The sequence below is a fragment of the Acomys minous genome, assembly GCF_964271855.1.
Source record: "Acomys minous genome assembly, chromosome: 10".
Lineage (NCBI taxonomy): Eukaryota > Metazoa > Chordata > Mammalia > Rodentia > Muridae > Acomys > Acomys minous.
The window spans coordinates 42,497,445-42,641,623 of NC_140491.1; the positions used below are offsets into that span (position 1 = coordinate 42,497,445).

The 144,179-nt window shown below is 44.6% G+C and overlaps 1 protein-coding gene across 10 annotated transcripts; it reads right to left on the reverse strand.

Annotated features, from left to right (window-relative positions):
* Positions 1-5,563: 5,563 nt before the first annotated feature.
* IKZF1 (IKAROS family zinc finger 1) lies at positions 5,564-95,118 on the reverse strand. Of its 10 annotated transcripts, none has more exons than XM_084798325.1 (9): positions 94,925-95,116; positions 79,562-79,615; positions 71,301-71,420; positions 34,752-34,811; positions 27,153-27,413; positions 22,042-22,209; positions 17,691-17,816; positions 14,404-14,538; positions 5,564-7,599 (listed from the first exon to the last, which is right to left on the reverse strand). In XM_084798325.1, exons 1-9 carry the CDS (start codon positions 94,980-94,982, stop codon positions 6,896-6,898), a joined length of 1,686 nt encoding a protein of 561 aa, XP_084654451.1. In that variant the 5' UTR covers positions 94,983-95,116; the 3' UTR covers positions 5,564-6,895. The 10 variants fall into 10 exon arrangements, with proteins under 10 accessions (XP_084654451.1, XP_084654457.1, XP_084654455.1 ...); XM_084798331.1 differs by having other exon boundaries at positions 94,948-95,112; XM_084798329.1 differs by lacking the exon at positions 94,925-95,116 and adding an exon at positions 94,378-94,453.
* Between the last annotated feature and the right edge of the window lie 49,061 nt (positions 95,119-144,179).

Here is a 144,179-nt window from a genome sequence, read left to right on the forward strand (position 1 = left end):
TCTTTTCATTTCCTTTGCCTTCTCTTGGTGATCCTCTCCCTTCTCCCAGAGCTGTTTTCTACCCTACAGGAACAGCCCCAGTTCTGCTCACAGCTTCCATTACAGTCTTGGGTGGACAATGCGGCTCAGGTAGGGTTTAGAGATGTTCCACAGTTGTCATAGTAAACAAGACCTGGCTTCCTACTTCTAGATCTGCCCATGTTCTTTCTTCCTCTTGGCTCTGTGCGTCAGGGTCCTGGCCCTGTGCCACAGGCCTTGTTGCTTGAGGCAAGTCTTGGGGGTAGTGACTCTCAGTGAGGGCAAGACTGAGAAATGGATGTGACATGGAACCTATGGTGAATATGTGAGGACCAGGCTGAGGGCTGCTTTGAAGGTAGGATTCTAGGTACAGGTATTTTTCTCCCTCTCTGAAAGGGACATTGTGGCTCAAGAGCATCAGATCTTACCCATTCTAGAATATTCCAGAATAGAGCAGGAACCAGGTAGAGAAAGGGCCTGCAGCCATACCTGCTTCTGCCCAGCATCATTTTTCCGTGATACTTGAGCTCCCAGCTGAGCCCTGGTGTGCTGTCTGTCATGTGGCCAATGGGGAATGGCCCTGAACTTCCCAGGGCAGTTGTGAAGACTGGGGACTTATCAGTGTGGCTAGGTAACAAAGGAGGAGAGGCTCGCTGCCGCCCCACTATAGCTATCTGGTCTTTGAGATGGGTATACAGATGGGCTTCTGGCTTGTCTGGTTATTATAGAGATGAAATAAAATAAGAGGGAGAGGATCATATTTGAATGACCCAGCCCAGTTCTCACATTTTTTTTTTTTTTTGTCAAGTGTTAATGACTTTAGCTTCTCAACCCTGCAGCCTTCAGTGATGAGGAAAGGGACTTTGGAAAGGTTAGGCCACATGTCCACTGTCACACACTTTTGGCCTGCAGTGCAGACATTTGACACAGACTTGGTGGTCTCCAGAATCCAGTTCTTAAGGAACATGCCCAGAAGGACGCCTTCTAAGGCAAAGGTTCCCCGCCCCCACCCCATGTTCCCAGCCGAGGAAACTGTACTCTGCTCTGATACTTCAGTGGAACCACCGATGAGCTGTGGGTAGGGACAGTAATTTGGTCAGGTGCCCGTTTTCACAGATGACTTTTGAAACCCCATAATGGTTGAACTGCAGCAATGGGAGGGACTCAGGGGGCAGGAGGCCCACAAGATTGTTTTAGATGGAGTCACTAGGGAAACCCAGGATGGCTGGCATGTGGCCTTCTGTCTATATAATTTACACAAACAAGGCAAAATGGCAAAGTTCTCCACTAGGGGAACTGCTGAGGTAGAGAGAGAGCTAGGTTATGTGAGTCTTTGATCTTGGCTGCTCTTGCCGCGAGGTCACACTCGGAAGCCTGGCTTTTGCGAGCAGCAAAATGAACATCTCGTCGTCTTATCCGATTCTTTTGTCTGTATCTAAGCTGTTTCAGATCCACGTGGGAAGATATTGTTCCTCTATCCAGAAAACTGGATCTAGGCTCAGGAGAACCAAGGCTGTAACTGGCCCTCAGTGAACTAGTTACCTGTTTAGCAGGGAGGAAGGCTGGCCCTTACATGTCATGGCTGGGGATGTGGTGTTGTCCCATGAATACAACCCACTCAATAATATTCAGTCAGTGACCTCTAGAAGCTGCAGCTGAGCGATAGGGGTGAGGTAGGGTGGCATCTGAGGTGCTTCTGAGACACTAGTTCTGGGACACAGTCTGGATACCCAGCAGGGCTATGCTTAATGAATTGGGAGCTGGGCCTGTTGTGTGCTAATCCCAGAGTGGGTTTGCTTCAGGATGGAGGTTAATAGTGGAAGAGAGAAGCTCAAGGGTACCAGGTTGCCTGAGGCAGCGGTGCTCCAGTGGTGATGGGAACTGCTTTTGGTTTTTTTTTGAGAGGCAGTAAGTGTGTTGGGTGGAGGGGAGTGGCCTGGGAAAAGACAGAAGAGCCAGCTGCTTCAAGGCAGAGCAACATTTGACCCCTTCTCTGCTTGGGGGCTATGCCAGTTGGTTGCTGCTTTGGGCTCTGGTGCAGAGAAAGAGCCAGAAGTTTCCAGAATGATGGAGGAACATGGAGTTCCCACTTTGGTCGCCTGAGAACTTCCTCTGAGTCTTTCACTAATTGCTCAGTTCTCTCTTTTGCTCCTAGCTCTGTGTCTTAGTTGAAGCCATGACAAAAGTCAACTTTCAGAAACAGCTGAAGGTTGTTTCTTTCTTTTTATGAAATAGGATGTCAGATACCCAAAGCTGCCCCGTGGAGTCAAAGGACACCTCCAACTCCTGACTCTACCCCAGAATACTGGGTTTTCACGCGTGCACCACTGCCTCCAGTTTATGGGGACCGAACCCCAGGGCTTTGTGCATGTGCGGTGCACCAAGTGCTCGGCCAGTTGAGTCATATCCCAGCGCCCAAAGTTTTGTTTCTTGCGCTCTGAGTGGGTTCCAAGAAGGCAAGGGGGTTTCATCAGGGAGGCACCAAACTTCCACATCGTTTTATGCTGATAGAAAATGTGGCTGAGAAACACTGGAAATGGGGTCAGGGACCTAGGGCCTCTTATATCTCTCAATGCTGATTCCAGGTTCTTATTGAAAACATGGCCCGGTGTTTACATCTGCATACTCCTTAGAAGTCAAGCCTGTAGCCGTTTTTTTTTTTTTTTTTTCTGGCAATCTCTCTGAAGTGGATAAAATGAATGAGAAAGCCTTGCTCGGTGGTGTCAGAGAGTCATGCTGAGAAGAATTCTTGTGCTTATTTAAAATGGAGGGGAGGGGAGTAGGGGGGAAGAGGGAGGAAGGGAGGAATGGGAGGATACATGGGATGGGCTAACAACTGAGATGTAATATGAATAAATTAATTACAAAAAATAAAATGGAAAGGAGTGAAAGGCAGGACACAGTTCTCTTCTGCCACCACGGCACCATTATTATGCTGGGCTCCAGAAGGGCTTACTAGTGACTTCCTAGCTGGCCTGCTGAGGTAAATGGCTGTGTATACACTCACCCTTCTTACGTCACCTGTCGGTCTGAGAGACTACCACAGACTCTTTTATGCTTGTGTGGAGGTCACTGGATGGGGCAGACAAGGTATTTGTAGGATTTATTTGTTCTATCACCACAGAAGAAACACAAATGTGTAGAAAAAGATACTCTATGCTTCCATTGGAAAGCACTTGTCCACAGCTGAACAGAGATCATTTAGCATCACAATAGAGCCTGGGCTGCAGCGAGATGGCTGCATCTTCTCACTTACAGTCCTCTGCCTGTACCTGCCAGCAAGGAGGCGAAGATCCGAAGCTGTAGTGATGCACGGGAGATTTAACCTCAACAATCACCACACACAACATTATAAAAAAGTGTATTAGAAAGGACTGGAAACAATATTGCATATGAATATCTGGTCACACTTATTCACAGTGAGTGCCGTAGCACCAAATGCACGTGTGCTTCTTGGCTTTTGATGCTCGTACATCTCAAGTTCTAATTGTGGCTCACTTTAAAGTAAAACAAAACAAAACAATAAAACAAACAAACAAAAGAACCCATCATAGAACATGGATGTTAAGTGTGGGAGACCTGGGTTTTAGAGTTTATCCATTCTTTTTTTTTTTTTTTTTTTTTTTTTTGGTTTTTCGAGACAGGGTTTCTCTGTGTAGCCTTGGCCATCCTGGACTCACTTTGTAGACCAGGCTGGCCTCGAACTCACAGTGATCCGCCTGCCTCTGCCTCCCGAGTGCTGGGATTAAAGGCGTGCGCCACCACGCCCGGCTTGAGTTTATCCATTCTTACTGCTGGAACTGAGAAAGAGAGAAATAAGATGATACGTCATAATATGTCTACATAAATTCAGTTCATCTCAAGTTTGCTTTGGCAAGATGATGTTACAAGAGTCACAGTTCAGTCAAAGCCAAACAAAAGAAGAAAAGAGTACAAATATAAGCATAAAACAAACCCCCATCTTTATAACAAGCACCTCTGCTTCTCATCGGAGACTCTAGCAGTTTATTATGTGGTTGTTTCTAAATTAGAAACAGAACCTGCTAGCATCCGAAGCAACTGGTGCTGGGACATGCTCTTGGTGACAATGCAATGATAACATAGTGATGTTCCTGACTCTCACCAGGACACACACACACACACACACACACACACACACACACACACACAGAGGTGCAAATCACAGAAGAGACCTGGGAGAGGAAGCTGGGGTGACGAGGAGAAGGAACAAGAAATGGTGATTGCTAGCTGTCGCCAGCAGGTCATCCTGCTCTTAGGAACCTCCTTGCCTCTGATAGCTACTTAAAACACAACAGGAGGGTGTGGAATCTTGGCACATGTCATCACACAGTACTCAAGACACTCGTCACACAACAGAACAAACCACAGAACAAAAAGTGAGGTCATGCAAAACCCTACTTTACCAGCTAAAGAAAAACATCACAACTTTTGATACAGAATATAGCCACCTTCAAACATAATTTAATTACTTGTGGACACAATATGAAACCTTATCTTAAATACAATAGTTTCAAAAAATGCTGTTACAATATAAAACCACAACAAAAGGTGTGCAAATAGACATTTATGTTGGCTAAAAAAAAAAAAAAAAAAAAAAAGGCAGTGAGAGGAAGGGGCAAAGCATTCTAAAAAACAGCTCCTGAAGCCACTATTTACAATTCTGCATTAACCTCTGAATGCCAGTGGCAGGGGTGGGGGTGGGGTTGGAGCCCTCTCCCTTGGACCAGCTTGACTTTGTGGCTCTCATGGATAAGGACAGTGAGAAAAAGCTGCCAGCAAACTGTAGGTTTGGAAGGTTGTCACCTGGAGTCTATGAACTTGAGTAAGGCCAGTCTTTTCTGCAACTGCATATTGAACAAAAGCTGTTCGCTGCTCTAGTTCCACATATTCCCCCTTTACTCGGTGTAAATGGCTATTGTTGTAATTTTATTTTCACTTTCAAATGCCGCATTGTTCTGGAAGCAAAGACGTTCACTCTTAAAAGTGATGCCTTTGCGAACTCTGTCCCTGCAACTGAACTCAGGAGCATCTGAAAAAGTTTTATCTGCCAATGGTCGTCTATAGAATTCACCAACTTTCCAAAGGCATAAATACAGCTCGAGGCAACTGACTGGGAAAGGCTTCTTCAGGTGGTTCTTATTTTTGGAAACCTTCCCACACTTTCCACTGGTTTAGAATTTAGGTCAGTGGTTTACCGCCATGGAACACCTGGGAAACTGTTTTGGATACCAGCTTGGATGCTGCTGGCACCCACTGGGCAGTGACCACGGATAGTGCTAAGTAATCCACAATGCACAGACCGATCCCCACAAATGATCAAGCCCCATTCGTGAAAAGGGCTGAGACTAAGAGCCTCTGCTTTAGCTCAAGAGCTGCTATGGACAGTCTTCCCCATCCCCCCAAGTTTGGAGTCACCCCAGAAAGTTTCTGTGAAGTCAGTGTTGTAAACATTTACAATTTTATATATATATATATATATATATATATATATATATATATATATATATATATATATATATATATAGTTTTGCTGAGGTGGTGGAGGGTAACGACCCTAATACTGACTGTTAAGAGAGGTCCTTCTTGCTGAGACTCTCCAACTAACAGACTTGGCCTCAATGCGGCAGCCCTGTCATGGTCTGGCTGTACCAGATCTCACCTCTACCACCACCACCTGCCTCTTTCCTGTGATACCTGGTGAGCATTCCTCTCTGGGAACCTGCACTAGTCACTGTGCCCCAAACATTACTATATTTTCTAATACTTGATAAAGGATGCGTGGTCCCATGTCCTGCTTATGTGAAAACACATGCTAGTTGGGTGTTTATGTTGGAGATCCTCAGAATATTTAAACATTTCGTTTAAAAAAAAAACAAAAACAAAAAAACAAACAGGGATATTCTGTGTTTTAGCCACGGAGATGCTGCCATCGTATATTTCCTCCATCTAAATGTGGCCATTCCAAACAATGGTCTTATAGGTTTCAAACAAAAATAACATACAGTGCGAGTAGGGAAAGACATTGATCAGACTAAGATAGCCAGCTTCACAACTGTAATAGGGACAGGGATTCGACTGAAGTGAAGTGAAGGGTTGGGCTCCAGGGGACCACGGTTTCCCCATCCCAGGTGCTATTGGCCCAGGGAAGAATACGAACCCAGACAAGTGAGACTTGGGCTTGGGAGAATGCTTTGGCTTCTGAGGACTTTTACAGTATGAGAAGTTTAAAGTAAGGTTTCAATTTCAGGATTGGGTTCTAAGATGCAGCGATGAGCTCGGAGACCATTAACGGCACAGGAGTAACAAGAGAAAAATGCTCGCAGGAGCACTGAGCTCATCCTACTGGGCAACAAGCCTCAGGAGGTTGGGTGTGACCAGGCAAATGAGGACTCTGCAGGGCTTTCCAATCCCTTTCCTTCTTGCCCAGAGGAGCACTGTGCACAACTTGTCCAGACACCATGTTCCCATGCAGTATATAACTTAATAACAGCTTTGTGCTTATGGCATGACCCACTTGCTCCTTCTTGGAAAATTGTTTTATTCAACTCTCTGAAAACTCAGGCTGTGAATTTTGTTTTGTTTTTGGGTGGGGGATGGGGAGTGTCAGGGAAATCTCAGCTAGCAGTCAACAAAACCGTCTAGAAGGATGGATGTTCTGAATGTTCCCGATACAATGCAATCCTGTCTCTAACAATCAAAACTTGGTCTTCTAAGACAAATCAAATCTCAAACAACCAACTTAAAAGAACAGATGCCGCCTGCAAATCCACAACAACATTGTCCGCCATGGGTCGAGCTGCCGGGAGGAGGGAGGCATAGGCAGCTGTCTTTGTGCTTCTGTGGGAACTGGCTGGGTTTAGCTCAGGTGGTAGCGATGCTCCCCCCGCGTGATATGGGACGAGAACTCGTACCTGTCCTGGCTGTGATAACCACACATGTTACACTCAAAGGGATCCCGGAAGCCATGGCAGCCCATGTGGATGGTATACATGACGTGATCCAGGAAGAGCACACGGCAGTGTTCACACTTGTACACCTTCAGCTGCTCGCCACTCGTGCTGACCACACGGAAGGCATCCTGCGAGTTCTCTGAGGCAGCCCTCAGCACCTCGTAGGCGCGCTGCTCCTCCTTGAGGGCCAGCCCGTTGCGCGCATGCGGGGTGATGTGGTTGGTCAGGTAGATGAGGCCACTGCGCTGCTCCTCAGCGTTGCTCTCCGTATCCGTGGAGTCTTGGCAGCTGTTGCTCGGAGAGGCCTCCCGCTCCGATGACACAGACTTGGCTTTGGACAGCAGCAGCAAGTTCTCCACAGCGCTGTCCTGTGCTGAGTGGTTGGACCGTGGGGGGCCGTCTGAGGGGGGCTTGTGCAGCTGGTACATGGAGCTGATGACAGGCACCACCTCGGAGCTGCCAGGGGGTGTCTGCACCAGCGGGCGCAGGGATTCAGCCCCTAGGTAGTTGATGGCATTGTTGATGGCCTGGTCCATCACGTGGGATGTCATCATTTCGTCCTTCTCATAGTTGGCACTGTCATAGGGCATGTCTGACAGGCACTTGTCTCCTGTGGGAAGTAGGTGATCATGAGTGAAATCTAGGGGGTTGGAAGGTGTCACAGCAGACAGGACACATTTCTCTAGGCACAAAAGGAAAGAAGGGAACATCCTGCCCACTCTGAGAATGTACCCAGTGGCTCTCCCTGACAATAGGAAGATGAGATGAGCCTAGATTTGGCTTCGGGCAATTAGTTTTGGCGTAAATGTTTTAATAATGAAATGGAATGAATTTCCTTAAAGATGTATCTTCTAAATACACTGGTGTTGAGTCTAATATGAAATCATGACTCAGATAGCAAATTGATTCATTAAAGCAATGGTTTATATTCCTATGGGCAGGGACAGCCACTGTGTACCTTCTCAGTGATGGTAAACGCGAATACACGAGGCAGCCCACGGAATCAGATGCACTGTTGACACCACCTCCCACTCCGCCTTTTTCCTCTCCTCAATACATGTGGCTCAACAGTGGGACTAAAAGGAAAGCCAGTGAGAGGGGGAGATACACACTAAACAGTGATGGCGGACTTCATCCACATCTGCACAATCCCATGAGCCCAGGAAGGCTTGCCACCAGGGTGTCACATAGGCTTCTCAACTCTCGAGAGCCAGCTGAGTGCACGGGTTTTTGTACCCGACTTCTGGGGACACAAACAGTGAAGGTCCTGAGAGGGGAGAGGGCCTGGAGCTAAGGTTTGGCGGGGGGGTGGGGGAGTGGGGGGGTGGTGGAAGGGGGGCGGCAGCGATCTTGGGGCACAGGTGATGTCCAAGTGGCAGCTGGGTCATATTCTGGAACCTTAGACTAAATTGACTTTGCTCAAAGAAAAAGGGAAACTGCGAAGGGTCTGAAGCCACAGTGAGACAGCAGACTGAAGAGGCACAAAGGTGACGAGCCGCTCACAGGTTGTACCCGAAGGCAGCTGGTGAAGGTGGTGGCAGAAGATGACCCCAGTGCCTTCAATGCGGACATTGAGGTCATCACCTCCCCTCAGCTCTTTTATGTACAGTAGGAAAAACTATTCCCCAGTTCATAAGTCTGCCCACAGTCCTTGAAGAAGCGTCGGTGGCCACTGACAGTACTCCTGCACTGTCTTCCCCATGATTGGTGGCCACTGACAGTAGTCCTGCACTGTCTTCCCCATGATGCAGTGTCTTTCTTTGCCCTGTGTTTCTTTGTCTTACTGGGTTGTACCACATGACTACTTGATTTCCTTTGCTTTTCTCATCTACTCCTGTCAGAACCAACATAAACTCTGATCATGACACGGGATGATCCTCTGACTAGAAAAAGAAAACTTATTCCTGTCCTGTTACGTCCTCTTAGAAACAGGACGGAACAAAGTCACTGTGTAGGTGGATGGTAGAAACAAGGAAGGGATTTCTCTCTCCATTCAAGGGGGAAAGCAATTACATAGCACTCCTCAAACCAAATTAAAAAAAAATCTAGGTGCTATCCTAGCTTGTTACATGGACCGAAGGAACTCATTCTTTCTTTACTTGTATCTCATTTGCCACCAAACCCTAGCAACGGAGGAGGGTGGTACCCAGTTCTGTTAGCTGTACAAGTGTGTGGTGTCTCGCCAAAGGTGGTACTTTCCTGTTTCTCCCCAGAGTCGTGGTTCTGTGGTTTTCTAAGCAACCATTGAAGCCTGCTGTTTCAAGAACTTAGTTTCAACAAACAAGTGGGCGTTGCAAAGAAAGCAACATACATTCTAGATAAGCATAGTGTGACAAATCTACGAATAGAATTTCTCTACCCATATGTGAAAAATTAAAAGCTACCATCTATCTATCTATCTATCTATCTATCTATCTATCTATCTATCTATCATCTATCTACCATCTATGTATGTGTTTGTATGCATGAACATATGTATGTACCATCCATCCATCTATCATGTTGTATGCATGTATGTATATATGTGTGTGTATGCATGCATATATGTACATATCACCCATCTATCTATCTATCTATCTATCTATCATGTATATATGTATGTATGTATGTATATATATGTGTATGCATGCATATATGTATGTATCATCTATCTATCTATCTATCTATCTATCTATCTATCTATCTATCTATTTCCAATTTACATTTCTCTGCTTATGACCAAGGGAAGGAACAGAAAATTCTTCCATAAGACTCAAGACAGAGCTTTGGGTAATGTCACTTCCAGAAACAGGTGGGGTCAATAACATTCTCAGCATCCCTCTCAAACTCTCACACTGACAGAGAAACAGGCTGAATAGGCTGGATTTCTGCCACACCCCCCCTGCCTCCCCCCTCCCCCCCCCTTTTCTGATCACAGAACTGGAAGTGTCACTTGCAGGAAGCACATGACATGGGAGACCTTAGCATGTGGGCTGGCTCCCTTGCACAGAAGCAAAGGCCTTGGTGAGTTGCACTGCAGGGGAAGGGAAGCCCTAAGATGTCCCCTGTGAGGCAGGAGGCACTGTCTGCTGGCTTAGGGCTTTAACCAAATCTGAAAAATGTGAGCAAGCTCTAAGGGGAACATTTGAAACAAAAGCTGCACTTTGCCTCACCTGAACTCCCCCAACACCATCCTTGGCATTCTTTCAGGATTTAAAACAGCCATAGTTCTCATAGGAAAAGTCTCAGATACAGTGGGAAGAACACTGAAATGTCAATCAAGCCACATCAGACCAAGTAGAATGAGCAGGATAAAAAGAAATGCCATGGTTACAGGGAAAATATTTTTTGGCAAGAAGGGAAGTAAGTAAGTCCATCCTAGGGGAAAAAGAAACTTAATTCCAGGAAGTGGGGAAATACAGCATAATTACTTCAAGACTTGAGTAAAAAAATTTCTTTTTTAAGTTTTAGCTATTTTAATTTTTGGAATATGCAAGCAGCCAAAATTTGAAAATATTCAAAGACAATACTAAAAAAAGGAAAAACAAAAACAAAACCCCAAAGCAACAGAATAGAGGAAGAGTTCAAATCTCAGGAAACAAAATGAAATTAAATCCAATACACATTTGATACATGAATTAGAAACAGCAAACACTAGAATTAAAATTGCCAGGAACTTACAAATCAAGGAAAACAAACAAACAAACAAAAAAAACCCAAAAATAATACCGAATAAACTGAAAAAGACAAGGAAATAAAAATAGCAAAATGCTAACAGACATGGGAGACAACTTATTCACAGAAATTGGAAAGCAAGCAAGCCCTCTTGAATAGCCATCACAGTAGGCAGAACAAAGGGTATGTACGAAGAAGAACATTTCCAAAAGACAAGGAAGAAAAAGGAAGGAAGCTCCCAGTTTCATCCAGACTGTCAAACACCAAAGGTGCTTCTTACTGAGGGCGTTTGACTTCTGGGTTCAAGGAAAGAACACTGTGCATTTACGGAGAAAAGTAAAATCATTGAAGAGAAGAAAATCAGGCGGGACGTAGCACCCGGCATCATCCAACAGGCAGTGCTACCAGGCAACAGGGAAGATCTGCCAATACCAGAGAAGGAAGAGTGGCCCCAAAGCACACCCTCCTGAGGATGGATGCTCCTCAGGAACAAAGGTGACAGGTAAACATCCTCAAACGCAAAGCAATGGTGGAGATGAAAGGTCCACAGAAGGGTGCTTGAATGTAAAGTCTACTCAATAAAGGGGTTAATCAAAATAAACACAGATGGCACTAAGAGGTCTGGGTCTGATTCTCTGTGTTAAAATATATAGTGGTGAGTATCTAAATTGTGTAAGAATACCGATTACTGAATAGAACATGCATGCTCTTAGTAGAATATAATGTAAAATGTATACTGTAAAAATAAAAGCAATGAAAATGACCCGTAACTTTTTTTGTTTTACAATAAATATTTTTTTTTCCTGAGAGTAACTGTTTTTAAAAAGTAGAATCCCCTCTGGGAGTGAATATTTACTGAGGAACAGATCAGTCACCTCTTAAAGTCTAAGATCTGTTTACTATGCGACGGTCACCGTGAACATATTTCATAGTAATACATGGGAAGGAGGGAAGCATAGCAAACCAGTACATCCACCCCAAGGAAAAGCAGTTGGAATCTTTCTGAAGCGGCATCTTCAGGAACCTAGAAGGCATTTGCTTCATATCTGTACATTGTGCCCCACCTATTATTAATCATATCCACTGAAATATATATATGGCAGGGAAATATTTACATTGATGTTCTTCTAATTTAATACTGGTAATTTCTGGATGTTGGATTTGGTTATCTGAAAGACAATAAATATTTCTATTAAAATTCTTTCTGCATGTGTGCCTGCACACCAGAAGAGGGCACCAGATCTCATTATAGATGGTTATGAACCACCGTGTAGTTTCTGGGAATTGAACTCAGGACCTTTGGAAGAACAGCCAGAACTCTTAACCTTCTGAGCCATCTCTCCCGCCCCGCTATCAAAATTTTTATTAGCTGTTTATCGTCTTAGTTAAACAATAATACATTATCCGAAATGTGAAGAGGAGCCTTTGAGATCTACCCTTTCTCATTTTAGAGAGAAACTGTGACACAGTAGCAAGGGTGGACAGGAATGTCATCACACAGCAGTGAGAGGAAGGCAAACATGAGAGCAAGAGGAGGCACCGGTTAGGACATGAACTGCCAGTCACCTCTGGGGGAACACCAACACAGCACAGCTGCTGGGAGCCCTTCTTTGCGCACAGGACTTCTGCTATCCTGGTCCTTCTGTTCCCACAATGCCACTTCCTCCTGTGTTAACCTCTCCCCCACAGACTGCTCTCTGGTCTTAGTTTTGCTTCACTAGTTTTGTTGCTCCCTCTCACACAAGAGCGTGTGACTCAAGACAGTGCCCGCCTTACCCAGGATAGCCACGGTAAAACGTCAGATGCCCTATATGACTTGAAGTCTCCCAAAGCTCAAGGACACAGCAGAGGGCCGTTTCTAAACTTCAGGTCCCTGGTCGAAAAGAGGAAGTCACACCCTGCCTCCTGAGGTCATCAGCTCTTCACAACCCGTGAACGCACTTGCTGCTTCATCCCTGACAATCTCCCCGGTGGTCGCCCATCAGACCTTCTCCACAATTCCTGTTCTCTGCCCGCTCCTCAGGGCTTAGCTGGCAGCCCTGCACCCGAGGCTGTCTAAAACCTCAGCCGTCCCAACAGCTGACACCTCGCCCAAATCCCCTCCTCCTCTGCTCAGGAAATGGCAGTCTTCAGTCTTTCGGTTTAAAGGGTCACATGCGCACAGACAAGTCTATGAACAGTATTTCCAATAAGTGGCTTCTGTTTTGTTTTCTAACAGCCTTCCTTCCCTTCCTTCCTTCCAACCCCGAGCCCATGAGAAACTTCTATTAAATCAATAGATAATATTAGAGTCTTATTTGTATTTGTAAGAGGAAGGATGTTGCCCGAAAACCTGACCTTTGTCTTTCTGCCTTGATGTAGGTGCCCTGGTATGAAGGTATGTGTATGTCACCATTTTTCAATTCAGTGTTCTCTCTAGCTTAACTTCCACGGGCTGTCCTTACCAGGGCAGTATTCTTGAAAATAATTACATCCTTGAACTGTTTATTTTTCCAGACTTTTCTTCATCTTCTCTGCAAATGGCACACTAGTCAAGGAAACCCACAATTCCTTTCACCAACTCTACCCTGCCCTCCATTCCTTGTTCATCAGAGCATTCTCCTTTTGATCACTACGGATGCTCCTGCCATCTTCTGTCTCTACGTTCTAAGCTGCTGCTCCCGCTGAGAATACACTCCTGATTTTTCTGTGATTCTGAATGAGACTGCATTGGTCAGGTTGGCACTCAAGGGCCATTAATGTTATAATCTGAGCCACCTGGGACAACTTCACTCACTACTTTCCAGTGGGTACTTGGGCCACATACCTGTCCCTCCATCATGCCCTACTGTTCTGTTCCACACCCCACCACCAGCATAGTCATTTCTCCTTATCTGCCTAGACTCCGTGACTCCTTCAACGTCTGTGTGGAATGGCACTGAAGTCCTGCCCCTTTTAAAAGTCCATCTCGGGTTCACGAACACTTTACTCTTTCTTTCCTGGACACATGATTTCCTTTGACAATGATAGTTGCTGACCATCATACTGAAGACTTCTATAAATTTTCACATCTTTGGGGGCATTTTATGATCCCAATTGCCCCATGAGACACATAAAGAATGGAACCCAGGCTTGGGAAGGTCGAGTTATCTCCTCAAGGTCATAGAGTTGATGAGCATCTCTGTTCTGAACTCAGGCCTGTCTCTGAGGCTAGAGATTTCCATTTAGGCTTCTGCCTCAACTTCCTTCTTGTCTCTCCAGCATCTGCCCTAGTTGGCTGGCATGAGGCACTTGTCTATCACCTGCAGTAGGCAACAGTGGCCCAAGGAGCAAGGATGTTAGTCCTTGTAGTGTCAAGGATGGGAAAGAAATCAATGGTCACAATAGCAATTCTAGCTGTGTCACTTTTCAGCGGATCTTCCGAGGGGCAGGGATCTGCTCTTTCCTTCTAGCCCTCACTATCTTTTGAGGGGAGTGTTAGACGGTGTGAATTAACTGGAGCTCAGAGAGGACTGATCTAATTGTTGTCAGAGTGGCCACATGAAACATCATACCAGGGGCTCCAGATGCTACCTAATTCCTGGAGAAAAGTTTTATCAGTTTGAAGAAAATTATTAGAAAAAAAATTCTATAATATTTTTAAAAAATATTAAGCTTACCCCCTTTTTTTAAAAAAAAGTGAGATTTTTTTTTCTTTTCCTCTACCTTCCAATATTCTCATTTGAGTCTAGAATACCCACGTAGTTGTATGTTAAAAGGGCAGCAAACATTTAACTCTTACCTAGAAATTTCTGAGGCATAGAGCTCTTACGTTTGGCGACGTTGCTTGCCAGTCTGTCCAGAACAAGGGACCTCTCTGCTCCTATCTTGCACAGGTCTTCTGCCATCTCACTGTGGTTAGTTTCTTCCTTAATGACTAAAGTCAAAGATAGTTAGAGAGGCTGGTTTAGAAATGCTTGCACTTCAAGATACCGCTGTGCCCGGTGTTAACCTCACATCCGTAAAGTGCCAACACGAGCCTATTTCTCATCCTCCAGCCCCCCCCCTGGCACAGCCAGCTGTAGCAATGCCAATGACTAGCCACCTGCTAACACTCCATCCGCCGCCTGTTCAACACACATTATCTCTAAGACCAAAAGAACAAGCTGCTTTGTTCTCCACCCGAGGCTGGACCACCGTGGATTAACTGTGCTTCTTTGGAGGATCTTTTTCTCAAGATTATCTTAACCAAGTCTAACAACAACCATGGGAACCAAATATCATTAAGTCCAGAAAGAAACAAAGGGTCTGAGGTCACAACTATGTAGGGAACAGTCCCTGACCGCACAACAAATGCCTAATCACCACACAGCAGTTGCACAGGGCAGGAAGCCTAGCAGTCATTAAAGGAAATGCAGAAATACAGGCTAGCCCAACCCATCTCCCTTCCTCTAACTCTCCCTATGCATAGGTGAAGATATGCTTGTCTCCTGCATTGTCTCATCTGTTTGCATAGCAGGGATTTCTGAAATATGTAATTCCTTTATTTCCCAGGAAATCAAAAGGTAAAGTGATCAGCTTCCACTTTTTTTTTTGTGAGCCTAACCTTTAACAGTTGAGCCATCTCTACAGCCCAATTTCCACTTAAAAAAAAATTTACTTATTTATTTTACATGAGTACCCTATCTGCAAGTAACACCTACATGCCAGAAGAGGGCATCAGATCACATTATAGACGGTTGTGAACCACCATGTGGTTGCAGAGAGTTGAACTCAGGACCTCTGGAAAAGCAGACAGTGAGGGCTTTTAACCTCTGAGCCATCTCTCCAGGCCCCAGCTTCCACTTTTTAATCTGCTCTTCCAATACCGTTTCTGCCTTGTGTGTTTTCCTTCTCAGACAGGTCATGTTGGTTAACCACGGGCTTATCTGGTTCTATGCTGGCTCATCTCCACATTCTTCAGAGTTCCTTGAGCCATGGCTACATCATGTAACTCTAGCCTTGCCAATATTTTCATTTATTCTTTTCTGATAGATTTTTATAGTAAACAGTTATCAGAACCTTAACGAGACGCACAAGCAATTTTGTGTTAAAACCATGCCTAGGCTTGGGTGGGTATTCATGGATGGACCAGCCTTCTCTCCCTCTGTCATCTACATTTCTCTTTCTCAGCATCATCTGGTAGCTTTCTGCCCCTTATTCTGTGCCCTGCATGCCAACAGGATCCTTATGCATTTTATATCTTTACTTTAAAGCCTGCAATATCTAGTCAACTACTACTGCTGGCATATGCCTGTAACAGTGAATTATGAGTGTGTCTCGTTAAACAGCTCAACATTCAGCCCACACTCTGATTAGTAGGAGGAAATACAGAAAGTCGTAAAATCTAATTCTAGAAGTCATTCGTACATGTGATCTCTCAGGCTAATGTGCTCATTTACATGTCTTTTCTTCTCTGTGAACCAGGCTCAGTCACTAGCCCAGGTGCCCCAGCTCTCAGGTGAAATCATACCACACCCCCGGGCCCAGCCTCTGTCTTTTGTGCACGCGAGGCTCAGGACAAAGTTATTTATCCTGTGACGATATCGGCAAAGTGTAACAAGAGACCTCAACCTTTTTACTAAAGAAAATTACGTTCAGGAAAACAAATGTTTTCTTACATCTCTTGCGCTAGGCAGTTTTTACCCAATGGACCCAACATAAATGGGTCTGGGGGATAACGTGGCGATCCAAGGGACATGGCGGGTCTGGGGGGGGAAGTTGGGGGAGGATGAACAAGAATGTATGTGTTTTATAGGCAGCACATACACTAAGGTTCACTTCTGGAGTCTGTCAATGCCAAGTTCCTTAACCCAGAATTCACTGTGTGTTTACAAGGTAGGTGGCTGGAGGGATGAAAGAAACATGGCCTTGCCAGTACAGTTGGCATCTGCAGTGTCCCCCTCAGGCCCACATGTTGGAGGCCTCTGCTCTTGGGTGATCCAAATAAAAGGTGCTGGAAACTTTGAGGGGGTGGAGTCAAGGGGGGTTGGTCCTTAACTCACTGGGGATGTGCTCTCCAAGAGGAACATGGGTCCCTGGCCTTTTCTTTCTTTCTTCCTGGCTTGTAAGGATATTCCCCCAACAAGGGATTTCAGTGTACTCACGCTCCCAACGTGACGTGCCCAAAGCAATATAGCCAACCAACCATGGGCTGAAATCTCCAAAGTTCCAGTAAGAACTGCCTCTAACCGGTTGTCTAAGACACCCATTACAATGATGGAAACTTGACTGCCAGGGGTCTATGATCATCTTGTGTATCTTAATGTGGCATGTGGCAGAGATAGGAAGAACCTGGTGTAACTAAACGCCGGTGCCTGGCTCCTTGGCCACGCCGGGGTCAGGCTTGCTGCTTCTTGCAAGAGTAATTTCTCACTTCTTGAGAAAGAACCAGAGCATGAAGTGTTCTGAGTCACCTGACCGCCAGCCAGGACAAATTAGGAATTTAGGGCGAAACCGATTCTCACTACGAGGTAGTTTTCAGAGAGTACCTCTAGCACCCTTCCCACAGCCTCAGCACCGATGGCTGCCAGGCCTGCTAACAAGTCCTGCCCTCATTCCCCCAGATACGGATATTCAAAGCTTAGTTGAAACCGAGGCTTAGTCCCAGCCCAACAGCTCTTTGAAGACCTTCATAAGTAATTAGTTAAAAAATAAAATAAAATAAAAGACTCGCATCTCATTTGGACTTTTAAACACAAAGAAGCAATCACTACACTACTCTAGCTTGGCTTGTTTGTCTGTTTCCTTGTACTGGGGATCAAACCCACTCTTGCGTACCACGCAGGCTCTTTATCACTTAGCTACTTCCACTTGGTTTAAAAAAAATCACCCCAACCTCCACCCCAACAACAAAAATACCCCACAACATAGACTCTTAAAAGGGTCACCACTGTTAAGAGAGGTCTTAAGACAGGCTGTGTCCGGTCAGGGAAGGACTTGGAAAGCCGAGGACACTGGACAGAAGTTCCTCCTGGACAGAGCCCCGTCCTGACCCAGGTGCCGGGAGGCGGGGAGGGGCCCAGCTCGGCAGGGAGCCTCAGCGCTTACCTGGGTACATGGTGCTCGGAAGACCCATGCTTTCCAAGTAGTTGTGGCATCGCTCTTTATGTTCCTCTAAAGAGCTTCGCTGTTTATAGCTTCGGCCACAGTATCCACATTTGTGAGGCTTACCAACTGTAGAAAACACAAATTGAGTTTAAGACTATAGTTAAACAGCGGCCTTCGGCCTTCTGGGTAATGGGGATGCATGCAATGAGTTTATAACAAAAAAAAAAAAAAAAAAAAAAAAAAAAAAAAAGAAGACAAAAAAGCACTCTCTTTCTCTTGAGAGCTGTGACTATTATGGACTTAGACAAAATTAATGAATTTTTACAAATGTTAATGCTCAGGTGACTTACTGACTGTACCAAGAATTCATGACTCTTGCTTCGTCACACTATCAAACTGCTTTCTAAATCACTCAAGTGTGTCTTTTAATGGGAAAAAGTAAACCACTGCAGTGCTCCAGTGTGGACAGAAACAGGAGGAGACCACGAAGTCACCGTCCGGGTGGGCCTCCCACCAGGCTGGCCCCTCATTGGGATGATAGCCAATAATAAGGTAAAAATTCGGGAGGTCAAATGAGGTCACTTTAGGAAACCATGGCAGGAAAAGGTTTTAATGAAATGAATATCTCCAAATTGTATCTTTTTGTATAATACAAATGTATCTTACATCTGTAGTACGTACCTTCTTGCTTAAAAGTGTACAATATGAAAATACAAAATGAAAAGTGATGTGGATAAGCCAAACCGCATTGTCATAGGCATAGAGAATATACAGTGCATTTTGCATAGGAAGGGCATGTGGAAAGCCTTGGTTCCATCCCCAAAGAACACTAGGACGATGGACCTTCCAGATCAGCTCTGTCCATCATAGGTCACTACGATGCTCCAAGTGCTCTCTGCATGTCTGTTCAGTGTGGCATTCACTGTTGTTCAACAGGGCAGCGCCCGGCCACATGGGACCATTGGACATTCCAAGTTTGGCCAGTGCTACAGAGGACTTACCTGTTAATCTTGTTCAGTTCTAATTTAGTAACACTTAAGTGCCACCACATGTGGCTTCTAAGTGGGGGCAATGTAGTTATATATGGGCACTATATATGAATAGCATTTTAAGAGAAAACTAGCAAAGGGCCCCACGTGATGCCTGTTTTTTTTAAAAAGACTTTAGCAAAGACCATTTGAAAAGAAAATATTCTCCAGTTACTTCGTGAGGAATGTAGATTTTCAGAACTTCAACACCAACATTGTATTTCTCACGCGTTTGGATTTATTTCTAAGTATGGCATAAAGCCATCCACACAGCAGTGCTTGACAACTGGTTTAATCTGATGTTACTTAAGTATCTTTTCTAAGTGATCAGAGGCTATGAAGTTGTCATGGAAACCAGAGCTTCACCTATAGAATTCAAAATAGATTTTTATTCAACTTAATGGTACAGGTATGGGTGTTTTGCCTGCATGTATGTCTGCGGACCTCTTGCTTGCCTGCTGCCTGCCTGCAAAGGCTGTAAGTGGGAGCTGGACCCCCTGGAACTGGAGTTACAGATGATTGTGAATTGCCATGTGGGTTTTGGGAACCAAATGTGGGTCCTCTGGAAGAGCAGCCAGTGCTCTTAACTGTTGAGACGTCTCTCCAGTCTTTAAAGAACTTTTGTCTAGAGACAGTGATGCACCCCAAGCACTAGGAACCAATGATGTAGTGTATAGAATGAATGTTGTGTAAAGCTGCATATTTATATTCTATTGTCATAGAAAGTAATACAAGACAAAGACCTATTCCTTGTCCTTTCCTGAAACACTTACAACTTCGATGGTTTAATGAATCAAAGTTGTCTCCCTGTATAAATGATATGGTGCCTGATTTTCCTCAATATATGATTTATTTAATACTGGAACACAAGAACTAAACCGTCTCTAACAAAGTTTGAAGTTCTCAAAGGAGGGCCAATCCCGGAGTCTAGGACCTCAGACCACTGCCAGATGCTAGGGAACGCTATAAGGTTGGTTCTAGCTTTTAATGGAATGTGGGCATGGCCATTCACCCAGGAGGAAAATGTGATGCCTACGCTGGAGTTTGCAGACAAAGGCTGAAGTCTTACCATTCTACTAAAATCACTTTTAAGAAGCAAACAAGTGTTTCTCTCCCCCCCCCCACCCAGAGCTCTATTTTCAGACAATAGAGTCATCAACACCCCAGGTCTATGATGGATGTCTACCAGCTTTTTGGTGACTCTGTAACAGAAATAAACTGTCAGGAGTCCACCATCTGTTTTATGTAACTACTCAAGTCCTTAGCCCCACTGAGAGAAGGATCCCACCAGGCTTTGGATGCAGTGAGCAAGCATGTAGGCAAAACACAAAACCCTGCACCAATTTCACAAGATGCTATTTTGCCATCTGCAGTTTAAGGATGGATATTCAGGAAAGGTTTGTATTGTAAACCAGTAATTAAAAGGTGATAATGATGTGGCTGGTATCAGCCTAAGGGCGGATCTTTGAATATTATTCCACTGGCTTGGGAAGCTGTGCGCGATGCAGTGTGAGCACACAGTGCCTGTCAAATGTGTTTCTGTGACTTTCCATAGGTGATGAAGGTGGGGCTGCTTTCTCCCACATCACCTGCTAGCATGGGGTGGGCTACCCAAGAATGTGTGCCACTCTCTTCCCGGCACCACCTTCACTTTGTGGAACATGCGTGATCATCACTTACACATATAGACAGTGTCACCTCCATCTCAGGAAGCCTTCAGTTCTTCTCATTCCTTGCAGGAAACCCCTCCCAGGTCTGAGCTAGTGTTCCACCTAGGACAAGGAGGGGCTTGTCCTCTGTCACACTCTGACTCACATGCTGCCTGAGAAAGCGGCTCTTCAATGGAGGGCAGCACCGTTGTCGGCAGGGCCAAGAGACTTGCCCAAATCACAACTTTCTGCGATAAGCTTTTGGGAGTCTCCTGCATGTTCACTGTCAGCCAGCCTTGATAGTAGACTACAGAAGAGAAGGACTCATAACTGAGTCCTTCTCTTCTCTACAGATGCTCATGTGCAGGCGACCACTAACCAGATAAACCGGCTCTAGACAACACCTGTTAAAATGTGCACTGTAGTAATGTCCCGCTTTCCTCTGTTTATAGTTCCCCTAACGCAAACTCGGTTTGGGCTGATGTTGTCTAGCCCTCCTGCTGTAGGAATCGCTCCTGATCTTCTGATCAGGAAAGGCTGTCTTCTCTTTCTGTTCCTATGGGACCCTCAGCACTCTACCATGACACACACACACACACACACACACACACACACACACACACACACACACACACACACACACTGCTGTTGAGGGGCTTAGGACATGTGGTGCAGACTGATAACTTGCACCATGAGATGCATCTGTCCTGTTTGGGAAGGGGTTAGCAGAGGGAAGGAGATGGGATGAAGGCCTCCCCTCCTGCCACTGAGCAATGACAAAGTGATGGCTGGGTACCCGAGGCCAGGGATAAGGCCCATCTACCGAGTGCTTCTAAAGCCATTGTAGCACATGACACCATGCAACAGGAAGTAACCCGTATACATTACACCATGTTGACTATATCGCAAGCAAACATTAACACATGGTCGCTGGACAAAATCCTTTTCTCTCAGACCTGAAGGCTTGCAGGGCTACTGGATAAGAAGCCACTCAGGAGGCAGAAGACGCGATCCAGTTAAAGACGAGCCTGGGTGACAGGTTGAGAACATTTTGACAACTGTCTGGCATCTACGTAGATTGTGCTCTGAGACTCTAGAATATCTCAGACATCTTTCCAGGGACATTTTTACTGTCTGCAGTTTGTTGACAGCTCCAGACCGGCCAGTCCTATCAAAACGTCTGCTGGTTTCTGGCCTGGGAGTTACTGTCTGGGTGGAGTGGTGTGCCCTGGGATGGCAGGGTTATATGCTGATCAACCTGCCTGTGTCCTCTCTGAAAGGAAAATTATGTCTATTACTGCTATTCACTATACTCTACACAAGCCAGTGATACGTGTGGCATATCAGTGGATGTAAAGAGACGTGTTTGGGAAGTTAAGGGTATAAGCAGTGCACTTCAGAGAAAACCCCACTTACCTGACATGGGGGTGGGGGTGGGGAGAGCTCTTCTAAAACACATCAAGGAGGTGGGGTTTCCTTATGTGTGTACCCCTCACCCATTTCCCTTGGGTCAATAGGGAAAAATTGGTCACCAGATAGGAAGCCAACACCCCCAGAGAGCTGTGGACTGGGCCGTTTGGAAGGGCAGTGGCTGCAAATATGGAACACACGATCTGGGGCCCCATATCTGAGATAGCCAGGGCCTGGCATCCCTGCCATGCCCAGGGGACCTACCAGAGTGTGTTCTCAGGTGGCCGGTAAGGGCGTCCCTCCGGCGGCAGGCATAGTTGCAGAGATGGCACTTGAAGGGCTTCTCGCCCGAGTGCAGCTTGATGTGACGCAGCAGGTTGCCTTTCTGGGTAAAGGAGGCCCCGCACTGGTTGCACTGGAAAGGCCGTTCACCTGGGCAAGAACGGAAGAGGGTAGCCTGGTGAGAACTGTGCGGGAGCTGCTCGGGAGGACGGCCGCAAGAAAGTTGTTTCCCATGGGCTTGGTGATTTCCACCGGCTGCAGGTTTGATAGAACACGAGGCTTTCAGACTAAACCTGCCAGCTGCTTAACGCTTCACTGGCTGGGTCAATTTGATCTGAAAATCTAATTTTTTCCCCCTAAATCAGAATGGCACATCACAATGCAAATTCAAACTCATTTAAATAAAGTGACTGCAACATTTTGTGATGAAGAGTCACTCTTCCTGATCAGCAGTTTTGGAATAAACCAATATCCAATTTTGCGTGTTGTGGCATTTGGTGGGGTTTTTAATGTGGCTTTTTTCAAAGGGTCTTTAAAATATGCCACTGAAGCAGCAAAATAAAAAGGAAACTCATTAAAAATGCATTTCAGGATCACAAGTTCATTTCAGCGTTACATTCTTATATTTAAATGAAAGGCACTTCATTATAACAGTTATAATAACTTCTTTTCATTTACATTTTCCCTGTATTTTCCCTTTCAATTTCTTCTCCATTACCTGTCTGTCCCTAAGCAGGCAAATCAGGAGAGAGACAGACAGAGAAAGTGTGAGGGTGAGAGGGAGAGATTGGAGAAAGATTGAATAAAATGAGAAGTTAAGAGACAGGGCATCCGCGGTCTGCCCTCTGGAGGGAATCCCCAGGCCCCTGCACTTGGCAGCACGGTGAGTCCCCTTGAGACTTCCTGCCCTTTCCTTGCTTCACAACTTAGAAATCCTTCAGATTCAGTTTTATGTCCGCAGTGGATAAGGTGTATTCTAGGTAGACTTTGCTGTCACTGAAGCAGTTTCCAAGGAGGCTGCTCAGTTTGTGCCTGGGCTAGCCCAGGGCCCCTGCAATGTGTGGCCACGAGCTGCTGCTTACACCCTGGGTCTGGAGAAGGTGCAGGAGGTGCTTGTGAATAAGGAGTGGGTGGCTGTCCTGCTGGGTAGACACAGGGGTCAGACTAACTCAGCCTTTAACTTTCAGGATGATGTGCTCGTCATGTTCCTTCGTCTTAAAGCTGCTTTTGAAGAACAAACATGCTTCATTTAAAAGACCATTATGTATGAAAATAATGTCCTGAGATACATATCTCTTAAGAATAATCAATGTGTTAAAAATCACACAATTAACGTTTTCCCACCTGGGTAATGGTGGAGGAGAAGAGGCTGTTAACACAGTTTCAGAAGAAGAGCTCAGGAAGTGTTGCTAAAACCCATGCCAGGTTAAACTTTAATGTCTATACTGGCACTTGAGTTTCCTGATTATCTCTAAGTCTTTTTCAGTGGGCAGTGCAAATGCAAAAGTTAAAACTAATTATAAGGATATTTAACGAACTGTAGGGCAGTCAGAGGGGTCTTGATACTAAGCAGTAGACATTCAGTATTTCCCAAAATTCCTGTCTGGATCAGACCCAGCAGAACATAAGGACACTGTTTAAAGTCAAGGAGGATGGAGAGTAGTAACCAAAGTAGCTCACTATCACCGAGTCTGTGAGTCCCAAGTGCACACTCAGCTGATGTTGTTTACCAAGTGTTCAGCTCCAATTGGATAAATGGAGAAAAACCAAGTGGCCGCTGTCTGAAGGAAGACCCAGCTGGGGGTCTGGACCATGCCTAACACTGTAGCTTTTATTCAGAAAGGAGTGGGCCCTCAGGCTATGTGGGGAAGCCCATGCAACAGAAACGTTCAGGAGACCCTCCTGGTGATCCAAGTGGGCAAAGCCAGGCACCTACTAGCTGGAAGACCCCTTTCTGAGCTGGGGAGGTGCTCACGTGCTGCGTTCCCTGGTCTGGTTTGGTGGTAGGGAAAACACAAGGCAGAGCTGCTGTTCTGGCCATTGGGCAGAGAGGATTGATGCTTAAAAGCACATTGCCCTTCTCCAGGAAGGGAAGGTGGGCATTCTTTGGGGACTGAGACTGGCCTTCTCATTTGAGTCAATGCACCTTCCTGGGGGCTGGTTCCCTGGTGTCTTAATCCCTGCCATAAAACAAGATAAGGCAGGCTTCCTTCAGTCTACTGATTTTCAATTGCTTGTATGGGCATGAATGTAGAGACCAAGATGGGGAGTCGTGAGGACCATGTTTCCAAAATGCACCGCATAGTGTTCCACCCAATGGAGGTGGTACACATAAGGGGGTGTGTCCAAAGAGCTGGCTCTTAAGATACAGACCACATCCCTCCCTATTGCCAGTGGCAATGACCTGCTTCCTGAAGGGACAACAGCTTGATATTGTAGCTAAGTTCAAGTTTCTCTAAGCTTGTATCTACTTACATTGAGGAATTAGATACTGCAAAAATCTCAATTTAATTTCTATCCCAGGCACCCCACATTTTTCATGAAGAGGTACTCTGTTACAATGTTTGAGACCCTTTCCTTGGGTAATAATCTCTCTCTCTTTAAGCTGGTAGAACCTCTAAGGGCCTGCCTGAAGAAAAGAGATTTTTTTTTAAAAAAGTATGGCATACAAGAGTAGATGTGTCGCTATAATGCCCGTGGGGACCACAGTGAGGCAGCCTTTTTGTTCTCATCAGGCCACTTCCTGGTCTTTACTATTCAGAATAATAACGTCCTAGGTGGGGCCCGCTTCACTTCCTGAGCTTTCCTACCACCACCCCAGGGTGAGTCTCATACTCACCCTAAGATCCTGGTGGGGATATTGAGGTTGTGACACTTGAACAAACATGAAACCAACTGAGCACTCAAGAGGAAGTGACACACTGGTGGCCACCGACCATTTAGAAAATGGTAGCAGTGGAACTTAACCCCTGAGAGGAGCAGAAACTGGGGCTGTGCCCCTGAGATGTCTGTTTACTAGGGAAAGGGCTGGGAAGCCATGAGCCTGGTTGACTGGGTCATGGGCAGTGGGGGTACAGAGAGGCTCTGGTGCATGTCCCGCGTTTGCCCACTGGGGCATGACATCCTGCATAAGCTCCTGAGAGGATGCTCCTCAACAGCACGTTGCCACCGGCTTTTCATGGTCCAGGTTCTAGGCCCGGTCAGTGTTCTTGAGGACTTCTTAGGAAAGCCTGCTCTCCCGACTGTCCCAGGGTCTGAATTAGAACCTGTGTTTTCTCAAGATTCCAAGTGATTCACAGCTCCCTTCACTCATGGGGAAGTATTCTAACTACTTGCTGTAAATGTAAGAATGCAGAGACCAAACCCAATACATTCCACCCAGACCTGGAAAATAGAACCTGCCTGTCACGTCTAGTCATTCAAACCTAGTTGGCTAAAGGCGTTTTTTATTTCTACCCGGGGGCGTCTACATTTGGTCTTCTTAGGGCTGCTGTGCCGGGTCTATTTGCATGGGCAATTTGAGGACTAAAAGGTCCCTTCAGAAAAGCCAAATTTACCTAATTTTAAAGCTAAACTTTGGCTGAAGATGAACATCTATTAAAAATTCATCTTGTATACAATTTCCAAATATATTACACATGGATATATAATTTTGGAAACTGTTTCTGTTCACATATAAAATCACAGCCTTGGAAATACCTACGTTCCTTGGTGACATTATTTCTGCATCATGCATGTTCTGGCTCCTGATTCCTTTTGGATAACACACACTTGTTGGGTTCCATGTAAGAAAACAGACAAGGCTGTCATTTTCAAGCCTTATGGAGTGTCCTATGAAACCTGCTATCACTCGCTTTTGTTTGTTTTTCTTCCTTCCCCTGCAGTAGCAGGTGTCGGCATTCTCATGCCCCAAAGAAGCCCGTGTATAGGTAGAATGGCTCAGAGTGTCTAAGTTTAAATGTAAGCCTTCTGTGGCTATGAGAGTTGGTGAGCCCATCAGGTTATACCTACCCTTCAAGAAACTTCCATGGAAGGAAGAGTAATGTATCTCTTTAGTTTTAAGGAAACCCATGCCATGCAAACAAGTGCATCAAACACCATTAATGTTTTCTAGGAACTCTTTAGTACCCTAAGTGACGGTGGAGTGACAGTTATGCTGAAGAGGTAGTTGACTGTGCATAAACATGATTGTTTATGGGAGAGAGGTGGGACAAAGGCAGCATAGCCAACTGAAGGTGGGTGGGCTTGACACATTGCCACTAGCAGAGGTAGGCATGGCTCTTGAACCCTGGCTACTCCACATATATCCACTTTGGAACAGGCTATTGCATTTTCTCATTTTCCCAAAGCCTTCTGCAAACTTCCCACTGCAACAGATGCTTGCCAGAAGGTTCCTTACTGCTCTGGGACAAAAACTTATGGCAACATGGCCAGCTGACCCAGAATTCATATCTCATGCTGACCTACACCCTTCCTGAAAACAAACAAACAAACAAACAAACAAACCAACAAACCCCAATGTTTTGCTGCCACCCACTAACACCTCTGAACAGAGAACACCAAGTATCAACAAGATTAAAACAAGTATTTCATTTCTAGTTTCCCAGTGGGCAATTTGTGAGGTCAGTCTTGGTGGATCTCTAGCTCTCGGTCTTGTCTTGTGATGGGTGGATGCTTTGTACACAAGAGTCAACACCGTGGCTGAGACTTTTTAAAAAAAAAAGTGAGTATTATATCAGGATCTCAGAAGATGGCACACATATGCTGTTAACCTTTTCTTTTGTTTATAGGGTTGATGGGTAACATGCTGAGAAAACCTTTCAAATACTGGCCCAGTATAAGAAAGTTGTGCCTTAGTACAAGTTGTAAGCCAATTATGCACGACCGCTGTCCTGCTGGTCAAGTGGAAACATGCTTCCAGACCACATTCCCTTATCCACCCTCCTCTTGCACCTTGAACTTAGGGATGTGCATGTGCTAGGCAGGTGCTGTGCTACTCAGCTGAATCCCCAGCCCCTGACAGTACATTTTGCTCCTTCAGCACCCACAGGACCTCCTGAGACACTAAAGGAAAAAACTGCGCCAGGCCTTACCAGTATGACTTCTCTTGTGGACCATGAGCACATTGGGCCCGATGCAAATGATCCCACAGATATCACACTTTAGTTTTCCGTTAGGAAGTCGAATGCCTCCAACTCCTGACAAAGCCGAGCTGCCTTGGTCCCTGTGGGAGCCATTCATTTTCTCTCCTGAGGCATCAAGCATTCGTAAATCCTCTGCACATTCTTCCCCATTCATTTCACAGGCACGCCCATTCTCTTCATCACTCTGAGCCTCTACTTTAACATTACTGGCTGAAAGAGACAACACAGGAGGCCGTTCAGTGTCACTGCAAAAAAACGAGTCACGAGAAAGCAACACAGCAGCAGCAACAAGGCATCAAATAGACAATCTGAGCTTCTGAGCAGTTCTGAGCCTGAACTTCAGGGTGGGCAGCCTGAACTGTGCGTGCACTAGGCCTTCAGAGAGCATGGATGGTACCCTATGGGATGCACCGAGGGTGCAGGGACAGAGGCAGGTCTGGAGAGGGAGCATCTGGTAAAGCAGGAAGGGGCTATTTATAGAAATTATATATCGATGTATATCTATCTATCTATCTATCTATCTATCTATCTATCTATCTATCTATCTATCTATCTATCAGTAGGGGCTTGTAGGACATCAGGGGTGTGGTGGGGGACCTGAGACTGAATCCTCTGTGCTCACAATGTGAGCATCCAGCAGTAGGTAATGACTGGACATCTGGTCAACCTCTTCCTTAGGACTAGTGAGCATCAGCACAACCCATAAGAGGTGATTTTCAGGCCCCTAAAAGCCCTCTGATGTATAACACAATGAATTTGGGACAGATATTTGCTGTTTGGAGCCCTAATCCCAACTCCTTTCTCCAAGTTCCATTTTCTTTGCACTTGGCTTCCTTTTTATCTTATAGTGGCATGCTTCAACCTGTGCCCTGGTTAGCTGGAACAGTTAATGAATATAACAGGTTAAGAGTTTTTCAGACAGAAAGATTAAAAACTGCTGTTGACCCTGCAATCCTGCATTAATCATGTAGTTTCATTATTCACTTATTTTTAAAAAGAAAATATAACACATTGCATATACATTCTCCAGAAACACTAATGGTACACTGATGAATCCCACATGCAATTGCCAGTAAAACTGTGGTTATACCAGAAATAGTGTGTGTCTGAAGTGTGTACTCCTGGGTTCCCCAGCCCTGCTGGTTCCCAGATTCTGGGGGTGAATTCAGATATGTGTTTCAATGGACTCTTGGGGGTGGGGATCCAAGGTCCCTTTACAGTTTAAGTGGCCAACCTGGTTCATAGCTTGCTAGACGATCTTCCTCACCACATTCCTCTCGACTGGAACATTTGAGCTCCAGACACCAAGAGGAAAATGGTTGGCCTGGAGGCGTGGCTCTTTTATTTAAAGGCGCAGATATCTTGGGCAGGTCACTGAACTTCTCTGTGCCTCCATTCCTCATCGATAAATGCAGGAACTGTGGTAGCCTCAGGCAGCTGAGAGAACTGAGGCAAACGGCAGATCACTGGAACTGGAACCAGGGTGCAGCAAATGACTTCCTGCCCCCATTGCAGCTGTTCCACAGCATAAGGCTCTGCCTGATACCAACAGCATTTGTGGCACTTACCTTATACCAGGCCTCTGGTAATTTAATGGCACTTGCCATTCAACCTCACAAGAACTCAAAAAGGGCATACCACTGGCACCCAATATTTTATAGTGGTAGAGGGGCAGCTCAGTCAAAGAACTTGCTATGGTCACACAGCTAGCAAATGGCAGATGTGGGAGGCAACCACAGCACAGCAGTCCCCAGTGTCCACTTACTGCTACCATTATCCCCTTAGCTCTTTGAAGAAAGGACTTGCTGACAAATAATGGGATGAGATGGACAGACTGGAACATGGGCTCTGAGGTCCTGGCAGTGAGAATGTACGGTGAGGCCGAACTCAGCACATGCACAGGACAACACTGAGGAATTCTGCAACGGGGAATTCTCAACATGCTTTCCCCTGAAGATTCTGATTTGAGACTTTGCATAACAGCAGTCCTTTTAACTTCCCTCAGAGGCCAGACTCTATGTGTCAGGTGAGGAGGGGTCTGCTGTTTATACAACGGTGCTCGATGACCCTGGGCTCTTGGGTATCAGAATTCCTAGTTGTCATTGGTGGTAGACTCGAACTCACCGGTGTCTGTACACACTTTGCTATGACTTGGATATACATTTCCCAAAGGCTCATTCATGAAAGGCTTGAGAACCTGTTCTGAGGAGGGACCTAGTGGGGGGTCCTTAGATGGCTGGTGGTGTCCCCTTAGAATGGGGAGGGAGCTCCATTCTCCCAGTTGTTTCCTGCTTCCCAACTCTTGACATGCTCCCCATCATCAGCATTGGCTGCTCTCACCAACGGCTTCCCTGCTCTTTGCCTGGAACCTCTAGAGCCAGAACTAAATACACATTTCTCTATAAACTCCTTGCCTTGGATATTTCACTTAGCAATGCAAAGCTGACTACAGTGTGTTCTGTAGGAAGAGGAAGACAGGCTGGGCTAGGACAAGGGCTCTGACTAGCCACAAAATGCCTCATCTTAGTTGTGATGGAGCCTTTACCAGATGCAAACACCACACTCGACTTCTCATCCTCCACAATTACAAGGTAAATGGACCTGTATCTATATGTTACCTAGTCTCTAGGATTTTTGTTATAGCGACAGACCATAGACTACATCAAACCTGCTCTCTTGGAAGCATGCTAAAGCTACAAAAAATCTCAACCTCTCGTTATTTTCAATTACATATTTTTTTCTATGTTAGACTAGGTAGCCAAAGAGTCCATGGAGAAAATCATGGCTGGTGTGGCAAGTTCTTCTGCCATGGACAGCTAAGATACAGAACTGCAGCAAAGTGAATAAATCAGAAGCACACACAGCTAGGCAAAAGCCACATTGCAGGAGAACACCTGTTGGGATACTCCCCCTAGCATAGTCGTGACTCTACTAGATTCCACTAAGGTACAGGAAGCTAGTCAAAGGGAAGTAACTCTGCTTTCCTCAGGACACTGCATACAGGGTACAGATGCCAATCGTAAGCATTTTTTTTTCCTGTATGAATGAAAACAGCATAGTTCCTGTACAATCCTTTGGGGGAATTCTGTGGCACATGTCACTGATGCCTATGTGGGTGCTTCCCAGAGAAGGCCAAGACAGCGGGTACAGGGGCAGTGACCTTCTGGCTTCTCATACCAGGAACAGTTCTACTCTAGCAGGCTGCTGGCAAAATGAGGGAGAGTCAGGCTGGAGAGTTTAATCTCCAGCAACCACATGGTGGCTCATAACTATCTATAATGAGATCTGGTGCCCTCTTAAGGTGTGCAGGCGTACATGCAGGCAGAGCACTGTATACAAAATAAATAAATTAGAAAAAAAAATGAGAGAAAGTCAGAGAGGAAGCAGGTGAAAAAAAAAACATGTGATGGATGCCACTGGCTTCCTCAAAGCCACTCAGTGTCCACCATTAATCATTGTGACTACAGAAACCGAAGGCTGGGTTTTGACATTTCTACCCTACAGGGTGGTGCTGCAGCCAGCTGTGACCAAACCAAAAGAGAAAGGTGACTCAGAGGGATGCATGCAGTTTGTTCAAAAGTTGTCCTGGGATCAGTGTGGGTACCAGATACAATTTAGGGAAGAAATAGATGGATGGCTGCTAAGGACATATAGCAAGAATTTCAACCTTACTTGATCTGACTTATACTGGAGTGGTAATGTTTTGAATTATATATATTATATATTATATATAAGTGTGTGTGTGTGTGTGTGTGTGTGTGTGTGTGTGTGTGTGTATGACAGAGAGAGAGAGAGAGAGAGAGAGAGAGAGAGAGAGAGAGAGAGAGAGAGAGAGAGAGAGATCCATTGAATGGTATAGGAAGGGTGAGCAGCATCACCCTTAACCTTCAGTTAAAAGACTGAAGGTTTGTATATCTGGGAAAGAAGACACAGTGTGTGCATGGCCAAGGCCCATAAGTGGTAGAAGCAAGGCAGGGGCTCACAGCAGGCCCTACATACATTCATGGCAACTGCTGAGTGCTGGGAGCTGGCTGGTGTGATGTGGACATTCCCCACCATGTTTTGAGTTGGAAGGTCTGCGATTTCTAAGAGAGAGTGAGTGGCCAGAGAGAAGAGGAGTTGGTGAGAGGCAAGTTCCGCTGTCAGCATGAGGAATTTCAGAGTCCTGCAGTGTGGGGGTTTTTGACTCAAAGATGGGGAAGGCCCTGATATCTCTGGGGGATAAATGCAAAGTGAGTGCTTGTTAAGCAGAAGAAATCTGACAGATTTCTGTTTGGCCGAAGATGCTGTCCATGGAAACGAGGGACTCTGTCCACAGCTATTTTGCAGTGGTATTCCTTGAGAGAAATGCTATGGTCACTCTGAATGAAGGGAATCGACTTACAAATACTTTGTAAACTCTGTCCCTACCGCACTACTTATGACAAGGAACTTGATGAAGTGCTACACTGAGCTGATTAAATATAGAACGTGAGTGGAGCCTTGTGAGTGTTTTCTCCGGAAGGCTCTAGGCTCAGCCTGCCCGGTGCTCAGCCAGCAGCCAACAGATAATGGATTAGGCCCCATTTGAGTGTTTACTAATGTGGCGTATATTAACATGGATGTTTTCAAGCCCCCAGTAAAAGCCACCTTGCTTCTCTGTTGCTACTTAAAAGGGGGGAAAAAAGAAAAACTTCATTATTTTAGAGGTACACCACGGGTGTAGCAACTCTGTTGTCTCAAGAGAATGTCCCCCCGGGGTGTGGCGAGGCCTCTAGCATCTAGAAAAAGGTTAAAATACAAGAACTTGGAGAAGCCAAGGAACTTAGGCCAGCAGGAGGCCAGAGGCCTCACTGCCAAGTGTGCTGTTCCCTTGTGAATAATTGAACATTCTTAACGCTGAGGTGTTAATGCACATGGGCAGGCTCTTGCTGACAGATGCCACGTTGACTCCATTGTCACTCCCTTTTCAGAATGCAGCTTCCTATTTACCGGAAAAGTTTGATTTTCGGAACTTAGAATGTGATTTTTTTTTCTATTGGAAAAAAATTCTGAAGTTGTCCTTTCAGCATGGGTTTAGACTACTAGGTAAATGAAGTGTTCACCATCTTACATTGAAAATAGGAGCTGTGAATGTAAAGACGCATCTTTACAATAACTGTAACTAGTGAGAAATGGAATAAAAATATGTAAGGTGTATTTTTATTTGGGGTAATTAAGTGAAGATTTGAGACACATGTATATGTGCAGACTGGTGTTTTTGTTTCCTCTGAAGATTTATGAAGCCAGTTATGGTGGTACATACCTGTAATACTAGCACTTTGGAGGCAAAGGCAAGGGGTTAGGAGTTCCGGGTCATCCTCCACTAACTACATAGGAGGCTTTAGGTTAGCCTGAGCTACATGACACTTTGCCTCAAAAAACCAAACCAAACCAAAATAAACCAAACAAACAAACAAAAAACAAATTGAAAGCACTAGTTAGAAAATTTCTGTGGCTTAATGTCATTTAAAAATAGTTTAAAAAATAGAGTTCCTATCTAATTAAATATATTTTTAGAAGTAATCTTATTTGATGCTTTATGATTTTAAATACAATGACTTCAGAGATGATATACCAGAAAAGTGTACAATTATGAAAAAAATCAGTTACAGGCATATTTTAATTTTGCTCAGGTTTCTAGGGAATCAAAGTGGAATAAAGATGGTGGAGGAGGCAAAAAGTTCAGCTTCAAGAAGGGTCATGGACCCTTCTTGGGTCCTAGGAACATGTGGGTCAATTCTCCAGCATGACCACAAGGTGGCGATATTGGCCCAGAACAGTTTGGTTGTTGTTGGGTGGAGTTTTGAGGATCAACCAACCATTTGTTCCAAAAAGCTATTTACAGCTTAGGGATGCTAAGGGGAAGAGGGAAATAAAAAGAGATAGCACTACTACTATGAACTCATTTTATAAGTATATGGACATGAAATACATGAAAACATCGATCATGTCTCAGAAAACCTCCCATCATCCTGAAAACTCCACCCATCTGCTTGGACATTAGGCTATGCTTCGCCCATTACTCAGGCTTAACCAAAACATGTCTTAGACTGTGTTGCTTTACTGTTATATGCATCTGGCTTATCAAAACATTCCAAAGCATGTGATTGGTCATCTCACAATTAACATGACTTCCTGCCCTGACACATTCACATCTACTCACACATAAAAACATTAATGAGTGCATCACATGCCTACATTGAAGAAATAAATGCCCAGTTCTTATCTTCAAGTTAAATGGGAGGAATATAGTTGAACTGAAGGAATATTAATAAGAGAAACATTTTAATAAACTTCTTACATTCTGGAAAGAGAAGTCAACCTAGTCTTTGACCAGGGCACTCTTAGATGGATGGGTCCTGCTGCGCCCTGAACTTCCCACATAGTATCTGAAAGCAGGACATCAGAAACCTCCCCTCATTGCTGCTGACACCTCAAGATAGTAGAGTTAAATAGTACAATGCCAACAGGCTGGTCTTAGGGTGTGACTCAGTGGTAGAGCAGTGGTAGAACTATGCACACACACAAAAATCCTTCCTCAAAGTGATATCAACATGGCCTGTTTTCTAGTGCCGCATCATAATATTAAAATTTATATTGATATAAGGTCTGGAGACTGAAAATCTAAGGGGTTTAACAATTTATAACACTTTCATATTAATTTCACTTGCATAAAAAAAGACCTTCTCTATTCGTAAAAATACTCCTATGGTTGCCAAAATATAGTTGTCACTTTCAATTTTCAACACATTTAAAACATTACATTAGCATCTAGTTTTTGGCATGAGAGCTAAGAGGAGAGCAGGCTAGCCTGCATGCATGCTAACAGGGTGTGTGTTCATGTGGAGACACCCGTGAGATTTTTCTTCTCTGCTCTGAGGCTAGCACTTCAGAGCAGGGGAAAGAGGATGCGCTTTCTTCCCCCTGCCACACAAAATTGCACAAGTTATCTGAGAAGATGTTGGTTTGCTTGATACTGACAGGAAGCATGGACAGCAAAGTTGTTGATCGCAGCTTTAATCCCGATCCTGCCGAGCTGCCTCCAGGCCCTGCGAGCAGCCTCTAGGCGACAGCTTACTGTGGCTACGTTAGCTCTTTCTTCACTGTTGCTTCACTTTTATGCTCTCTACACTTCTCACTATCAAAATCTTACTGGTGAGCTGGGTGTGGGTGTGCTTGGTTCCAGGGAGGCGGAAACAGGAAGATCATTGCAAATCTAAGGTTGAGCCTGGGCATCACAGAGCAGTCTAGGCCAGCCAGGGCTAACAGGGAGACCCTGCCTCACAAACAAAACCCAAGTCAATCAAGCAATCCCCTCACCCTTTACCTTTGTACTTTATTATATCAATCATGTGCCTGATGATAGGTGTTTAATAACAGAATGGCAAACATTTAGTTCATCTCATGTTTCTCAAGTATAAAGGAAGGTGTTGATGAGAGAACATGCAAGTTGTGGTGTTCCTGTGATGGAACCGACCATGAAATGAACACATGCTACTATTTTCTAGAAGCAAGGCATATACTTACGAGAGAAAGATTTGGGAATTATTGCATGAAAATCCCTAAAGCCATCAGCCCCATATGCAACTGCAATAAAGAAGGCAAAAAGAAAGCCAGGTTGTAATAATCATCACAGACATAGTAAGAGTTTAGAAGACAGTGCTGCTTTTAAAAGGCATATTATTAACATAAAACCACCACCAGCTGCTAATTTGTTATTGTTGGTCTTCATACAGGCATCAGAAAAGCCACTGCTCAGAACAGGACTTCTGAACCCAAGCGTTTCAACTCTGTGCTTCATCATGTTGAACCACTGTGAGCAAGCTCCAATGGGCTCAACAGCTTTAGAAGTATACCTCAAGAGACTCTAGAACCAGGAGGAACCTCTCAGTGGTGCTGCTCCACAATCTCAGCCACATCACATCATCTTATGGGCGAGCACACATCTCTGCAAGAGCAGTGTGGCTCCTCACAGGTAGATGATTATACCTCAAATGCTCTTCTTTTTTTTTTTTTTTTTGGTCTTAGAAAGTATCCAAAGGAAATTAAGTTTCCAATCAAGATGTTGGTTGGGGAAAACTTGCTCCAAAAGAAATGCTGCAGGCATTCCCTTAGCAGCTGCCTTCAGAAATGGCACCAAGTCTTCATGCTTGGACTCTATTTTGCAGGCAGTTCCTGGTGAGTTCCTGTTTATAAGACTTGGTATATATTGTGTATATGTGTGTACTGATATATTCATATATATATATATATATCAGGTGTGCACACACATGGTTTCTTTCCAAGAGTGGTAGTGAGAATTTTGTAGCTGGCTAAATTAAACTTGTGGGACCAACTACCAACTTAGCAGGAAAAAGCTGAAGAACTTCAGGAAACAGATATAGTTATCAAACTTTGCTTAAATCATTGTTTCTCATATTTGCTTGGCCACAGACCCCTTTCCCTTTTCCCCATGAAAAACTTTATATATTTGTGGATAGTGCATATGCAGTTGTGTTTACACTTGTGTGGACATGGCTGTGGAGACATCAATGCCTGAAGTTTCCTTAATTGATCCCTACATAGTAATAATAATAAATGAATAATAATAAAAATTAGGGGGGCTGGAGAGATAGCTTAGTGGTTAAGAGCACTGCTTGCTTTTCCAAAGGACCTGGGTTCAATTCCCAGCACCCACATGGCGGCTCACTCTCATACTAAGGCACGTTCAAATTAAACAAAATATTAAAAAAATTAGGGATAGGGCTTTTCACTGAATTTGTAGCTTTCCAATTCAACTGCACTGGCTATTTGGAAAGCTCAGAGGTCCATCTGCCTCTCCACCTGGCTCTGTAGGGGTTTCAGGTGTTCGTTACCATGTTTGGATTTTACATGGGTGCTAGAGACCCAGATTCGGCCTCTCATGCTTTCACAGCAAGCACTTTCCACCTCCTCTCAGTCCTCTTCACAAAAAACAATAAAATCCTGGGATATGTAGAAGCACAGTAAAGGAAATGTCATTGGAAGATGCTTTTCATCTATTTGTTTTGCTTTCTGGTCTAAATCTTATGATTAAAGTCAACATCATGCATCCCATCACCGCCATTGTAACTTGGTTTGTTGGGCCGGCAAGATGGCTCCAGGGGGAAAGGCGCTTGCTGCCAAGCCTGGGGACCTGAGTTCGGCAGCTGAGACGCAAGTTCAACACCCTGCAGGTTGTCCTCCGTTCTGCAGACAGTGGTATTCCACCACCCAAAATAATTAAAATAATCCGAAGTGTTCATAAGTCAATGTGTCTAGATAGGGATATAGACAGCCAATGGCAGAACGCGGCTTGTCACCCTTACTGAACCCAGAACCTTCCATGTAAACTTTCCAATTAGGTTACTTCTGTATCACAGGGACCTTAGAAGTCGGGAGAAAATGCAAATGTATTTTACAGGTTAAGAGTTCACATTGCTCATAGGTTATCAAGTCTCTTCTTGGTAGCCTGCTATCCTTCCTCAGAGTGCCACCAGGTCTCCCCATCCAGGGGATATGGTCAAATATGAGGCACCAGAGTTTGTGTGAAAGTCAGACCCCACTCTCCACTCAACTGTGGAGAATGTCCTGTCCATTGGCTAGATCTGGGTAGGGGTTTGAAGTTTACTGCCTGTATTGTCCTTGGCACATACAGGGGGAGGAAGTCGCCCTCAGTCACAGCCGTAGGGGAGGGGAGTAAGGGGAAAATGGGAAGGAGGGAGGAAAGGGAGGATACAAGGGATGGGATAACCATTGAGATATAATGTGAATAAATTAACTTAAAAAAGAGTTCACATTGCAGTGGGTAAGGTGGTGCATACCTGTAATCCCAGCATGGAGGCAAAAGCAGACAGGTAATCTCTGTGAGTTCGAGGCCAGCCTGGTTTACTAAGTGAGTCCAGGATAGCCAAGGCTGCACAGAGAAATCCTTTCTCAAAAAGCCAAAAACAAACAAACAACACCCCAAAACCAACCAACCAAAACAACAACAACAACAAAAGAGTTCACATTGCCTTTTTAAGACAGGCATACGGTAGGTGGAACAATATGAAGGTTTTGGGTAGGCGACATGTTGAGATGGTGGTGGTGCTGAAGATAATGCTGATATGTCAGGTTGGGAAGTCACCATCCTAACATATCCCTCTGACCACATGGCTACCGTTTAGTCACATACCGTATGTATGCTTGTGGGCAACACAGCAGTTGGGGGGGGCACCTACTGGTAACCAGTGGGGTGAAGGTGAAAGAATGAGATAGCGTCTAGTCTACATTACCATTAGAAAATGTAGATTTATACAGTGTTCCCCAATCCCAGTGTCGGCCACTTTTCACTGTGCACATTACTGTTTAATGTAAAGACCATGATGGTGTGTTACTTGCCGTGAAATGTCAAACCCGTTTTGAAAGAGTCTGCTAATTTTCATCCTTAACAAAAAAAATCTATGAAAAGCTTAGAAACACAATAGCTCTAGTTACTACTAAGTTCTATTTGGCATAGCAAAGTTGAATTGATACAGATGCGCTTGTTTATACAACAGCCTGCATTCAGAAAACACAGTCTGTGGTGTGCTAAGTGGGTAGAAAATAAGGCAAACAGCAAACTCCTGATTTGTGCTGAAATCCAGTCCTCTTATAGCAGCAGCACAGTGGGTCTTTATAAACATTGGGCGCATACAAGCCACTTTCCACAGACAGTCTCTCAGCCTCACTGTGGGCCTCTGAGGTAGACACCATTGCTGTTTTGGCAGTATAGGATCTTGGCTCAAAGGAAGTTCTACAACTTGCGTTTAGTATGGTGTTTAGCATGTAGATATGAAAATCTGAGGTCATGGCTACTTATCTGGCACTCATCCTAAAGACATATTTTTTTTTTTGCAAGCAACCTTCTTTGGGTGCTTGTAAGGCACTGAGAAATGTCTAAATTGTTGTTGTAGCTCCACACACATTCACACACAAGTGTGCACACGCATGCATATGTATATATGTATATATATACATACTTGCCTGTACATAGTGAATTAACAACATAGTTTCCCAAATGACAAACACATGGCCAACCAATAACGTGCAGGTTGTTGCAAATACTGTTGCACTGGCAGTGCCTGCTGTGTGGTCCTCACAGCCAAGCCTGGCATTCCTCATGCGCACACAGAGGAAGTAAGTTCAGGGGTCACTGGGAGTGCCTTGCCCTATCGGAGGTGGCCGGTCACAATGCCATCTGACAACACTCCCAGGCTGCTCCCAGCAGCTATGAGTCAGGACACAGTTACTGGCTGCTTGCTCTTTTGTGGCGATCTGCAGGCACAGGCTCTGCCCTATGACCCCTGTAAAGTCTATATTCTGTCCTATCAGGAACAGCTCATCCCACTCAGGGAGCTACCCGATTTACTTTTGGTTTTGTCTTCACTTCTCAGCCAGTCTTACCCCTAGTTTTAAGCCACTGCTTTCATGAAATATAACAGATAACAAAAGAATTTTCTTGAGTCAGGATCACACTGTGAAGTCCCAGCTATCTTGGAGCTAGCTATGTAGACTGGGCAGGGCTTGAACACACAGAGATCCATCTGCCTCTGCCTTTTGCAGAGTGTTGGGATTAGTGGTGTCTGCCATCACTCTTGGTTGCATTGAAACATTTTTTTTACAAGTCTTTTAAGAATCACAAAATACATCTTTATCAAGTTTCTCTGCTAGGGATTTCTGATCCCCAAATTCTTGTGGCCACCACTGTACAATACACTGTAATTCCCTCGGGTTCTGAACCCTGTTTGAACTGTCCAATCTGTGTACATTATGGACAACAGGCTGACATTACAGAAACCACACTCTTTGGTCTGCATTAGCTGTGCAGCTCGTGAGTGGCTCCTGATGCTGCACCCAAGGAGAGGCTGAAAACGATTTGAGATTTTTCAGAATGAGAGGGAGGACCTCTGCTCCACTTCCAAGTCTAGGGAGGACGATGACCATCGTCTGCAGAAGGCAAATGGCTCAGATTTGTATTTATGAGAATTTAAGAAATACACTGTAGCTTGACTTTATAGCCTAGTCTTTAACTCATGTTAGCTCCTCCATCCCAGAGAAGTCATCCACCTATTACTAACTTGTCTACACTTTACCTTGGCATTACTCACTGATCCAAAGAAGGGATATCCTATAGATGTGGTTAAAACAGCAAGAGTGATAGGGCTGGGGCTGTGAAGAGCAGGCAGGGAAGAGGGCTAGGTCCCCACAGACACTGTTGGTATCCTCTATAGGAATGTAGGGTAAAGCCAGATGCAGGTCCTCTTTGAGAATTTGAGAACTTTGTGGACAAGATACATTTGTTCTTAAGCCTCCCTTTTGGCTGGGTGGCTCGGGGTTTTCTCACGGGAAGATGACACTAGCTAGCTGAGACCACTGTCTGGAGATGTTGTGGTTCCAGCCTTGCAACAAAGATAGCCAAGATACAAAGAAGCCCCGTGTCCCGCCTGCCGACATAAAGTGGAGGAGTGCTGGTGTGTGGTCTTACGCCTACACGAGTGAGCTCTGCCACACTGGCCCAGATGCAGGGTCAGCACAGCTGTGAGGCTGTCACAGCTCTTCCCACCAGTAACCAGATCCTCCTGTCCAGGCTTCGAGGGTCCCTCCCGTGCAGGTTAGCATGCTCCTAACAGCGCTAGGCACGCAAGTGTGGAGAGAGCAGGCAGCAAAACTAGGCCAGGGCCCAGGCAACAGAATGCACCTGGGCTTCATCTGGCTTGCCCCAGATAGCTGTCCCTCTCCAAACTCCCCCTCTCCCCGAGCCTAACTTCCTTCCTACATCTGCACGTGTGTCAGTGAACAAGGTTCTAGCTAATTAATCCACCTGCCACCAGCAAAGTCCAATGATTACCTCAGTTTCTCTGAGGAGCCTCATTTCCCAGCCATATCACACCCCAGCGCATCTGTGAAGCTTCTACCACCCCACGTCCTGCTCTCCCCGCCACTGCCCGGTCAAGGCTGTGGTCTGTGCCCCCTCCAGCCTGTGCTTCCTGCTCGCCATCACACACCTCCCTTGCTTGTGTATGCATTGTGGACTGTGGCCTCTTAGGCTTCCATCCCAACACATCCATCCATCAGACCAAGAGTGTCACACTCTGTCTCTTTACAGATCACATCTGACTTCCCAGTGCCCGACCAGTCTACAGTGCTATGAGAGGAGAATTGGAAATCTTCTGTCCAAATTCCTCTACCCTTGGCAACTGATTTCAGAGCATCTCTTGGCAGATCGGGCTAGTCAATAAATAAAGGGATGAATCCTTAAGAATATGCTAGAACTAAGAACAACAAACCAACAGCCAAAGCTTACAAATTACGTGTGTTGGTAAATGGCTGTGGTTTCCATTTAGCTGTGCACATCCTTGCTCCACAGCTAAAGCCCCAGCCTCAATTTGCACATGTCTTCCTGGCTTAAGTGACTTCCTGGGTCACCTAAGGATGGAGATACCCACATGATCTCTTCCTAAAACCAGCCTCTCTACTCTCCTTGTGTTTGGTCTGCACAAGACTATGGAGTCTGCAGGGCCCGCTCAGCAATCCTAGCCTGGAGAGGCTTCTTCACAAGCCTCCCTGTCTCTGGCCTTTGGTCTTCTCTTGAGCCTATTGCAGGTAAATGTGCAGCTTTGAAAACTCATGTGGTCGAGCATAGCCACACTCAGAAAGAGGCCATGACTGACTACCACCCAGTGTCCCTGCGGCAGCATGCACAGGAGGCACAGGGTATCCTTGACAAGGTGCTACTGGAAAAGTCCCTACTAAATAACCACAATGGTTGGATATTTTTCAGAAATCCACTCAGTAACTGAGAAGTGTCAGAGTACATGGCAGAAGGCATTGGCTTTCACATGCAGCCCCAGGACATGTGTATAGATAGAGCTAAGTCAACAATGGGAAAAAAAAATAATATTTGACATGATTTTCACTCAGTGTCATGTATTACTATATCTATGTCTACTGGCTCTCCAATCCAATGGAGGCCCTTGAACTTAGACATTTTTAAGTATAGAGGAAACAAAGGTGGCCTTGATCTCACAGAAGGAAGAGGCATCTGACCATATCTGGGCCAGTGGAGGCATCTGACGCTGGGCTTTTTCCCTCCCGGCTGGAAGGTGCATCATGCTCTGACTGTCTGAGCTCACTTTCCTTATCCACCCAGTGCGAATCATCCCGTCTGCTCTGTCAGGGTTGCGTGCTGATTCATGATAATACTCCAAGGGCCTGGCTGCCACACGGAGAGGACAAGTAGTTAGCTCCGTGCTCAGCACAAAGCCACAGGCTGGGAAGATAACGCTTTATCTTCCTGTCCACAAAGGATCCTATGGGCCCATGGCATTGGCAACACCCAACTACCGTTTGCCACCTTCCTCAAATGGGAAGAGCAGCAGGAAGGGGCTTGGCAGCCCACCCAAGACAGTGGAGCTAAGGTAGAAGATGTCAGGGCAAACACCATTTGTGTGTCCCAACCCTGGAAATCCTAGCAGGTGGCCTTCTGGGGCCTCATCCTAGCTAGGGTATGTCTGAGGTGATCTTCTCTGCTGGGTAGATGGACACTGGGGTTGTCAGTCTTGCTACCAGTTCCCCTGTCAGATTTGCGTCCAGAGCATGCAATGTGGAAGACACAACAGGACAGGACAGTGTCTCTCTTGTTCTCAACGTAGCACACCAGGATTTTACTTTCAGTGCTGAGGACAGACCCCAGGGCCTGCCTTGAAGAGCTGAGGCAAGTACTGTCCCAGTAAATTACATCCCCAGACCCTGTCCTATGTTTGTTTTTATTTTTTTTTATTATTAATACGATATTAAATTGCCACAGTGAACAGATTGGGCTAGGAAAAAAAAAAGCAATGTATGACTTAGACAGAGATGGATTCGGAATTTCCTTTAAAGGAAAGAGCAGAGAATAAAAGTGGTGGTTTTATTAATATTTACAGGAGTAGCTACGAGTCATCATCATGGTACCATATGTAATTTCTCCAGGTCCTGACACTAGAGTGTTCTCTCCCTGCCCCACTTACACACAGTTCACATCATCTAGGTCAGGGCCCTGGGTCTCACAGACCCACACTTAAGGTTAAATCTAGCGGCCTGGGGAAAAAAATAAAACCTTTAGACATATTTTATGAATGTTGTAAGTTTCTTGCTTTTTCTGTATTTGTAAAAGAAGTGCTACATTTTTCACCAAAAACATTACTTGTTTGCTTGGGTGGCCCTGAGTATGCAGAACTGGCACGAGGGCATTCCTAAGCATCAGCTGTGAGGCCTGTGATTCAAGAAGAACCATGTGAGCAGGAGAAAATTAAAAACAACAGTAATGAAAACTTTGTCAGAGAAAAGGAGGATTCTGACGAGTGAGGCGAACACAGTGAAGGCAGGAGGAAGGCAATTATTAGGAAGGTGCTTGTCATGTGTCCCACAGCAGAGTGGCATTTGCAGTCTGGGATCTGAGTTTAAACGTTGAGGTATTTATTTCCCATCTCATTGGAGATCCTGTGCCAGTGAGACGCATCTTAACTAGCTGGCACAGGCCAGTATACTGAGGTCGACTACACTGGGGAATCCTGCTGGAGAACTAGGCTGTGCACCACAGCACTAATTGCAGATGGCAAGAGGGACACCAGAACACTTCTGTGGTTATCTCCCAACCTGAAAGGGATGGGCAGACATAGCAGAGACACCCACCAGCAGCTTCAGGGGTGGCTTCGTGCAGAGGTACGGGAGGAAGGCAGCCTGGAAGGGTCACATGACAAGCATAGTCCTTGTCAGAGTACTGAGGTATTGGGCCAACTAATGAGAGTTTACACCCACTGCTAGGCATGAGCTGAGTGGAGAGCACACGGGTGGTGGACTCATTCCCAGCTCAACAAGTTGAACTGTCTCTTAATGCTGGCTACCAGTTGGCAGAACGTAGGGCTGAAAATAACATGTGGACTGCTTCACCTGACCTGGTGTCCTAAGTACAGTTCAGAGGTGTGCGGCTCTCACATTGGTGAGGTGTAGGATGTGCTGGTCCTTAAAAATGAGGGCACACATGCAAAGTAAAGCCGAGCACTCTAAGTCTCAAAGTGCTTAGCTGAAGGGGGACACCAAATGAGTTAGCTCCGAGCGGGCTCTTCTTACGTTCATGTCCTTTCCCTCTCCTCCTTAGAACTGGGTTTGTGTCAGCCCCCAAAGATTCCAGAAGCCTAGGCTGAGCTTCAGGGAGGCCAGAGATAGTGTAATCTCTCCTGGGACACACAGAGGGTGGATCCTCTGCTGTCCCTCCCTTCCAGAAGCCCAACGGGTTCCTGTCAGAATTCCAAGCAAGGAGTGACTCAGCAAAGAGCGGGGAGTGATGGGAAGGACGCCTGTCTGTCATTCTGCAGCCCCGCCAGGCCACAAGCCCAGGGGGTCGGCTTGCAGTGTGTGCCTTTGGGTGGGCTCCTTTCTGTGGAGAGGTGCTGACGAAATCAGGCTGAGAAATCAGGGCGGGTGGGGATGGCCAGTGGGGCTTCTGGCAGCTCCACACACTGCAGGGAGGCAATGAAGCCCTGGTTCTGCTTTGGCTCTTTTTCCACGTGCTCTTCCCAGAAAGCCTGGTTCTCAGGTGCCAGCTCTGTGAGAAGCAGAGAGGATCTCTGCAGGAGCTCGCCGCCATGTGCACGGGAGGGAGAGTGAGCTTGGGATCAGTGCCTGGGGTGCAAAGCCTGCTCGGTGGGGAAGGATATACCAGGCGTGCTGCACTACAGCACGGGGGCTGCCTGTATATAGGAGCTATCACATGTGTAGCACACAGAGGTCACAAAGGCGGCAGCTCAGCTCATGGCTGAGCACCCATATTTACAGGGACATTTCCATGTAGGATGAAGGCAATGCAGACCCAGAGACCCACCACCATTGCTCTCAACATGCCATCAGCTTGTTCCCACTCTGAGACACGTTTCCCAGAATTCTGGCTCTGGGGAATGGGGACCTGATGATAGTCAGGGGATGATGCACTGGGCCTCTGCGACATTTAGAAGTCAACATGAACTCATGCTTCCTCTGTGCCTTTCTTTAAACCAGAAGTATGCTTTAATTGTATGAGACAAGTCAATATCTCCAAAAGCAGAAATGGAGATGCACATATGAAGTTTTTACATACATGACGAACTGCCTGTAAAAGCTTTAGTAGCATAAGATCAAAAATGTTGACAAAAATTAAAGTTTCGGTGCTTTTCCAGGATGGTTATATAATTTGTGATACTTTATATATATATTTAGGGTATATGACAGTTCATGTATATTTAAAATGCAAGTTGCAACTAATTAAAAGTCATACATGGCACGCATGAGTTCCCTCTGTTTTGTAACAGGAACACATGCCTAGAGAGCAGTGGTTTTCAACCTGTGGGTTGTGACCCCTCCTGGGGGTGAGGGTGGTGTTGAACAACCCTTTCCCAAGGGTTGCCTAAGGCCATTGGAAAACATAAGATATTTACATAGCAATCCACAACAGTAGCAACATTACAGTTATAAAGTAACAATGAAAATAACATTATGGTTGGGGCTCACCACAACATGAGGAATCGGTGTTGAAGGATCATAGCGTTAGAAAGGTTGAGAACCACTGCTTAGAGGGTTCTGGCCAGGGAACTGCAGCTGGTGGCAGAATTCCATCCGGGGCTTGTTAACTCACAGGATGAGAAGGCAGGTGAGCGAGAGTTCAAGCGCTTTGCCATCTAGGGGAACTTACTGTTTACTTCAGCACAACAAAGCCTTTGCACCCTATGGCTCTTTTTTTTAGGGAGGTCTTTAAGGCTTGTTCTCCCTTTTCTTATGTTCCTCCCCCTCTCCTCTTCTCTTCTAGGCTCCTCCCATTGTAAGAACGGAGCACTAAGAATGCTAACCACGTTGTGTTCGTTGTGTTCGTTGGCCATCAGAGCAAAGCTCTCAGGTGTTAGTAGGGATCATGGTCCTAACCTCTGGCCTCCAGGCTTTGGCTGCTGCTATGGAAACGGGCCCACAGAGGCAAGCTCTAATCAGGACTTATCCCTCCATCATCATGTCTGTGGGACCGAAGAGTCATGGGACATCACCAAGCTCTAGTTCCCTCACAAGATAGGCCAGAAAAACGCCCGCCTCTTGGCTCCACACAGTCTGAGAGACCAGAGAAGACACCTGGCCCTCAGGAAAACACTAGCTGCCCTTTAGTTCAGGTGCCATTACCTTTCTCTGAGCTCATCTGATTACTCAGAAACCCCTAGCTTACTGGCACTTTCATAAAATGTCACATCTCTTGGGAAGAACCTTCAAATACCACATGTTTTTCCTAGTAGAGGCCAGCAGTTTCTTATGATCAGGGCATCTCAAAAAGTCCTGTCCTTCTTATCATTACCATTTCTTTGAAATGGGAAGAGTTTCTTTCTTCTTTTCCTTTTTTTTTCTTTCTCATTTTATGATTCAGTTGCACTTTATTGGGAAATCTATAGCAATGAGTAGGTTAAGTCATGTGTTCTTCCCGGTTAAAAATATTACGTATTAAGCATGTAACATCTAGGTCAAGACCACTGGCTCCCCACACAGTCCCTGTAGAAGCCTGCCTGCTTTCCCTAGGCGAGGGAGCTGTGTGGAACATCTAGCGTGCCTTTGCTTCTTTAATCCATGGAGCGACCCTTAGGAGAATACTTCTCCCCCCCCCCCCCCCCCCCCGTCGTGCCCAAGGGAGAAGTAAGATTCACAGACAACAGAGCTGCCCAAGGTCAGCAGTGAGACTCAGCAAGCTGTGGCTTCAGCCCAAGTTCATGGGACCAACCTCACAGCCCATTCCTCCTAAGTCACTCCCTAAGTCCTGATATGGAATTTTTTTTAAAAAAATAAACTTTCTGCTTCTAGTACTTTATGAAACAAAAAAGGCAGGCATTCCAGAAGTACGCTTACAAGCCTCCATGAGGTCACTTGAGAACCTTGCAAGGGGAAGACGTGTCTCTGCCTCAGGAGTTTTTAGCTTGGCAGCACTAACAAGAACATAGCTCCCTGCGCCAACCACTGCCCAAGAGTGTCAGCAGAAATGGAAGATGGGCCTGGATTCCTAGGTGGCTTGTTAGGAGTCATGTAGGTCAATCAGGCCAGGGAGAGACCTGTGGCGGTCACATAAGCAATCTTCTGTCTGCACATAGTTATGCTGACAGTGTTCTGAGATTCAGAGGTGGGAAGGCTGGGAGCCATCCCAGGACCCTCTGGAAGCTGGACCACAGTTCCCAGACAACAGGAACTGTCTGAGATGCTTGTGCAGTGGGTCGCATGGTAGGAACTGGCTCTGGGATGGAGAAGCTTCCAAGGAGAAGAGGAGACCATAACACCCCACAGGCAGAAATAGGGAAGTTGGGAGCCAACAGGCATTTTGGAGGAAAAGCAGGATTGTGAGGCAATAACTAAGAGGCCCTTTCCCCCCGAGGCAGATGTGTGAACCCAAACTGCCGCTGTAGAACGCTATGGATTGGTCTATTTTGGTCACCACATTTCTGGAACAGCAGCTCTGCAGCAGGAAGTCCCCGGCTTCCAGAGACAAACTTCTCTATTCTGTCCTTGTCCCTCCCTGCCTCGCCTACCCAATCCAAATCGCCGTCCCCAGGAGGTAGGGCCAGGCTCAGTAATTGTGACACTGCGTTGTGTGTCATATTGTAACTGGGTTTCCACATCCTCCTGGCTGTATGGTAAGAGCTCGCGAAGAGGAACAAGGGTAAATATTGAAATATAGGAATACAGGAAAAGGGGAAGCTACCCAAGACACCAGCCCAACTGAAATCAAAGAATTATGGAGAACTGACGGACAGAAAGGGAAGTAAGAATAGGGACTCACACTAGGGGCTTAGCCGAGAACTTGGGGACACACAAAATATGCAGCCATTCATGTAGCCTCACAGATACAGGTCCGTACACAAGACACTCATGCCCTATATACTCAGAGACAAAGAGACCGAGACATAGAGACAGACACAAGAAAAAAAAATATATACCCAACACACACACACACACACACACAAGTACACATACACACCTCCTTCACACACATAATAAATAGGCATGCACACACAAGCTTGCACAACAACAAACATGCCATATATGCATACTCACACACAGCTATGTGCACACCCGCCCACTCGCGTAGCCTTTCTTGAATCTAAAATGGGAGTTTGAGCTCTCCTTTCCTAGCGTCCATGAAGAGTATGACAGCCGTCACAGTCTTGCTGGCTGAGAGGGACTGCTCAACTGGGCCCTGCATATCTGTCTCACCTGTTCAATCCTGAAATCTGGGGGCTTTCACTACTTCTAGTAGGCCACTCAAGTATTTTCCAGCTTGTATTGAAAAAGCCAGAGTAAAAAAAAAACCACAATAATATTCTTACATATAATAAAAAAAAAAATCCAGTGTTAGGACTGAGACAAAAGCAAGCAAACAACAACAAAAATAGACTAACGAAAAGGAAAATATAAGTATATTTAGGAAGGGCACATTTAGAGACGCCTACAGCTCAGTTTTTGAATGAAGAGGGCAGACAAAAAGAGAACGCCACAGGGAAAAAATGGGGACAAAATTGCAAATCAACCCGTTTGTGTGTGCGGTGCTCTGTTTGTGGAGATAGCCAGCTAGCACAGAGTTGAGTCAGTCATCCCTCCCCCCCCCCCCCAGTAGTGTGTGGACACGACTTAGAAAGATGTCCTTATCTCACATGTCCACAGGCTTGTAGCATAGCCAGCAGGGCCCACGGAGGAGGTTAGAAGGCAGTGTGGTGTCAATGGAAAGTTCCCTGACCAAGTCAGGGGATAAAGTTCACATGCTGCTGTCCCACGCTGTCCCTGCACTCACTGCTCCAGACCAGTGTCAGCTACCTCGGAGCTACAGTTGTTCTAACAACAAACTGATGCTCATGGAGACTGTCTATGCCAGTAACTCTGAGAATTGTTTCTATTTATTTATTTAGTGTCTTGCAATCTAGCATCTGAAACCTTGTAGGCACTCTACAAGAAAGCCTTGGGTTAGCTGAGAAAAGGTTGGACGCTCCGGCCTCGTCCTCGTCTCGTAGCTTAGTGCAGTGTGCAGTGCATGCTCGTCTGTGCGTTTTGTGTGTCCAGCCCTGGGGAGGCCATGCACTGAGTGGGCGAGGCCTCCTCTATGCTCACTGCATTGCCCAGACAAGGCATTTCTACTCATGTTCAGCCCTTTGCGAGGTTCCAGAAGATGCACTGTACAAGGCACCTATCCACCTGTTTGGGGCATGTACGTTTCTTTATGAGTGGGAAGGAAAGTTCTGGTGTCCCAATCTTTCCCTGGAAAACAGAGGCTGGGGGGAAGATTTGCCTAATGGAGGCTGATAGACAGGGCTATGCAGAAGAGGGGACCAAGATTCATTGTGTCTACCTTCTGCAGAATTCCAGGCCCATCCCCTACCTGTCATGCTGTCCTCAAGGCTGCTGATGGGCACTCTCCTGGTCAGATGCTCAGGTTGGTATTTTGTTGGTGTGACACATGTCAACCATCATATTTCTGTCCTTGAAGACGACATTGAAGCTGACAATGCCAGGTACAGGAACAGGAATGCTAGAGAGCATGTACAAAATCCATACCTGAGGCTCTCTGGCACTCCATTTGTCCTTGAGCTCTGACAAACATTTGTTGTTGTTGTTGTTGTTGGTCTACACAGAAGATGTACCTGGTATAGAGATGGCTGCCCAGGGTGCTTTGTCCCTTGATTTTCTGGTGCCTCCTAGCCCACACTCATCAACTCAATGTCATCACCTCAATCTTGCAATTTGCCTTCTGTGCTGGGTTCAGCAGGCTGAGGAACGAGCTATGCTCACACACTCGCTCAGGTAAGGAAAGGAGGTTGCCCACCTCTGCCACGCTACCCCTACAGCAAGCATGGCAAGAAGCCAGGAAGCCATCACACGCCCTTCCCACTGTTTTCCTCTCTCTTCTCTTCCTTAAGTCATCAGCAGCTCGCAGCCCAGGAGAGCTGATAAATATGTACACACAGAAGGTAGATAGGGTGTTTTAACGCCCACATCGCAGAGGGACTCAGCAGAGCCCCGGAAACAGTGCCCTTCAGACAGTAGCTAAGGATTCTGCCTTCTCTGCGTCCTCCCCACACCACTGCTCAGTGCTGGCTGGGTCTCAGGGTAAAAGGTTCTGGGTGTAGGGTTATTTGGGGCAACAGTGCATTCCCTGCAGAAGTCAGACCAAATCTGTAGAACATGGAATGTCTTGGCGGAGAAATACTAAGAGGGTTGTTAAAACTCTAATGAACAAAATGTGAGTGACTCAGTAGTAATTTTTCGATATTTATGAAAATAAAAACACAAAAGTAATAAAAGCAACATAGTTGAAAGCTAATATTGGGGCAAAAGCCATATGTGCCAGGCCCTTGGCCAGTGGTCTGATACCACAGTCTCTGCGACCCCACAGACCACCTAAGCTTAGGTAGCATGCTGGTCCTGGTGGCCTAGGTCTTCACTTGTGCTACCTCCATGCTCTCTCAGGATTACTGGATGCCCTAATCTGTGCCATTTGTTACCAGAAGGTCCTAACTGTCGTGTAGAAGACTTAACTTGTGTCACTGGATGTAATCATGTGCTGGGTGGATGTCCTATCTGTGTCACGTACCCCCAGGATATCTCACCGGTGTCCCATGCTCACTTAACCTGGGTCACCAGAATCTGCACTAGATAGTCAGCCATGCCATGCTGTGACATCTACGGAGGCCTGGGAGAGATGGCAAATGCTGAAACAGCTTGTCCTTGCAAGTGTTGGCGGGAAACTGGCTGACGTCAGGAAAATTAGCCCTATCAGTCCAACTGCCGTGAACGCACAAGCTGCAAATACCTGCGAGTGCCCGAATGCATTCTCTCTATATAATAAGCCTGTCCCTCTACAGCCTCTGAGCCTCCCACCCTTTTTTGTCTTGTGATTTTTTTTTTAATGAAGCGATTTGACTATGAAAGCAAGGCAAGGCCATACACTACCCACAAGGGGCAACACGCATCGCATGAAGTTTGCAAAGTTATACTCTGCAGTGATGAAACATTCATGACTACACTAGTGCTGCTGCCGCCAAGCTATGTCAGGGAAGGGATCCAGGCAAAACAGTCTTAACAAATCCAAAAAAACAAAACAAAACAAAAAACAAAAAAACAAAACAAACAAACAAACAAACAAACAAACAAAAAAACCACCTGGACATCAGATAAGGAGATGGCTGTGTTTCATGTCAACTTGGAGGCTTCTGTTTTAAGTTACAGAAACAGGACAGAAGCTTAGCTAGGGAGACTCCGAAGAGAGCAGAGGTTGAGAGTGGCAGCCGCGCAGCCTGGCCTTAAAACACTGAGTTTGTAATGCACCCGCTGGCCACCATCACTCGGCTCACTCATTTGGCCATTCCCCTTCATCTGCACCAAGCAATGAAAATGGTTCCAGGGTGGGAAGGAGAACCAGACACCAGAACTAGCAGTGTTCTCAGCGACAGCTCATGCATTTCCTGGCAAATCCCCAAGATGCCCACTCTGAGGATGAGGCTCCTGCTTTACACACCGTAGTGGAGAAAAGGCCCTTTCTTCTTCTTATTTTTTTATTTTATTTTTTAAATGTATTTTATTGATTTATTCATATTACATCTCAGTTGTTATCCCATCCCTTGTGTCCTCCCACTCCTCTCTCCCTCCCATTTTCCCCTTACTCCCTTCCCCTATCACTGTGACTGAGGGGGACTCTTCCTCCTTCTGTATCTGCTCAGTAAACTTCGAACCTCTACCCAAATCTACCCAATGGACAGGACATTCTTCACAGCTGAGTGGAGAGTGGGGTCTGACTTTCACACGAACTCTGGTGCCCCACATTCGACCACGTCCCCTAGATGGGGAGGCCTGGTGGCACTCAGAGGAAGGATAGCAGGCTACCAAGAAGAGACTTGATACCCTATGGGCCCTTTCTTGTTTTAATCCAGCACTTGAACAGAGAAAGAGACAGAACTCAGTATGTGAACAGAGAAGGCAGTTCATAGCCAGGAGTATTTAGGCAACGGCGGGGGGCTCCAGAGGCAGAGCAAGTTTTCTTTGGTGAAGTGTGCAGGGCCTGTGGGTTAACAAAGGTCAATGTGTTTTCTAACCACCCCTCCCCCACCCACCCCCAGGGGCCTAACCATCTGAAATACGAACAGAAACGAAGAGCTCAGGTCAATATCTCTTGCTACATGGGACGCAAAAGAAATGGTTGCTGAGGGAGTGAATAAATGAACGGAGGTGCGGGAGTGTGGCTTAGTTGTATACCACGTGCCGACCATCACTGTCAACAACACGTATACGTCTCTCAAGACTCTCAGGGCAGGAGGTAGCATGCACAATCCATCAAAAATTCTTTACACATAGTGGTTCAAGCGCACCGGAAATAGAATGGGGCAAGTGATTCAGTAGTTTAGAAGCTTTGTCCTCCTTGTGCGCCACCCACACCTCGATGGCTGATTCAGGAGACTCTCTCTGTGGCAGGCGGGAAACATAAGAGTCTGTGTGTCCGATAGGGCACACATTGTTTCTGTGTTGAGAAGCTCAGTGACTGGCTGTGACATTTCCGACACCAGGGGAAACAGCCAACCCTGTCTCACAGATCTGTGCGAAGAGACTTTAGAAGGGATGGCGGCTATGTGCAAAATACACTAACTTCAGGTGTGTGTGTGTGGGGGGGGCGGCAAAAGAGTTCGACGATGACTTCCAAGGCCGTGCTACTGCAAGAGTAGATGTGGAGCAAACACAGAACAACCTGAGATTAAAAACAGGAAACGGGTGAATTGAGTGTCCCTTCTGGGAAATGATGAAATGACATGTGTTTCAACCTAAAGGTGTAACCAGGAAAGGCTGAGTTCAATCAAGGCTGTTAAGCTGTGTGCTAGGACATCCTTTTTTTTTTTTAATTTAATAAGATTTATTTATTATGTATACAGTATTCTGCCCGCATGTGTGTCTGCAGGCCAGAAGAGGACACCACATCTCATTGTAGATGGTTGTGCCTTATTGGTACTACGGTTCGGCCCACTCCTCTAGTACACAAGAATACAATGGTGAAGGCCACAAACCGTTCACCACGTCACCAGAACTACCCAATAAAGGGTACACCTCCTGAGCAACTGCAGAGTGGTGAATGGCTCAGAGTTCCTCAGCCTGAACTCACAGAGTTTGTTATCAGTCAGTGTCTACGAGGTTATGCGGAGATGTTAACACACAGATTAATTAAACAAACGGGGATCTGAGAGAGGGATGCCTTAGTCCCCAAAGCAGTCTTTACAGTTACAGAGCAGGTTTGAAACCTGTCATCGTGTCAAACAAATGTACACCTTGTTTCTTTGGGCCCCTGGCTCCAGGCCAGCTGCCTATGGCACCACCTGTGACTCACTGGCATCCAGCACTCGATGAAGTAGCAACAGGGCAGTTGTACAAATCACACCCAAGATCTACGTTTATGAGTAACCCATGCAAATGAGAGGGATCGAAAGAATAGAAATGATGAGAAGACTAAACAGTATAAATATTTTCACACTTTGGTGACACATTTCTAACGGTCAGGAGTAGGCAGAGCCCTGTGGCCACGGTTAGCATCTCTGGGTGATGAAGGGTCTGCAGTGCAGCTGCAGGGCCCCTCGCAGCAGATGCTCTTTACAGAGCCGGGTAGAGAGGCGGGAGGGCGGGGCGGGGGGGAGTGGGAGGAGAGGTGCTTTTGCTTCAGTTCACTAGGTTTCCAGAAGGGTGCAAACCAAAGCTTGCAAACCTACTCCAGCAGTCAAAGGGGCTGGACCAGTGCTGAGGAGGAGAGTCCATAGGTCTTTGTGAGGTGTCAGGGACCAGACTCCCAGCTCAAGGAGACAAGGTACAGAATGCATCATGGCTCCACCTGGCCAAACCGTCCAGTATTTCAGAGTTCGGAGACTGATGCCACAGCACCCAGCTACTCAGAGCAACCCAGAAGCCATGAGCAGCCCATCGGCAAGTCGACATAACTCGCACGGCCATGCCCTCTGTCTCTAATGAGGTGCTTCTCCTGGTTGCAGATCATTTTGCCTCTTCTAATTGGCTTCTTTTATTTTACTTTGATTCTCCCAACCCCATGGCTCTCTGAATACATTTGTCAGACACACAGACGTTCCTGTTTCTGGAGCCTTGACTCAAATTGTACCTGGACGGTCCTCAAATGGTCTGTGCTTATTTTCCACCAACTCCACAATGTACTCATTTGTGTTTTCACAGTACTGGCGTAGAGCCTAGGGCCTTGTACACGCTGGGCAGGTGCTGTACTGCTGAGCCACACCTTTAGCCACTCAAAGATATTAAAATGTAAGAACTAGTACCTTCAATGTGTGCCTCACCCACAGTGGTTTTCATAAGGATGGGGCATGCTCTAAGATTTCTTCGACAAGATTGTAACAGAACAAATGCCCCAAACTAGGGACCATTTGGTCAAGAGAAAGCCACCCCAGTGATTCTTAACATTCCATATTCGTGCCTGGCTCTAGCCTTCCTTCAGGGGCTTTCTTCCATGCCCCAAGCCAAAGCCAGCAGGCCAGCTTCTGCCTTATTAAAGACACATAACATGCCATTATTTCTAAAGATCCTACTTACGTCTCATCAAAATGTATTCCTCCCCTTGTTTGTTGTATGCATTGCAGTTTATTTAAAAGAAATCTTGCCTCTCTGAAAAACTCATTCACCCCCCCCCCCCCGCCACTTTTTCCTCATTATATGCCTGGCAAGTATGTCCTGAACAAGATTAGACCAGATGGTAGATACAGGCCTCAGAATGCCATTTAGCAAGTATTTGGTCTTTGGATGGTACCAAGGTTATGAACTCATAGACCTAAATGAAAAGTCACTAACAATCTAGAGAATTAGAAAACATGGGTTCAAAAAAAAATAAAAAAAAATAAAAAAAAATAAAAAAAAAAAAAAAGAAAACATGGGTTCATAGTCCTGGGAGACTCAAAGATCAGAAAACCAAGCCCTTAAGCTAAGCTGCCAAGTAAGAAAGCATGGTGCTGCACAACCCTCCACAGCGAACAACACTCTTCCAGCCTGTGTCAGCTCGTTGGGCAGGTGCCTGGAGTCTAGCCATTTACAGCACAGAAACAAGGGCTCCTCCAGCAACCAGGTCCCACATTGACTCATGTACTTCCTCCCTCTCCCCGTGGTTAGCTGTACATTGCTCAAGGTGTCATCTCTTAGTATCTGTGAGTAGTTTATGGACATCTCATTAAAAGATTGGGTAATATTATTATATACAGTAACTGCCAATTGAAGTTGTTCCATCCAATTTTCACTTTATTTTACACCACCGTCTACCTACAGAAACATTGCTATGGCAACTTTATCAGGTACAGTGCTCTGGTTGGTTGTTCTTGAAACAAAATGGTGGCCTCGCTCATTGTTCCAGTGGGTAGGGCCCTTGCTTGCTATGAGTGACACCCACAGTCTTAAAGCCACTTACTTCACCCTTGTTCCAGTTTTCATGCCGTAGTCGTGGGGAAGCAGTACCTTATAGAGGTGCATTACCTCAATGAGTGTACCCCGGATAACTTTCTGAGCCTGCCTACTCTACTCCTGCTTTCTTTTTTGAGGTGAGAACTCACTAGCAGCCCATTTCTGGGCACCATGTCTGATCAGCACACTTTCTCCTGTCCCTCTTGTTGGGGCTCCCTGTGGATCTGAAAAGATTGTGTGGCATCCTTGGATGCAATGATGTGACACTTCTAACCTTTCTGACAAACTGAAACAGCTCCTGTCAGCATTTAATGGTGTGAAAGTATGAACGGCCGAGGGGAACCCAAGCACGGGAATTCTATTGGAAATGCCCCTGCCATTCAGCTGGAGAATCCTGGGATTTGTGTCACTCTTTCTAAACTGAAAACTAAACAGCTACACCTTGACTGTAGTGAAACATTCTGTCTTCTTGGCCAGTGAACTTTCCTTGCCCAAAGAATGGGTGAGAAACCCCAGACGTGGCAAGGTAACGGCACTTAACACAAACCAGGAGGGCCGTACCAACAGCCACAGCCATCTCCGCTCACCGACGTCACCAGGCACGCTTTCTACATGGTTCCCCTTTCACTTAAACTTTCTAAGAAACTATTCTGTGTTTACAGTACACCAGCTGCTCTTGGATGGGTTGACACATTGTGTGGCATGGCACCAAACCTTTCAACTGACTCCCAGAAACCCTGGATTTCAGGAGAAAAAAAATCCATTTGCCAAAGTAAAAACGAAACTCAATACAAGAGCTGCTTGAGAAATCTCCTTGTAAAATACGCTTCACTGGAATAGGAGGATTGAAAAGAGTGGGGGCAGTCAGGTATTTCTTTACTCCTTTAGCTGAAGTGTATGGGGGTGTCTTGAGTCCTTTTAAGGAACCGTATTTTTGAATGGTTTGACTTTGACTTTACGCGTGGTCTATGAGCTGCTCCCTCCCACAGGTGTCTGTGTTGTCTCGGAGAGCAAACCCCTTAGCAGCTCAGCAATGCTAATTTTGTTGTCTCCATATTTAAAAAAAAATACAGATGCTCCAGCCATCTTCTGTGGTGACAACCTCACAAGGGCAGGGATCCTGTCCTAGTCAACAATGTTCACGTATCTGGCAGCTTCAACGACCTCCGAAGATGGAGCTGAGACACCAAACCAAGCAAGATGATAAAGACGAGCAGATCCTATTGTTTAGCCAAATGTCAAAGGTTCCAGGGTGCACAGAGCTACATGTGTCTTCAGACCTCTGCTGGGGAAACTGCTCATGAGCCACTGGCCAACAAGAGGACAAGGCTGCCAAGTTCTCACACATTCTTGCAGCACACCAAGAGGTGGGGGAGGTGGCCTTCCTACTCAGGTGTTCTGTCCTCAGAACTGTAGGTTTATAAACACTGGGCACGAGCTTAAGAAGCCATGAGCTCACAGGTCAGGATTAGCGAACCTGCTGCAGACTGATGGCTAGCTGTGTGGCACGCTGTCTGCCAGCCAGCACCCTGGTGTAAGAGACTTGCACAGAGGCAGGAGCCCTCTAACGAATGAGACCGGTGTGAAGCAAGGCAAACGCACCGTAGTTTTCATGCTTTGTGTTTACTATATGCCAAGGGAAGAATAATTGGACAGAAGAAGGGGGCATTTGGCATACCTAACGTATGTCTCACCTGCAACTGGGAGAGCTCTCACTGATGAGAAGCTAGTGACGTTGCAGACTGAAGCAAAGGACTCATCCCTCCCCCCCACCCCCACCCCCACCCCCACCACCTGCATGCTGCCAGCACCTACAGTGTGACCTGCCTCCTGATGGATTTAAATGGACTGCTGAGTCCACATGGTATATGTGTGTGGCCTTTGATCCAGTGTGTGTCATGGACCGGGGACCTCTCGGCATAGCAGCGACAAGATCTTGATCGAAAGCTGGGCTTGTGTTTGCCTTGCTCCCTGGTACTGGGCGTGGTCGAAAGGCATCAGCATTAAAGGCCAACTGTGGATATTCACTGTGTGTCTCCTCCGTGTTCAGACAGAAGCTGTTACAGTAATGCACCAGTTAATAACGAAGTGGTTTCACCCCCATCATCCAGTGTTTTCAGTTCAGATGCAGACACCTATGATACACTAGCAGATACTATCAATGGTCTGTTGCATACATGGTCCACTAGTGACTCAGATGGCATTTTCTAACACATGACAATTTTTGCCTTTTTCAGCAGAATAGTCACACCACCACCAGAGAATTCAATAAAAGCATCTGTGAACTTCAGCACACCTAGGCAACTATTTCCATAAACATTTAAGTGAATTTTAAGTGCCTAAAACCAACAGCACAGTTTGTGGGACAAGCTTTTCTTTTTCTTCTTCTATATTCTATTTCTCACTTTTCCCTTCTTATTTTCTTGTCTCTCTATTCCTACACCTTTCCTCTGTTCTATCAAAGGGGAAAGTCGCTGACATCCTTTTACTTGGTGGCTTCTGCCTAGTAGGGTGCCTGGGAAGTAGCAGACATTTAACAAGTGCCTGTCTCAATACTGTTGTCTCCTGACCTCGAGAATGCTGAGGCCACTCAGAGCATTCCCCCTTTAGCTCCAAGTCTGAAGCGCAGTGTCCATTTAACTCTCTAAAGGAACAAGGTCCTTGTCCTCCTGTGACGCTCAGGACATTCATTCCAGCAGTGGGAAGTAGGGGCAGTGGCAGCATTCTGGAGACTACACAGGGTTGGGGAATATACCTACCACTAATCATTCAGACTTCCCTTTTAGTTTTCACAACTAAGAAGGAAAAACCAGATCCACTTCTTTTTCAAAATTTGCTACAATAAAGCTAGGTTCACAGTCTGCAGAAGTCAACTGAGTCAAGGCTCCCATGTGCTTAGGAGCCCTGCTTTTTTTTACACCTATCAATACTGCACAGCAAGCTTTCTGTGATAAAACCAGCTAGACTATCTCACCACAGTAAAGCCCAAACCAGGGAATGCCGGACTAACTCATTTATCAGGAAGCAAAAACCAAGAGCTAGTGACTTTGAAAAATGTGGCTTTGACTCTGCTAGGACACCAATGGGCACCTGGAGATGCTTCAGATTAGTCAGGACGACAAGGCTGTACCTGACAGTCCTGCCTGTGCCTCCTGAGCGGAGTGCTGAGGGTGGTCCAATGCAGCACACCCATCCATTGGTTCTCAGATCCATGCACAACCACAGTTTGATGACACTGTATCTATGATCACATGTGTGAAGGAAGGGAGGGAAGAAGAAAAGAAGGCAAGAACAGAAGAGGGAGGGAGGGAAGGAAGGAGGGGAGGATGGAGAGAAGAAAGAAGAGAGAGCACAGAGAAGAAGAAGAAGAAGAAGAAGAAGAAGAAGAAGAAGAAGAAAGAGAGAGAGAGAGAGAGAGAGAGAGAGAGAGAGAGAGAGAGAGAGAGAGAGAGAGAAGAGAGGAGGGGGAGGAAGGGAGGGAGAGAGGGAGGGAAGGAGAGAGGTAGGAAGGGAGAACCGTAAGACAATAACAATACAAAGCCACAGCGACAGATCCTATCTCTGTGCTCTGGATCATGGTGTGCTCAGGAAACCCAACAACCACATGCTCGGGGACACACCCTGTCTCCTGAACTGTCAGAAGAGCAGCAGGCAGTGGTGGTGCAGGTGCCTGTAAGGCTGGGCTGCAGGCTGGGCCCAGGCATGGGGTGAAGCACCAGGCCTGGGAATGCCACAGCCATGCAGGCCTGGGCCTTCAGAACTGCATTGGGTGCTGAGGCCTCTATTTCTCCCTTAAAAATCCTTTTCCAACACGCCTTCCTCCCTGTTGCTTCATCAGGTTGCAGCAACTTTTTTTTTTTTAAGAAGTAGCAAAAGGAGTCAGTGGCCATCATATATAATTAAATTCAGTTTGACAGCAGTCAATGTGTCTCTGAGTTTAGGTTTGCTGGGAGCTGTTTCTTCTGGAATATATTTTGCCTATGAAGCAACTGTCATGGTTTGAAGATATTTAATTAAATACATTGATTCACACCAAGACATGGGAGAACACAGGAATGAAATGAAGGGATGGAAAAACAAGCCAGACTATCCCTGTCACACGTGGCTCAGCTTGGTTCAGGGAAGTGGATGTGGTTTCCAGGTTAAGGCTGTTCCACACTTCCTGCTCTTTGCGTGGAAGCAAATGCCTATGGGGTCTACTGCTAAAACGCTGATGCCTAGACTAACCCAAGAGCCCCAATGGGGCAGGACTTAGGTTGAGCTAAAGTGTGGAAGAACTAGACAATAAAATTCATAGTGTAATTATATGCTTTTCTCAGGAACTCTCAAGATCTCTCTGCCTGAGGGCTGGGCTCCTGCTTAGTGCTGGACACAGCACTGGGAACAAACAAGCAAACAGTCAAGAACCACTCTCTTCCAAATAGTTGGCTTAGTTGGCTCCTGAGCATAAAAAAAAAAGTGGCTATAAGTATTACATACTCACTGGGCTTAAATACTCAGTCTAAGGAAAAAGTAAATGTTTTCATTAAAAAATTATTTATGGTGAGCACATATTTTTAATACTATTTAGGTATATTGACTAAATAAATATATTAACATTACTTTTACCTGTGATTATTTTTCCCTTTTTTGAAAAAAAAATTTCTTTTTCCGGGGAATTCAGAAGCCCCTTTGCAGACTGCTGCATTTCCAGTGGACTGTGCAATGATAGGCCAGGTGACTCGTGCATGGCATAGGTGAATTCCAGAAACACCAGATTCCAGAAACACTGGCTACCACTCATCTATGCCATCTCTAACTTTACAGGAAGACTGCTCACGGCTGTGCTTCACAGGCTAGAGCTGGGGTGAGCCTGTCTGTCTCTACGGGGTCCCAGTCCGAGATTGGGAGGCATGCCACCAATAATAAAAAGCAGTTACTAAAATAGGATAAAAATGCACTGATAAACACAAACCCTTAACAGGTGTTTTCATACCCTCGAGCACAAAGTCGAATGTAAAAATCAGTGTGAGGCCCATGGAGGAGGAACAGCCCTCTACGATCGTACGCCAATGCACACGGCTTTACGGGGCAACACAGCATCATCTTCTTAGCATTAGGGCCACTGCACTTAGGTCTCAGCATTCTCTACCCAACACTAATTTCACTAAAGGCTGTTTTGACTGTCATACTAGGATCAAACAAGTGGTTACCACACCGGGCAATAGTTAATTGTCATTATTACACATTCTGGTGCAAACAGATGCCGAGAGGGGTGCTCTGGGGTCACAGCTGATTCTTATTTTTATTGCAACCAAGTTCAAGTGGAGTGTACAGACATCGGGAAAGCACTCAACATTTTGCCAGGTTCTAAGAATAACAATAACAATAATCATATAGCTGCCTGCAGGGCTGTAATAAAACTCCTTTTCTCATTTCAGCTGGGTTTCCCTTCTAGGCTAATAGTCTTTCACTTGGAATAAGTGAACATCCACAATTGCCTGGGCCCTGCCGGGCAGCAGGAGTCAGCCTGGAAGCCATCCGTTGATCACAGCTCACACACAGCTTCTGGATGGGGGAAGATGGTGGACATTCATTCAGGGCTTCACAGGAATTCTGGCCTGGTGACTTCAGTGGAAATCGACAGCCTGCAGCCACATCCCCTATAGCGGAAGTGCTCTCCTGGCAGACAGCCTTGCAAAGACACACCCCAGTGCTGTGGCCAGCAATGATGCCTGCCTTGACCTGACCCCCTCAGAGAGGCAGCAGGAAGGGCTCTTCTACCAGAGACGTGAGTTCCAGCAAGGGTCAGGGGCTTCAGGACCCCAAGAGTCCCAGGTCCCTCCACCATTAGGTGAGCTTTTGGTCACTCTCCTCCACATTTGCATACTGCTAAGCCTTACTGAGAAAGTGTCTTCACAGCCACCACAGGTGCAGGGACCAGGGAGGGGAGTCACCTCTTGATCTGTGTTCTGACTGCTGCTGGGTTGAACACAACCCATGGATTCAACAGAAGCGTTCTGTTCACTAAGAGGCAGAGGCCTCTTGCTGCAGGAGGCCCTGTTTGTGATACCAGCAGCAGAGAGCCACAGGGAGCCAACTGGTGTGGGTCAAATTTACTGTGCAGGTAGCCATCCAAAAAATACTACGCCAGCTCTCAAATCCCAAACCAAACTAAAACAAAACAAAAAGCCATAGTTTATAGCACTGGCCAAACGGCTGTGGTGTAAATACTTGTAACCGTGGTGGAGTTCAGGCTATTCAATGACAGTCTGGCAGCATGAAGGAATCTATTGAAGTCAGCTGATTCTATCTGGCTCCCTGCTAATGGAACACACATTTTGAACTTTAAGTTTCTCTTATCCTAAAGAGAAATCCCAACAAGAGATTTAAGATTCTGGGGGAGGTTCTGGCTAGAACATGGAAACAGCCTAAATGTCCCTTAGTTGAAGAATGGATAAAGAAACTGTGGTACATTTACACTATGGAATACTACTCAGCTATAAAAAACAAGGAAATCCCAAAATTTGTGGACAAATGGATGGAACTAGAAACGATCATACTGAGTGAGTTAACCCAGAAGCAGAAAGACTCACATGGTATATACTCACTTATAATTAGGTACTAGCCCAAAAGGCATGTCCCATGAAAGTCTCCACTTACCAGGAGATTGGGATAGATATGAGGTCATCCTACTGAGACTCTAGGTAAGAGAAATATAGGAGATGGGGAAATAGAAGGACCTAGAGGGTCCTAGAAACCTACAAGAAGAACATCATAATGGGTGGATAAGGGTCCAGGGGGCTCTGCTCAAACTATTGTACTAACCAAGGACAACACAAGTAGTAAACATCAAACCCCTACTCTGATCTAGCCAATGGACAGGACATTCTCCATTGTTATGTGGAGAGTGGAGACCAACTCTGACATGAACTCTGGTGCCCCATATTCGATGACCTCCCCCTGGTTGGGAGGTCTGGTGGCACTCAAAGAAAGAATAGGCAGGCTACCAACATGAGACTTGATAGCCTATGATCATAAAGTGGGGGAGGAGGTCCCCCTTGGTCTTGGACCTAGGAGAGGGGAGTAGGGTAAAAGTGGGAGGGAGGGAGAAACGGGAGGGTACAAGTGATGGGATAACAATTGAGCTGTGATCTGAATAATAAATTAATTAAATACAAATTAAAAAAAAAAGATTCTTGGCAGATCTGTGATCTGTTTGTGTGCCTGGTGGAGGCTTCAGAAGCTGAGACTCAATCACTCAGGACGGAGGAGGAAAGCTGTCCTGCACCCTTCACCTCCCCCAGCAGATGTCTGCACTGTGCTCAGCCGCTTCTGTGCAAACGTGAAGGGTGATGGGTAGGGGCTTGCTGTCTGTGCTTAAACCTTTCTACTTTTGCATAAAAGGAAGGGAAGCTTTTTTTTTTCTGGGTTATATTTACACTTCCCAAATCAAAAAAAAAATGTCCTAACCAGATAGGAGGACAGGTGGCAGCTGGCAACCACAGCACAAAACCTGCTTTTTTTTTTTCCATTTCTTTCTGAAACCCTATGCAGAAGGAAAGTTAACGGAATGTCAGTTGACACTCTACATACAGAGCCACTTATTCTTTCAACACAGAGAACAAAGCAGAAAATAACACGGAGACCAAAACCCAGAAACAGAAAGTAGTATTTGTCTACTGTTCCAGGGCCCTTTAATCTTGGACTCTTCTTCATCTTGCTCAGTATGTTAATGGAGCACCGTGTGATTTTTGAATTTCAGTAGTCAGAGTAAAGTGAAGATAAGATTAATACTGGGTTTTCTTTATAGAAATAAACCACTTCCCACAGTTAACCTGTATCTCTGGAGACACAAAGAGAGAGAGAGAAGAAAAAAAAAAAGCAGGAAGGAGGGCTGTACATCTGAGGGTGGGACTCTGGCACATTTATTTTATTTTATTTTTGGTTCAAATTCTCTACAGTATGCTTTTAATTTCTATGCTGGGTTCTTGGGACAACTCTGACCACAATGAAGTCTTAACCAGCTGAAGGTGGCCTGTGTGAACTCGAGAGCTCTCATGTGTGGGAGATGCTGAGGGAAGTGTGGATGACATTTAAGTCAGTTTCTCACCTGGAAGCTGTCTGGGGATATGTGGGTATCACAGTGACCTGGGTGGGATAGCACCACTGGTGATGTGGCAGGGACAGCCTCCCACAAAGGCTCTGCCTCTCTGCCCGCACATAGTAGTTGCGCCACTGTGAATCAGCATCCAAAAGTGATGGAGATGCTGAGCATGGGGTCTTGCCATGTTTCCTCTTCTCAGCTTCCGAATCCTCTCGCTTGACCCTCTCGTCTCCTTTCTCTGTCCCCAATAAGGCAACCCCACCATTCCACCCACACTGCTGGAGCACGGCTCCCCTCTAGGGTAAACAGGTGCGGAGGGGACCTCAGGGAGAAATCGAGGCTAACTCTATCTGTAGGGGTGAAGTGTGAAGCGAGACAAAACCCAAAGGGCCAGAAAGCTCTTCCTCTGGGATATAGGCTTTCTGAAGAAAGACACAAACGGAGTGGTGGAAGGCATCATGGCAGCCATTCTACTTGCCTCCCAGGACTCTGAGCCCAGTCTCATCTTTCTCCAGTCCTTCCTACTCCCTGAACTGTTTTTGTTTTATTTATTTACTTATTTGTTTATTTATTTTTGAGACAGGGTTTCTCTGTGCATCCTTGGCCGTCCTGGAACTCACTCTGTAGACCAGGCTGGCCTCCAGCTGAGAGATCCTCCCTCTTCTGCCTTCTGAGCGCTGCAGTTAAAACTGTGTGCCACCAAACCTGGCCTCCTTCCTGTTCCCTAAAGTGAATTTAAATACCCTTATCCTAAAGCATCAGCCTGGAAAACCTCCCCTTCAGCCAGCAACTCTCTCAGCTCCACGTTCCCACCCCATCTGATGTGTCCATCCTCCCTAGTGGCTAACCTTCCCCCACCCCCCGACTCCCTCTCCACCCCATCCCACTGCTCATCTGCCTGGAAATCCTCCCTTTCACCCAGCAACTGTCCCAGCTCACTGTTCCCAACTCATCTGATCAGTCCATCTACCCTCCCATCCCCTGTCCAGTCCCACTGCTCAGCAGCCTGATTTCCTTGGAAAAGTCTGGGTTCTGCTTGCACTTTGTTGAGCTACTTCTGGGAGATGCACAAGTGGCCCAGTTCCTGTATACCCCTTTTCACTTTTGTTACATGTCTTTTTGTAGTGTCCATGCTATAAATCTTCTGAGAAATTTCACCTGAACCATAGGATTTGTTCTCTGTCTCCCTCTATAACCCCCTTTCTATACTACTAAAGGCTACTGTTCCTCCGGGGCTTCCAATGTGTGCCTGAGGTTTCCCTCCATTGTCTGACCTAGCTGACTTTATCCACAGACAGAACTGCTGCCTCTTCCATCCCTGTGTTCTAGCTAATTCCTTGTCTCAGAATCATCATTAGATGGTTTTACCACTTTATCTCGATCAGCTTTGGATTCCCCACTTTGTTCAGTATAGTCACTGTTGCCACAATCACTGTAGTTGGTCATCACACCCACGGACATATACCAAGACAGTAGACAAACACCATCTCTACCTGCCTTTTTCTCCTTACCCACATTGCCTTCTGGCACAGGTTCAAACACCCATCCATAAGATCAAGAGATTCCCAACAGTTGCCATCAGGAGAGCAAGCTCTTCCATGTAGAGCAGCTGTGGCTATCACCTGAGCCAACACGTTGGGAAGGGCCCCTTGCCGACGTCACTGCTCAAACCCCAGACCAGGCTGCCGAGGTCCTCCAGTGCCTTTATTGTTTTACTTCTAAGCATCTTTCCTGCTTTCCTTAACAATTCCTCCAGTCAAAATAGTGCTGGCTCCCTCTCATACTCCGGCTCATACCAGCTGTTCCATGAGTCTGAACCTCGGAGTGACCCTGAATCCTCAGCAGAGGTAGCAGAAAGTCTTCCTTGTATATATTCTTGAAGATAAACTAATTCTTGTGGTTCAACACGGCATCACTGTAATACAGACACCAGTCTCCAGCCTTTCTCTAGTTGTCAAGGTTCCCAAGGCCACGGCTGAATCCGTTGTGCACACCAAAGGACTCTAGGAATAGTAGTGGGATCTGATGAGTTTCCCCTCACGACTGAGGGCCACACATCCTACACAAAAGTGGGAGCTGACCAAAAACTACATCTACACAGATACTAAAATGACTTCAGCAGGGGTTTGGGCAGGATTATGCTTTGCACCTAAGTGTCTTTGTTTTGGGTCAGATACTAAGGGAAATTTCAGGGCTTTATGGCCACCAGTCTACAGCTACAAGGAAGTGAGTGGGCATAGAGTGGCTTTTGTGTACAGAAAGAGGCTACTCCAAAGTGTGAGGCCGTGCTCTCCACTGACCTGCAGTATGTTTGTCTACATTGTCTCTCCATCAGCACCCAGTAGAGCTGGCTTAGGCCTCTTACACCCAGGAGTTTGAGTTGATGGTTCAGACTGGAAGTTAATGAAGTTCTTTCAGGGACCTTGAGTTGCCCTCTGTTGGGACCCATGGTGTGATTTTCATGTCAGGCTTAGTGTCAAGGCTTCTGGTCCTAGTTACTTGCTAACAGGGGTCTCAGGCACAGGGTCACCCAATATGTAAATTTTGTCACTGGTACAACATCGTGAAGACATTAACAAGTTCATGAGTGCTGGCTGGGGTGAACTCCTTTGCCAGGGTGTAACTGCATGTGTTGCTTGGGTAAGGTGAATCCCTCGTTTCCTAGGTATAGAGATGGTAGTCACTGCAGAGCTGTTGACCCAGGACACACCAGACCTGGGACCTCTAACTATCTGCAAAGCATCTAGCTAACGTCCAGCATCTCTAAGAGAACAGCTGTGCCATACTGTCAAGACCCACACATTTGGGACAGTGAAGTGGCTCAGCAGCTCAGGGTGCTGGTGCCAAGCTTGATGATCTGACTTCAATCCCTGGGACACACTTGGTAGAAGAAGAGAACTGACTCTTGAAAACTGTCTTCTGACCTCTACACATGCGCAGCGGCATGTGGATATCGTACCCTACACTCCCCCAAAATAAGGGCAATTAATATTTTAAAGAGCAACAACCACACATTCAGCTCACAACACATAGCACATATACACATCACCGTGCAAGCCACAAACACATATGACACACTCATACCGCAAACACCATGTACAACATACATACTAAACAAATTGCACAAGCCACACACATGAATACCAAATACACACACCACCCAAAACCTCCCTGTATACTACACACAAATAACACATACCACACATATGCATACCACATACACACCCCACACACAAATGCAACACAAAAGACACATACACATCACACATATATTACACAAATCACACATACCATACACAAGCCACATACATAACATCACATATGTATATGCCATACACATGCCACAAACATACATAGATCACATATGCCAAACATATACCAGACATACTACTTACACATTGCTACACATTATACAAATACACATGAGACTACACACATCACAGATATACACTATATATATCATATACATATACATTGTACATATATAATATCATATATATACCAAACATACCATATAAAATACACATGTACACACACTTCACATACCATATGTATACAAAGCATGTAAAAACATACCACATATATACACACAGCATATATATATATATATGTATATATACACACATTCCTCACACACTTCACACATACCTACCACACTCGCACCACACATATTTATAAATCACTCACAAACACAGATGCATAAAAATATAACATGCCCATAAGCATATATACTATACCTGTGCACAAAATACATACACATGCCACACACATAAACAAGCACATACACATCTGCCACGCACATCCAACCATCTATCATGCAACAAGTAATCCCCACATACACAGAACCAAGCATGCACACAAGACACAAGGTGCTGACAGACACATATCAGTTTCCATTTCCTCAAAGGAATGGTCCTAAATTCCTGCTGCTCGGCCTCCCTGGATACAGCCGAGCCCAACTAGATGACAGTGATATACAGAGTCACTTCAAAGCGCAGGCATAGCCAAGTGTCCGGAAGTCCTGTGAAGATCATTGGGATTCCTGCTGGTTGACAGATTAAGGAATGCAGCAGGCCAAAGGCCCGGTGGCAGTCAGCAACTCTCATTCTCTGGTGAAGGTAAGGCCTCAGCCTCACACCAGCCTCTTGAGCCAAACACGGAAAGAGAAAGAGGTCGGGAAAGTAGTTTTTTGTAACACTACTTACTATCTCATGTCTTGAGAACTTCATGAAAAAAAGGGCTCCTTCTCAGCTGATTGGGATGTGTCTGTGGGGGCTACCGTTGGCATGTACAAGCATTCCAAGGTGGAGATAGTAAATTACATTATAACAGTAGAGAGGTTTACAGGTCTGCCCCTTTGAGACCGTAGCACAGAGCATTCCACTCTGAAAGATGAGGAGGGAAGGGATAAAGAGAAAGCAAGGGGCACCGGAAGGCAGCCTACGTACTCCAGTCATCCTCAGAGCAGAGGAACCCAGTGGCTGCGGTGGTGGCGGCAGCTCCCGAGGTTGAAGACCTCGCCTGCCTGTGCCTTCAGTCCCTGCACTTACTGCAGCTGCTCAGATGCCGCTAGATAGTGCTCCTTCCAAGCTCAAGTGGGGCTATCGCTTCAGAAGAGATGCATTTCACTGATAAAAACAACTTCCTCTGGTGGCTGATTAGATAACTGGCTGACATCCGTACCTGAAGCCAGCTGCCCACTCGCCAGCCAGGCCTAATGTCTCTCTTTCAGTCCTGAGAAACCTCCCTCCAGCCCCTTTTCCCTCTCTCAGGACTAGGAGAATCCTCACACCTGCCATCCACCCTGGGGACCACCCATGCCGAAAGGCGAGGATGATAGTGACTGGTTGAATAAGCCTGGTGCTGAAGTATGTTTGAAAATGCCACAGTGAAACACATTTTGTATGCCAACCCAAACCAAACCTAAATGCCACCCTGCCCCACAGGAGAGGAAACTGGCACCAGGACAATCAGTTACAAAATATGTGAAGACAATATATTTTACCTGTCCTCATGTAACACAGTGTCAAGTACATGTCCCTATGTGCAACGGATATTTGAAATGACTGCTTATAGGGCCTGCTTCAGCCCTGCCCTCATGGCTGAGTCAAGGTAATGGATAGAGAAGAAGAAGAAAAAAAACAAAACAAAACAGCCAAACAAAAGTAAAAACCAACATCAATACTTTTCTACACTTCCTTATTTCTCTCAGGATTTCTAGAAGAAGGAAATGTGTAGAGATTTTACTTTGTACTCCCCCCCCCCCCCCCCCCCGCCTTCCATCTAAGCTAAGGAGAATAAAACCCTGGCCCAACTACTCGCTGAGATGCTGTACTCAGGGTCCCCCTCTCTCAGGGCTGGCAGATGAGTATCAGGCTGAGGTACACTCAAAGGGAGACATCCTGCAGTGCACCCTCTCCGAGTCCTTCTGTTTGGCTTCTGCACAGCTTTTCCCAGTTGCTCAGTCAAGGGCCGAGCCTTCCCTGAAGGCCCCACTCAGGTTGACTTGACAACACCCTGGTTCTCGCTCAGGCATGAGGGGCAGGTCTATGCTGGTATTGGCTTTTCCCTTGGACTCTATGCTAAGCGCAGCACTGACTTGACCTTCTTAGAGTGTTAAGTATTTTCAGCCTGGAATCACCCCACTGCATTCTGGGTTCCCTCCTCTCTCTACTCCAGCCTCCCTATGGCTGCATTCAACACAGAGTGGTGCCCTGGATTCTCACAGTCCCCAGGTTGCCAGTTGGGAAGGGCAGCACAGCTCTGGTCCCTTCTGGGCCAAAAGGGGCAAGAGCAAACCCAAAGCAGGAGCAAATGCAGCGGAAGAAAGGAAGGAGTATTACTGAGCAAAGAAAGAGCGTATCAAGCCATTGCTTTTCCTTTACACGTCCCTCTGCTCTCTAGACATCGACCTGGACACTGTCCCACCGGAAGGCTTTCAGGAGGCTCTAGAGTTCTGTGTCAATGCCATCGGCTCTGCCCTCCCTCCAGCAAGCAATGGAGACTCGGGAAACTCAGGGTTGCCTGAGGAGGTCAATGAGTGCTTCGTTAGCTTCAAATGGTTTCAGATACAACCACTTCAGAGAGCCGAGAGTTCTCTCGCTATTAAAGAGACCACTTCAGAAGAACGAGGCACAGTGTCACTAAGTAGAGTATTCTGATGACTAAATCCCCGCTTTCCAGAAAGTTCTCCTTCTGGTCTCACTTAAAATCCTTCAGGCAGCACTTCAAGTCTTTCGTGCCTTCTTTCAGACTTTGAAGAAAAGGGGAGGCCCAATCCCAGGGCTTGTCTTGCTCTGCCTCTGGGTGTCATTCTCCCAGTATTTACACATAGGCCTATGGTGTCCCTCCAGCATTATTAGACAGGGCAGCACTATATGGAACCATCACTTCTCAAATCCCACTCACCAGTCGGGGCTGGTTTCTCGCGTGTCCTACCATTGGGTCTTCTTCCTGTTCCTGTCTGGTGCTAGAGCCTCGTGCTATGGCTCACAGCTGTCAACAGCAGGCTCATCACTCTCCAAACAGCCTTCTTCACTGAGTGACCCAAGCTGCTCCGCCCTCAGCGCCGGTCAGGCCTCACCATGCCTCCCTGAACTGTCCACTCCAAGGGCTCACACTCTTAGTTCTAAATCAGTCTCTCCTTTGGTACTGCCCTACTTTATCACATCTCTCTCTCTTCTGTTTTCAATTTGCTTATTTTATGTTTCATTTTCAATTAACGGACTCAACCTTTCCTTGTGCTCTGCTGCCTGTGCTCCGCTCACTCCTGGAAAATCCAGGACTATAACTCTTGCAGCACACAGCACGCAACTTTCCCTGTCTTTTACTATTTGTCTGCCCGCTGTCGTCTTCTTTTCTCCTCTGGCCCACAGAGCTATTCTGGGGTCTATGGGAGCTGTTCTTGCTCACGTGAGGAAACCGAGGCTCTGAGGAGATTGAGACACTCTGCCCTGAGGGTCACAGCCAGGGACCAGGAATTCTGGATGTGACCCTTCTGAGACTTGCCTTCCTGCGTGACCACTTCCCTTGCATCAGCTCCCTGTATCCATGGTGATGCTTGCTTCCTCCTCCTGCCTTTTGCTCTTGCCCTGGACTCTTCTGGCTCCTGGTCCCCTTTCCTTCTTAATCCTTGGTTCACATGAGTCACTCCATGAGACAGTGTGGCGAGGTAATGGTCCAACTTCATTACCTTTAATCTGTGAACATCCCCTACCAGTTATCTGCACACCGTTCTATTCAATGTTATGGTCCACAAGTTATGAAACTCACAGCCTGTAGCCTACATGTGGGCACAGGTGGATTCCCTTTAGGAACCTTACAGGGCAAGGTGGCCACAATGTCGTGTGGCTGAGGTGTTCCTCTCACCCGTTCCCCACAGCATCCTGTCTGCCCTCTGGGCTTTTGCTCTCAGGTTTTCCTGTGTGGACACAAGAACCTTGGCTCACTTTGTGATGGTCCCTTCAAACAGCCTCCCCTGTCTTTAGGGCCAAGGTCACTGCTGCTGCCAAGCCAGGTAAACATGCTTTCTAGGGCATTTTACTTCCCCACGTTTGAAATGACTACTTTCTAAACTTCATCCCGAAAGGAAATTAAACTAAAACTTGTTCACAGTGATGGTCAGGGAGAGGAGACCTTGGAAAATGACAAGTCCAATGGAATGCCCATACCAACAGCACATGGGACTGAGAACTTGGCTCAGGATGCAAAGGGCATAATCCTGTGAGGGAGCCAGTCAGCAGTGCCAGCCAAGGCTCATCCCCTACTCCCACCACCTGGTCAAAGGGACATGCATTTTTGCTAAGTGCCCTATTCATCTCCAACAAGTGAAACACACACACACACATCTTCCCTGCTCTCCAGGAACCAGCCTCGTTTTCAGTTCCCTAAAGAACTCCTACAGCATGAGGATTCTGCAGAGGCTACACGGCAGCTGTGGAGTTTCAGGGCAAGCCCACCTCTTTCTCCATGAGAACCAAGTCAGGGGCTCTCTCTGTGTGGGATGATGGCCAAAGGACAATTTTTTTTTCAGTTTTTTCCAGAGTGAGCTTCTTGCTTTGTGATGAGAACCAGACAGGTTGTGAGCATCTGATTATGCCTGGGTTGCCTTGGAAAACAGCCACCCCTACCCCCTCGCCCCATCACACAGGGTGCCTCCTGGACTAAACAAGGGAGAGCTATATGCTACAATGCTGGCTGAATCTCTTGACTTAAACTAACCTTTAAATGTATGTGAATGCATTTCAGAAGGTACCTAACCATGGTAGCAGTTCAGTAACACATAGTAACCCCAAGATCACTTGCAACCAACAGAAAACAACCTTAAAAATAAACACAGCAATTAAAACAGACTGCCCCAGTCCCAGCTGTGGGAAACCCTGAAATATGTTAAGTAACTGACGTCAGAGGACAAGAGGAAATGGTCCTACCTACCTTACCCCACACAGCAGCCATTTCCTAACTGCGCATGTGCTGCAGCCAGCAGGACACCAGGGTGACCCACTTACCCATGCCTCGCTCGCTCTTGGAGTTCTGCTGAGCTCCAGAGGTGGTGGAGAGGTCTTCGGGGACAGGCATGGGCTCATCCCCTTCATCTGGAGTGTCACTGACTGGGGGGCTCTCCTTCCCTGCAGACACAAAGCAGAGCTTGAGTTTCTGGCAGGTGCTGTCTGTCAGCTGCCTAGAGAACTTCAGTACCTGGGCGTCACCTTGATGGCACGCTAGGGCAGCATGCAGGGTGCCTGCTCCGAATGAACGCTGCTCTGTTAGGGCTAACATGTATTTCTAGGAACGCATATCACTGCCAAGTGCTAAGTCAACATCAGAGAACAGAGATTTGCAAAAGGAAACCAACAACAAAACGTAAAACAGCATCTGTGACCTTAGCTACTCCTGGTACTGAATCACTACATAAACAGTGATACATTATAGGGCCTATGTGGTGATGTTGTTATTTTTCAGAGCAAACCGGCTTTTAGATATTCTCAATACACTTTGGCAATACAGACCTATTTCTACAATTTTATTTATAAGAGATACATGAGGAATTAGTTCCATTGTTTTGGTATTTTTTGTTTTGTTTTGTTTTGTTTTGAATATATATATATATATATTCTATTTCTTGTGCTTTTAAACAACACCAAATGCCCTACCAGCCAATTTTTGACACATCCTTAAAGATCACCATTATATATATCTCTGGGAGTGTTACTGCTGGGCCAATGGCAGCTGTATCTCTGAGGCTCTTCACATTCTCTCTCTCTCTCTCTCCCCACTTCTCTCCTTCTTTGTTACTATCTGACAGTCTCATTCATGCATATACAGCTTCTTTGGTCATTTTCACTCCTAGTGACCCCCTCATTCCTCTCCTAATCCCCTCTCTTCAGCATTCCTTGGCTGGATTAGAGTGAAGTCTGTCTGGCTCCGTTAGGGATGTGGAAACTGACAGCAATGCAGTGAGACTGTCACTGGTAGAAAACACTCTTCCTCACCAATGCTGGGACTCTGAAAGCACTCCCCTTTCTGGAGCTGATTCAAAGGGTTCACCAGAGGAGACACAGTTAGTGAGGCACTAAGCCTGTGCTAACCAACCCAAGGTAGCTACTTACAAAAGACAGTCTGGCTCAATGCGGAAGGTAGGCTCTCAGAGCACCAGTACACCAGCTGTGTGCCTGCTGAGTCGGCAACTTGGCCCTACAGGCAAAACGAGCTCCCAACAGACACTAGCCCAGACTTTTGGGAGCATAGGTAAACAACACATCAATCAGTAAAATTTCCTAAGACCGTGACCAGACATGGAGATTGGATCAGCTCACAAGAATTGCACCAACACTTTAGGAGGCAGGCAAGATCAGTAAAATAAATACAAGAGACAGGGTTTACTGGAATCTTTAAAATAGAAGCTGTACAGGCACCAAGAGCATGCTTTGGGGATAGTGTTACAATCTCTATGAAAGAGACATCCCAATGTAATACCCCAGGTTAGCTGTGATTAGAGCAACTGGCATATTTTCAGAAAGAACATTATTGGGTATATTTGGATTGCCGATACAGGATAAATAGTTAAACATGGGGTAAGATTATAATAATTTCCCCAAGAAAAACAAGAGACTCAAGAGACTGATCAAAAGTGTTCATGTTATGATAGAGTCCTGGTGCATTAGTCAGCACTGTCTCCCTCACCCTAAATAGAAAACCTTTAAAGCTACAGTGGCTGGACGTGTGGCACTGGTTCTCATCTTTGCAATAAGCGAGGAAAAACTCTAACTAGGAGAAGGTAGGTGTATGCTGTATTTGACAGCTCTTACTTTCATACAGTGTCACGGTCCAGAATAAAGGTTTTCAAAATTTGAGGACTTTAGGGAGGCACTCAAAGATAAATTTTTATCAAAAAGTTCTTTATAATGTAGAGAGATTGCAGGGGCATAGGGGAAGGCTGGATAAACAGAGTCACACACCACTTGTCTTCTGAAAGGCCGATAGTGAGCCTCCGAAAGAAAAGGGAAGAGAGAAATGATGCAATTGCATTATATCCTCAAATAGAAATATAAAATAATTATAAAAAGAACCTCCATCAGGTTGAGAGTGGGGCCTGTGGCAACACAGCCACCGCCTCAGAAGCTGTTCCATGAGTTGGCACATGCAGAACGTATGGAGTTATGGGACCCTGTGATTAACTAACTGGCATTAATACTGATTGGGAGTGAGAGGAGAAATGAAGTTGCTTTGACTTATTTTGTTGTGATGATCTTTCCTATAATAACCCTGGTGTCATCCGTGATGCCTCTGGGCCCATGGAAATGCCGTGTAACACTAGAGATAGAGATCAAGGTGGAGCTAATAAAAGCACGCCACACTTTCAGTCCAGTTCATGCAGAAAGACGTGCAGTTACCCAGTTTTAAAAGGGTGGCTGACCCATCATTGAGAGAACACTATCAACTGTGTCTTAAGGAGGATGTTCACAGTAACAATTGGCTCAAGTTATTACACTAAAAGCCAGCTCACCAGTGTCCCCGGTCTTTTATCTTGGTACTTTTTTCCCCCCAACATAGAGGACAAGGTGTAATGAAAACAGTAGGGGTCATGATTCTAAAATACTGTGGGTCAGACTGATCAATAGTAACTCTCAGAGCAGCAGCAGCCACACGGGGAGAAGGAAGAATAACAGGTCAGTCCCCATGTGTATAGGGGCGCGGAGTACAAAACGAGACTAGAAGGAACAAAACCACACGGACTCACGTGGCAGCCAAGAGCGTGGCATTAATTCAACCCTACCTCACCTCAGCTCACTGATGGTTTTTAAGAGGTCCTCTGATTTGCCTAAAAGCACCCCCCAAGGGTGAGTTATGTTGCAGAGACATTCATCACTCTGGGGGGGGGGTGGGGGTTCAGTGCCCAAGGCCCTTTGCATTCTTTTGCTGCTGGGAGGTATTCCCTGAGGAAATCTCACCATTTCATGAAAACCTTCCTGATAGGCAAAGTCATTGTGCGTGTTGACTTTTGCCCGACGACTAACTATTTGAATCATTTCTTCCAGAAAGAAAGTGCTGGGTAAAGCCAACACACTCCAATTATGAAAACGGCGATGGACCTGGGTTACAGGTATGATTAAAGCAATTGAAGAGCTCACGGGAAGGAGAGAGGGCCACCACTTTAGAACTCTCTCCTCAGGTATAATAAGAGGCGAAAATTCATGACTTGGGCATGGTGAGAAATAAAATTAATAACGAGCACAAATGCTAACTAACCTGTGGAGCTCACGGTGTCACTTCATAGCCTGTAGTACACGACAGAGACATAGAATATGGCTTCTAGATGCCCTTTACCCAGCAGCGCAAGCAATGGGGTGGGGGAAAGCAAGGCAGCAAGTTTTTAATAGGTCAGATGGAATGACCTTGAAGAGGCAAGTAAAAATATCTCACTGACTGAGAAAACAAAGCTTCTGGCTAAATTACAAATATACCAATGTATACTTAATTTGCCTGTTGACTATGTGTCAAGTATGTCTTCAAGAAGTTCTTGTGGTCAAATTAAAGAAATTGTTCCCTTAATCTGAAATTAAAAGTAAGTGATTTCTCAAGTAGATTATAATTCTTCCAGCTACCCAGCATCTTTAATAAAGAGGGACCCAAGGGAACATAATATCATGGGTAAATAGATGCTTCCCCTACAGAACCACCACTCTAGAGAAGAGTAGAAGTGTACAGCTTAGGGCTGAAGTAGGCTCATACTTTCTGGCTTCCTATGGGACTTCCTGTCAATTTCTTATAGGCTGAGTCTTAGCTTCCTACAACTTGGAGATATAACTGCATCCTCCTTCAGTGGGCTTCTATCAAGTGAAAATGAGAAAATGCTTAGGATAGTATTTGGGTAACTCAAAGTGCTCAGTCAATGTGATTTACTATGATCAAGTAGGTAGGATACTGGTGTTATTTAATATATATGAGGCTCCTTTTTTTTCCTACACAGATTATGTATGTCTACAGGGTGTACTCCTTGTGTGCACGTTCCAACAAATACATTACAAACAGCATTAAGAAAATGTCCAATACATAGTTCAGGTGATGGGAGCCAGAGGAGTCTCAGCGATTTGCTGGCGGGAGTCCCTACTCATGGTTCAGCAGGCCAGAACACTGGCTTGGGGCCCATGACTGCAGTCAGAAATGGGAGTGGAGATGGTCTTACCACCTCCACCAACTTCCTCCCATAGACTGCTTCTTTCTTTAGAAGGCAAACAAAAATGTAACCCATTTGTAGGAGTAATTTAAAAAGACGAATGAAGAAGAGATAGAGAAAACAGCTTCAATCAAAAAGTTAGTGAGCAGTGCCCTGAAGGACACTTTTGTTAGATTTGTACCCGTCCAATCTCAAGGCTGAGGGCTGTAGGCCAGGAGAGTTTTTATGCTCCAATTTGTAAACATGCTTAAAGCACTGAGGGGTTCTTGATGATTACTTTCTCACTTTATACATGGTCCCTGAGTGTAATAAGGCTGGATACACCTGCGAGTTAGAGCTAATTCCTATTGCAAAGCTTTCCCCAATCAGTGGACTCAAGTCAGTGAGCATGGTCTGCAATGCTTGTCAACTTCTAGGATTGTCCCCGGTGGGCATAGGTCCATAGGTGGCATCAATTGAGGCACAGTCCACATTTAGGGTATACCCCAGGGAAGAAGAGTCCAATGGCCTTGAAAATAGAGGCCTAGTTTTTTTAAAGTACTATGCATGGTAGGGGGAATCCTATGACTGTCTTGCATGAACAAAATTCTGGGTTCCATCCCCAGGGCTGCATGAAAAACAAAACAAAACGAAGCAAACAAGTCAACTCCTGTTTACTTAAATGCGCACCCTTTCTACTTTGTTCCCAACCTTAGCAGACAAAGAAGGAAATGTTGCTTTGAACTGGGAAATTATCAAAGAAGGATGATAAAAGTATGAAAGAAGTGTAATTCTTTCCCTAGTGTGACACACTTCATGGATGTTCTAACCGTTGTTCAGAACGCTCAAAGTTGGACCAAACGCGCAAGCTGCGCACCAGGGCTGGAGAGAGCGTCATTCTTTTGCTGTGGGTATACAGAGACAATTTCAGACCAAATCTTAAAAAAAGAAAAATAAAAAAAGGAGAGTAAAGGAGTTTTTGAGGCTGTTTTGCTGTCCCTGTCCCCAGCTGTCTTCTCCTTTAGGGCACCCACAATACACTAAGTATTCAGAATAATGTTAAGGGTAAGAAAAGGAAGTTCAAAGAACTAAGGCGTTTGCATGCCTTGGGATCAAAATGGAAAAAAGAGACTATTGACTCTTCCTCATGGTTAGTATTTCAGAGGTGGTTTTCAAGGCTAGGGGATGTTTGTGTCTTTACTGTTTTTGATTTCTTATGGGCATCTACTAATTGCTCCTCTTTGTGTGGTACAGTGTGATGTTTGAGATTTCAGTCATGCATGCAGTGTGTAGCACTCAAGTCTTTATGTGTGAGTGGTGCACCCACCACCCCAGACTATTCCTTTATAGTGAGCAAATTCAGAATCTTGTCCTCTAGGTATTTTGAAATTTATTACATTACTGTCTATAGCAGTCGCCATACTATGCAAAGGCACACTGGAGTTTCTCCCTCTGATCTAACCATAGATTTGTATCCACTGACCAGCTTCTCCATCACTATCTTCCCCTTCCACTCTCTAGCCACCGCCAGAACTCATTCCCTCAACCTCCTTTTTAGAGAAATATTCAAAACCTGTGCAATCTACCCACAATTCACTTAACATAAGCATAATGTGTACTTATTATACAGTGTTGAGCAAACAATGGCGTGTCCTTCATGGCCTAAAATGGTCATGTAACTACGTATAAAAATGCAACTGTAACATGGGCTGCAGACTTATACAAAGGCATAAAGGCTTAGATTAGGGGATCTGTTTCTTTTGTGGCGTGTTCTCTTTTTGTTATTCACAAACGTGTTGTAGCCATATTACCTCAATAAATTGCCATAATCTCTGGGGAAACCCTGAAAATATCATGGCATTTTCTTCTGAAAAATTTTTTTCTTTCCACTTTGTGATTTTTTTTTGTCCACCTTTTAGGAATCAGCTCAAGCTCTTACCTTTATCAACTTATTATTATTATTATTATTGTTATTATTATTGTTATTATTATTATTATTATTATTATTATTATTATTATTATTATACCTCTCTGTGTACTTCACAGGTGTTCATGGCATTGATTTTTTTTTTTTTAGTGCCTGGATTATTTCACTCTTCTGGTCTATCTATGTTGTCCCATAAAACAGGATCTCAACATTTAGAACTAAATAGTATACTCCATTATATACACATATCACACGTTATCCATTTATCCACCAATGGGTGTTTGGGTTGGTTTCATCTCCAACCTATTGTTTTGAATTAGGACCTCAGGAACATAGGTGCCATGTGGACCAAGAGGTCTCACTTCACTGAGTGCATTTTGTAAAGTTTAAACTTAGAAGTCCTCTGAGGTCAAAGCAGCAAAGAAAAGCAGAAGAACCGAACGAGCAAAAGAGGCTCTTCTTGCCCTTGGAGTTTCTCAACATCCCTGTTTTTGTGACATTCAATCTAGCTGTGAGGGGTGAGCCCCATGGGTGAGACCTTCCATATGTAGAGCCCCCCCCCCAGCCTCTGTTAATTATGTTTAACACACACTGTCTTCCTAGGCTTGGGGGATGGGTAAGCAGCTGTGACAAGCTAAACAGCATCTTTTCATTTAACTGTTTTGCTTAAAAAGCATAAAAAAAAAAGCCAAATAACTCTAAACAGTATAAGAAAAGAACAATGTCTTCTTCCTCTCTCCAACGCGCCCATCTTTCTTCCAACGCTCAGCCTCTGGGGGATGTCTAGGTTAATATACACACTCCAGAATCCCTGTGACTGTTCACGCAAGCATGTAGAATGCATGTGTGAACGTGTATATAGTTTATTTTTTTCCACATGGAATCATACTTTGCATCTTCTCCACTTTCATGCACATTTCAAATTTCTTTCCATATTCACATTGTCTTTGTTTTCAAGATCTGAGGGTACAGGTTAATGCACGTACCATAGTTTTTAAGTATTAGTGACAACGTCACAGTGAGTGTGTGCTTAAATGTTTTGTCCACTTGTAAGAGATTATTTTTTAAGATGAATTCCATAAACCAAAATGTGTAGCCTGTATGACATGAACAAGTTTTGCTTGCACCAGACCTGAAGGACACGTCCATTACTCTGAACTAGGAAGGCAACAGATGGCCACCTTTTAAAAGTGGCCACTCATTCTCTTTTTCATTGTGGGAAATTTAAGCCTGAACCCTCCTTACAAAGGAAAGGAAGGGTGCAGGAAGTAACATGTGTGACTCATTGCAAACCCATCTCCAGAGGAGTGGACCTCGGCACCGGCCAGTCCTCTAGTGAGCCTGGCAGTAGGACATACTAAGGGCACGTCCCCTCAAGGGCATCCACCTGGACCAAAATGCAAACTTACAAACAAATAAACACCTCTTCAAACCCTAGGGAGACAGTGGAGCCAAGGCACAGACGGCAGACTGACCAGTGCCATATAGAGGCCAGGCCTCTGGGACTGGGGAAGTGCCTGGAGCCTCTGAAACAGAAAGACTGAATACACCTCCGTGTCCAGGAACTCTGCTTCCAAGTACTGTCCAGATACAGGCCAGGCAGGGATGGGCTTCCTATCCCCACACTGACGGAGACAGGGCAGGATCTGCTGGATGGCTCATCCTCAGTGTTGCCCCACCGGACAGCCTGGAACCTGACTCTACCTTCCTACTAGCTGTAGCGGTCCTCTTTCTAGGTCTGGTAAGACGAGCCATGCGTTTGCCTTCCACACTTGGCAACTGCTCGGACTCTGGACTGGGCCCTGTTGGTAGCTATACTTTCCTTTCAAGCTGCTGTCTCCTCCTCTTCCTCTCCCAGCTTTTATCTTTTAAATGCCGTCTTTGGCATGTGGTTAGATGTTTGGTAGACAAATCCATTGTAACTTTCTCCAAAAGTACAGTATTTCTTTAAGCCTTTTCAGGCTGCTCTCAGAGTTACCACTAAAACTAATTTTGCTTGGGAGTTTTTTTGTTTGTTTGTTTGTTTTTGTTTTTTTATGTACAGGTTCTCAAATAGGATGCTTTAAAATGTGAAGGAAACGCTGACACACATGCCTCTGGATCTTTTCTTTTATGGCAGCCTTGCTGGCTCCCCTAAGCACGGCCAGCACAACTTCTGGACATATAGCTATCACCCCCAGTCTCACCTGAAACTTGGGACATGTCTTGACACTCATCAGCATCCATTGTCTTCAGATTATCTGAGAAAGAGAAGAGAGAAAGGGATTTTAGTTTAAAGCAAAAATACCAAGACACACAGAGAGAAAGAGAGAGAGAGAGAGAGAGAGAGAGAGAGAGAGAGAGAGAGAGAGAGAGAAAGAGAAAGAGAGAGGAGAGAGAGAGAGAGAGAGAGAGAGAGAGAGAGAGAGAGAGAGATTACACTATTTAACAACATGGCTATCTAGCAAGAATAATGCGTTTTCCTCTCCACATACTTGCTGGAGTATCAGACCAGCACAGACCTTGATCCTTTAAAAAACAGCATTACAAAGATTTATAAAAATATCATTACAAGCACAGGAGGACCAAATTTGTTATTTATTGTTAATTTCCTACTGCATAATAACCCAAAATGCAAACTGACTGCAACAAAATTAAGCAGAAAATTAAATGGCCCTGGGTCATTGTAGGCACAGAATTCATTCTCTTGGCTGATCCATAGTTATGTTCTTTCTAATTTACTGAGCATGCATCGATGAACCTTGAGTCAGCTTGGTGACACGCGTACAATCAGCAATCAAAAAACGAAGCAATTTGCTGAAGAATGTCTCATTTACCCAGGCTGGCTGCATATCTGAACAGCAACGCACTACCTCCATCAATAATGAATACACCTCCAGCCTGGCAGATTGGCAACACATGCTCTGTCCTTGTCCCCCACTCCTCAGCTCTAGCCTCAGACTCCCTTACAGAGAGAAGTGACAGAACAAGCCAGGAGAGGGCCCAAACCTCCTGTTTTGCAAGCCTCTGGCTGGCTCCTCATCTTGGTTTGAATTGAAAACACCCATAGTAGGAGGCTGTCCTACAGTGGACTATGCTACAGACTTCCACAAGTGCCAGCGAGGGACCCAGAGACAGAGGGAGAGAAACGAAGGCAGTGTGACTTGGCTCCTGGGCCACACCTCAGAGCACTCGGGTGCCCTTAGATGCTGCTATTAGTACATTAGTACATAGTAGCGCTATACGAAATCTATGGCCCACGGATTCTGTGGTGACTTCATTGAGTCTGCGCACCATGCTCTGCTAGACAGCTGCCCCTGCCAGCAGACTCTGGTTATCTGCTGAGTCTAAGCCAGGTCCTTTTGTTCCTCCCTGGGTACCACCATCTCTTTGGGGATATGGGCTGAGACCTGCTTTTATCAGAGACCTGGAAACTGATGAGGGATTCCAATTGCTTGGGAAGCTGTGTCAGCAGTGACACATATGAACATAGGTTTATATAACACAGAGTTATATGTAAGACATGGTATATATATGTGTGTGTGTAGCATACACATATATTCATAGATGCATGTATTATATATTATGTATGTATATGCATGCCATATATAGGTATATATGTAATTTATGTGACGTCTGTATATACTTAGAACTTTATATATCTTTGTATGTTTAACATGTCTGATGGTACATGTGGATGGAATATGTACTTTTTTTTTTTTTTTGAAGAATGGCATTAGTCCTGAAGAAGACTTAAGTAGCGGCCCTGCTTTCCAGACAAAGAAGGGTTTCATCTCTTTCTGAAAGGCACTTCACTTGTCTCAGCTGTGAGGTCTTTCAAGGATGACACGTGGCTTAGGAGAGCAGCCAGGACCACAAGGAGACAAAGGCCCTATCATAGTGTACATATGCTTCAGACCCTTAATAAAGGCCCAGCAGCCATTGAGATGAGTCAAACCAGCCCCAGAGAAGAACACCACCAGTCCAAGAGTCGCCAAAAACTTTGTGGCTGGAGTCGCACGGCCTTCCCGTGTAAAAGGCAAAAGGATGCGATTCTGATAAAGCAGAGGCCTGTGTGGCAGGCTGGGCTGCACGAGGGAGAGCCCAGGCTTCATTCCTGTGGCTTTCTGGCCACAAACACACTGATTTATGAAGCTCATTACAAGCTGAGATGCCCTAGTGTTGGTTGGTGAAACAGAACTTAGTGACTTCAACACAAAATGTTTGTCATGTGAACTTTGAACTTTTTGTGAGATGAATTAGTTTTCTTTCTTTTTTCTTTTTCCTTCTCTTTCTTTCTTTCTCTTTTAAAAGAAAATCACATAAGTTACACCATTTAGGACTAATTATATTTTTTTAACTTTCAGCTTTTTTCTGTGTGTTTCCATGCTTTTCATAAAATAGGGCACTAAATATATTCCAGAGGTACCATTGAAATGTTTTCTTTAATATCCATTTGCATTTAACTTCTACACAGTACCATCATTATATTTTAATGGAGACGCATTAAAGGACTCACTAGATGATGGCCCAGTGTAATATACTCAAGCAACTTCCAATTCAAAGGAAAACAAATGTTTGATCAGGCCCGTGACTATGAGTGCCTGCCCTTCTGTGAACAGTCATCTTCTCATATAGCTGGGGACAGAGGAGTGAGGCCATTGACAGTACTTGGAGCATGCCCCTGTGGGCACTGTGGCCATAGCGGTGCATGTCAGGATCCCAGCAGCTCACCTCTGCACATGGCTGCACTGCTGGGACACTTAGCGACAGACTCCCTGCCAGCCAGGGCACATAGACCCTTGTGACATCGTCTACCTCACTTTGATTTTCATGCACATTTTCAACCCCACCCTCCCTGGACTTGTGATGAGAACAGTTGCCAGCAGGGTCTCAACCATCACCTACATTTTCAGAGATTTCATACTTTTTTAAGCTAAGGCCTGGAGTCAGTCTATCCTGTGTCCTATGAATTCAGCTGCCTGGCCTGTCTGACATCACTCCAGTGACTTCACAGACCTCCCCAAATGTTCTGAAACTAAAGATCTGCACCGTCTTGGGTAAAGACTAAAGAAGTAATCCACCAATGGCAAAGTGAGGGGGGAATAGATTTGGCATTGTTCAAGGCGAAGTTTACAAAGGACATCCCTAACTGTCCCGAAGGACTCTAACCCATCTTGGGTACCATTCTGACCAACAGGGGCTGCAGAGCACCTGAGGGGGAAAGGTGGGATTTTAAAGGTCTAGACAGACGTTTCAACAGATAAATGTGATACCCTCAAGCCTGACAACCTGAGTTCAACCCCCAGGATCCACATGGTGGAAGAAGAGGACTGATTCTCACAGGCTGTTCTCTGATCTCCACACGTACATGCATGTGTGTGTACGCACATGCGCGCACGCGCACGCGCACACACACACACACACACACACACACACACACACACACGTATGGGGGGGTCAGGGGAGGGGAGAAATATATTTAAGAGACCTTGAAGATTTTCAAGCTCAGTTACATTATGGTCTCAGCTTAAAAAAACAAAGGTGGCAGGGTGGGGGTTGGGGGGTGGGTGGGGGCAGAGAGCTTCCTTTAACTTAAGAGTTAATCACCAAAGCAAATTAGTGGCATGTTTTCTCAAACTTTGACCCATTTGAAATACTAGGACCTTCAGGTCTGGGTGGGGGCCCCCGGAAGGAATAAGCATGTCACAGAAACGTGTTGTGGTGGTCTACTTTGCATGGGAAAAGCAAACAGTCTCGGGAAAGGGCCGAGGAGCCAACAGAAAACATGCCACGGTGTCAGTAAACTAGCTCTCACTTGTGCAGCTCTAAACATGAATGCGTTTATTGTTTCTTTGGAGCAAGGAGTTCTGAATCTTGCACAAGGGGAAAGAGATGCAGAGATAAGTGCAGGCCAGCATGACAGAGGCTGCCCAAGGCTGGCCCTTTAGGACAGGGAGCAGGGAGGAGGCCTCCTTTGTAACTAACCCGCCATCCCTCCAGATGTCTCTGCGTTTTCTGTCTTCTTCATCTAACTCTCTTCTCATCTCCATCTCTCTGTCTCCCTCTCTCTTTCCCCCCTGTCCCTCTCTCCCTTTCTGTCTGTTTCTCTTTTCTTCTGATGAAACAGGGACACACAGGTTTCCTTGCCTTGTTTCAGATAGGAGTCAACACACCACACACACCACCATTAGAGAAGAGCCATAAAAGACAGGAGGGCAGGGGCCAGGTTCCAGACTGCGAAGGAAGGACCCCATCGCGCTGGAGACCAGGCGGGAAGCACATACTCAAAGTTTCTGCAGACCATAGGAGCCTTCCTAGGAGACCAGGAGCCTTTCTTCTTGCTACACAGAAGCCACTGCCACCAGGCTGGAACCTGGCTGGCTCCCGAGAGAAGTGTCCAACAGCCCTGGGCAGTTGCTGCCTCCAGGTAAGCAGCCAGGCCAGGTCTTTCTTAGTTAGTGCTGGCCCATTTTTAACTTGTGAGGCCCAGAGGAGAGATTACCGGGGCCCAGGACCACACTAGTCCTCAAACGGTGCTGGCAAGCACCTCTCCCTGTGGCCCTTGAAGTCATAACCCAGTGACTTTTCCAGAACTTTCACAAGCTGAGCCTAAATCTATTACATCAAAATGAAAAACTAGATGCCAGTCAGAAGTCACAACTTTTTTTTTTCCATTTCAAGCTACCCAAGTGGTATTGCTATCAGACAACAGCTAAGCACATGGCACACAAAGCTTGCTGCTGGCAGGAGTGGAGGTCAGTGCATATTAGCCTGGTCTCTGGTCTGTATTATATTTGCACAAGCTTTCAAAAACGTCCTCTGAGATTTGAAAACACTGTACACTACTTTTTGTATTTATTTTCAAGGCAAATGCCCTTCCGTTTCCTGGAAATGTCCAGTAATCTCCCCGTGTGGTGACGCTCTATAAGGACCCTTGAGGACCTTGCGTATAGCAAGCAAAGGAAGAGAGTACAGGCACCTTTTAGGCAGCCCGTTAACTGTGCGGCATTTGAGAGCTCAGCTGTTAAGCTTCCTGAGACTGTGAACATCCCCGCCTTGCCCAACATTTCATTGGGAGGCCCGGCTCAGAGTTGGTATAGAGCTAGCATCCAATGCCTATTAGTCAGTGAGCTCTGATAACATTTCCATTTTGCAGAAGAGAAAACCGAGGCTGAGAGCAGAGTCGCAAAGCATCCAACTAAGCTAAGCTCTGAACTCAGTCATCTGATGACAATATCTGCCTTCTGCTATTCCGGCTCTAAGAACTCCATCAACACAACACAGTGTCTGATAGATGAGGAAAGGTACCCCTTGGATTGGGCCAGAATATTAACTCCCCCTTTGCAATATGCCTTGTAACAAACTTTGTAACACAACTTCTGCAGCACCATTAAGTTCTGGTTGTGCAGCTGCTTACACGTGCCTGGTGTTTTTTTTTTTTTTTTTTCTTTCTTGCTGGTGAAGCTGCCCCAGGGATATGGAACCAGCTACTTAAATACTTAACAGTGCATACTTTGAAAGCAGTAAGTAAACACATGTGTAGGGCGGGTGGGGGCGTGTTTGAGTCCAAGACTATAACCTATTAAAAATGCCTAGGTCACAGACCTCTCTAATAAAACACATTATTCTGTGAGAGGAATGCTTTTTCATCTGTACACTGAATATTTCTTTTTTTTTTGTTGCAAATTTATCATTTCACCATGAATTACACTGTATAGTTTTCAAAAGGAATGCTCCAAGAGAAAAGCCAGCAATATGCCAAGTCTTTGTATCTAGTCAGAGACCTTCTAGGTCTGTGTAACGAGTTGACAAAACAGGTTGGGAGAACATAAAAACTTCTGAGTACTCCTATTTCATCTCTGATTCTTTTCACTTTTCAAAAATTAGCTGCCAATCTATACATTTTCGTGACTATTTCCCAGAGCTTTGCTGGTGCAAATAACAATGAGCAACAAGATTTAAACAGGAGCCTAGGAATCCAATTTAGTGTTCGCCACACCCCTTCCTCCCACATTCAGCTAGGCTGCAGAAGGTCCAGCAGTTTGTTCTGTGACCCTTCTCCAGGGCAAATCACTCAGATGAGCAGCCGTGGCTTCACATTTTCCCCCCTCTGTGGGCAGAAACTGATATGCAAAAGGAGAAAGGTCAAAGGGAAATGAGGAAGTCTTAAAAAAAAAATACAGCCAAGGGGGCTAAGGGAAGACCCTAGTAAAGTGCCTGCCAGGCAAGCATGAAGCCGCGAGTTCAATCCCAAGGACCCACAGAGAAAGCCTGGCACCACAACCGTAATGACGGGGACAAAAAGATCTGTGAGACTAGACAGCCAGCCTATCGAGCCAGCCAGGGATAGACTCCGGCCTGGAAATAGAAGGTGGGGAAATTGAGGGAGAGACACCATTTTGACCTCTGGCCTCTACACATACGCACGCATGCCTTCACACACAGGTGCACATGTAGGTGCACATGTATACACACACAAACACATGAGAGAGAGAGAGAGAGAGAGAGAGAGAGAGAGAGAGAGAGAGAGAGAGAGAGAGAGAACAGAGTAAAGATCGCTTCCTAGTAAAAAGTCCTGACTGAGCACCTGCTCTGTGACGTGTAATAGAAAATGGTGGAACCAGGCATGGTGGATCACACTTGTAATCCCAGGGTTTTCAAAGAGTCAAAGAGTTTGAGAGTGGCCCTGGCCACATGTGTTGTGAGTTTGAGCCTAGCCTGGGGGAACAGGGTGAATGCCTAGGCTAGAGTAAGGAAAAGGAAAGACGGTGGATCTTACACAAGAAAGACTATTCTAAAAATGTAGACAATGGAATTTGAGACAAGAGGCTCCCAAGTGTCCTGACATGACAGTCAGCACTGCCTTTGCTCTCTCCTCCCACAGGTAAGCCGTGTTCATGCCACAAAGCTGGGTTTCCTGTCTACCCTACACACTGGCCACCCACTCACAGCAACCGAGGAGAGACACACAGTTGCGATTAACAGGCTTTCTGATTCGGACCATCAACACTGGCCACTTCTTAAGTAGCTTCCCCAAATATAAATGGCTTTTCACACTTCATCACTTAGTTTAGGAACATTTTCGTCTGCCCTCTTACTGGGGAAGACCATTATGCGCGGCCAGGAGTAGTGCGAGAGAATGGAAATGCAGCACAAATGAGATTTCTATCTTTAAAATGCAGCAACGGCTTCCACAAGACTGATTCGCACAGATAATTCCCAAAGTGCTGAGAGTTTGTAATTGTTTTAAAGAGACGGCAGAGCCCTTTTCTCCCGAGTTCCTATTCTAGTTTCTTTCAAAAGAGATAAATGTGATCTTACACCCCCCTCCTCCTCCTCCTCCTCCTTCTTCTTCTCTCTCTCTCTCTCTCTCTCTCCCTCCCTCCCTCCCTGCCTCCCTCCCTCCCTCTCTCCCCCCCCCCCCGCCACCCCCCACCCCGTCCCTCCGTCCCTCCGTCCCTCCCTCCCCCTCTCTCTTTCTTTTTGGTTTTCTAAGACAGGGTTTCTCTGTATAGCCTTGGCTTTTCTAGACTTGCTCTGTAAACCAGGCTGTCCTCGAAATCATGGAGATCTGCCTGCCTCTTCCTTCTGACTGCTGAGATTAAAGATGTGTGCCACCGTACCCAGCACAACATCATCATTATCGTCGTTTATTATTATTATTATTATTATTATTATTATTATTATTATTAATTTTGGTAAGGGAATGTAGTGCTACAAAAAACAATGCAGTATCTCATTAAGACTTTTCGCAGTGAAATTACGTAGACATCCAAGTAAATCCTATCAAGTGGACACTTGAAAATCCAACTTTATAGCTGTATCTGGTGGGGGAAAACCCACTTGTGTATCCATGACCTTAAGAAAAATGTGCCTCTGATGCTGGCATTTCTACAACTCTACTTAAGTTAGAGGGGTCAGTTTGTTGGCCAAAGGCTTGATGTTGCTTATGCCTAAAGAAGTCAAAACCACGCAGAGCTCCGTGGAGGTGCCCTATTGCTCAGGACTCTTTGCATGCACTCTGAGCAAATGTAACCCAAACGACAGTCTAACTTGGCTCATTCACTGTTGATACTGAGATGCACTTCCCAGGAACCAGCCAGCCTCCATTGCATTTCACTTTCCTTATCGTCTCAACAAAACGGGACACTGTTCGCGTTCCAGGTCAGAACCATCACTGAACTCATGGTGACATACACTGGCCTCGTAGTCTTTGAAATATAAAAGGCACCATGGCCTACCCCAGATATAATAAGGAGAGTCTAGCCTTTGCTTCAGAGAGGAGGACAAATTCCTGATGTCCTACTTGGCCGTCATTCATTAGGGAAGGCCACATGGACTCCGGCCATTTTCCCTAACATACTGGAATCGATGTTATCTTTATTGATAGCACCTGCAAAAGTCAACGATCATCCCTTAAAATGAGATAGCTTTTAAATAAAAACTATTACAATACTGACATGTAGCATCTTCTAATTTCAAAACTATGTTCAAAGTATTCTGATTTAGATTCAAAGATCGAGTTCCTTAAATCATGTCATGATCTCTTAAGGGCTTTAGTACTTTGAAAAGTTACCTTGTTCACTCAGCTTCGAGTGGGGTAAGCACGACACTTGTAGTATCAACAGATGGGGTAAAAACCAGTTATCTAATAACTATTACAGGCAATAAACTGAACAATGACAGGAAAAATACCACTTGACTATCTGCATTGGCTTTCCAATCAGATCCTGAGGAACATTCACATTAAAAAAATTTTTCATTCTATGATATGGCTCAGTAGCAGTGCCCCCTGACCCAGATTAGGGAGCATCCTCAAGATGCCAACAGCACACATCATGAACAAGACTGCGATCCATGTGTAACGTGTGTCCACCCAACCCAGGCTATTTGGATGGATTTTATAGTCCTCCACCTTCAGCCTACAAGATCCTCATACAAACCCAGGAGACAAGGGTCATCAGCTAACCCTCATGGAACCTCACAACTTCCTCATTTGCACAGTGACAAAAATCGGCGTCTCTATTTATAATTGGGCAGAAAATGCTCTTGTCCTTTAGAAAGCCAAACCCAGGGGAGCTCAGTTTCAATGCCTGCTAGGACTGTTCTATAGTCTTCCAAGTGACAGGGACAATGAGTTTTCAGTGGTCTGAGTCTTCCTCAGAAAAGTTCATGACTTCCACAAAAAGTCCTGTATGCTCTTAATTAAAGTGAAAGTCCTTTAAATTCAGTCAAACACGTATGTCCTCATGATAAAGCTCCGACACATTGTAGGTGGAAAAGAACTAGAACTTTCCAAACCAGATTTATAAAAAAAAAAAAAAGTAACGGACAACCTTGCTTTAAGGGCCTGAGGCAATCGGCAGCTGGTTTTCATTTGATGAAGTGGGATACACGATTTACTTGTTTTTACAACAGTCTCTTAGAATATCACTTTAGTTTTCTACTCTACACAAGCAAGAAAAGAGAAGGTCACTTTTCTCAGGCTAAAAGTGGGGCTCACATTAGGGGGTCTACGGCTTTCTCTAGTTTCCATTAAAAGCACCGGGGCACATTTCAGAGTGCTTCAGGTAAGCTTACAAAAGGTCAACTCCTCATTTTCATGTCTCTTAAAGATGCCCCCTTTCCACCATCAGGTCAAAGGAATTATCTTATGGAATTTTATTTGCTCCAAATTTACCACTAAAAATGTGATATGACAGAAAATTATCAAAACCTATTAAGTTGGTCCCCACAGAATGCCTAGCTTTGGCAAAAGATTATTCCAAACCACACTGTTCATCTTCCAACCAGTTTAAACATAACAGAAAATGACATAAAGTGTAAAATTGGTGTGGAATCTCAAAAATACAGCACACACACACACACACACACACACACACACACACCCCTACTTGATATATGTAAGGACTTTAAAGAATATTCTTCATTAATTGGTTGTTTAGCCAAAACACCACAAACAACAGAAAAAAAGAAAGAGGAGAAGAGAATGGGAGAAAGAAAGGAAAACAGTCTACAGCTTGAGACCACGGGCCAGCTTTCTCTTCAGACTCTCTAGTCCATTACACCTAACCATCCACACATCATCTTGAACTTTTGTTTTGAAAATGGCGGCAAGTGGCAGAGGTGAGCTGCTTTCTGAAGAAAAATGAATCACTGCACACTCGATTGAGAAAAAAAAAATGAAGAAAGCTCCTTTGCTCTAATTAGGGCCCGTTTTAAGCAATTCATTAAGCCGTGGCCCTGTGCCACAAGCCATCAGGAGGTGGAGCATGGGTCTAACTTGAGAGCAGAACACACTGATGGAGCCTAATGGCGCTCTCCATCACCCCAAGACAGGGAGCTGGGCAGGGGTGTCAGGGAGGCACTCTGGATGAAGGCTGCTCACCAGAAGCCCTGGCAGGAGACGGAAGGAACACTGGCTAGATCGAGCCAAGGAAACACGAGGAGAAGCCAAACCATGTGACACTCACCAACAAGCGGGTGCCTCCCCAAGGCCAACCAAGAGCTGCCTCTCTCAGCCACACAAATCCAGACTTGGTCTGAGTCTCCTCTGAGTAGCCACCTGGGAAGGACCCCCGCTCCCTGTGTGGGCCTCAGGTCCCTCTTCCTCTTCCTCCAAGGTCCCACTGCTGCCTTCACACACCACTGGGGTTCAGAGAAAGGTGGAACCAGCCGGCAAGTATGCAAAGAAGGAGGGAAGCTAGTCTTCTCTCAGGGAAGCTCAAACAGGAAAGGAGCCCAAGCTTCCTGCCGTAACCAAAAGACGAGTTCAGAAATCATTCGGATGTCTGATTTGTCAGAAGGAGGGTGGGAAGGGGTGTTCTCTTCGTCAACGGGAATTGTGACTTCCCCCTGGCACCACATGGTCATGGGAGAAAAGTAGCAGGGCCAGGCCAGCAAAGAAGATCAATGGCCTCCACACCTGAGACTTGGGCTTTTCGACTTTTTTTTTTTTTTAAACAATTATTACCAGCTGGTTGGCTGAGGACACCCTGGCATCCACTTATTTATCACAGTCTAATATGAAAATGAGAAAATGCTCATGAAAACAAGTTGCCAGCTGTCTTTAGATTGTGCCTCAGCCAACTGTCTCCCTTTGGGACTTTCTCATGAAGAACCAGTTGAGTACCTCAAAACCAGGGCAGACACCCATTTCTCCCCACTTAGAAATATTTTGCAAATCATGTTTGGTTGGCTGATATAGTTCACTTATGGCATGTAGTGCTGTATGTAAAAAAATGCTTACACGTGTCTTAAAATAATTGTTACATTATCATCCTGCAGCTAAGGGCTCTACTAAACAAACACTATCAAAGAGACTGCACTGAAATTCTAAGAAGAGGAGCATATATTCCAGCAATGGGACAAAATAACCTGAGGTATAAAGCCATTTATTAAATTGAAAAGAATGCGAGGAAGCAGTGGTTACATGAAAAAAATTGGTGTGCTCATCAGCACCACAGTGATCCAGCCTAAAACCTATATTTAAAAAAAAGTGCCCTTTTTTTTTTTTAAAGCAAAAACCAAGATCTCTTTTAAGACGTGAAATGGATTTGTTTCTCTCCCTGGATCCCCAGGAGAATTCACTTGTTGCATTTACATTTCATGTGTAAATTTCCTGTAAAATGTAATGATTATACAGCAAACCTATGAAATGAAGTAACCGGAGAGAGCTAGAAAAGAAAACAGTCTTGTTCATGGGCTACTACTAGCCAGAGCAGGAGCTATAGCTAAAAGGAGGAAGCACAAAGTCCCAAAATATTCGCCAGGCATCTGAAGCTAATGTGGTTCCCAAGGAAGCCGAAGACCAGGCTGAAATCACCACCATCATTTTCCTTAGAACTTGCAAGTACCACATCTTTTACAGAGGGACTGTTTTGAAATATCAGATATTCGGGGGACACAACACTGTTCACACTAGAGTTGATGAATCTTGACTGACTGCAGTAATAGCACATGAATATGCAAAATTTGGCAAGCACTCAAAATTACCTAATATCGTAAAACTAATATTATCCATGGCCAAATTTGCCATTACAGAGAAAGCATTTTATTTTATACTTAAAAAAGTAAAAAAAAAAAAAAAAAAAAGTAAATAAGATGGAGGAAATTTATCCTTCATGTCAGGTGTATTTAATGTGAAAACACCTTTCATTGCCTCTTTCACAAGGCTCTATCCCTCCACACAATGTGTGTGATGGGTACACGTGCAAGCAAGTATACATATACACACTTGTAATTTATTTCCTACATATTAATGTAAATAATCCACATATATAATATATAATCGTCTTGAATTTCAGAAGTTCTGACATTCTCATGAACAATGTGCTGTTACAGTAACTGAATATGAAACACACAAATTCAAATCAAGGAAAAAACTTCCTCAAACCGAAGGGAGATAATTCTTACACTCAACCTCTAGTCAAGTAAAGAAAATGCAAGGGGCCTGTGGCCCTACTGGGCTTTATATCTTTCAGCTAATAAATTCACTGTGATGTTAATTTTTCAACAATGGTAATGCTGCGAGAACCACCACCATTTGCTTTCTCTTCAGGAGACAGTACACAAATTTCTCAAAAGAAGCAAACATCACCCCGCCCCCCCTCCACTTTTATTAGCAACCCCATCTACTTGTGAGGCCACCATAATGGGTTATTATTACTATGGGGCTTGTAAATTTGGGGGGGAGACTTGTGGTTTGGCCCTTCAATTAAAGCACCAATGAATTAGACAAACAAATAGTTTTAGAGTTTTTTAACTCTAGGTTTCAATTGTCACCGTGAACAAAAAACTCAAAGCCACTAGACTCAAAACATTTTGGCCATCAGCTCTCCTGCATTGTAAGTCTTGGAAGGACATTTTATTCTACAATAAAAAGGAACAACCATGTATGTTTGTGGGACAAGTTGAAATTATACATGTCTCATCAAAACAAATTGTATAGTCTATACAAACAAAATGCTCTACTGTCATTTTCATGAATGTGCCTATGTTAGGTCCTCAACATGTTCTGTGTACTACAGGGTGCTGAACCAAGGTAAGCAGGCGAATCTTTTCTCATGGATATGTGTCCCCATTTAAATTTTGAGTCACATGCCAAATAATCAAATTTGTCACTGAAACAATGTGGACACGCTAACATAGTATGAATAATGTTTAAATTGTTTACTTAAAAATCTCATAGAGGAAAAAAAACCCCAATTAATTCAACTAATCTCATAGAACACATATCTTCAAACAAAGAAACTGAAGCAGGCTCTGGAATTTTCTTAGATTTTTACCACCCTCTCAATTCATAACCCAAACGAACCAATCGTTAAAAGCATTTCAATGTCTATGAAAAACACTACACATGTTATACATTTTCAGTTTTCTTTTTACATCTTAAGTTTTCTTTTACAGGTAGGTTGGACCAGTAAAGCCCTATTTCCCTAACACCACGCTGGTTCTGGAAGTTTACAATCAGGCAGCTCAAAGATGAAATATGTTGTCTACACCAGGGAAAGAAATTACGCGTGGCTAACCTGAGCAAAAGCGCACGTTAAAATCGCCTCGGAAAAACCAAAAAACCAAAAAAAAAAAAAAAAAAAAAAAAAAAAAAATCATTCTGGGTGGGCTCCAGCCCGAAAGAAAATGGAAACTACTTCTGGCTCAGATCTTTTGAATTGGTACACCTTTGGGTCACCAGATGCCATATCCTGCACTTCCAAATTAGAAGGAAATCAAAGGCTCGTAAGATTCTTTGGGAATCACCAGTGATGCTTGGCAATTTTAAAAAACACATTTCAAATAAATTGCAAACGTCCTGATGCCTATTTGATAACAGGGTCTCCCTGCGATAGTTTCATGACCTGGGATCACACAGTACGATGAGCAAAGTACGTTTTCAATATCCAGATCATTTCTGCTTTGCATAAAGCAAACTCAAGACAGGATCTTAACAGTAAAGCAAATAGCTCTCGCATCAAAAATAAGGAAAGTCTTAACCCATGACTTTGAAAGCGCTGGCTTCTGTGATCTCTCTAGATAGGTCTGTAGAAGCCAAAACGTAAAGAGGACCCCGGGCTACTCAGAAGTGCCCCAGGCTGGCCTGGTCTCGCACTTGCAGTCCCAGCCAAAAAAGGCAGAGGTTTTGACCTAAGTCAAAGCTCTCACAGTCCTCAGAAAGGAAAAGAAAGACGCGAGCGACGGTAACACTATGGATTTCGAATGATTGTACTTTCTTTCCTACTTGTAATTAGAAGGGAGGAAAAGCCACCGGTTACCCCAAGTTTTCCTACTGAAATTTAATTTGAAAACACTCACGTGGATTTGTGCGCCGCGCTTTGGGGGCCAAGACTGATCCTGGGGCGCGAAGAGCAGCCGGGGATCTGGGGCTCCTGCACCCCGCGGGACCTACCGAGTTTCCGCCTGCCCGGGCCGAGTGTCCCGGGATGGGCTGCACGGCGCCGGGTTGCTGCTGTCGCCCGCCCTGGCGCGGCCGCGCAGGCACTTGTTAGAGTGCCCTGCTAACTTGGCCGCGGAGCAATTCCCAGCTTTCTTTCACAATGACTTCCTCAAGTTGCTCACTCGCATTGTTCCCCATTTCTCGCCACACTCCCCGCCCCCCGCAGCTCCGACCGGGCTCCGAGGTCCTGGCCGCCCGGCCGTCCCGCGCGACAGCGCCGCCCGCGGGCAGCGCACCTGGCCCCGGCTCCCCGCGCCTCCACCTGCGGCCGCCCGGAGCGCGCGCCCCTCGCCCCGCACTGTGGAAACTTTGGGCTGTCGCACGCGACCCGCCTCCCGTTCTGCTTGTCCCACAGCCCACCCGGCCCCCGCGCACGCCTCACGGCTTCGGGACACCGGCGGGGACTAGGGGCCGGGCAGAAAGAAGCCCTGCGCCCACCGCCGCCGGGTCCCGCTGCAGACGGCAACTCCGCGACCCACCGGGCCGCGCGCGCACAAAGTTTGCAGCCGCACGGGGCTCGGGCGCGGCAGCCGAGGGTCGCAGGGCGGCGGCGGGCACCGGCCGTACCTGCTGGCGCCGCCGGCGGCTGCAGCCCGCTCACCCGCGCCGGGCCCGCTCGGCGCGCCGCCGCCACCCCCGCGCGCAGCGCACCCGGGCCCTCCCCTCGCCGCCAAGCTTCCTCATTCCAGCGCAGCATCGCGCCGCTGCCCCGCGCGGGGTTCGGCGGCCGGCGCTTTGCCCCGGGGCTGGCCCAGCTCAGCCGCACCACTGCGGGGGCCCCGCAGCTCATCCCGCAGGGGTGCGGCACGTGCGGGCCCGCGGGGAGGGGGGAGGGGCCTGCCGGCCGCAGCGCCACGCGCGGGACAGCCGGGAGGTCGTGACACAGGCTCACTCGACCAGTCGAGGGACACGGGACACAGTAAGGCACTTTCCCCGGTGTCTAAGAGCACCCACTGCCTGTGCTGAGCCAAATCCCTGAAACCGGGACCCCTGGGCTCCCACGTTCGGGCTCAGGCCCCAAGGTACTAATGCCCACCCTAGGGGGTGGGAAAAGTTGATCCTGTGCGAGTGAGGAGAAGGTGCAGTTCATTTTCCCAGACAACCAATGGAATACCTCTCGCGTCTCTTCCCTCCCACCTGCTCACAGCAGAAGTTAGGATGGCGCCTTCCATCCTGGCCTGTGTGCACGCGCCAGCTTTGGAAGGGGTCTGTGGCCAGAGGTAGGGAGCAAGGCAATCCTGCACCAAGGCTCCGCGGCGCCGCAGACCTCTCTCCCTGGCGTGTCAGATACCGAGTGTGCCTGCGTAGAAACAGGACTGCAGCCTCTGACAGTGCACCCTTCACACTCTACAAAGAGCCCTCCACCGTTCTGATTAGCTGGGCCACACCCGAAGGGGGCCAGGCAAGCGTTAACCCTGAGCACAGAGGGAGAATCTTGAATTCCATAGACATAGCAGTGTCCCTGCTGGGAAGGGGGTGGTGGTGGTGGTGTCCTTGCCTCACCACTTTTCAAAGCCACTTAGTGAGGCGCAAAATAAAACTGGAGTGCCCGTGAGAGGAGGGCAGACAACTCAAGGGGGGGCGGGGGGGGGGGAGTTAGTCTGTGCAGGTGGAAAGGAACACACAGGCTTCCAAGATGGCAAGAGGAGCAAGCCCACAGGGACAGGCAGAAAATGTGACTCCAGGGCACTTGAGTGTGGCTGGGGACACAGCTGTCCAGATGGTTGTGGTCTGGCTGATGCCTGTGCACCTCCATGACAGGCTTGGCCTCTGTTATCCCTGCGAGAAGTCCTTTCTACCCACCAAGAGACCAATCAACACACAGACAAAGGTTTCCGTGGGCCTCTTAGACGACAGCTGCCAGTTTGTTCTCACAGATGTTACATTGTCTGTAGATCTCCAGCAGTCAACTCTTGGGTATAGGCCAGGGAGGCCAGACTTGTAAACTACTCTTGGGTCCTATGGTTAGCCGCTGCTAGCTCCCCCCTTTCTTTATGCCCAGGAGTGTGTTGACTCTAGACCGGTCCTGTCAAGATTCGCTGGGGCTATAACCCTTAAAGTGCAAGGTGCAAGAGGAGGGAGGTTAGATGGGCCGTAAGGACTGCCTTAAACATCTCTAGTTCTTGGATGCTCTTTAAAGGGGTCCCTAGTCTTGGGAATGGACTCAGATATGGTGGTCCTGGCAAGGTGTGTGTTCCACTTACTCTACAAATCCAGATACCCTGGGTTTTCGGATATTATCTTATGGCCTTGCATCCTCTAGGCCTGTTTCCCTGCTATAATTTGGGGAGAGAGTAATGATAAAATTTCCTCCAAGGGATCATTTGAGAGTTAAGAAGGATCTGTATAGGAAGATGCTGCCGTAATGCCTGAGGAGCATAAGTACCAGCAAATACTATTTATTATTCAGCCCGCTAACCACCAATATCTCTCTGTGGTGATCGTGGGGAGGGAGCATACTGCAGAGTTAGGTTCTGGGGCCCACTTCCTGCTTACCTCCTTCCCCACATTCAGGTAACTGGTTGTAATTTGGAGGCCCCTGGCTGGATACCAAGAGACCCAGAGGTCAGTTAAAACATTAATGCCTTTATAGGTAAAACAAACAAACAGACAAGATACTTTTTATGCCTATCGTTTTATTTATTAATTAGTAACATGTATGGCCATTTTCAAAATGTTAGCGTATTAGCACTTAATGTATTCAGGAGCAATCACTTAATTACCAGGTCTGTGGTTGGCAAGGTTTTTGCTGAAGGAATCAACGCCACCGGTGGAAGGACTTAGCTGGGGACTCGGTTCTGGCAAGGGCTGGACTACACTTAAAAGAAAAGTGAATTTTACAGAGTAGAGGTGTCTGGGATACTGTGACGGAGCTAACAAGTAGTCAGTTTTCTGAAGTCTCCTAACCGCTCCCAGTGTCATGTTCTCGCCTGTGATGGTGTATCTTCTCCACCATGGTGGAGAAACTAGGGCAAGCTCTTTTACATTCTAAAAATTATGGCCTGTCTCCCTCCCTCCCTCCCTCCCTCCCTCCCTCCCTCCCTCCCTCCCTCCCTCCCTCTTTCTTTCCCTCCCCCTCCTTCCTTCTTTCCCTCTTTCCTTCCTTCCTTTGAGACAAGGTTGCATGTATCCCAGGCTGTCCTCAAACTTACTATGTAAAGATGAGGACATTGAATTTCTCATCCTCCCACCTCCACTTGCCTCCCAAGTGCTAGGATCACAGGTGTGCTACCATGCCCTATATGCCATTGTTAATATAAGTATAATTTTCTTCAGTTTTTTTTCCCTTCAGTTTTAAAGAAGCTGATAAACAGCAGTCTAATGGATGTTTGTTTTCCCGTGCTCATTGGGAAACAACAAATATATATATATATACATATATATATATATATATATATATATATATATATATATGGAAAAGATATTTTTTTGTTGTTGTTGACCGTTGTTCTATAAAGTTAGCTCAAGAGAACTTTGCTAATTCTATCCGAGAAGGAACAAGAGCAAGAGGTGGTGGGAGCTCAGGAGTTGTATGAAACTTGTGACAACAACCAACCCTTCGGTTTCTTTTCCCCAGTTTTCATGACTTCCAGCTTCTGCTTCTGTGTGTTTGAGCAGCAGTGGTGGCTGGGTGACGTCCTTGATCCTGGCTTTGAGTTCCCATCCTGGTTTCCTTCCTTTTATCCACAGACCACAGACTCCCACCTACTGCCGAAGGGAAGGAACCGTGGGCCAAGGTGTCAGGTGGAGATCCCATTGGCAGTGGGTAAGTGGGCACGCCCCCAGAGGACCCAGCAGAAGCCCCTCTGTGAGCTCCTTTGGCAACCAGGAAAAGCCCCTCGCTATCCTTTCCCTGCCTCTGCTTCTGAAGTGCAGAGATTTGCATCCCAGACACATCCAAGGCACACCCCACCAAACACGTGTGTGTGCCACAGCTCACAGCCACCTTCCCTTCCTTCTCAGAAATCTTTTCACCTTATTATTTTTGGATTTGTAAGATTTGGTTCTCAGATGTTCAGAAATAATTTTTAAAAATCAACATTATTTGCTTAGGCTGAAAGTTAAACGTAGAAACTGTGATTTGGAGGCAAGAGTTTTTTTTTTTTTTTTTTTTTTTTTTTTTTTTTTTTATAAAAAGCTTTCTGATGAAAAATTCTGAAAATGTTTTCAGTGAGTACAGATAGAGTAGATATTCCTCTGGCCTGAGAAAACCAGAATGGAGACACAGATACCAGAGGCGTGTGGCAAACTCTGCTGACTTTACTAGGTAAGAAAGGTTTGGAACTCTGTTTTTTGAAAACATAAATCCTCAGGCAGCATGTGATAGTTCACGTGTTTGGAAAGTATTTATTATTTCTTTATTATTTCAGGCAGTGTTTGCTACCCCAGGAATCATAAGAAGGCAGAAGATAGGGTCTTGCTCTGTACAGGGCTCAGAATCTAGTGCAGTAAAAGGACAATTAGATGATTTCATTTCAGCTCCAACTGTGTCCAGACAAAATCCTCCTAGAACACAAAGCTCAGCGGTTCCTAGAGCCTGGGGCCCCTCCAGGGCACAGGGAGGAGGGGAGACAAGAACACAGAGCAAAGGAGTTGTTTGCTTTTCTACAGCTGGCCAGGGCCCCTTAGGAGTCCCCTCCCAAACAGCCGCATCAACAAAACAGAAACAATGAAACCAAACCAAAGCAACAAAACAAAACAAAACAACAACAAAACATACCCAAAGATTAATAATAGATGGTGATGCCCTCTAGTGCCTAACTCAGCTCTCTGATGGGCATTCCCAGGCCTGGCCCTGGGCTCAGATGCAGCACTGCTGTCCCAATTCTACATAACATCTAAGGTCAGAGTGGGTCACTTACCTGGGGTTGAGAAAAAGCAGAGACCTGCAGTTGAGTGACAGAAGCCTGAGCCGAGCTATTTGGTTAATCTATAGGCACTAGGCTTCTCTATGCCTTGGTTTCATTGTTGTAAAATGGGAAACATAACCATTATGCTAACAACAGCAGCAATACCTCGCTCAGAAATGTTTGGGGGTCTAGGCGGTCAACAATGTAAGTCTCTTGCAGTGGCTTCTAAGCATGTCTAAGTGTATATATTTATATATTAGAATTTAGCTTTTAAGGAGATGGGATACAAATCTTGTCAATGTCCTCAACCAACAAGCCAGTCTTTTCTTTTTTTTCCAGTTGCCTTTCAATCTAGGAGACCCCTTCCCCTGCCCCCATCCTGCTTGCTCCTCCCTGTCCAAAGACCCTGGAGCTGCCTCACTTCTGTGGTCCTCACACTCCCCCTGCTTGGAGGAGCCTAAGAAGAGTCTTTAAATTTTATTTTATTTTATTATTTAATTAATTTATTCCAATTACAACTCAATTGTTATCCCATCACTTGTATCCTCCTGTTTCTCCCTCCCTCTCGCTTTCACCCTATTCCCCTCCCCTAGATCTATGACTGAGGGGGGTCTCCTCCCCTACTATATGGTCATAGGCTATCAAATCTCATCTTGGTAGCCTGCTTATTCTTTCTTTGAGTGCCACCAGGCCTCCCCATCAAGGGAAGGTCGTCAAATATGGGGCACCAGAGGTCATGTCAGAGTCAGTCCCCACTCTCCACACAACTGTGGAGAATGTCCTGTCCATTGGCTAGATCAGAGTAGGGGTTCAATGTTTACTACTTGTATTGTCCTTGGTTAGTGTAATAGTTTGAGCAGATCCCCCTGGGCCCTGATCTACCCATAACGATGTTCTTCTGGTAAGTTTCTAGGACCCTCTGGATCCTTTTATTTCCCCATCTCCTATATTTCTCTTATCTAGAGTCCCAGATAGATGTCCTCACATCTATCTCAATCTCTAAGAAGAGTCTTAAGAAGTCAACCTAGCAGACAGCAGAAGGTTAAAAAAAAAAAAAAGAGAGACTGTCTGTCTGGAAGAAGTCCTCAGGTTCTCTTACCTAGACTAAGTTGCATGCATGCCCCTCCCCCCCACTCCTTCTGAAGAGAGGTAGAAAATTCTGGTATGGGTGCCAAGTGTGATTTGTCTCAAGGGTACAAGAAGATACTTATTTCTTTATGTATTTTAAACAGTTCCCTCGCCCCCAAATCTTATACAAGCTTCAGATTATTTCAGTGAGTGAAATATTTCAGGACTCGTGTCTTTACCTGTTTTCTCCCATGTGTCATTGTTGACTTAGCCTCCTTCCCAAAACATTGGCACTACTCAGATGCATAGGCCCCTCTTACTGGTCAGTGACTTGAAGGTCTCTCCACTGTCAGAGTTCAATGTCTTCTCTGTACTGTTGATACCAACTGTTTACACCTATGCTTCAGACCTCCTTCTAAAGTCTAGCTTGTTATGTTTTTACTGCCCCCTTAACACCTTTCCCAGGAAGACTAATGGGCATCTCATGACTTCCGTATCACAAACAGACCCCTTCCTACCCTTCGCTTCAAGTCTTGCCTTCTTTATCTCAGTGAATAGCAACCAGACATTGCTTAGTCATTTCTCAGTTATTCCCTTTTCTCTGCCATCCAATCCCATCAGGAGCTCAGTTGCTCTCTGCCCACAGCAGGGACTTTGCAGCCTTATTTCCTACCTTCCCTGAAGTCACCCTTGTCACCTCTGTCTTGCTCCTCACAGAGATCAGAAATGCCTCATAAGAAAGTGGGCCAGGTTGGATTGCTTCTTTACAGAAACCGAAGCAGCTCTCCTGAGCCAAAGCCCAGTCCTAGGACACCCTAGACACTTCCCTCTTCTTTGCGCTCTCCCCTGGCCTCTTCCGGCTAGCTACTCTCCACTTCCTGCCGTTTTGCCCAGGTTAGTTCTCCTCCAATACTCCACACTGGTTACTGCATGCACACTTACAGTTTTGTCTTCTGGAATGTTATCATGGATATCGTCTGCCGGTCCCCTTGCCTGCCTCATGCCTTCCCCAGTTGCTACTATGACACCGAGAATGGCATTAGGTCTCTCTGACAGTGCGGCCAGCCTGCTCCTTCCCTTTCTATGTTCTTTTTTACACCACTTAGTATTTCCTAATGTCCTAATTAACATTTACTTTGTTTTCTTTAATGGGGAGAGAGAGAGAGAGAGAGAGAGAGAGAGAGAGAGAGAGAGAGAGAGAGAGAGAGAGAGAGATTGAGATTGAGATTCTTAAACAGTGAGCACTGAGCAAGTTTGCATTTAATGGTGCTATGTTTTGAAGGATTTGTAAGACTTCCCTACCTCAGGAGCTATGTTTTACTTGCACATCATGATGACAGACTGGGCATGTTACTTTTGCAGTGTATGTGTTTGTGCATGGTTGCTGGGTTGTCCCAGTCTTGCAGCTAGGAGGGGCCCCTTCTCAGCCCAGCCTCCTCTTTGGTCTCTAAGCTCAGGTGCATTATAATATTTCTTCTTGCCTTATTTAGTTCTCCTAGAGGGAAAGGTCTCAGCAAAGACTCTTCCAAATTTCCTTCCTTCTTGTGTCCACAGAAAACTCAGTTTTCTTCATACCGTTCTTACCTGTGCATAGTCTCTTCGTTTTCTATTTTTTTTTAGAAAGAGGAAACAAAGAATGATTTTTTTAAAGTACAACCTTTGGTTTCATAATGATTTTTCTTACCTATGTTCTGGTTGTATTAGGGATTGATATGTTTTTATTTCTGTAGGAATGAATATAGGTTATACTTTAGGAAGGCCATGAGTAAAGTTTTCTTTGTTTGAGTTTGATGCTCTAAAGGTTATTTACAGATATCATGTATTCTGTGGCTACACACAGCCCAGTGGTAATATGCCCCATTAATACTTACTCATAATATTCTTATTACTTGCAGATATGTTGTTCTAATGAAGAAAAAGAACTCATTTTTCTATGATATGCTTCTCAGATAGTAGCAACTTTATTTCCACTTCAGAGCTCAAATTCACAATTTTCTTGAGCTTACACACTGTTTTGCAATTAAGCTAAAGGGTTGACTTCTCATTTGAATATCCCTTATTTTCTATGATTATATCTTATAAACACTTTCTGCCAGGCACAATATTTCCAGTAAGCTGTAACAAATGACCCTAAAGTCCAGGAGAAGGAATAGTTCTAATTTATCAGTGACAGCAAAGGCTACTATTGGAAAGAGATTTATAGGATGAAGAGTGCATATTTTGCCACACGTCGAAATAAGGGACTTGTAAATATTCACAAGAGAGTTGACTGCAGTTGGGGATACTTCCTGTGGCCATGAAAAGGTCGCAAGCCAAGTGACTAACTTTAGGGTAGAACTGGGAATTTGGTTCCACTGGTTAAGCTGAGGAGCAAAGATGTGGTCATAGTCATGCGAGGCTGGGGACCCACATACTGCCTTAACTGTCTTTTTTATTAGACTGCTTTCAGCTAAGCAAAAGGCAGTTCCAACTTTCCAGCAGTGCTCCAGCCTTTGGAGAGCCCATTGCTCACCTCAGAGGGCAGCCTTTTTGGCCCCTTAGATTCAAATGCCATTAAGCCCATAAGACACAGCGTTGCACCTAATGATTGATATCATTTGAGTGGACTATTTGATGCAGCAGTTCTCACAGCAAATACAAACGCAGCGGTCGATAATCACACACTTAGCTGCCGCCCTCTAGCACTGCAGTGTACTTCATAATCGCCATGGAAACGCTCTGGACCATCTCTCCTGCTACATATTTCTTCTCCATTCGTGGAGCTCCTGTTGATGTCAGTGAAAGCTCCCGGCGCCTAAGGTAGAATACAGCAGCCTACATAGCGCTCAGAGATTGCTATTTGCAGGACTTTTGAGCTGATCAGCAAAAAAGCACTCATGAGTCTCCTCTCCAGGAAGTTGGACCGTATCACTATTCTTATTTTGTGGATGAGGAAACTGAGGTTCAGCAGCTTCCCAAGGGATGACAGATTTTCTTTTTGATAGAGAAAATACAGTTACCTCTCCATAACCCTAAACTAATGCATCACCAGTACATTGTCTAACATAATAGTGAGCATTTTGCTTATTTATTAAAAATTGGATTGGAAAGGGAGACTTGGGCTGGTGGGGAGTGCTACCACTCCACTGTCACAATTCTGCTTTTTTAACCTGAATTTATATATATATTTAAGTTAAACTGACTGGTGTACAAAGGCAAAGGCGACTGGGTTCTTGCTCAGCTTTCCCTTGGCCCAAGTAGACCGAGAAGACCTCAATGGTCACTGCCAATGTGCTTGCCTAAATTGGCCTGCGTGTAATCAAAGTAGGAGGGACCAGTTCTCATTGAAGGATACACTGCGTGGCTTGCTTCTTTGCTTCTTCTAAGATAGGAGTGTGTTAGAATCCTTTCCTAGGTATAATAAATTTAGGAGCCTCCCACAGTGGAACTGACAGCAAAGGCAAAAACTGTCAACCCCCCACCCCCCCACTCCACCCCCCCTCCCCCCGTGATGGGAAACTTCTCAAGGTTTTCCCAGCAGTGCATTAGGCAGCACTGTAAGAACCCACTGTTGTGCACGTTTTGAGACTTCATGCCTTCCATTAACCAATTCTCAGACAGAAGACCAGTGTCTTCATTTCCCATGTTGTTGAAGTACTTTACATAGACTTTAACCCAGTTGCTAAATTGCTTGAATTTGTTAAATGCACAAAAGGGCCTACTCCCCGTTGATGGAGGAAAAGTAGATGTTTGATTAAGTAGATCGCTAGATATGCTTCGCCCCCACCATCTGGATGTATTAAGGGGGTATGTTTGAAACTTAGCACTCAGTTCATGCCTTTCAGAACGGGAGGGAAGAGGGTATTTAACAAGGTTAATAATGACAGAAAGAGGAATTGACACCACAAAAGAAAAAGAACCATTCTAGCATTTCATGACAGTTCAAAGACAGATGTCGTTGGCTAAGTGAGAATCTCGTAGACATGGGGGTAATATACACCTTATATGCATATGGATTAGTGAAAGCAGACTGTCAAGTCGGGGAGCGTAAGATTGTCAAATATGAGACATAGCGGCAGAAAACCTGGAAAACTACTTACTATTTATTTCTTCCTTTAAAGACCCATTCCTGTTGTCTTTTTGCAGACAAAAGATAAAGTTCTTGCGGGCTGAGGCAGGTCAATGGTGGCATGGGACTGACCCTTTGTTTGAGGGCCTTCTGAGGGCATCAGGGATGGAGGTCTATTCGCCTTTAAAAATCTATTTTTTTTTTCACCTGAGCCTTAAGCTCCCATTTGCCTTTTGTTTCAGTAGATGTTAACTTTGAACAGGGCCATGTAGAGTTGATGTCCCTGGTGCAGGGGTCCAGAATTGCAACTCACGTGACTTCGTGTTGAACAAGTTACAGTTGAAGTCTTTAGAAATTAGTGTAACGGTTGGAGTCTACACCAATGGGTTGATTTTAGGCTCTGCCATGACATGAGATGCCTTGAAGAGGCAATGGTCGCCTGCTATGCTTGGGTGAAAGGTTTGGTGCTGCAACTTGCTCCCAACCAGAGGTGTTCTGACTTCTCTTGGTAGATGGAAGAGTCAGGAGGCCTACTTATGGCAATGCTTTTCTTTTCAACCTTGATCAAATCATTCAGGACATCTCTCTAAGCTGCAATGTCTCCATGATAGATATTGTCTATGAATTCTTTCCACTGAATTCATTCCACGGGTTAGTTTTCACCTAGGCAACCCATTTCCATGATGATGGTATGGAACGGAAAACAGCTTCTGGGAAAGGCTTGCTAGTATTTGCCATATTGTATCTTAGTGCATCCTTTTTTTTTCTGTTTCTTTGTGTTGTGCTACTCCAGAAGGCTCCAAACCCTGATGGGTAGCTATGTTCAACTGGTCTACTTCGTACTCTAAAAAACAAAAACAAACAAACAAAAAAACATCATTACAACCACTAACTTTGTCATTTATGAACTGATCATGAATAAACATTGTTATGGTTTAAATCTGAAATGCCCTCCCTATTCAGGCTCATATTTTGGATGCCCATTTTCCCAGATGATGGTGCTATTCTGGGTTGGTATGCAAGCTTTAGGAAGTAGGACGCAGCTGGTGGACATAAGTCCCTAGCTAGGCCCTTGATTCCAGCCTCTACTCCCTGTTTCCTGGGCTGCTGTGATGTGAACAGCCCCTGCTAAATGCTCTGTCCATGTGACCTGAACTGTTCCACTCTGCCTTCCTTGTTATGATGGGTGAAAACCCTCTGAAATCATGAGCGAAAAGAAATCTTTACCCTCTTAAGTTATTTCCGTCGATAGTGTGGTCATGGTGTTGCAATAATATGGCTTGAGTTCAGAACTGTGTGAGTGTTCCTGGGGGAGGCTACAGATTTTTTCTAGCCTGGAGCATTTGTAAAACACATGAAGATCCACCTGCCCTTTGTCTGTGCCGCACCATCACAGAGAAGTTGTACAGAGGCATGGTTTTCCTGGGAAAGTCCTCCTGAGTGAAAGAAGCCAGCCACCTGGTGAAGGCAGCATTCTGGGAAAGCTGCTTTCTGCATAGGCAGAGGGAGATTTAATGAGGATGAGCTAATACAGCGCTAAAATAAGCATATTGATCTGGGGGAAATCCTGAAGTTGGCTGTGAGTTGGGTCGTTGTTGTAAGTGGGAAATGCTTTGGGGAAAACCCATAACTTCCCCAAATGCCTATGTAAATGCCCACAACATGGAAAATGAGCAGGAAGAGCTTGTGATTTCAGCGTGCGCTGTCATTTAAATTGGAAATATGTAGCTCTGAGGAAAGGCAGTGAAGTTAAGAATCACCATTGACTTCAGGTTCAAATCCTTTCCTCATCTAATGCTGGAGTCCATGGGAAATAGCCAAGTGAAGGGATAAGAAATTCAGCGCTGACAGATTTGGGGAATGAGTGTTGTGGAAATGTGTCTAAGCACCTGTGAAAGTGAGTGAGGTCTCAGATAACATTCTCTCGGGGAAAGATTTAGCAAGGGACAGAAATCATGCAAAGGGCTTTGCAGGAGTACCTGGTAGTTTCTTGGTATTAAAGGTAAGTTGAGAGAAGGGTTTTATGTAGTTGTTGTGGTATCCTTATAATTATGGGTACATAGTGGTGGGTTTGTAGGTAAAATGAGCCTTGCCTACAAGACAGTAAAGAGAATTTCACAGATAGAGCCAAGTTGTTAAAATCTTTGTAATTTTTGATGATAGGATATTTCTGTATGTGGCTTTATTATATAATTATCTCTATTTTTATGTACCAACTAGAAGCTTTCTGTGATCAAGAGAAGAAAAATATTATTTAAGCAAAATATTATTTTGAGATTATGTTTGCAATATATGTGAAAGAATACTACATTTCTTAGCATATGATTTTCTTAAAATTAATGAAAAAGAGATAACAAAAAATGAAGAAACAACACAATTTAAAAACTCTGGTGCCCACTCGTTGATCACTTCCCCCTGGTGGGGCAGCCTTGCCAGGCCACAGAGAAAGAGGATATAGGAAGTTCAGATGAGACTTGATAGGCTGAGGTTAGATGTTAGGGGAGGAGGGCTCCCCTTTCTGAGGACTAGGGGAGGAGAGATGGGAATGAGAGGCGAGGGTGGGAGCAGGAGGTGACAAGGGAGGGAGCTACAATCAGGATGTAAAGTAGAAAAATAACAAAAAATAATAAAAACAGCAGAGAGAGAGAGAGAGAGAGAGAAAGAGAGAGAACAACAAAACAAAACCAATACAGAACCAAATATAAAGAAAACATTCAACTTTTGTTGAGGCTAAAAGATGAAGAAAATTATGAGATATGTCTGTCACACACTAAAGACTGTCACTGAAGTGAAGAATGGAGTCTGGTGATACCATTTACAGGAGACTTTAGTGACCTGTCGGCACCACCCATCAGTCCAAGCCAGTGTGGAAAGTACAAGACATTGTCATTTGAAGGAAAATGCTCAAAGAGATAAGTGATTAGGCAAGGAAAACAAATGTGTGTGTGTGTGTGTGTGTGTGTGTGTGTGTATGTGTGTGTGTGTGTATGTGTGTGTGTTTAATAAAGCTCATTAGAATAACATTCCCAGGAAAAATATTGAAAAAAAAACTCTAAATGCTCACTATAGATAAGATAGTGGTTGATATATATATATGTAAAAATGAGTATTATGAGGATTTCAAAATAAATAATGTACGCCCATTTAGTAATACTCCATACCTGTATCTGAAGTCTGTTCACTAACACACAAACATTACTTGTGAACAAGAAGCTCCTGAGAGATTTAGACTCTCCTGATATGTTTTGTTTCTTGCCTGTGATCCATCATCAGTTATTAGTAATTCCATTCAAACTCTTTGGAGAAATAGAACCAAGAAGACACATGTACAAACATGGCCAAGAGATTCACTCTGGGGATTATAGACGCTAAGAAGTCTTGTGTCTACACTCAGCAATTTGAAGGCCCAAGAAAGTGGGTGGAATGCTTCCAGTCCAAACACAAAGACCTCCCAAAATAGAAGCACCAAAGTCTATTGACAGGAAAAGATGTATGTCCCACTCAAGTAGGGGGGAGAGGAAATTTGTCCTCCTCCTTTTCTTGTAGACCCTTCCATCACATTGGTGAGAGAGTTTGAGTCTAGAACTCATGTGTTAATCTCTTCCAGAATGCACTCTCATATACGTTGCCAGAAAAGGTGGCTTCTGTACTCAGTCATATGGACACTTAGAATTCATGATCCCAGTAAAAATGCTCTCAATAAAGTTATGCACGTTAAAATATACTTGAGATAACTTGATTCATTTTCTTCATACAAATACAAATTTAATATCTCAAATTATGTCAAGATTATGTTGGAAACTATTATATGACACTCAGTTTATCTTTTGAAGGGAAACAAAATACGTACCATACTATGATTGTAGAAAATTGATTGAAACTGAAGAGATAAATGAATTCAAGGTATAAGATGCACATTTTTTGATAGGTTGTTACATTTATAGAGAAATGGAAAGACTAGGTTTCTTGGGGAATGATGAATGCTACCTGGCCCACGACAATATTTAGAAAGACATATCAACATATCCCACAAGGCATGTTTGATAAGCTACCATATATCTTTTGTCTTCTATCTGTAAGCTTTAGCTAACACCTTTGAAGGGCAGAGTAAATGGGAGACATAGAGGAAGAGGTAGCAGTACACGTTCAATCAGTGTGTCAAATTAAATGCTCTAAATATGCAGCATGAGGCTTGGGCCTAAAGCTCCGGTGCTCAACATTGCCAGTCATTAGGGGACTGCAAATTAAAACAATGAGATAACACCACACCCCTGCGCTGATGTTTTAGTTGCTCTATTTCTGTGGTAAAATATCTGACAAGAAGTTACTTCACGGGAGTAGGGTTGATTCTGGCTTCCTGTTTAAGAAGGGATAGAGCTTTTCTTTTTATGGTTTCAGCCAGGATCCAGACCACTGGAGTTGGCACACATCAGATGTTTCCAGAGTAGAGAGAGAGACCAGTTATGTTAGGTTCTTGAGAACCTATCGATACACAGATGGCCAGTGTGCAGCCATTTGCCTCCTCCACCTCAACAATCCTAAGACTCTTAGCTGGGAAATTATTCCTCCAAGGATGACTGTGAATTATCTCTGCACTCTTTAAGTACTACCTTAAGGTGTAGTCTTCTAATTTGAGTGGGTACCATGCACACCTGTAAGGCTTGTTGAACCAAGTTGCTGGTCCCTATCCCATTTCTGCAGCAGGTGGCCTGGGGTGTGGCTTAATACTGTGTGCTGTACCAGCATCCTAGGCTGATGATCCCAGGACTGTGTGCTTAACTAGTCTCCATTCTTATGATGAGATGCCCACTTTCAGGGATCCAGTCTTTAGGAAGTGCTCTGAAAGAATTAGTGGAAAACAGTAACCAAAGTGGCTGTGAATAGGGCATTGTTTTGGACTCTCCCTCCCAGCCTCAAGTGTTTCAGGGGTGTAGAATCTTCCTTTCATGATCACACACAACTAGTGCAACTGATAAGTTCAGGGAAAAGGAGCTTCTTAGCTAGAGATCTGAGAACGACAACTACTTCAAACAAATTAACCACAACAGCAGCAAAACGGACCACAAATACCATCTTGAGAACTGAATACTAGTAAAAGGTTGCAAACAAATAGCACACCTCCTGTCCTACCACAGCCAGAGCATCTGCACTGAGGCGAGCTCTGGGCGTCCCCTCACCAGGAAGTGCAAAGACAAGGCTCCCCCTGACCCATCTCCTGCTCACTCTCTTCAGGAGTCAGACACCATATCTGACATGATGATCCATCTCAGTTAACGCGCTTTGTGAGCTCTTTTGGCATTTTATCCTATTGTCTAACGTGGAGGTTACTGTTCCACTTAGACCCTCATCATAGTGACAAGATACCTGGCACGTCACTTAAAAGGCAGAATGAGTTTTTGGTTCATCACAGTGGCGAGGGCCCGGTGGAGGTGGCTGACCTCATGGAAACCAGGAAGCAAAGGTAGAAAGTGGCTGTGCGAGTAGGCCTTTTCTCTTTTATTCCGAGTCAGCCCCAATTGGGGTGGTGCTGCTCACATTCAAGGCCGGGGCCTTCTTGCATGGTTAATCTTCTCTGGAAACCCTTCCCCATAAAGGTGTGTCCAGAGATCTAATTATTAGTAATCAAGATTTACCATCACCCCAAAACCTGAAAGGGGAGTTGAGAGCTGCCTATTTCTCTGAGGGATATCCTGCAGCACTTCGGTGGAGTTGGGAGGGAAATAGGGGAGGGAAAGAAACTGTAGGTGGAACAGTAATGCTCAGGCAACGAACTGTGGAGATCCACGGATTATTGAGGGACTACACAGCACATACTGTTGTATTGTTATGCCCTCCTTCCAACTGGGGATGGACAATAAAGCTACCACTGAGAGAAGTATGTTTCTCAAGGAGTGTTGATATTCCTGTGTGTGTGTGTGTGTGTGTGTGTGTGTGTGTGTGTGTGTTTTCATGCAAAGTGTCACTTCCAGTCTAAGGAATAGGAGGTGGACCTTCACACCACCCTGCTACTGAGTTTCTTTCTAGAAGACTAGCAATATTTTCGTAGAAATAAAAAATATGTACTTTGAGGTCTGATTCTGACAGAGAACTCTCTTCCTATTAGTCTGGTTATTGGTGCCTAAAAATTCCCTAAGCTGGACATTTTCCTAATTAGGGATGAAAACTTTAAAAAATGCAATGAAAATAGTGAGTAGACCCGAGTAGACTCTGATATCCAATCTAGGTCTACGATCTCCTGAGACCACCTTTGTCAATGCCTGAGTTTTTGCATAGAGGCACAGGGAAAGGTGTGTTTCCCCAAGGAGAGCTATTTATTGCTTGTAGTGGACTGTCAGGATAGGTCTGTGTCAAAGCCAATCAACTACCTTCTTTTGTCCTCATAACTGTTAGGAACCACTGGACGAATGCTGATGAAAATAGTCACAGTACAACGCACTGCATCCGTGGCAGCAAGAGTACATACAACGTCGGCGGTGGCTGGTGCTTGAGTACATAACAGGCCTCCAAAGAGGGAGCAAAGACGCCAGAAACTACTTACAACATTTGGCTTTGACTGAAGTTCACTAGCTTTGTGAGTGAAGCCAGACAACAGCTTCCTGTTCATGCCTTGTTTGGTCTAGGAGGTTGCAGACATCCGCGGGCAGAGGCACAGCATAGATGCACACCAGCACTGCTGAAAGGGAGCTGTGTGTCTGCTGTAAGGACCCTTTTTCCTTCCCCCTCTTCCTTCCATCCCTTTCTTCCTTCACTTTACTCATTATTTTCTTTTCACCATTCATTCCTAAGTATTTCCCACTTCATATCATTTATTCATACATGTAATGCCAATTGTTTATCATTGCATGCCCGGCCCTGGAGCAGGCTCGAAGCTATAATGCCTTCACTCAAGAACCCTAATGTTCAGTGATGAAGAGCGATCAGGCTTGAATCGGTGCCATTCAGGTGATAATATTTTGTAATGATTGTAACGAAAGCCTCAAGGAAGCCAGAGATTTCTTTAAAAACTAATTTGTGATTAAGATCTTGAAATCTGAACATCATTATAGCTTGACATCTGGCCTGCCACCTGTGCCCCAGTGCTAATGCATTTCTGCATTTTGTTCCCACAAAGCTGATAGGGAGTGCATGCTTTCATGACGTTTACATTTCCTTCCTACAAGTGACAGATGGAGGTTGACTGTCCTGGCTGATTTGTCCTTACCCTGGGATCAGCAACATATATTGGGCATGGGTTTCCTAGCAGCAAACCCATGAAGGGCTCCGTGGATCCACTAGTGATCTAATGCCCAGTTGCTAGTGGGTGGGACCAATGGATCCTCTTGTGATCTGAGCCGTGGTCCAAGAATGCAGTTGCTTGCTCTCTGGCAGGATGAAGGCTATCATTGGAAGATCAGGATTGCTCAGAGCTTTCCCATGCACTGAGGCAATAGTCCTAACAAAAGTAAAGAACGTGGTGCTAATCTCTCCTCCTCCAGAATGAGAGCGCGTGCGAGAAAGAGAGAGAGAGAGAGAGAGAGAGAGAGAGAGAGAGAGAGAGAGAGAGAGAGAGAGAGAGAGAGAGAGAGAGAACTGATGGAAATGAAAGAGAAGCTGAGGTGCCTGGCCCAGTGGACTTGTACATTCCTGACTTAAGTTCTAAAGTCTGAACAAGCCCTGGGTACGTCCTAAGCTTCAGTACCACAGTGTGCCTCTCATCCCTCATTAGAAAACAAAAGTTCTGTCCATGTGAGGCAGCTTAAGGGTTTTTTTTCTATTTCTTTTAAATATTTTATTAATTTATTCATATTACATCTCAATTGTTAGCCCATCCCTTGTATCCTCCCATTCCTCCCTCCCTCCCGCTTCCCCCCTACTCCCCTCCCCTATGTCTATGACTGAGGGGGACCTCCTCCCCCTGTATATGCTCACAGGTTATCGAGTCTCTCCTTGGTGACCTGTTATCCTTCCTCTGAGTGCCACCAGGCCTCCCCATCAAGGGGACGTGGTCAAAAATGGGGCACCACAGTTTGTATGAAAGTCAGACCTCACTCTCCACTCAACGGCAGAGAATGTCCTGTCCATCGGCTAGGTCTGGGTAGGGGGTTCAAAGTTTACTGCCTATATTTTCCTTGGCTGGTGCCATAGTTTGAGCAGGACCACAGGACCCAGATCCACCTGTTCTAATGTTCTTCTTGTAGGTTTCCAGGACTCTCTAGATCCTTCTATTTCCCTATTCTCCCATGCTTCTCTCACCTAAAGTCCCAATAGGATGTCCTCAAGGGGGTTTTTCATACACTACAATGTAGAGCTTCTAAGTTAATCATTTTTCTACAACTGGTTGTGTTCTCGATTTCCTTCAGGCCATCACGCAGATTTTCATAAATAGGACGAGCATTTTTATGGACAGGTGGAAGTGCGCCAAAGAAGTGGGGACCTTTGATTGTTCTTCTTCAGTGCCCCTCACTGTGTACTTCATGGTCGTATTAGATTGGAAGGGGCGGGTTCCTGCACCACAGTCTGGCCAGCCCCGTGGACATATTGCCCACTTCTGGAATTTATTTCTACTATGCCTTTTTATGATTGGACCTCTGAAAAGTGCCCTCCATCCCCCCCCTCCCCCCATAATCTCCAGAGTCCCTACACTCCAGGGAGCTCCTCCATACTGTTACTGGGGAATGAGTGACTCAGAGAGAAAGACTGAAACCAAGCAGGAAGTTGGAAAAAGTGAAATCTGCATCGCATTTCCCTGTCCTTCACTTGTCTCTATTTCCCTGGCCAGGATTCATCCTGACAGACTATTTTTACGCTGTGCCTGACCCAGCGAAACCTTGAGGTTCTGCAAATCTTACCAGATTTAGACTCCATTTGTGTTTTCTCTATAACCTCTTATTTCTGGGAACAAGAGCCCACCATGAAGAACTGCATTTAGCCTTTGCTCATTTGTCTCCTTCACACAGAGGGGGCCTGGCTTCCTCTAGGGGCACTGTGTGTAGAGCCTCAAGCAGCCTCACCAGGGGAGAAACCTGTGACAATGTTGAAAAAAAAAAAACCAGGGAAATACACATCATTTTTCCTGAGGGACCCAGGGCACAGCATATACACTTGCTCTGTTTTTTGAGGCCCTAACTTTGGGGGAGAAGTGAGCTGTGAATTATACGTTCTCATCACAGTTCCAGACAGGCTCTAGAAGCTGCATCAGAGCCTCTTATAGTCTGTACCTGTGGCTGTCATCTGGGAAGGAGGATGCCCATTGCAGGCTCCCAACGTGTTGAAGAGAAGATGTCTCCCACAGCACATTTCGCACAATCAGCATGCAGGATAAGGAGAACCCAAGAGGTAAGAGGCCCAGCGTAGTGGAGATCACATGATCATCTTGTTGCTGTGGAAGGGCACCTGTAGCTTTTGCTGGTCAGAGTTTCTAAACTGTCCCAAGTCATTGTCGAGTTAACAGAGGAATTGAGTGGAAGAGAAAAATAATGTTTTCAGTAATAGGTTCTGTATGCCCTCTTCCTCCTCACTCTCAGAATACACTGCTTTGTCTGAACTGAGAGCGAGACCTGGGGTCTATTTCTGGTTCTGCCAACTGACTCCTTGGTGACCTCAGTCACTTCCTCTCTTAGAGTGTTCGGAGTTCCTCTCTCTGAAAAGAACTTTAAAATATTTCTCCAACCAGAAATTTAGACTAAGAACCTAGCATATGTAATAGACACAGGTCTTGCTTTGCCATATGCAGAGCCTCCATAGATACTGGTCAGGGTCAATAAAGTGCAAGCATTTCATTTTCTTGTGGCAAAGATGTGGCCAAGTGCAGCAGGCTTCTCGGCATGCTGTCTCTGACCTCACAAAAGTCTGTGGGTGAACGGCTGGTTCCATCCGAAGCTGTCAATGAGAAAGGTCCTGGAGAGCAGGGCTGGGGCTGCGCTAACATTAGGCATAAAAATTGGCTTCAAGAAAATGTCAACTAGAGAAAAATCTAGGGGTATTTATTAGATTTGTGCTTCAGTTGCCTAAGTGTAAACCAGTATAGTAATAAGAATAAAGGTATGTGTGTATATGTGTGCATTATATGTGCATATAGCTTTGAATTTCGTAGCAAAGAAAACACTGAATCCAAAAAGGGGCAAGAAAATAGTAAAAAATAATAAATAAATAAATAAATCAAAAGGACAAGTGGAAAACACAAGATCAGGTGCTGAAAGTACACCAGAGTATATCATGACTGGAAATCAATTCCAGTAGATTAATTTCTGTGATTGAGATTGAACTGGATTTCCAGCATGAACAATTTCCAAGAAATTAAGAACAGAGTTGAAAAATACATGACAGCTCAACAGAGGCTAAGCCAGCAGACAGGTGGACAGGGGTAGCCATTTCCTTACTAACAAAGGAGATTAAAGTAAAAGAGATTATGAGAAAACAATGTGACCAAAGCTGCCAGGAAAATACAGTATTTTCATACTTTTAAACTAAGAAAGAACTCCACAGTGGAGAAACATAAAAACATAGACAGGCCTAGAAAGAGGAATAAATCAACCTAACAGTGTCCAGTACAATGGAAAGATGCACTATGTTCATGGATGGATAGCAGAGCTGGTTTAAAGATGCTAATTTTAAAACCCAATTTGGGGGATGCAACTTTATCCTAAAGAAAGCTTCACTTTTTCTTTTTCTTTCTTTCTTTCTTTCTTTTTTTTTTTTTTACAAAGCTTGATAAAATGATTTGTATTGTTTTGTGGAATGGCTCCAAGGGTTAAGAATAGCTAAGAAAAGAGACTGACCAGTGGATTAGAAGACCCCCAAGACAATTTATAAATATGTGAAAATTTACTTCATAAATGAGCTAGAATTGTAACTGAGAAGAAAGGAAAATTCATGCTGTCATAATTGGAGACTAATTTATTATCCACATAAGAAATGAAAATTAACCCTCTCTTCAATCATTTCCTCTACAATCAAATCATTACAGGTAAAACTGTGAACTACTAAACTTTTGTTTTAGAAGAAAATATACCCTGCAAGTAAGATTGTTTAAATTATTAATAAAGCAAATATCAAAATAAGCAAAAGGCTTGAATAGGCACCCATAAAAGAGGAATATGACTTTTTTATTGAGGAGTATGACTTATAAACATATGAAAAGATCCCCAATCTGAGTGACTAGGGAAATGCAAAATTAAAATCACATTATCCTATCACCAGATTGGTAAAAATTAGAATATTCAAGACTATTCATAGGAGCACTCTTTGTAATAACAAAAGCTTTAAGAAACCAGGAGGTTCATGGGGAAGTGGGTATTTTATAAAGTGTGATGTGTGCATACAAAGAGAAGGCATGGAGCAGGTAAAGGGGGCTAACTCTATGCTGCACATCAGCTTAGGGGGATGCATCAATTAATTCCTGAACGGAAGAAGCAAACTACAAAAGAGTTTAAAAATTGTTCTTTTCTCTTGTGGGATCAAAAAAGATATAAAGCCCTTTGAAATATGTTATTAATTAGTTACTGGAAAATGCAAAATAATAATTTTTAAAAAAGAAAACATAGGGCAGTGACCGCAGACCCGGAGCATGATTAATCTGAGCAGGGATGGGAAGCAGGAAGTTAGGGACACTGTCAGTTTTCCTAAGGTAGTGAGTTCATGGCTGTTGAAAGGCTGAATGTTACATTTTGTAGATGGTTTATATTATTGTATTTACTCAATATTTAAGGAAATATATTTCATGGACAGGTCTTCAATTTCCAACACCTGTACCTTGAAATGTATCATTATTTTAAAAAATTCCTAATATGTATACATGATTTTTTAAAACCTAATGACTTTCCTATTGCTATGAGATTAATATTATTGCTTCCCAATATGGAACATCCTCGTGTTAAATAATTTTAAAGTTCATTTTAATGGCTGTTTTCTTTTTAAAGAAAGGAAGTGTTTTTATTTATCAAAGCCTGCTTTGCTCTTGCTCCATGAAGGCACTGGATGCTAAGTTTTCTAGTGTAGTCAAATATAGGCTCAGAAGGCAGGTAGCTAACCTTATGTGTGTGCCAGAGAAAGAGAGGAGCCTCTTTGCCTATGGACACAATGCAAAATGGAAGGCAGGGGAACAGAAGGGAGGTGCATGGGTCTTCAAGGCCAACCCATGTTCTGAAACACTGGCCTCTTTGAAGGCACTGAAGACTTGTCTGCCTTTAGTATTGAAATCTTCAGTTTGGCTAAGCTTACTTTTCATTCCTTATCCTAATGTGTTTTTCCTCTTATATGAAATTCTCTTATATGCAACATTGGCATGACTTATTTTCTCTCTGTAAAATTCACAAATGAATGATGAAAAGGATGACAAAATTCAGGACTGAGAAGTTGGATATGCAGAGGGACAAGATCAATCTTTTTTTTTGATCTCTGCCAGCAAGTTGGGGTAAGGCACCAGCGACTCACAAGCATATGGCTACTCTCACTCTTCTGACATTTAATGAATGCCTGCTATTCATTCAGTTTACTGACCATCTAATAAGGAAATAATTTATTCAGTATTGAACAGCTCATACATGAACTCTTTTACTTGAGATAACTCTATTTAAAAAAATATGTTATTGCAAAGATGGCTAAAGTGACCACTTAAATACAGCTGTAGTAGGTAATGGCTCACAGAAACCAGGACCACAATATTCAAGCGACTTAATGGCAGTTCAGGAACAGGAGCTCTATTAAGCAAGCCTGGAATTAGAGTATGCAGCTTTGTAGCTTTCCAACAAGAAGACTTACACATTCCCAATTTAAAGCTGATGCATTTAAGCACATGAATTAGTTAGAGTGGGTATCTGTGTAAGAATAAATTGGGCCAGAGATGTAGCCATTGTAGTAGTGGTGCGCAAGCCTGATTGTTGGGTTATTAAAAATTCTGGGCTAATGTTCTGGAAAGAATGAATTTGCTGTTATAAAAAAACTTCCCGCCTCATGATGCCTGGGTGGCTGAAAACACCATGTCTAAATGTAGCATTTGCTTGAACAAGGAGATTAATTGAGTTAAGAAGCATTTATTAAAGAAGAAACAAATAGCTCTCACCAATTAATGAGATCAATCAGTTGGCCACTAAAGAGAGCCGGGGAGCTAGGCCAGTGGTGTGGGCTTTGCAGATATGAAGCCCAGTAGGCAAGACCCCAGAGGCTGTGGACCCATTCATGAGCTGTATAAATTAAGAGGGAGTAAATGAAGGGTAAGGAGAGCAATTGAGCCATCGCACCATCAGATTAGAGGAACGAGTCATCGCTGGACTTACCTTTCCTTCCTCTTTCTTCCTCCATCTACTAGTCATTTCACTTACATATTCCTCTATAGTGACTATTAAATCTGTTCTTGTTTCAATGCATAGTGATCAATAGCTGCCACGTAGTAACATTTGCCAGAGGTTGTCACTCTCTGGGCAGCAGCAATATGTGAATAATGGATGGCTTCCTTCCGTTTAGAACAGTTGTGTCCCGTTTAGGCATTCTGGAGATGTACAAGAGCCTCACAGTCACTTCCTGAAAATGTCAGTCTGACCAGCAACATGCAGATGCACACTTTCCCCCACATTACTATTACTTTTCTGGAAAGCTGTTGTTTCTGCAATTTTCAGGGATGGAGAGAACAGTCATCTGCACTCGTATCGTATACGTTTGATGCATCTAATATATCAATTTCCTGCTTCATATGTCATAAATAAAGCAAAGCAAGTTTGCCTCAGGAGCATTAGTTCCCATATAGCAGTATGGGTTAGCTGATTTCTCAGTAACCATCAATTAGGACAATCGGACTGATTGATGGGACAAGGCTAAGCCCGGAGGAACTCAGGAGCTACCTGTTCACATCACTGTGGCCAGGATGTCTGTGTCTGCATTTTCATCAGAACCCGGTAGCATCTTCCTTGTGGCCATGGCTTTACCTGGACCATTCTCAGGATGAATGTTGCCTGGTCCTGCCTTCATAAAGGCTTGACCCAGGCTATCCAAATGGTTAGTATTTTCTGTTTACCAACTCTGAATCAGATACAGTATGGGTAACTATTTATGAATCTCTGAATTTTCTTAATGCCGTCTCCAAAAACACTTTCTCTCTGTGGAAGCCTCTCATGCTGGTTACCTGTGCAGTGAGATATTTAAATCTTGGCATATTTACTTTCTTGTCTCCTACTACCTTTCTCCCTTTGCCCTCTCAGTCCAGCAGAAGGCAGTACTACTGGCCCCTCAGTCGACCGTTAATAGGAAAGGTGCTCACCAAGCAGGCCCTCCTGACTCTTACTCCTGTGACTGACTCTTGCTGCTTCTGCTCCTAGGAGAAGAAAGGATGGGGGTTAAGAGCATGGAGTCATGTTTGGGTTGGGATCCCTCCTCTTCCTCTTACGGCACTTCCCTGGTCAGGTGATTTAGCCTCTCTGATTTTCAGGTTTCTCATCCGTCAAGTGGGAATAATAGTAGTATCTCTCCATAAGATTGCTGAGAACTCTAAATGATCTAGAATTTACAAGACATTTGAAGGCCTGCATGGCACTCAGCTGGAAGTCAGTGGCCGTGTAATGGTAAATGGGCATGTAAAGGCAATGCAATGGCATCTGGCTTACATCAAACTCTCAACTGAGCATGCTACTCTCTAAGAACTTAGTATGTTCATCATGCACGGCTACTCTTGTCTTTTCTCTGACTTCAGTGTCCTCGAACTTCTTGCATGACAAGAAGAGAAAGTTTTCAAAAGTCTCTTGAAGAGGCCACAGTCCTTTATGTGACTCTCAGGACTCTCTATGTGATAAGTTTTGAAGGACGCGATCCTAAGACTGTGTACATATGTGCGCATGCGTTTATTCCACAATAGTCTTTAGTAAATGGTTACTAGGTGAGTAAGTAAAGTCTTGTTCCCTATCCCCAAATGGTATCCAGTTCTGAACTGGAGGCTAGGAGGCTGCCATGGGGCTGCTCGTGGGTGGGAGGAGTCTACAGGACCACCTCTCCGTGGTCCTGCTTGCTAGGGGTCTGATTTTCTTCAGTGTGCAGCAGTTTGCGGCTGCATGAGTACTCTTGCTTTGCAGCCAAGGAGATTTCTAGCAAGTGATGAATCTTCCCATTCAGAGTGATGCAAGCATGCCATGAAGCATGGCACCACATAGGAACCGGTCCGCAGCAATTTTGCAGGGAGGCAGTCAAAAGAGAAGGCTTGGTGTGATGGCCCTTTGGTTCCCAATTAAGGGGGGGGGGGTGGCTGTGTTAAATGCAAGAAAATCACAAATGTATTCCCAACTAGCAAATAATTTAACCTACAACTTATTATTTCCCTCTACATTAAAAAGAAACTCCTATAATGTATCTATGTAGCTACTGCCTAGTACAGACAGTGACACTAGGAGAAATTGTATAGAGACCACTGCCTTCCTGGTTTCCTGATTCTTGTTATAAGAATAGAAAAAAGCTTGGTACAAGCAGGACTCTGAGCACTTGTCATTAAGAATGGGAATGTGTGGTCCATGTAGGCTGTATCTTTTCCCGTGGTCTACCAAATTTGCATTACTACTGATAAAAAAAAACTAAAGGGACTCTTTTGATTACACATATGAAAATAACTAGTAAATCTGCTGGCTATGTCTGACACTAGCCTCTGCTCTTTTGATTGGAGTCCTGGTGAAGCTTGCAAGGGTGTGCAACTGAAGAGATGACATGAAAGTGTTCTGGTGGTGTGTTTGTTTGTTTTTGCCAGTGTCTTGATTACTAGGGTTTCCTGTGTTGTTGGAGCGGTGTGACTCCTGTCCAGTTTTCCCGCATTACAAGGGGCATTCTTAGTTTGTAAAAATTTTCATCTCAACTTAAAAGGAATCCTACTGTCTGTTTCTCTATGCAGTTCCATTTACCAGGGTCACCCACTCCTGTGTCTATAAACCTTTGGTGGCTGCTGAATTCAAGGGAACTGTTTTTCCCACAGCCTAGCCTTTCTAGAACAGTCTGGCAGCTTCCTTAAGGCTTAGCCGTGGTTTTTCTCCCTGTGGCCTGAAGGCATTATCCTTACTAGATTTAGTGTGAGGAGAAACAGGACTCTCACCACCCCCATGTTCTGCCCCACTGTGAATGTGGTTCTCCATTCCACTTTGACTGGGCCCACCCCTACTCTCAGCAGCTGCAGACCTTTGAGGTTTTACTGTTTAACCCCTTCACACCCACTGGTGGTACTGGTTAGACTGTGTCTCACTGAATGAATGAAATGTGAAAATGGTCCACACGTTGGGTCACAGCTCAGGACCTCTACTGATGAATTTGTTTTAGAAACGACCACTTTTAAGGTAGTTCAAGGGCTACAGGTGTGGATGTGGGCTGTTTACATGTGAGGGGTTCTCCTAGGAGTCAATTCTGCATCCTGCAATGGCTTTCAGGTTGGGCTCTGTAATAGTGGAGTCTGAACAGTGGCAATATTTCCATTATTTAATTCTATGTTCATTTTTAGCACACGCACAGACAGCCCTGCTCGTTATACATTTATTACTCTGTAATGCATTTGGCAACACACACAAGATCCCCATAGCTGTCCATAACAAGGAACTCACATTGCTTGAACCAGGCCTGTCTCATCCCTTCTGCAGTCCCATTAAGTTAAAGAGTAAATTATTAATAAGGCTGACTAAAATCAAAGCTCTAAATGACGCAAACAAAATTAACCAACATTGGGAAAACAGAAGCATTTAAAACAGCAGGGAAACACGTGCTCCCACAGAAGAACGCGTCTTGACAGTTATCATGAGGTATTACAATGGAACATCATGTGAGGAATAAATTACTACAGAAGCTGACAGAGGAGAGAAGGGAGCCTACAGAACTCATTAATTGGTGGGGTAGTTTCATAGACAGTGATATTAGTGCAATGATTTGTTAAAAAAAATGCTGCTTTATGGCCTCTTTATTCTTAAAAAAAAAAAAATAACGGGGAAAGGTCTGATTTACACGATTTTGAATTTGGTCTTAAAACAAACAGACAAGCAAACAAACCACAGAGTCGGGATTTAGGAGCCAAAACTTCCTTCTTAAACTAACTGGTAGGTCTTAGATTCCATGTAGAATGGTAGTTATTTTCCAAAGATTATTTACAGGGATCAGCAGAATGGGCAGACCAAGAGATCGTAGGTGCCCCATTGCAACAGGTGACCCAGTCATTACAGAGACAAGGCAGGGTCTCCCTGAAGCTGCTCAGCTTCCTAAGTCAGTCCACAGCCTGGTCTGGCCTTGCAACAAGATTGGGCCAGAAAGGGCTCAGGCTTTTAGAGCCCTCCTGTCCTTATTCCAGGTGCTAGTACCCTGCCACCAGAGGAGGGAGAGTCTTTTTTTTTTTTAAACTGCAGTCTAAAGTGAAGCTTATCTTCCAAAGACCTCCATGAAATGTTCTTGGCTCTGTTTGGCTCCCACCCTGTACTCTCACCATTACTGTGGCCAGGGTAGCTTGAGTCTCCAGTGGGTACCGGCCTGCGGAGCACTGCCATGTCTGACAGTAGAGTTAGTACTAGGCCCAGCATAACTCACCCCGGAGGAGGTTTGTGCAAGGAGCTCTGGCTGGGATGGATGCCGCCTAGCAATATCCCATATAGGAAACCAAGTATTTTCAAGGATCAAGAGTGGAAATGCACCAAGTCCCTTAGACCCTACTTAAGCCCTGAGATGTACAGAAAGGATGCTGATATGGACGAAGGCAGCATCCTAGTAGGCCGTGGGAACTCTCGTTACCACGGGCCACTATCTCACATAGGCCAGTCCTGCTTGAAGATTCACTCCTTCTAATCTTGACAGGCCCCTGAAGGCTGCATCCTGGCTTGTCCCCGAATGTCTAGTGAAAGTCACAGGGTGATCCCTTTTCTTGCTTCGGGTGCTATAGTGCTTGTGCAGCTGCCTGCTCAGGCCCCACAGTCTTCCCTGCACGTGCAGTGCAGTTTGCCCTGCTCTAAGCCACACTTGCCTGGCTCAGTGGCCCTGCTAACTGTCCTTCCAGTAGGTGGGAATTTCACTTCCTTATTTCCAGGCATAAATAATTGCAGATGCAAAATTGGGGCCTTATTTTAGACATGGGCGTTGAGAATGTGACTCAAATACTCAACAATGTTTTTAATCCCCCCCCTTTTTTTTTCTTTAAAAAGTATGAGATAGCTTGTACAGCTTGCCGGTTAAAGCTCTGGATTTAGCAAGCCACACATGTCAAAGAGGTGACAGGTGGGAGGTGGAGTTTCACTGCCACATGCAACTTGTGTTTTACCTTTGCTTCTTTATTTCCTGTGCCTTATAAAGAACTGTTCTCGAACATACCACTGCACTCAAGGCTTGAAGAACCATTGTCCGGTCAACAATATCACATCCTGGGGTTCATAGGTTACTTGGCCACATCATGCTGGCACGTAGCTATCATGGCCCAGGGAAAAATGTGTAGCTCTTCCTTCAAAAAGCACACAAGAAACACATTGCTCTTCTTTTTAGGTTCTATCTTCCCTTGGCCATGGCATTTTATTGACTACTGAATACTGAATCTCTTGGCCAGGGGAAAATGCAGAGGAGATAGTACACACACACACACACACACACACACACACACACACACACACACACACACACACACTGAACTCTGCACTTTTCACTATATAGGTCCAAGTCATTCCCACATCCCCTTGCTGCTGAGAGAAAGACCCAGCCAGGAGAGGTGCTCAAGTATGGGCTCAGTACAAACTTCATTGCTCCACTGGACTTCCCTCGCAAAACACACATTTAAGACAAAAATGATTTCATGACTGTGACCTGGTGGCCTGATGGAGCCTGGAACATACTGGCAGGCCCAGGAGCCCGACCATGCTTGCACACTTCATGGATGACTAGAGGAAAGGAAAGGTGCAGTGGTTTGGGTTCACCAACATGCAAAGCCTCATCCATCTATCTGGTCGTTGTGAGTTCTGGTATTTGCACACTATGTTTTCTCATCTGTACCACCAATGTTAGCACCAAGTGATGGAGAACTCATGAGCACAAAGACCTTGGGAAGTGCATAGGGCTTCCTTGGGCGAGGTGATAGTGGAAGGTTCTAGAACTTCAGCCGCCATGACTCCAGCCTCTGGGGCCTGTAATTAGACTGCCTGGGTATGGCCAGCAAGGAACCACAGGCAGATCTGAAGGTGACAGCTGTAGATCCGCCCCGGGGCCCAGCTGACTCCTCTGATCTGGAATCTTCTTCTTATAATTGTTCTACAACCAGGTGGCTGAGGGAAACCAGGGCCTTATTGACCTCAAACTGACAAGCATGGCCTGTGTCTCTCTAACCACCAGACTCTGTTCAGCACTAAGGATGGAAGACAGACACTGCTGGTATAGCTCTTCTTCCAGGGCCTATGTCCAGAGCAAGAGATGGGTTATTTCTTGCACATTATAGAGCATAAAATTCCAGTACATAACCCTGGGACATTTCTATTGAGATAGTTGCTTATGATTGGATGGGAGAACGGGAGGGCAAACTACTCTTGGGTGAGGGTAAACAGTGCTCTTTCCTGGTTCCAGTTCAGTCATGTAAAAGAAGGTGACTAATGAGACATTAAATGGTGTGCATGTTTTAAGGACACACAGGACAGGAGCTCTCAGAACCGCAGGAGCCTGTGGTTTCTGAAATACTGGTGGGTGGCTTCCTGTAGCTGCAAGGCATGCTGGGGAGATGAGATAGGACAGGCCCCACCTAACCCCCTTCTCTATCCGGGTTCTGGCAGTTTGGTTCCTGCAGCCGGGCCTGATCCGCTGCTCCTATGCAGTTAGAGTGAGAGAGCTTAGCAGCCGTCGGCAAAAACAAGTAACAGACGTCTAATAAGTCCACATGGGCAGAAGTGCAGACCCCAGAGAACCCGTGTCTCAGACCAGCTTCTGGGGGAGCCCTCTGAAGCCATCCGCTTGATTTTCCTGCCTGTAGACAGTAACTTTAATGTTATGTAAATTTAGCCCCTAATTCCTAATGGTCTGGAAATGTATATGTCAGGGCTGTGGCAGCTCAGGTTGTGGATGATCCAGATGATTTGTGTGTGTGTGTGTGTGTGTGGTGTGTGTGTGTGTGTGTGTGTGTGTGTGTGTGTGTGTGTGTGTGTGTGTGTGTGTATTCAAGGAAAGCTTGTGATTATTAGCTCCTGATTTTTTTTTCCGTTACAAGATTTAAATAGGACAAGACAAAATGATGAGAACTGAGGAGTAGGACAGATAACGTCTGAGGAAGAAGCCACTGTGAGGCCTCACTGGGGAGAGGGGGAAGGGGGTGGAGGCTTTGGAAGGCAACGGGCACTCTGGGTTTCAAGGCACAAAGTGATACTCGCCTTGTCAGAATCACTTATCTAAACAGAAACACCAGGAAATTGGTGTGAGAGGCACATTTGTGCCTAGGAAGATGAACACAATGTGACAAAGGCTTGCCAGAGAGCCACAACGTGTGGGTGGCAGCAGAGTGCTGCCAGAAGGGGCCCATGGCAAACACCCTCGGAGCAGGTGGAAGGAGCCTGCAAGGCAGTGTAGGCCCCAGCTGCCCACTTTGTCTTCCCACAGGAAGCCTGTGGCCCAGCGGATGTCTAGCCATATGGTAGCTGTGCAACCAAATGCCCTGCCCTTTGTCATCCTCAAGTTCTCAATCTATCTCTCTGGGGGAGCAGTTAGGATCTTGGTTAGCATGATGATTTTTGTCATTTCTTGAGGCACAGGTAGCCTAGGAGACCAGAGCCTGGAATGACTAATCTCTTTAAGATGAACTAAATAACCAAATGTGCGCTTTCAAACTCAGTTCTCTGTTCTTTGAGGTCAAGGCCACTTTGAGCAATTCAGTGAGACTATATCTTAACATAACAGGTAAAAATAAGGCCAGAGCTGTAGCCCAGTGGTAGGGCTCCTGTTTAGCACTTGCAAACTCCTGTTTTCAGTCCTCAGCACTACAGAACAAAGCAATCAGGGATTCTAAAGCACATGAGAGAGAAGCTTAGTTTTCCTCAGAAGGTACAGAATTCACTATGCCTAGACCGTGTGACTAGTGTAGTGTGGAGCTCTTCCTTCTTCCCAGTGACGTACACAAGGGAGCTCAGAGCCAAAGGACTTAGGGCAACTCTGTGTTTCTCCAAACCTGATCTATCCCTAGAAACCCTCAGTAAAGTTGTTTTCCCCCTCACACCTTCCCCACCTCTATCCCTTTATGTTTCATGTTTACTCAGTTTACTATTAATGTGCCTGGGTTTTAAATTGTGAGCCATGTGTAAGTGCTTTTGGAGTTAGGAGACTTACTGGCAACTAATTTATTGGCAACTACTGGCGACGTCAGCAGTGGGCTCCTGGGTCGTTTCTACAGGCTTTCCACTTACACACTGTAGGTAGAGGTGGGTGTGACTGCCTTTCCCAAGACACCCAGATACCTACTCTTGGCTTAGCATATTGGTTCTGTGGTATAGTCAGCGATTCCAGCTGTGGAAATTCCACAAGGTATGAGAGAAAGGAAATAGTTTTGCTCTTAGACAGGTTTCAAGCCATGAATGAGTCACGGGCTACATTGGTGTTCTTTGTCTTCATCAAGCCTCCCCCCACCTACACACACATACTCACTCACTCACACTCACTCACAAACACACAACCATCCACACAGACACACAACATACTCTCTCACACCCCCATTCACACGGACTCACACACGTAACTCCACGCACACTCACACACATACACACGCTCAGTCACACCCTCACACACTCACTTACTCACTCACATACTTCCTATTATTCCTAGAGGTTGGTAAATCTGGAATTATCTGGACCTTTCCCTTACACCCCACGTCCAAAGGCTGACCAGGGCCAGTGCAGAAGTCATCTGTAGTGTCCCTCCTGCTGTTCTCCTACTTCCTGTAGTCTCACAGGCTCCTCTTTGTGGAGTCTCTTTAGCAGAGCTCCTCTTTCTGCTGCACACTAGCACTTCTTGGGCCTGGGTGTCTGATTTGCCTGCACCCACAGGCCTGCACCCCAAATGGCCAGTGCTCACCGCTCATTCACTAATAAATGTCCCTGAACCCCATTCAACCCACACTTGTCACCAGCTGCTCCATATGACGTTCCTGTCCCCATTATCCCAAGGATCTCTCACGTGGATTATATTGGGCAACTACAACTTTGATATTATTTCTTTCTTAATTGTCCATCCTTAACCCTAGAGCATAGGTACCAAGAGAAAAGTGATCATAGCCATCTTGTTGCTTTGATATGTTTCTTAAGAGCTATTTGAGAGTAAGTAAGAGAATAAGTAATTGAATAGGAGGATATTTGTTTGACTAGCTCTGGTAGCCAGGGCTCCAGTGTTGCTCCTCTGAGTCCTCCTAGTGGCTTCTCCTTACCTGACTCCCCCTTAATTCCCTTACATGAGAGCCTGTCTAAATCTCCTAGAACACTAATTCACCTTTAACATCCTTTAAAAGCTCCTTTCTAAGCACAGAGCACAGTTCCAGTGCAGAGCTCATTCTGGGACTGTCCCTTGGGATGGCTGTGTTGCTAGCACTACTTGCCTGGGCAAACCACTCCATCCTAACACTTTAGCCTTTATTCCAACCAGCAATGCACCTGGAATGTTGGCCATTCTTCACAATAGTCTCTCTCCATTTTACGCCTCCTCATAGTTTCAGGGAGGAGGGATTCCCACGGACAACGGAAACATAATCTTTGGGGAGTCAATCTTTGATTCAAATTCTGACTGTGTTATTTACAGTGTTAGCATTTTCCTTCTCTGTAGTAGAACATTACTGGAAAAGATGAGGCAAGATGGGCAGGGATCATAGGGCAACGTGTCAGTTTCCTTCCCCACATCTTCCATTCTTTTTGGCTGTTCCTATGAGGCCAGTTGCAGTCTCTGAGGCCCCAAAGGCCTGCCTACTCCTCGGTAATAGTTTCTTCACCCATTCTTCTGCAGCAAACATCTATGTACTGCACATTGGACTTCAACTTACTCAGCACTGTTTAGCTTTATGTGTATAACTTCTTCTCAATTGCATTTTATCCTCAAAGAACCCCTGGTGAACTTGATTTCTATGTATTTCCTTTTCAGTTTGATATCTGCTATGTATTCAATACGTATTTGACATTTTGTGATTTCTCTCATTTGATAGGTATTTACTGAAGTCTCGATATGTGAAAGGCAAGACGCTAAGCCTTGCCGAAAGTGGCATATATGAAAAAAGAGGCAAGGGTTTGTCTTGGGGCCATTCCTGGTTCATGGGGCTTTAACTCTTAGAAAATGCCACATAATATCAGGACTTTGCTGGAAACTAAGCCTTTTGCCATTCATGCTATTTCCTGCATCCAACAGACAAGCTTGACAGACTAGAGATGGTTTCTGATGTCACGGGTTTCTGATGTCACGGGTTTCTGATGTCACGGGAGAGATGAGGAAGAAGATTATGATGCAGAATTTAATGGTAAAATGATGTTTTCTTATTCAGTTTTCAGATTGAAAAAAGATCAGGTCAACTCCAAGCTCATCTAGTCAGAGAGCACTCTGCCTGCCACACCATGTTGTATGCTGCAGGCTTCTGGCTAAGTAGTTTGCTTTGTCCAGTATTTAGTAGTTTGGAGCTACTAAGTGAGAGTGAAATCCAGTGATGACTCACCGACCATCCACTCCAGGCAAGGCAGAAGGACTTTATCTCTGACCCCCTGGCTTGCCTTTGAGTCACTGAATTTCATCCAGGAGTAATCACCACTATTCTTGGAAGTAGCTAGAAGAAAAAGTCAGTTGACTGAAAAGCAAATGTGGTCCAACACGCTCTAGGGCCCTGTTCTCATGTAGATCTGTGGAGAGCCACGGCCCCCCTTTTCTGCATGCTCATCTCCCAACCATCAGTACCAACTTGGGGCACAGGCTCCAAGCCACAGCTCAGAGAAGAAACTGTCTGATAGTCCCTCAGATCTTCACCACGTGCAGGGCTCACACACATAACCACTGTTCTACATCATCACCAGAACAAGTCTCCCAGGTGGAAGTGAGTGGAAAGGGGTGGCAGTCGATGGTATTCCAGTGCCAAAGATGTGCCAGGCAGTGTGTGCCAGCTTTGCAGGTTTCCCTGTGAAATCGAGTGTCCACCCATGTGTTCGGATGTGGCATTTTGAGGACAGGGCAGAGGATCGGAGCTGGTGCCTCTACTTACTATCCACTTCCAAAGAAGGCAAAAAGCACCAGGTCCAGTGAGGTTTAGAGCCCTCTAAACAATATGATCCATTATGGTTGGGATCTGGGGTGTGCTGGCATCCGTGAGGCAGGCTTTGTCAAGGAATGATAAGGTGGTGCTGTTCATCAACACTTCTATTTGGTTCTTTCCACTTGCCACCGCGCTGCCAAACACTACAGTCACTTTTCTTCTGTTCTCCTCCCCGTCCCCCCTTCCCCCAAGAATTGTTGGTCCTGTTAAAGTCAGGAGGTTTTGGGAATCAAGCAACGAAATCTAGTCACATAATTTCCCACCTAAATAGGTACAGAAAGCTGTAAGATTCCAGGAAACACTGAGCGTTCCTGATGCTTATCCTGAGATTGACTGAAATGATGAAGCGGTCTGAGGCTCATTAGATCCCAAACCAAAGAAAGTCGGGCAACTCTTTCCTTAGAGGAGCAAGAAAAATTAACCACGTATATTGTTATGATTTAAGAGAAGATAGTCAAGACTCTAACTCTCCATTTAGTTCCAGGAACAGACACTGTCTTGCAGGAGTCACTGTGTATGTGTGGGTGTGGAGGGATCAAAATCCAATCAGTGAAAGGTTGTTTTAGCCCAGAACAGGGTGTTCTACTTATTTGAATACCCACAGATACAGATCTCTCCCACACTGAGGTGGAGTAGTTACCAGAGCTGCATCCAGGCACGCACAAAGTTCCACAGGGTTTGAAAGCATTGTGACTGATTCATAGATGTATGCCCATTTCTCAGAACAGGAGAAAGTAAGATCAGATCCAATTCAGAAAACATAAATTCCAAGCACAGAGGCTGGGATGTACCTCAGTGGTAAAGCATTTAAGCCTTATGGTCAATTGCCTACCTCCCTTCAAAAGTCCACTTTTCATTTTTAAAAAGGTTATTTTTTATTTTATTTCTGTGTATATGCATATGCATGTGTGCATGTATCTCTGCAAGTGTGTATGGCATGTGTCCTCTGAAGCCAGAAGAAAGAGTTGGATTCCTTGCAACTGGAGTTACAGATGTGTGTGTGTGTGTGTGTGTGTGTGTGTGTGTGTGTGTGTGTGTGTGTGAGAGAGAGAGAGAGAGAGAGAGAGAGAGAGAGAGAGAGAGAGAGAGAGAGAGAGAGAGAGAGCGCTACCTGACTAGGGCCTGAACCCTGCTCTTCATGATGGAGCAGCATTCATTTTATTCACTGAGCCTTCTCTTCAGCTCCCTGCTGTCACTTTGTTAAATATTTTGTGCTCATCCAAACATTCTCACTCTTCTTTTCTTACTTGCAAAATAAATAGTAGGGCGTTGATTGCTACTCCCATTCAGAGAAAATTAAGGCTCAAACATATTGAATGAGAGATGAAAGTCCTGCAGGGGCCTGGAGAGATGGTTTAATAGTTAAGAGCACTTGCTACTCTTAGAGAGGACTGGACTTCTGTTTTCAGCACCTGTGTGTCAGGTGGCTCAAAATCACCCACACTTTCAGCTCCAGGGGGTCCAACACCCTCTTCTCTGCATGCATCTGCACATATGTTATATATTTATGACTATTTGAGAGGATGGTTTACATCATGAGAAAACGTGGAGCCTGGAGACCCAAATGTCTCTGCTGGTCACTTGCTATTTCTGGGATCTTGGCATGTTATTTAATTTTACCCAAGCCTTAGCTGATAAAATGGAGGGCTCTGTGAGGAGTAAACACAGATGTAGATAAGATATCCCTATGGATGGCATTTGAACACGTCAGACTCCATGTTGAGTTCTTTGCATCTGGGATTTACTTGCAGACCTATACATTTTCACTCCCGATAAAGTGGCTGCATTTCCTATTCCATTCTGAGCTTCTATGGGATGCCCAAACTTAGGTTATCTCATGTATTAACTGTTTGGGGGATGAACAACTGAACCATTCAATACTCTCCTCACTGGGGCTTAATATTTGCAGTTTGTTTCCATTTTGTCTCTATGATGTCTTATAGTTTATGGACAAATGCATCCCACTGTCAATAATATTTTGAAGTATACAGAAGGTTCAGGTGATTCAAGTTCAGTGTCCATAAAAATTATTTTGAGGCCAGGAAGCTGGCAAAGAAGGTAAGGGTTCCTGCCACTGAGCCTGATGACCTGAGTTCAATCACAGACACACATATGAGAGAAGAAGAAAAAAAACCCAATTCCTTCAAAATTTCCTCTAACTACATGTGTTGTGGCACCTGCACACATATACACTCTGAATAAATTAAGAAATTCTTCAGCATATATCTTTCCCCCTTCCTTCCCCTGCGGTTTACTAAGTGATCTTAGATCCCATGCCTTCTGATATAAGAGGTCTAGGGCCAGGCTGAAGCTGGTACCATGCATGCCCTTTAACCTTTGTAACTGTGAACTCTTCTTTTCTGCATAGAATGCCAAGCCTCAAATATTTGATAGTTGTAACAGGAATATATTAATAAATCTAATAAGCATTCTGAGATTTAGAAAAAACCTAAAAATTGAAAAAAAAATTCTTTGATTGCTTTCACAGTAATAACAACAAATATTGAAGGGAAAACATGAATAAATGGCTTACTCACAAATGTATAACTATCAACAATTATCATAACTGTGCCCTGTAATAAAACATGTGAGAAAACACTAGAAATGAACACACAGTGCAAAATATACCTGGGTTGTGATCTGCTGGCAGTCAGTGACTGATGAAGAGATAGCTCCTGGATAGTCAGTCACAGAAGATGATGTCTCTTACCTAAACCATTAATGATGGCAGAACTTTGTTCTAGCCCACCAAGAAATGAGTGCAATGGAACCAGTCAAAGACAAGAAGTAGATGTGCTCTGGCACATTCCTGTGTCCCAGCACTTAGGACGATGGGCAGGAAGAGCACACATTAGAGGACACTCTGAGATAATCAACAGCATGCTATTCCCCAAACAAATAGGTGTTAAAAGACTAAGGGTGAAAATTCAATTTAACTATTTAAAATTGGCTTAGAATTGAATGTAGATGTTAATTTTCTTTCCGATCTAGGAAGGTAAAGCAGCTTAATAACTCAGCTAAGTAATTACCATTATAACACAGAGAGAAACTGATTTTTATCTTGAATTCTTCTGTGACTTTTCATCTGCCTAGAGAGAAGTATGATGAAGGACTCTGAGTCTGTGCTTGTCTCAAAGAGAAAGAGTGGTGTGATTGATAGTGGCAAGTCCCAGGGTTCATCTACGATGGCTTCTCTGGGTGCACAAGTAGATGTGAGGGTTCATGTGTCATTTTCATGACACTCAGAAATTTCCACAGCCTAGAACAGTAAAAACTAATTCATAAACTAGTTGAAAATTAATATCAAAATTTCATAGTTATATGAAGCAATAGAAGGAATAGGAAAAATACAAATAGTATATTATACATATACATAGTCTCAGAAAAATTATAAACTTTACTATAGTATAGGTTTTCAAGATAGAGATATTATTTGTTAATGGTTAAAACCAGTACTATACAGTTTTTTCTTCCTTCATTCCTTCCTCTCTTTCTTTCTTTCTTTCTCTTCTTCCTCTCCTCTTTTTTTTTTTGAGACAAAGCTTCTCTGTGTAGTATTGGCTGTCCTGAAACTCTGAAGACCAGGCTGGCCTTGAACTCACAGAGATCTACTTGCCTCCTGAATGCTGGAATTAAAGGCATGCACCACCAACTGCCTGGCCTATTACACAGTTTTCAAATGAAAAGATCTGTTGAAATATTCTTGGAGTAGTGTCTGAATAATGTACATTCTGTGAGCATATGTTAAGATTGTCCAAACTGAACATGCTTGGAAAGGGCTATGTTGAGCTATCATCAAGAATACTGACAGTAAATACTAAAATACCAGTATGTTCAAGTGATAGGCTTGTAGTCAATAGGCAGTGTAATCAGTTACGTGTGTATGTTGTAATGCTTAGAGAAACAGAGAAAATAATACAAAGATGCATACTTAAACACCATAAAATAGAATGAAAAAGTTAAGCAACAGGAGACTGGTGATGAAGAAGAGGTTGTTGCTGCTTAACAGTACAGGGTGAAAAGAGTTACCAAAGCTTACATGGGATGTCATGGCTGCAACAGATCTTGCATATGTACACATACTCACAAGTAAAAATGGGAAAATATGCGTAAACTCAATGGATGCGCTAGTTAGGGTTACTATTGCTGTGATGAAACACCATGACTAAAAGCACCGAGGAAAGGGTTTATTTGGCTTTCAGTTACACATTACTCTTGATCATGGAAAGAAGTCGGAATAGGTATTCAAACATGGTGGGAACCTGGAGCTGATGCAAAGACTGTGGAGGGGTGCTACTTACAAGATTGCTTTACATGGCTAGCTCAACCTGTTTTTGTGTAGAACCTAGGACTGCCAGCCCAGGAATGGTGCTGTGTCCTTCCACATCAACCACTAATTGTGCAAATGCCCTACACACTTGCCTAAAGCCCAGTCTGGTGGAAGAATTTCTACAGGTGGAGTGGGGCTCTCTCTTGATGACTCTAGCTTGTATCAGTTGGCACAAATCTAGGCAGCACAGTGGACCGCATCAGTTATGATTCTGTTGCTATTATTTTTGCAAGGTACGACCCACCATAAGCAAAAACCAGAAGAGGCAATATGTGATCTCTATTGCTTTTTTGTGATCACAAAGGAATGTACCATTATTGAAAAAAAATTATAAAGGTTTCATTAAAAAGATTTTATTTTCCTAATATGAAACAAATGAACAAAAAAAATCATAACAGAAAATTCAATATGTTTATTAGGTGACATAAATAATAATAAGGAAAAGAAATAGAGGTCATGGGGAAGGCCTGTCACCCCAGAGACTCAGGAGGGGAAGCAGGATGATCACAAGTTCATGGCCAACTTGGGCTTCTGACTTAGACTGAGGAAACCTGTGGCAGCTTTGTCAGACTCTACTTAAAAAATAAAAAGTAAAAGACAGTGAGGGACGTGTACCTAATATTCAGAAAGCCCTGCATTCAGTCCACAACAGTGAAAAGAAATCAAAGAACATTATAATATGAAAAGTAACTATAAGATAAAAGTAGGGATGCTGTAATTATCATGTAATAGAGACATGGGGTATTTTAAAAATTAATTTAGGACAGAGTAAGAAAAGAGTGGGGGCAATTAAGAAGAGATCTGGAGCAACAAATGGAAATAAATGAGAAAATGGTAGATTTAACTCTAAACATGAGAGTAAACTAAAAATATTCAAAATAAAAAGACTAGAGTTATCAGCTAAATAAAAATGATTTAGAATGAAAATAAAAACTGTATTTTGAAGTTATTTAAGAAACCAGTCACATAAAGTGCATCCTAGTAGCCTGGGGTGAGAGGGTTTGGGTGCACACTGGGTAGTGGAGATACACTTTCCATGTAGCTAACCCGCCCAGCAGTAGGTGCCACGTGATACAACTAGTAGATTGGGATAACTCAAGGTCTGGGTGTTCACAGGTCTCCAGAGCCTCAGGCACCAAGCAGCAGAGTGTGAGCAGTCCTGCATCCCAGGGGTGAGACATGGTGCACACAGGCCTGGGAAGCTTCAGGAACCTTGTGACATTGGGGTCTCAAACTTTCTCAGTGGTGAGCAAGCTGGAGACCCAAACCCCAGAGTGGTAGAGTACATACCAGAGCATGATCAAATTTTGTCTTTGGGTTTCTATTTGCTGTGATAAAACACTACGACCAAAAGAAAGTTGGGAAGGAAAGGGTTTATTTACTTCATCCTACACTTCCACAGCACAGGCCATCGACAACTCAAGGCAGGAGCCTGGAGGCAGTTACTGAAGCAGAGGCCTTGGAAGAACACTGCTTAATGGCTTGCTCCTTATAGCGTCCTGACATGCCAGTCTTATGGAGGTGCTTTCTTCAATTGCATTTCATTCTTCTTAGGTAACTGTAGTTTTTGTCAGGTTGGAAAATATTCAACCAACAAAACCCAATAAACTAGGACAAACCATAGGGGAGGGTAGGCCTCTGGAACTCAGAATCCTATCTGCACGCAAAGATAGGCTTGATTTGGCTGACCTACTGAGCACACCAGTGTTCTCTTATTTTTGTGCAAACTGATACAGAGGACAACTCCGAGACTAGGAGAAATCACAGCATCCCACTGATGGCAAAAATTGGGACCAACTTGCACTGAAAAAAAGGTGCCTTTTATAAACAGACAGATATAAATACAAACAAACAGTTACCCAACAAATGGAACTCCAGATGTACAAGTCCTAATCTAGAAGCAAGAATAAAATGAGAAAATGAGATAATGTATCTCCTACAAAATATACTAGTCCCACAGTAAGAGCAAACAACTCAAACAAATGACTATAAACACATTCAGAGAATACGAAGAACAAATGACTGTGATCAAGACATCATTGGTAGCTGAATGAAATTCAAAATAAGTTAGGATATGAAAAGAGAATTCAAAACAATAGATAGAAATACTGAAGAAAAAAAACTGAGATGATGCTGGAAGTGAAAGCATCCAATCAGTTAAATACAAAGCTCAGAGGAAAACCTTCTCAACGGAATAGATTATGTGGATGATAGATAAAGCAGAGGAACTGGGTCTCTAGTCAAAGCCAATGACAGATTTCTAAAGCAAATTAAACATCCAAAGCTTTCTTAAGAACAGGGGTGTAAAACTCTTTTTATTTTTATTTTTTTTTGGTTAAATGTTTTGCAAAGTAACTTTTAACCATTCTTTTCAGTAGCCAAACATTTACAGTGCTATGTAACTCAAGAAAATTTTTGGCAGATAATTTGGAGTTTTTATTTTTTACTTTCCTTGATATTACTATACACATACTATGAAAAGTAGAGGGTTATATCAGCAGTGTGCTTAAGCAGAAGATACACAGTTTAATGGATGATACTAAGGTCTAAATAGAATATTTTTTTCTTAAAAAACTCACTGTATTCAAAGCTACTACGTTACACTGACACATGAAATCTATATATCTGAATATTATGAATCAGTGAAATTTATCTTTTCTCATATTTTTATTAATAATTTCTTGTTTGTTTTATGCTTGATGGAAAAAGGAAAATGTTTAAGCTTTAATTTCTTCATTTTTATTTTTTTTTGGGATGGGATAGCAAATGAGATGTAATATGAATGATTTCATTTTTCAATAAAAAAATAGAAAAATAAAAGAAATTAAAGCCTAAACATTTTTCTAGCATTATATTCAGGGGGAGGAGGTCCCCCTCAGTCACAGTCATAGGAAAGGGGAATAGGGTGAAAGCTGGAGGGAGGAAGAAATGGGAGGATGCATGGGATGGGATAGCAAATGAGATGTAATATGAATTATTTTATTTTTCATTAAAACTCTTTTTAAAAAATTTATTTAAAGAATGTATTCAGATTATATCTCAACTGTTATCCCCTCACTTGTATCTTCCTGTTCCCCTTCCCTCCCTCTTTCATCCTATTCCCCTCCCTTAGGCCTATGACAGAAGGATCCTCCTTCCCCACCATATGATCACAGCCTATCAGGTCTCATCTGGATAACCTGCTTACCCTTCCTCTGAGTGCTTCTAGGTTCCCCACCAAGAGGAAGTGGTCAAGTAGGGGGCACCAGAGTTTATGTCAGAGTTAGTCTCTGCTCTCCACACAACTGTGGAGGATGCACTGTCCATTGGCCAGATCTGAATGGGGAGGGCGTTGTAAAACTCTTAATTGAAATATTAATCAATTAAACACAGAACCGTCATCAAGAGCAGGGCATAGTGCTTAAATTGATTCACTCTGCGTAGTCAGGTTTTGCTTAACATTTGAACATTAACCACTGTGACTTGCCACATTTTTAGATTCAAGAGAAACATTATTTCTCAAACTGAAGGAAAATTATGTGATAAAGCTGAATATCTGTTCAAGGTAACAAGCCTTCAGAGTCCTTTTTATTTTCATAAGAAGTATCACAAATACAAAATAGAATAAAAGGAAAAAAATCTAGCCTTTGTCAGCCCTCACTCTGGTTGAATTAAGTCATGGAAATGAACTTAAAACTCTACACAAAGCTCATAAATATGCCCTGAGATGCTGCATGAAGAGTGAATGTAGGCAGATGTCCCTGTTGCGTTGGTAGCTAGAGGGAGAAGGAAGTGTTAAGTAGGGTTCTTTTACTTGACTCACATTTCATCTTATAATAAAATCTTCATTTGTGCCTTGCAATTTGATGTGGGGAAGCCAAGCTGGGACCAGAGAGTTACCAAAAAAGGAGAGGGTGTGAAGAAATGATGGGAGAATGTATGCATCAATCAAGAAAATATCAAAGATAGTGAGAGTCAGGTTCTTATTGAGGAAGAATGCCAGTAATATGACCAGAACAAAGTAAATAAACTTATAATTCTGGTAATAGTTGGATCTGTCTGTATAGATATACATTGCTCATGTACTGTGTAGATGTAAATTACTCATACAAGTTAGTATGTACACAGATGCATCCCAGTTCTGTCCCCAACAAGGCTTAGAAACATCAAGTCTCAGTGTCTAGCAGTGTACTGATCTTCACTTTTTGGATATAGAAAATCCCTCCCTATGGAAAGCAAGTGAGGGACCTTGAAGCAACTATGAAATATGGGGCTTGGTCAGAGAAAACAGGACATGAGCCTGGAATAATTGTTGCACTAGAAAGCAATAAAGTTGTTAAGTTTAGATATATTTAATGATATAAAAGGGTTTGAGCATCAGATTAGATAAGATTAGTGAACCACAATTTATTGAATGACATAGAAAACCATGAATTTATATATTCACAAGAGGAATAAGAAATTAATGAATAGATCATAGCTTTGTCCACTCTTGGAATGTTTACATAAATTCAAAGAATCTACTCATAAAAGCTTGTTTAACAACAAGAACAACAACAACAACAATAACAAAAAGTTTAATAGTGGAGAAGTGTAGTACCAACCCATTTGATGTCAACATCACCAGTAATGGGAAAAGTCAAATTAATTCTACCTGATGAGATTTACCAAGGACACGGGAAGAGAAACTGCCAGGTGCTGAGGATTGATCTGAGGGAATGTCCTCATAGGCTCTGGTGTGTTTGTACATTGAACACTTTGTCCTCAGCTAGAGATGCTATTTTGGAAGGCTGTGAAAACCTTGGAGGAAGTGAGTCACTGAGGGGGTGGGCCTTGAGGTTTGATTGGCCTGTCTCCACTTCCTGCCCAGTCTCTGCCCCCTAGATGTGGATGCAGTGTGAGCAGCCGCCTCACACTCTGATGCTACACCATCTTTGCCACGATGGGCAGAATGCCCTCAAACTGTAAGACTGCTCTTCCTTAGGTCCCACCCACAGAGACTCATGCGTTTGAGCACTTGGTCCGTAGCTGCTACCTCTGCTCCTGGAGTGGAAACTTTAGGGTTAGAGGCTTGCTAAAGGTACTGAATCACTGGGTGTGGGTCTTGAAGTTTGGTAGCTTACTCCTACTTCTGTATACTCCTTGATTCCTGACTGTGGACAAAAGCTGCCCAGATGCTTCATGCTCTTGCTGCCATGCCTGCACTGCCACAGTGGACTAAACCCCTTTGAACTCTAAAGTAAATTAAATTATTCCTGACTTAAGTTGTTTCTTGTCACATATTTGGTCATAGAGACAACAGAAAGCTAGCTAAAGTACCAGACAAATCCAAAAATGAGAGAAACTTCTCAAATTGCCGATCCATACTCTTCAAACATGTCCAGGACTTGTGAAAGAGTGGGAAGAAGGATTGAGGGACCTGGAGGCATCAAGAACACAAGAAGGTCTACTGAGTCAACTAACCTGGGATTACAGAGACTGAACCAACAAATCAAAGATCATGCATGGACTAGACCCAGGCCCACAACACATATGTAACTGATGGGTAGCTTGATATTCATGTGTGTCCTCTAAAAATGGCAGTAGAAGGCTGTCTCTGACTCTGTTGTCTGCCTTTGAATCCCTCTGCCCTAGCTGGGTTGCCTTGTCGAGCCTCAGTGGGAGAGGATTTGCCTAGTCCTGCTGTGACTTGAGGTGTCAGGGTAGGTTGGTCTCCCTTGGGTGGGTATCCCCTTCTCTAAGAAGACGGAGAATGGGAGTGGGGGAGGGACATGATGGTGGGGCTTAAAGGAGGGGCTGAGATCAGGCTGTAAAGTGACTAAGTAAATAAATAAATAAGTTTTAAAAAAGAAAATATTGGGGGCTGGAGAGATGGCTCAGTGATTAAGAGCACTGCCTGCTTTTCCCAGCACACACAGTGGCAGCTCATAACTGTCTGTGACTCCAAGATCTGACACCCTCACACCAATGCACATAAATTAAAGTGAAATAACATAATAAAAAAGAAAATATTGAGTACTTTTTATGTAAAAAAAAAAGGAATGGAAATTCTACCACAAAATAATGTGTGATCCTTTTGCTATCAGCCAAATTTTTGTGTCTGCCCATTCCATCCTACTCAAATAGGATTGCATGATTATAATTCACTCATGTTTGCTTTCAGTTTTGGTGGGCTTATGTATGGGTCTGTGTTTAGTATATTCTAATTATGATCGATGGGACATTGTGTTGATAATATAAAGTCAAGTGATTCAGTGGTGAGGAGGACTAAAAAGCTCTGGAGATATTTCTATAGATTTACCACACTTTTGAAAAAAAAATTATTGTAAAAGTAAAGAGCATGGATGTATCAGCCACGTGTGCCTTAATTGAATTAAATACCCGAGTCAGGATATTTCCAGAGGGAATTGGGTTGTTTGGCTCAGGGCCCTACAGCTTCAAAGGAAAAGCAGAAGCACTGGTGTGGCTGTGATGATGAACTCATGTGCAAGGACCACATGGTAGGAGTGCGTATGGGAGGAAGAGATCATGTCTCGAAATCAGGATACACTAGACGCACTACGTGCCTGTACACTCTCAGTACATCGAAAGAACTCCCAACAGGACCCATCTCTCAAAGAGATTATCGTCTCCCACACTGCCATCCTCGGGATGAGAATATTCAACCCTTTGATGGACACAGTCAAGCCATAGTAATGACTAATCTAAAAATTGTCTTGCGGGTTAGCATGTCTGGAACATAAGGTGCATGAATAAAGAAGTGTGAGGTCCTTACAAGATACTGAAGAAATAGTGGGAAGTGAAACTAGACCAGAGTCCTTACAAAGAACTCAGTGATCTGTATATTTGATGTGTTAAGATTTTATGGAAAGAGGTGCATATTGATACTCTAGAAAAGACTCCTGCATCTATCTTAACAGAAGACACAGTAAGAGAGTGGAGACACTAAAGAGAGATTATATAGCAAACCAGAGGTTATAACCTCTGTGTGTTCATTGAAGGATGCATTTGAAAGCCAGCAAGAACAATTTATATTCATTTTCAATTTGACTGGATTTAAAATCACCTAGGACATACTACTTCGGGTGAGTCTTTGGGGGGGGGGCATGTCCAGAGAAGACTGAGGAAGGAAGACGAAACATGGGTTGCATGCCGCCATTATGGACTGAAATGAAAGGACAAAAGGCTAAGGCAACTGGGGCCCTAGCATCCATCTCTCTCTGGTTTCTGACTGTGGGCACAGTGTGAGTAGCTACCACAGCTGTCCTGCCTTCCCCACCCTTTAACCATGAACGAAAATGAGCTCTTCCTTCACTAAAGTTGTTTTTGTGGAGTATTTATCATTGCAGTGTGAAAAGCCACTAATACAGAAAGGACAAGTCAATGGGAAACGGAACTGTAAAGGAATAAAGAACAAAAAGGGACAAAGAACTGGACATTCTGACAGTCGGACCTACTGGAAATATACTTTTAAGGTGTGAAGTTATTTTAACTTTTAATGGACGAATGAGATTGAGTGTTACTTATTGCATACAACTGATGTTTAAACACACACACACGCATGGTGTAGTAATTCAGCTGAACTAACTAAAGCGTCTGTTATCCCACATGTCATTTGTCAAATGAGAGAACAATTACGTGCACGAGTTTATTTGTATGCATGTACAGATGTGTGTGCATATCAATATACATATGCTTGTGTACTCACAGATGCCAGAAGAGGATGTTAATGTCCCTCAGAACTGGTATTACAGGAGATTATTATTTTTTTAATGCTCACATCTTAAGAAATATTGAACATTTTATGTTATGCAGATAAGAAAAATTCAAGTTGATAAATATAAAAATATATCAATCCATCCTATTTTCTCAGGCAAGCATTATCACTAGGCAGGCAGACATGAAGCCGAGAGCCTGTGTTTAGGAAAGTATAAATGGCAGTCAGGGAAAGCATGATGTTGGTGTCTGGTTGTGACTTCTGTGACCTTGCCATTTAGTACCAGTACCAGAGTGCAAAGATGTGCACCAGGGCCCAGGAAATGGAACCGGGGTTGGCTAATAATAGCAAGCCAGCTAGATGGGCAGAGCAAGGGAAAGAAGTGAGATCAAGCGTGGGCCAATCACAGAGCAGCTACAGGTGGAATGATCTGTGAATGGACCCCATGGGAGATTCCCAGAAACCTGCTCTGTGGATACCTTTGGGGCTCACTCTGACCTCCTGATAGCAAATGTTAACAGGCAGGAATGGGGACAGGCTGAGCAGGAATACACCAAAGGCTTTTCCATCCAAGAACAGCCTGGCCATTTTAGAGATGTTATCTGCCTTGCATAATCTTCACAGCGTGCCTGCCTCGTGGATCTTACTTAGAAGTGGTTTCTAGATAGGAAACCTGGGGCAGTGACAAGCAAAGTTCCTCGATTCAGTGAAGGATCCAATGGTGTCAGCTTCCGAAGATGAGCTTGTGTCTGCATTTCTAGTCCAAGACAAGAAATCATGTAGAACGACAGTAGGAGAAAATGGCGGCCACACTCCTCTCAGATTGTGGGAAGAGTGGACCAGCTTGCCCTGCAGTCTCACGAGCAGTCACTGACGGATCCTGAGACCCTAAGATCTATTGGTCAAGCAGTTGTCAATTCATCACTTTACTCAAACTGGTTTTAGAAATTGGAGTAACTTTGAAACACCCATGGATCTGAGGCAGCTTTGCACAAAAGACATGGATGTTAAACAATGTGGGGAATATGAAGAGCCTTTAAATCTTGTTGAGAAAACCTGTTATTATATCCACCTATGCATCATCTATATCATCATTTCACAGAAAATGTAAAAATAAGACACAACAGAAACCACAAGAAAAAAAAAAAGAGGCAACAACTCTGGACTTTGCTTTTAAATAGGCCCCACAATAATATACTATAAATACTTTTTAATTCATTTGGATTTGTTTATTTTGTCATTTCATGTGTGTGAGTGTTTTGCCTGCTTGTATGCATGTGTACTATATTCATGACTGGTCCCTGTAGCAATTAGAAAGCATTGGATCCCTTGGAACTGAAGTTGATGGTGGTTGTGGCCAACACGTGGGTGCTGGAAATCAAACGCAGGTCCTCTAGAAGAGCAATAAGTTCTTTTAAGCACTGAGCAGTCTTTCCAGCCCTACACAAAAATATTTTACAAATATTTTCTTGATTTCGGGATCATAGTAAAGTATTTGATAAATACAGATTTCACTTATAGTCATAAATGCTATAAGAGTATATTAGTGACCATATTTATTTTATAGATACCTAATATGCATTTCTTTTACCCTGGCTACAAAAATTAGTGGCAGGCAGCTGTAAATTCCCGTCCTTTTTCGGTATTTGGTCAATGTGATTTCAGACACTACATACATTTTATGACCACTGAATGAAGAAATTGAAAAAACATTATGACTATTTTATCTTGCCCTTTGGGACTTTGACTTGGGCTGGGGATCACCCAGCTTCCAAATGCTCTTGCTAGAATTGTCTCCTGTGATCCAGGCATGCCCCCATAAAATCAGAACATTATGCAAAAGTCATCCTGTGTTTGTAGGACAGAAAGTACTGCCATATCCCCAAACTACCATCACCTTGACAGTTGATTTCACCAAGTCTTCAATGTGTTGCCATTCTGATAATAAAACTATGAATGTTGCTGTAACTTTGACTGAAATTATTCTGATTATTAATAAGATTAATCATGTTTCTGTATTTCTCTTAGGGTAAGGCCCTAGTGAAGTAAGTTAGTCACTCCTTTACTGGTGTTTACAAATTGGGCATACTAGTGCTATGTTACTTTTGGTTGTGGGCCTGGCCTTTAACAGATGAACCATTCCTCCTAGTGAAATACGTGCTGATATTGTCTTGTTTCTCTTCAAGGATTTCATATGTTCCTAGAATGGATTTTGATCACTCCCTCCTCCACACCCTCCCCTCTAACTCCTCCCATACCTGTCCCACAGCTTTCCCTTCCATATTTCATTCTTTTAAAACTCACTGAGTGCACTTAGTGCTGCCACTATGTGCATAGGCATAGGACCACCCACTGGAACATGGGAAGCCTATCAAGGGTTGCATCCCTGAAGCAAACTGATACTCTCCCTCTCCCAGAAGCCATCTGTTGTCAATAGCTCTTCAGATACTATCTTTCAGAACTCAGGGGCACCTTACTCATATGATCAATTGGTCCATCACTTCCTTATCGGGGCATTTTTCTTGCATCTTTAGGAAAGTCCTTTCTTCCTTTTGTAGTTGACTCATAAATTCTCTTAAGCTTTACAGTTTGCTCTAAACCTCAGTGTTATCTTCCCAAATAATTATCACATGTTCTTTGTTTCTAGGTTTCCTTTGTTCTGAATTTGTTCATCTCATGTTATTATTATCATTATTTTTACTACTACTACTACTACTATTTAGAGATTTTCTTTTTGTTTTAAGTGGTATGTTACCAACATATTTCCACAGGAATACATGCACATATTTTTGGATATGGCATACAAAGTAACAAGATGTTCCCATATATATTTTATATTTAACATTCTTTTAAAACTTCATTATTGGGGCTGGAGAGATGGCTCAGAGGTTAAGAGCACTGCACTGATTGCTCTTCCAGAGGTCCTGAGTTCAATTCCCAGCAACCACATGGCGGCTCACAACCATCTGTAATGAGATCTGGTGCCTTCTTCTGGCCTGCAGGTGTACATGCAGACAGACCACTGTGTATATATAATAATAAATAAATCTTAAAAAAACTTCATTATCAGTTTTAATAGTTCATCGGCTGTTTTACATTCTCTAAAAACCATTATACCATCTGCAAGTAACAAGGGTTTGCTCTATCCACCAAGAGTGCTTTTTTGATTTTCTTTTCTGGTCTTGTATTCATGAACACCAACTCAGATATAACACTAATAGGCAGTGTGACACTGAAAATCATATTTTGTTACTCATTTATGTGGGGCTGGGGAACCATGTGACAAGGGAATTGGCCTGGAGCAAGAGTGAGGTCCAGGTGTGTCCAAACCCCAAAAGTCTTGTCTTGAGACAGGCAGGAGTACAATCATTCTCTTTCTGCCCTGGACCTGCATGTCCCAGTGCACACAGCCTTATGGGCGTCCACCTCTGCCATCTTTGAGGTGGTTACTTAGCCTGCAGGCTAGGTTACAGATTAAACTCCTGTCTCCTCATAAAGCAATTTTCAGCAGCACCTAGAATTCCTCTTCATGCAAATAAAACATTCCCAGCACCTTGGCCCCAGCCAATGATGTACACTGACCGCAAAAGCATCTACCCACTCCCCAAAGGCTTAAATAGCATTTGTTCCCCCAAATAAACGAGCTGTCTCACTGAAGGTGTCTCCCAAGCAGGCTGTTTCTTGCACACTCACTGCGGAATCTCTGTCCCAGCTAAGTTCTACTCCCTCCAGTCCAACTCTGTGTACAACAGGCCCAGATACCCGAAGGAGAGAGGCAGAAATGGGTGGGGCAATTTAAAAAGTATTTTAAAGGAGCTCATTATTAAGCATAATATTTTCTATAGTTTTCAACCACTATTGTTATCAGCTTAAATTTTCTTAATTTGCTACTGTTCTAAGCAATGTTTTCAAGACTATTAAATTCTAAAGCCTTCCTTTTTTATGTGTTCGTTTATATATTAATGCTTTTATTTGAGTTTTGATGCTAAGCCATATAGTTGAAAGGCTCAATCTTATGTCTCCATAAAATACAATTTTACACATTGTTAGATCCTCTTACTTCTCTTTTCCCTCCCTCCTCTTTCCACCCTTACTCTCTTCCTGTGAGAGGACTTAGATTAGATTATACTCTTGGTTTTTTAAATTTGTCTTATTTTGGTATTCATTATTTTCTCTGCTCC

Bases quoted from the DNA above. Each gene is read 5' to 3' on its own strand.
- IKZF1 (XM_084798325.1), bottom strand. From the start codon at position 94,982: ATGGAAGGCGCCATCCTAACTTCTGCTGTGAGCAGGTGGGAGGGAAGA. The intron at 79,616-94,924 runs GTATTCCATTGG...TCTCTTTCTCAG, and splicing joins GGAGGGAAGAGACGCGAGAG to ATAATCTGAAGACAATGGAT. The intron at 27,414-34,751 runs GTAAGTATATGC...TGTCTCTTTCAG, and splicing joins AATTCCCAAATCTTTCTCTC to CCAGTAATGTTAAAGTAGAG.